Source organism: Bubalus bubalis, chromosome 8 (assembly GCF_019923935.1).
Source record: "Bubalus bubalis isolate 160015118507 breed Murrah chromosome 8, NDDB_SH_1, whole genome shotgun sequence".
Classification (NCBI taxonomy): Eukaryota; Metazoa; Chordata; class Mammalia; order Artiodactyla; family Bovidae; genus Bubalus; species Bubalus bubalis.
This window is the reverse complement of record NC_059164.1, coordinates 55080509-55199217: the sequence shown is the minus strand read 5'-3', so window position 1 is coordinate 55199217 and position 118709 is coordinate 55080509. Positions and strand designations below refer to the sequence as shown.

Below are 118709 nucleotides of genomic sequence, written 5' to 3'. Positions count from 1 at the left end.
CTGGGGCAGGACCGGCAGACTGGCTACCCAAGGACAGTAACTACTATAGGAGGCGTTGCTGCTCTTTAGTATATATCGCATAATATATGGCTTTGTGTCCACTGACCAGCTGAAAGCCCAGGCTCCTTAGTCTCGCCTTCAAAGCCCTTGTGGCTTCATTTTCTAATTAAAGCCTCCCTTTAGTCCACCGCCTAGGTCTTTATTCCGCCAGCAACGCTGAGCTCCCCAGTCCTGGCCTGCTCCATTCCCTTTCTCCCCCAGTCTCTTACACGTTCACCCGCCTCACAGCCAGAGGGTCCTTCTGAGGGCACGGCTGATTCTCTTTTGTATCTGAACTCGCTGAATAAACGTAAGGGGATAGTACTCAGAGGGAGCGTTTCACAACAGTTGTGGAGCTGATGATTTGCACTCTGGTTTCTCCTATTCGTATGTGCGACCTCGGTTTCTCCATCTAAAAAATATTGTGAATATTCAGGGAAACTTTTTTTTCCCCTGGAATCATAAGGTACTCAAAAAGTATGAATTCCCGCCTCCCTCTCCAAGAAGTACTCCCTGTTTGCCAGTCTTCTGTCCCTACCATTATTTTCTACTGTTTTGTAGCTCTTGGTGGTGGCGGTTTAGTCGCTAAATTCGTGTCCAACTCTTGCGACACCACGGACTGTAGCTTGCCAGGCTCCTCTGTTCAAGGGCTTCTCCAGGGAGTGGGTAGCTATTTAACTTTAATCAGCACGCTCCAGGGTGGGTAATTAGCATTTGAAAGATTAATCAGAACTTCAAAGTTGGATGCACAGTGCCTACAATGCTGCTGCTGCTGCTAAGTCTCCTCAGTCGTGTCTGACTCTGTGCGACCCCCTGGCAGCCCACCAGGCTCCGCAGTCCCTGGGATTCTCCAGGAAAGAACTCTGGAGTGGGTTGCCATTTCCTTCTCCAATGCATGCAAGTGAAAAGTGAAAGTGAAGTAGCTCAGTCGTGTCTGACTCTTATGGACCCCATGGACTGCAGCCTACCAGGCTAGTCCGTCCATGGGATTTTCCAGGCGAGAGTACTGGAGTGGGTTGCCATTGCCTTCCCCGAGTGCCTACACTATCAGTAAGTAGATCTTCACTCAGATCAGATCAGTCACTTTGTCGTGTCCGACTCTTTGCGACCCCATGAATCGCAGCACACCAGGCCTCCCTGTCCACCACCAACTCCTGGAGTTCACTCAGACTCACATCCATCGAGTCAGTGATGCCATCCAGCCATCTCATCCTCTGTCGTCCCCTTCTCCTCTTGCCCCCAATCCTCCCACCATCAGAGTCTTTTCCAATGAGTCAACTCTTCGCCTAAGGTGGCCAAAGTACTGGAGTTTCAGCTTTAGCATCATTCCTTCCAAAGAAATCCCAGGGCTGATCTCCTTCAGAATGGACTGGTTGGATCTCCTTGCAGTCCAAGGGACTCTCAAGAGTCTTCTCCAACACCACAGTTCAAAAGCATCAATTCTTCGGACCTCAGCCTTCTTCACAGTCCAACTCTCACATCCATACATGACCACTGGAAAAACCATAGCCTTGACTAGACGGACCTTTGTTGGCAAAGTAATGTCTCTGCTTTTGAATAGGCTATCTAGGTTGGTCATAACTTTCCTTCCAAGGAGTAAGCATCTTTTAATTTCATGGCTGCAGTCACCATCTGTAGTGATTTTGGAGCCCAGAAAAATAAAGTCTGACACTGTTTCCACTGTTTCCCCATCTATTTCCCATGAAGTGATGGGACCGGATGCCATGATCTTCATTTTCTGAATGTTGAGCTTTAAGCCAACTTTTTCACTCTCCACTTTCACTTTCATCAAGAGGCTTTTGAGTTCCTCTTCACTTTCTGCCATAAGGGTGGTGTCATCTGCATATCTAAGGTTATTGATATTTCTCCCGGCAATCTTGATTCCAGCTTGTGTCCAGTCCAGCGTTTCTCATGATGTACTCAGCATATAAGTTAAATAAACAGGGTGACAATATACAGCCTTGACAAACTCCTTTTCCTATTTGGAACCAGAGATCTTCACTAGAGGTATGTTAATTAGAATAAAAGATTAGAATTTTTCATTGTGGAAATAACTGGTGGTCAGGATATGTGGCTGGCTAGACTATTGTACAGGCACTTCTGTCTTTGCATAAATGTGGTACATCTGTTGAGTCTAGCAGAGGGACATCCATCAGAGTGGCTCCTTTGGAGTCTAGACTTCTGTTTTGTACTTTGTCACAAAATATTGTCTGTGTGCTGTTATTTTGTGTGGCTGCTTGTTGCTAAATATTTGTGTAGTACTATTCTGTCTGAGCAGAGAAGGCAATGGCACACCACTCCAGAACTCTTACCTGGAAAATCCCATGGACGGAGGAGCCTGGTAGGCTGCAGTCCATGGGGTCGCTAAGAGTCAGACACAACTGAGCGACTTCACTTTCACTTTTCACTTGCATGCATTGGAGAAGGAAATGACAACCCACTCCAGTGTTCTTGCCTGGAGAATCCCAGGGACGGGGGAGCCTGGCCGGCTGCTGTCTATGGGGTCTTACAGAGTCAGACGCAACTGAAGCGACTTAGCAGCAGTAGCAGCAGCAGCATTCTGTCTGAGACTTGCTTTCATTGTAGGACACTATCTAGGGCCAAGGGAGGAGATGAGTACGTCTCACTTATCTTCAGTTTTTGAAATCTGCCAGCATTTACTAAAAGGACCTGATGATTGTGAAGGCCAAGTGCCGCTTATATTCATTCACCATATTTCTTGCATTTATCATTTCCTATCCCACGTTGAAGGTCAGGAAGGGCGGTGGTGAGGAGATACCCCTCATCCAAGGTAAGGAGCAATGGCTGCGCTTTGCTGGAGCAGCAGTGAAGAGATACCCCACGTCCAAGGTAAGAGAAACCAAAGTAAGACGGTAGGTGTTGCAAGAGGGCATCAGAGGGCAAACACACTGAAACCATACTCACAGAAAACTAGTCAATCTAATCACACTAGGACCACAGCCTTGTCTAACTCAATGAAACTAAGCCATGCCCGTGGGGCAACCCAAGATGGGCGGGTCATGGTGGAGAGATCTGACAGATTGTGGTCCACTGGAGAAGGGAATGGCAAACCACTTCAGTATTCTTGCCTTGAGAACCCCATGAACAGTATGAACAGGCAAAATGATAGGATACTGAAAGAGAAACTCCCCAGGTCAATAGGTGCCCAATATGCTACTGCAGATCAGTGGAGAAATAACTCCAGAAAGAATGAAGGGATGGAGCCAAAGCAAAAAGAATACCCAGCTGTGGATGTGACTGGTGATAGAAGCAAGGTCCGATGCCGTAAAGAGCAATATTGCATAGGAACCTGGAATGTCAGGTCCATGAATCAAGGCAAATTGGAAGTGGTCAAACAAGAGATGGCAAGAGTGAATGTTGACATTCTAGGAATCAGCAAACTGAAATGGACTGGAATGGGTGAATTTAACTCAGATGACCATTATATCTACTACTTCGGGCAGGAATCCCTCAGAAGAAATGGAGTGGCCATCATGGTCAACAAAAGAGTCCGAAATGCAGTACTTGGATGCAGTCTCAAAAACAACAGAATGATCTCTGTTGGTTTCCAAGGCAAACCATTCAATATCACAGTAATCCAAGTCTATGCCCCAACCAGTAACGCTGAAGAAGCTGAAGTTGAACGGTTCTATGAAGACCTACAAGACCTTTTAGAACTAACACCCAAAAAAGATGTCCTTTTCATTATAGGGGACTGGAATGCAAAAGTAGGAAGTCAAGAAATACCTGGGGTAACAGGCAAATTTGGCCTTGGAATACAGAATGAAGCAGGGCAAAGACTGATAGAGTTTTGCCAAGAAAATGCACTGGTCATAACAAACACCCTCTTCCAACAACACAAGAGAAGACTCTATACATGGACATCACCAGATGGTCAACACCGAAATCAGAGTGATTATATTCTTTGCAGCCAAAGATGGAGAAGCTCTATACAGTCAGCAAAAACAAGACCGGGAGCTGACTGTGGCTCAGACCATGAACTCCTTATTGCCAAATTCAGACTTAAATTGAAGAAAGTAGGGAAAACCACTAGACTATTCAGGTATGATCTAAATCAAATCCCTTATGATTATACAGTGGAAGTGAGAAATAGATTTAAGGGCCTAGATCTGATAGATAGAGTGCCTGATGAACTATGGAATGAGGTACAGGAGACAGGGATCAAGACCATCCCCATATAAAAGAAATGCAAAAAAGCAAAATGGCTGTCTGGGGAGGCCTTACAAATAGCTATGAAAAGAAGAGAAGTGAAAAGCAAAGGAGAAAAGGAAAGACATAAGCATCTGAATGCAGAGTTCCAAAGAATAGCAAGAAGAGATAAGAAAGCCTTCCTCAGCGATCAGTGCAAAGAAATAGAGGAAAACAACAGAATGGGAAAGACTAGGGATCTCTTCAAAAAAATTAGAGATACCAAAGGAACATTTCATGCAAAGATGGGCTCAATAAAGGACAGAAATGGTATGAACCTAACAGAAGCAGAAGATATTAAGAAGAGATGGCAAGAATACACAGAAGAACTGTACAAAAAAGATCTTCATGACCCAGATAATCACTATGGTGTGATCACTGACCTAGAGCCAGATATCCTGGAATGTGAAGTCAAGTGGGCCTTTGAAAGCATCACTATGAACAAAGCTAGTGGAGGTGATGGAATTCCAGTTGAGCTCTTTCAAATTCTGAAAGATGATGCTGTGAAAGTGCTGCACTCAATATGCCAGCACATTTGGAAAACTCAGCAGTGGCCACAGGCCTGGAAAGGTCAGTTTTCATTCCAATCCCAAAGAAAGGCAATGCCAAAGAATGCTCAAACTACCGCACAATTGCACTCATCTCACAGGCTAGTAAAGTAATGCTCAAAATTCTCCAAGCCAGGCTTCAGCAATATGTGAACCATGAACTTCCTGATGTTCAAGCTGGTTTTAGAAAAGGCAGAGGAACCAGAGATCAAGTTGCCAACATCCGCTGGATCAAGGAAAAAGCAAGAGAGTTCCAGCAAAGCATCTATTTCTGCTTTATTGACTATGCCAAAGCCTTTGACTGTGTGGATCACAAGAAACTGTGGAAAATTCTGAAAGAGATGGGAATACCAGATCACCTGACCTGCCTCTTGAGAAATCTGTATGCAGGTCAGGAAGCAACAGTTAGAACTGACATGGAACAACAGACTGGTTCCAAATAGGAAAAGGAGTTTGTCAAGGCTGTATATTGTCACCCTGTTTATTTAACTTATATGTTGAGTACATCATGAGAAACGCTGGACTGGACACAAGCTGGAATCAAGATTGCCGGGAGAAATATCAATAACCTCAGATATGCAGATGACACCACCCTTATGGCAGAAAGTGAAGAGGAACTCAAAAGCCTCTTGATGAAAGTGAAAGTGGAGAGTGAAAAAGTTGGCTTAAAGCTCAACATTCAGAAAACGAAGATCATGGCATCCGGTCCCACCACTTCATGGGAAATAGATGGGGAAACAGTGGAAACAGTGTCAGACTTTATTTTTCTGGGCTCCAAAATCACTACAGATGGTGACTGCAGCCATGAAATTAAAAGATGCTTACTCCTTGGAAGGAAAGTTATGACCAACCTAGATAGCCTATTCAAAAGCAGAGACATTACTTTGCCAACAAAGGTCCATCTAGTCAAGGCTATGGTTTTTCCAGTGGTCATGTATGGATGTGAGAGTTGGACTGTGAAGAAGGCTGAGGTCCGAAGAATTGATGCTTTTGAACTGTGGTGTTGGAGAAGACTCTTGAGAGTCCCTTGGACTGCAAGGAGATCCAACCAGTCCATTCTGAAGGAGATCAGCCCTGGGATTTCTTTGGAAGGAATGATGCTAAAGCTGAAACTCCAGTACTTTGGCCACCTTAGGCGAAGAGTTGACTCATTGGAAAAGACTCTGATGGTGGGAGGATTGGGGGCAAGAGGAGAAGGGGACGACAGAGGATGAGATGGCTGGATGGCATCACTGACTCGATGGATGTGAGTCTGAGTGAACTCCAGGAGTTGGTGGTGGACAGGGAGGCCTGGTGTGCTGCGATTCATGGGGTCGCAAAGAGTCGGACACGACAAAGTGACTGATCTGATGATCTGATCAACTTGCACTGCCACTATCTGAGGTGAGGTATTGACCCTGAATTACTTTAGTAACTTCTATGCTGGTCACCTCCTTGTCAGCCTCACCACAGCATAACCCACCACATAAGGCCCCTGACAGATATACTCTGCAGACACTCTCTGTCACTTCTTGTATTAAAATCAATGAGTTATACAAACTAGAAAAATTAAGTCCAAACTTCCTAATCTGGCACTGGAGGCCCTGAGGGGTATGTTCTAAGCCCCAACCCCTTGCCTGGTTCCTTTTATCTGAAAACTACAAGTATTAGGGTCAGTTCTTGGACATCAGCCACATGGATAGCCAAACACCTGGATATGAAACAGCCACCTGGAAACTATTTCAGTGACAGAATTCAAGCTGCAGTTGCTGATGACAGTGTAATGATCCTAACTGGGACATCCATTCTTCCAACACTTGCTTCTCTGCAAGTGTTGGAAGAATGTAGGCAAGATCTGTGTGCTCCACGCCAGGAATTTCACCAGAGGAGTTACTTCAGATTAAGAACACCTGTTGAAAATAGAAGCATAATTTAAAAAAAAAAAAAGAGGAGGGGGCAGCACCCATGGCAGGGGGAATGGATGATCTTACCATTTCAGTTCTGTGTAGAAAGGGAGTCACAGATGGCTCCTATTATTTAGGATCATAATAGGATAATAATTATCCTATTATTTCTAAGTTTTCTCTCATTTTTCTCCTACTTCTTTCAATTCTTCAATCCTGTTCTAGGGCTAAATCAACTTAGGTTCTCCATAAGCAATCTTCTTGCCCTGATTCCTTTTTATTTCTATGTAATACTTTGAGATTACAGTTATTTCACCTCAAACGTATAATCAAATCTTTACAAAAACACAATGATGTAAAGATTTTCATCACCATTTTATAGATAAAGTATCCAAGGTCCAGAGAAACTACACTGTCCCAGGGCAGGGACTTAAACCTCAGTCTTTGGGCTTGAAGTCCTAGGCCATCAATTACAACTTTTTACCATTCTTCTCTACAGGAAACACAGTCTCATTGTTGCTGTTCAGAGTAAGCAGGGAAAGGATTACAGTGTTTAGTCCTGGTTCACTTACTATAATCATCCGGAGGATCTTTAGCCTACATACCCATACAGTCCAGATCAATTAGAGTCTCCTCTGCACTGATTCCCAGGTAGATTGTGTGCGTTTTAAAAAACCCTCCCTTTCACCTCCCCAGTGATTCTAACATGAAGCAAGGGTTGAGAACCACTGAGTTATTAGTTCCTTTAGTGTAGTGATTCTCCAAGTGTTAGAAATGCAGATTATCAGGACCTACCCCCCCAGGTCAACTGAATCAGAAACCCAAAGCATAGACCCCAGATTTTCAGATTATGTTCAGATGTATGTATCAGAAAGCTCATAACTGACTTCATGGAAGTTTATTTCTAGAAGTAGGTGTTCCAGAGCAGATGTGGTGCTCCTCAGTGTTAAAGTTCCTGATTCCTTCCCCCTTGTTGCCCTTCTATTCAGGGCAGATGGCTGCTTAATTTCCATCTGTCACTTCTGAATTCTCATCAACAGGAAGAAGGAAGTACAAGAGGCAAGAGAATTCCCCCTCACCCCTACTTTAATGACACTTCTTAGAAGCTGTATAAGACACTTCAGCTTATGTCACACTGACCAGTATTTAGCATTTATAGAGTCTGGGAAATGTGCCATGTTTTTGAGTGGCCACAACCCCATCCAAAAACCAGAGTTGTCTTTCTGAGAAATAAGGGAGAAAAAATAATAGATGACAAGAAGCAGTCTTTTCCAGAGCTTAGCTAACTTAACTAACTTTGCATCTCCTGCCTCTCCTGCATTGCAGGCAAATTTTTTTTTACCACTGAGCCACCAGGGAAGCCCTCTCTACTGTATCAATGATGATAGATTTTTGATCATATGCTGAACCATGATTTAGTGAAAATTTTCCTTAATTTAAAAGTTGAGGATGCATTTGCTTTTTACTATTGAAAATACTATAATGGTGAGCACTTAAGCTTATTGCATTTGTTAATATTATTACATTTCTGATTATTATTTTGATAGATTCCTAGATGGGTTAAAGAATATGAATGTTTTTAGGACTCTTTACTAATACTGCTGATTTTCTTGCCAGAAAAGAATCATTCTGTGCTACCGCTGCCAATGAACTACATTTTCAGCTGCAGAATGTATTGTCTTTGAAAAAAAAATTTTTTTTTTTTTTTTGCCAATTTTCCTTTGACATTTAAGAAAAGTTATTTTATTTTTGGCTGTGCTGTGTCGTCATTGCTGCATGGGCTTTCTCTCTAGTTTCGACAAGCGGGGGCTACTCTCTAGTTCTGGCGCGTGAGCTTCTCCTGCGGTGGCTTCTCGTTGCAGAGCACAGGCTGTAGGGATTGCGGGCTTCATTAGTTGTGGCGCACAGTCTTAGTTGCTCTGGGACATGTGGGATCTTCCCGGATCGGGGATCAAAACTTTGTCTCTTGCATTGGCAGATAATTTCTTTACCATTGAGCCACAAAGGAAGCCACTTCTTTGACATTTTGGAAATAATGCAGGGACAGGCATCACTTACATTTGGTACTTCCATGATGAGAGATGCCCATATTTAGATAAATTGCATCTAAACTGGTTACGAACAGTGTGCCACAATTTCATGAACAGATTTCATTGCTATGTACCACTAGATGCAACAGGGCCAGGATATGCTATTCTTCAATTGTAAAATTTTTCTTTCAAGTTTTTCTTGCTTTATATTAGTGCTAATGAATTTCTTTTCTTCAGTTACATTTTCAGTCCTAAAGAGCACAAATATTTATTCCTTACAGTACCTAGTCTAGTGTAATAGTGTAGTAATGAAGCTTCAATTGATGAATCAAGCAAGGCTAAGGAGATGGTTTGACAGTCTAGCTCCTATTCTGTAGCTCATTCCAGTTGGCATCATTCTCCAGGTCACTGGGGTCCCTCCTACCTTGATAATATTTCTGCTTACACAAGCTCCTAATCTTTTGCTCTCTATCAAGGTATTATCTTCTTAACTTTCAAATTCCTGACTTTCTACTTTCCAAGTAACCTGCACTCTGGTACTTTGATCTATACTCGTATTTCAGTGAAACTAAAAAAACATGTAAGTTCCTTTTTACAGTCAAGCCATTAGACCCTCTGGCTCAAGTCTGTTTCCTAAGCATCTTTCTACTTATAGGCAGGCTCCAGGGATTTAGCCTGCTTACTTCTCTTCTTTCCAGCAATCATGAATCTTTACTTCTAGGCCTGCTTTCGGAAACATGTTATCTCCTAGATTCCTAGTGAAAAGGCCTGGGGTGATTTAAAAACTATAATTGTTTCTGAATTACTTCATCTTTCCTACATGTTTTAGCATGTCTGGGCAAACTCACATCCAAACAGGGGACAGGAGTTTGAGGGAGAACTAAATTAATAATGGCCATGGCCATGTTTGTATTCTTTTTCCTTGGAAGAAGAGAATGGGATTAGCTAAAGTGGCATTAGTTAACTGTAAGAAAGATTTGTAGGTCTAGGGTATAAATGTAAATAACTTATGGAGATCTATAATAGCCTCAAGTGGAATATATCTCTGTGACAAGTCATTCTCCTCAATATCTGATTCTCCCCACACCAGCTCAAAGGTATATGGAAAAAATGTCATAAGTAGACTATACTGATTTACTTGGTTGTGACTGCCCCTTCAACAGGTTAGATATACATGCAATTCAAAGATGTATGTGTATTATCCTGGCTCTTTGTGAAGAGTTGTAAATAGGCCCAGAACCAAGAAACACATTCAGGCATTGTTTTGTCTTTTGAGTAATGTTTCCTACTACTATTATGGTTTACATGGGAATTCGAATCCAACAATAAAAACAAATTTATGTTTTATAGTCTTCTAATTATTAACGACAAATTCAAGAGATGGTTCTGCAAGTCACCTGTTATTGTTCAGTGGCTCAGTCGTGTCTGACTCTTTGTGATCCCATGGACTGTAGCACACCAGGCTTCCCTGTCCTTCGCCATCTCCCAGCGTTTGCTCAAACTTAAGTCCCTTGAGTCAGTGATGCTATCCAACCATCTCATCCTTTATCTCCTTCTCTTCCTGCCTTCAATCTTCCCCAGCATCAGGGTCTTTCCAATAAGTTGGCTCTTTGCATCAGGTGGCCAAAGTACTGGAGCATCAGTCTTTCCAATGAATATTCAGGGTAGATTTCCTTTAGGATTGACTGGTTTGTTCTCCATGCAGTCCAAGGGAATTTTAAGAGTCTTCTCCAGCACCGCAGTTTGACGGCATCAATTCTTCGGTTCTGAGCCTTTTTTATTGTCCATCTGTCACATTCGTACATAACTACTGGAAAAACCATACCTTTGACTATGGACCTTTGTAGGCAGAGTAACATCTCTGCTTTTTAATATGCTGTCTAGGTTTGTCATTGCTTTTCTTCCAAGGAGCAAGCATCTTTTAATTTCATGGCTTCAGTCACAATCTGCAGTGATTTTGGAGCCCAAGAAAGTAAAGTATCACTGTTTCCATTATTTATCCATCTATTTGCCATGATCTTAAGTTTTTTTGAATGTAGGGTTTTAAGCCAGCTTTTTCACTCTTCTCTTTCACCTTTATCCAGAGGCTCTTAAGTTCCACTTCACTTTCTGCTATAAGGGTGGTGTCATCTGCATATCTGAGGTAATTGATATTTCCCCATGTAATCCTGATTCTAGCTTGTGCTTCATCCAGCCCGGCTCGCATGATGTACTCTGCATATAAGCTTATAGCCTAATTCTTCATATTTTCTTTTAATATCAAAAACAGGTTTCATTTTTGGTATTGCTGATAGGCTCAATCTTAGAAATTGTTAAAATATAATGCTTCCCTGGTAGTTCAGATAGTAAAGAGTCTGCCTGCAATGCAGGAGACCCAGGTTCAGTCCCTGGGTTGGGAAAATCTCCTGGAGAAGGGAATGGCAACCCATTTCAGTATTCTTGTCTGGAAAATTCCATGGACAGAGGAGCCTGGTGGGCTACAGACCCTAGGGTTACATATAGTCAGACACTGCTGAGTGACTCTCTCTCTCTCTCTCTCTCTCACACACACACACACACTATGGAAAACAGTTACCAATATATTCAATTATTAAAGACAATAAGTGACATTAATAATAAATGTTTTATATTATTGCAAAAAGTGGAATAGCTTTCTATTAATTGACCAAAGGTGTTATGTTTAAAAATAAAATTCACAGTTGAACACTGCTTATATAGACTCAAAATTACTACTCAGTTGTGCCACCTGTAACAAAATTCTTATTGGAAAAATACATACTAAACTACCAAGCTCATTCTGAAACAAATCTGGGATGAAACACACATTTAAATATGACTTTAAAATAAACTGAATCCAAGTGTTATGGTTTGAATTTCTCTAAGACAAAATAATTCAAGGAATTAGATCTGGTAGACAGAGTGCCTGAAGAACTATGGACAGAGGTTTGTGACATTGTACAGAAGGCAGGGATCAAGACCATCCCCAAGAAAAAGAAATGCAAAAAGGCAAAATGGTTGTCTGAGGAGGCCTTACAAATAGCTGTGAAAACAAGAGGAGTGAAAGGCAAAGGAGAAAAGGAAAGATATACTCATTTGAATGCAGAGTTCCAAAGAATAGCAAGGAGAGATAAGAAAGCCTTCCTCCATGATCAATGCAAAGAAATAGAGGAAAACAATAGAATGGGAAAGACTAGAGATCTCTTCAAGAAAATTAGAGATACAAAGGGAACACTTCATGAAAAGATGGGCACAATAAAGGACAGAAATGGTATGGACCTAACAGAAGCAGAAGATATTAAGAACAGATGGCAAGAATACACAGAACTATGCAAAAAAGATCTTCATGACCCAGATAATCAGAATGTTGTGATCCCTCATCTAGAGCCAGACATTCTAGAATGCGAAGTCAAGTGGGCCTTAGGAAACATCACTACGAACAAAGCTAGTGGAAGTGATGGAATTCCAGTTGAGCTATTGTAAATCCTAAAAGATTATGCTGTGAAAGTGCTGCACTCAATATGCCAGCAAATTTGGAAAACTCAGCAGTGGCCACAGGACTGGAAAAGGTCAGTTTTCATCCCAATCCCAAAGAAAGGCAATGCCAAAGAATGCTCAAACTACTGCACAATTGCACTCATCTCACACACTAGTAATGCTCAAAATTGTCTAAGCCAGGCTTCAACAGTACGTGAATTGTGAACTTGAACAAGGCATTCAAATTGGATTTAGAAAAGGCAGAGGAACCAGAGATCAGATTGCCAATATCCATTGGATCATCGAAAAAGCAAGAGAGTTCCAGAAAAACATCTGCTTTATTGACTGTGTCAAAGCCTTTTACTGTGTAGATCACAACAAACTGGAAAGTCCTTTAAGAGATGGGAATACCAGACCACCTGACCTGCCTCTTGAGAAATCTATATGCAGGTCAGGAAGCAACAGTTAGAACTGGACATGGAACAACAGACTGGTTCCCAATTGGGAAAGGAGTACGTCAAGGCTGTATATTGTCACCCTGCTTATTTAACTTAGATGCAGAGTACATCATGAGAAACGCTGGGCTGGATGAAGCACAAGCTGGAATCAAGATTGCTGGGAGAAATATCAGTAACCTCAGATACGTAGATGACACCACCCTTATGGCAGAAAGTGAAGAACTAAAGAGCCTCTTGATGAAAGAGGCGAGTGAAAAAAGTTGGCTTAAAACTCAACATTCAGAAAACTAAGATCATGGCATCTGGTCCTATCATCTCATGGCATATAGATGGGGAAACAGTCCATACTAAAGGAAATGAGTCCTGAATATTCATTGGAAGGATTGATGCTGAAGCTGAAACTCCAATACTGTGGCCACCTGATGCAAATAACTGACTCATTTGAAAAGACCCTGATAAGATTGAAGGTGGGAGGAGAAGGGGACAACAGAGGATGAGATTGCTCACTGGCATCACCGACTCAATGGACATGAGTTTGAGTAAACTCCAGGAGTTGGTGATAGACAGGGAGACCTGGCGTGCTGGAGTCCATAGGGCTGCGAAGAGTCGGACATGACTCAAGTGACTGAACTGAAGACAAAATAGGGTTTAGAAAACCTAATTACTTTTCTCCTTTGGTAACATCTAGAGGTCCTTAACTAAAATTTTAACTATTGTAGCATGGTAGTTTGTTGGGTATTATGTAATTTGTGTTATGTGTGTGAGTGCTCAGTCTCATCTGACTCTTTGCAACCACATGGGCCACCACTAATAATCTTGGGGAGCTTTGTGTTTAGTGGATCATGGATTTGAATTTTTATTGTAAACTGTTAAGGACGTTCTGGTTTTAGGGAAGAATAAAATTATCATGATACCAACATTCTTTGTAATAAATGTTTGTATTATGCTTTTTTGGACTAGTAATTTAGAGGAATGTTTTTCACCTTTAAGTAAGTTATTTGCTCAGTCGTGTCCAACTCTTTGCGACCCTTGGACTGTAGCCGCCAGGCTCCTTTGTCCATAGAATTCTCCAGGCAAGAATACTAGAATGTGTTGCCATTTCCCTCTCCAGGGGGTCTTCCCAACCCAGGGATCAAACCAGATCTGCTGCACTGCAGGCAGAGTCTTTACCATCTGAGTCATTTGCTAATAATTTCCAACACCAAGAAGGACCCAAATCTTGTCTACATTTCTCTTACCTAGTATGTAAACTCTTGAAGAGGAATACCATTGTAGCCCTGTGCTCAGAAAAGTGTGGGAAAATGGAGCAAAAGCTCAGTTCTATTTTTTTCTTGCCTTTTACAATCAGAATTTTAGTTTGCACTCTTCTAGAGGGATGAACAATATATCCCTTTTATCTACAATATGTTTGTGATTTGCTAAACAGTTTTTGTCTTGTCTTACAACTTTTTTTTAACCTTTTCAATTTTTATGAAACAAATTAATGGAGTTAAGCAGGGGCAAAGGTATAGGAGCAGTAGGCAATCATTCCTAGATACTGGTATTAACTCCATGTAGAATGCTTGTCATCTTCATTAGATCACGTTCCATGAAAGCAGGGGGCTGTGAACATACCACACCCTGCTATTTCCCCAGCATATTGTACATGGTAGAATTCAAATGTTTCTTCCAAGAATAAAGAATTCCTTCACATCGTGAGAAACCCATCTGCTGCCCTAAAATAACTCATACTTAGGTAATTTATCTTGGATGTAATTTTCAAGGAAAGTAGGATATGATATAGTTGACAAATAATGAACAAGAATTTATGTTGGTGGTTGTCCTCGCTCGTTGGTAAATAGTATGACAATAGGGAGGTCACTTGAGCTCTCTGAATCTCAGTGAATGAATTTATGAAATTATGGGACTGGACTAGATGAAACCAGCTAGAAAATTCTAAGTCATTTAAGTTTCAAATTGCTCCCTAATTCTAAAATCACTTAGTGAGATTAGGTCAAGACCACAAAACTTTCAATTTGTAAATAATAGACAATGAATATTAGAAAATTTAAAATTTTTAATAAATGTGCTTTGTTCACAAAATGTGAAAAAATACAACAAACACAAACATACATTTTCAGGTAAGCCACCTCCCACCACTTGGCAACTACCATATAAACCACTTGATCTAGTCATAATCCTGAAGAAACCAAGCAAATGATCATTTGTTTTTAAAACATCAAATTTTTTTGGAGAATACTGTTGTGAATGTGACAGGAGGCCCCTTAACTTTATATCCAAATGAAATCATTTTCAAGAGTACCCATACGGTATTAGAAGGCTCTATGGACTTCTCTTGTCATTATGTAGAGAATCTGGCTCCAAGCCACAGAAATGCTTACATTTTAACATTTATATATTAAATTGGCTTTGGTGGATATTAATACATATTAGTTTAAATCCTGCGCCAACCTAATTTTGAAGATGAATTTACAGTAACAAATGAGATTTATATATCCAAACAAACTTATACTAAATCAGAGTATAGGTTTTTATAAAGAGATATTTCTTTAAAGTACTATTTAAAATACACCATGCACACTTTGGAGCATAAGCAGAATCAACATCTGTAAACAATCAGAAGATTTTATAGCACCAACATTTTAGCTGTAACACAAAGGCTAAATCCAAGGTCAAATACTTTTACCAGCCTCTCAAAAGTATGGTTTTCATTTACTTTCAAAGGACTTTTGTTTCGTATGTTGTTTTCTTTGCCCTTAGGATGGCATTTAGCCCAATCACAGAAAATGACTGTATGCTAAAGGGGGTACTACCAACACACATTTCTATGTTACCCTGAACACAGTACTTTTTTTTTTTTCCCCTCCTTCTTTTGGGTGAGCTACAAGATTTGACCTGTAGTGCTTAACTGGAAAGAAAGTCTTAATTTTTCTTTATAATTAAGTAATCTTAGTTATTGAAAGTAAATGCAAAACTTCAAGTTACTTCTGGCACATTTGAGCAACCAATATTTATTGCATTTACTCAACTGACTTTTAGGTTAATTACAATCTTGTTACTTTCATTAATTTAGAATTTGAAATTTAATTTGTAATATTGGGTACACACACTCAGCCATTTATATCTTACAGGGTAAATTTTGTATTTCTAAATAAAGTTTGACATTCAAAGTTAACTACAGCAATTCACAATAAGCACAAAAACACTTTTACCAGAGTAAAGAAGTGCAGTTTATGAATTTAGGATCAACTATTGAAAATGCAAGTTTCCTTTAAAAACACACACACACAACATTAACCATGAAATCTGAAACTGTGATATTTCAGTGCAAAAACCTCAGTATGAGGTAATTTTAATGTAATAACCACTTGAAAAAAAAATCCACACAGTGGCACTCTTAAAAATGATAGTTTACATGACAATTGCTGGCTGACAAGACAATGTGGACTAAATGTTCTTAGCCATTTAAACATTTAAACTGATCTTGTCTTGTTGGACATATATTTCTCCTTAATCATTTGCTTCTGATTCAGAAACACAGAAAGGCATTTATCAATGTGGAAAGGGAAAATTCCCACAGCCAACTAATGTTTATATATTCAAAGACAAATTTCTGCTAGGGCTTTAGATAGAAACTAGAATACTGAAAGGTCAAAACCATTTTATGAGATTACCAGCAGAGGGTTAATTTAAAAATTTTCTATATAGTTTCCAGACTTGTAGTGCAGCACCTCCTTAATGGAAAGGTGAAGACCCTATTAAGGTTGGTCTAGGTAGAACATAAGCTCTCTTACAAGTGCAAACCCTTTCACAAAGGTGTGTTAGGTCAGTATCGAGTATTATCTTGTTCCTTGCTTAAATAGAAAATTTTGTAATGAAACCTAAATTTAAAAAAGTAAAAGTGAATTCTCACAGTTAAATATACTCACCACCAATGCCCAAATCAACAAGAAGGATATGGAAACTCTATTTTGGCAATGGTGTTTACTGTACTGTGCTAATCAAATTAGAATACGTACGTTGGGGGAAATAGATCCCCAATGTCTGATGTTGCCAAATGAGCAAGAAAGGAAAAGAATCATCATCAATTCCAAAAGGTCTAGGGAATGTTGAATCATCAGACAAAGCCAAAATGGCTTTCTATAACAGGTAACAATTTAGTTAGAAAAAAAGAATAAGATAAGTGCATCACAAAACTACTAAACCAATCTATCTCTGTCACATTTAACTTGTGAGTCATCAAAGTGCAATCTACAGCTTTCTACATACATATTTTAGTTTCTCATTGCAATGGTTTAAGTCAACACTGAGAAGATGAAAATAAAAACATAGCAAATTATGCTTCATTTTTCACAATAGCACTAAAGAGAAAAAGGTACCTTTCTATAATATCTTAGTGCTAAATGCTAAGTAACAGTGGTTTCTGCTAGGACAGGAGTCACTCTGCATGAAACATTAAGCTTTCTTTATAAGAATAAATTTTAAAATCCAGAAGTAGAAAAAAATAGCAAACTCTGTAAACCTTTGCATTTCTTCTATGCAAACCAGGTTTTAAGTACTGAGTTCATGTTAGTATTTCTGATTAGTGTAAGCAATTAAGTTTAGGAATCTGGATTGAAAGGGTCTTTTGCTTTTATATTAACTTAAAAGTAATATGGGGTCTTCTAGCTCATAGAAAGGAATAGAGCTGGCTTGACTTTCTCCAGAATCTGAGTCATATGGAGCATCGGGGAGCTCTGTGAAACCATATGCTAGTTGTTCATCTTCTATATCTGATCGAACGTAGCAGGAAGGATTAGAATATTCCTCATCTTCTATACTGTTGAAATCTTGAGGAATATATAACATCCCTGGGTAGTTCCTACTAACCAAGTCACTTGTGGTTTTTAGGGAGGTTTTTCTAAATGCCATCAGATGCATATGTGAAAATTTTGAATACTTGAAACGTTTAAAGCCCAGGGACTCTATAGCAATCTTCCAGCTTTTCATCATCATAGCATGACGGTTCTGATGGGAGGAATCAGGTGTGATGATAAGCAATAAACCATTTAACACTAACAGTTCATGGGCTTTCTTGCAGCAAATCCATCGCTGGTAAGGTGATGGAAAATAAGAAAGAAGAAGAGAGAAAACAACCACGTGGAAAAGTTCTCCAGGAAGAGAATCAATAGGGTTTTTCAGCTGCTTCAAAAAGGCATCTATAGCATCTTGTGCAAGCTGGAGTGGTTGCTGAAGCTGCAAGTTCAAGAAGTCACATTTATACACACTCTGCAAAAGGAAAAACAAGGCAGACTGAGAATTTTAAGATTATTTGTATCGAACTACACAAATTTTAAACCAAACTATTTCACAGCATTTCTATGTAATTCAAGCTTTAAGTATGTACCTTTCACTTCTAAATTATTCCACTTACACAGAGTTATTCAACCAAAACTTTTACTCAGAAAAATCTCAGAGTAATACAGCCTAGAGAATTTCTAGTCATCATTTAAAAAAATGTATTTCTGAGAAACAATTAAAAATACTTTTTAAATACATATTTTTTAAAATATTAAGGCTTTGTTTGAAATTTAACTTGGGTAAGAACTTACAGGGCCGATTTATTTCTACACTTAGTCATACTTATATTTATAGTTATATTTATAGTTACCTACTTATACATACATACTATACATACTTATACATACCTACTTATACATACTTATATTTATAGTTACCTAAAACAGGCTAGTATAAAAATAACTTTAAACAAGAAATACTATGAAATGAAGATGAACCAAAGAAGTCAGAGGACAATGAAAGTGGATTTATAAATTTGTAAAAAAGCAAAATACCAAATCTTTTTAAAGTCATGTAAAGCATCTTTTCAATCCTTAACTTTAACCATCTCAAAAGTAGTTTTAATAATATATCTATTGAAATAAACTACAAATTAAATTTAATTAACTGAGTCAAGTGACTGTGAAGTACACTACAAGAAACAGCACTGCATCATTTGCTGAATATTAAAATTGTATGAAAATAATCAAGAATAAGAATTCAGTTTTAAAATTAGATAAAAGTAGCTATCCTTATATAAAACAATAGTTAGTTAATTATCAAATACATGAACTAATACCTTAGTCCCTCCTTAGTGTATAGACAAGCTGGTCACATTAGCATCTGGACTATGTATCAAGAAAAGCAATACATAAAGTTCTATTATATGGAAAACTATTGTTTTTCTTCTTTTGTTCCTTTGGAGAGGAGACAGGGATAGCTTTATTGAAGTATAATTGACGTACAACCTAAAGTAATATCCAACACATTTAAAGTGTACGTTTTTAATAAGTTTTAATGTTTATACACTTACGAAACCACTACTGTAATCAAATTAAGAACAGATCCAACACTCCCTAAAGTTTTCTTGTGCCCCTTACATAGCCCTTCCTTTTATCCTCCCTGTTCTTTCCCATCGCTAGGCAATCACCGATGTGATTTCTATCACTATAGATCAAGTGTGTATTTTCTAGAATTTAACATAAGTGGAATAGTATAGAATAATGTACTCTTATTTTGCCTGGATTCCTTCATACAGCACAATTATTTTGAGATTCATTCTTTTTTTTTTTTTTTTTGCATGTATTGATAGTTTATTCCTTTTAAATAGCTGAGGTATGATGCTATATAAAAGATATACCACGGTTTGTTTTTCAATATACCTTTCATAGATAACTTGGTTGTTCTAATTTTTGGAAGTAACAAATAGAGCTGCTATGAGCATTCCTGTCTTTGAACAGACATGTTTTGTCTTTGAATGGACATGTTTCAATTGTCCTGGCAAATATCGAGGAAAGTAGTGGCTGGATTATATAGCATGTGCATGTTTAACTTTTAAAGAAACTCCAGAACTATTTTCAAAAGTGCTTACACTGAATTTTACATTTCTACCAGGAGTTTATGGGAGTTCAGGTTTCTCCACCTCCTCCTCAACACTTGGAATGGCCAGCCTTTTAAATTTTATCATAGTCATAGGTGTGTGGTAGTATACTGAGGTTTGAATTTGGCTCTTCCCAATAAGTAGTGAAGAGCTGACTGTGGCTCAGATCATGAACTCCTTATTACCAAATTCAGACTTAATTGAAGAAAGTAGGGAAAACCACTAGACCATTCAGGTATGACCTAAATCAAATCCCTTATGATTATACAGTGGAAGTGAGAAATAGATTTAAGGGCCTAGATCTGATAGATAGAGTGCCTGATGAACTATGGAATGAGGTACAGGAGACAGGGATCAAGACCATCCCCATATAAAAGAAATGCAAAAAAGCAAAATGGCTGTCTGGGGAGGCCTTACAAATAGCTGTGAAAAGAAGAGAAGCGAAAAGCAAAGGAGAAAAGGAAAGACATAGGCATCTGAATGCAGAGTTCCAAAGAATAGCAAGAAGAGATAAGAAAGCCTTCTTCAGCGATCAGTGCAAAGAAATAGAGGAAAACAACAGAATGGGAAAGACTAGGGATCTCTTCAAAAAAATTAGAGATACCAAAGGAATATTTCATGCAAAGATGGGCTCAATAAAGGACAGAAATGGTATGAACCTAACAGAAGCAGAAGATATTAAGAAGAGATGACAAGAATACACAGAAGAACTGTACAAAAAAGATCTTCACGACCCAGATAATCACGATGGTCAGTGATCCAGCCAGATATCCTGGAATGTGAAGTCAAGTGGGCCTTAGAAAGCATCACTACGACCAAAGCTAGTAGAGGTGATGGAATTCCAGTTGAGCTCTTTCAAATCCTGAAAGATGATGCTGTGAAAGTGCTGCACTCAATATGCCAGCACATTTGGAAAACTCAGCAGTGGCCACAGGCCTGGAAAGGTCAGTTTTCATTCCAATCCCAAAGAAAGGCAATGCCAAAGAATGCTCAAATTACCACACAATTGCACTCATCTCACAGGCTAGTAAAGTAATGCTCAAAATTCTCCAAGCCAGGCTTCAGCAATATGTGAACCGTGAACTTCCTGATGTTCAAGCTGGTTTTAGAAAAGGCAGAGGAACCAGAGATCAAATTGCCAACATTCGCTGGATCATGGAAAAAGCAAGAGAGTTCCAGAAAAACATCTATTTCTGCTTTATTGACTATGCCAAAGCCTTTGACTATGTGGATCACAAGAAACTGTGGAAAATTCTGAAAGAGATGGGAATACCAGACCACCTGATCTGCCTCTTGAGAAATCTGTATGCAGGTCAGGAAGCAACAGTTAGAACTGGACATGGAACATCAGACTGGTTCCAAATAGGAAAAGGAGTTCGTCAAGGCTGTATATTGTCACCCTGCTTATTTAACTTATATGCAGAGTACATCATGAGAAACGCTGGACTGGAAGAAGCACAAGCTGGAATCAAGATTGCTGGGAGAAATATCAATAACCTCAGATATGCAGATGACACCACCCTTATGGCAGAAAGTGAAGAGGAACTCAAAAGCCTCTTGATGAAAGTGAAAGTGGAGAGTGAAAAAGTTGGCTTAAAGCTCAACATTCAGAAAACGAAGATCATGGCATCTGGTCCCATCACTTCATGGGAAATAGATGGGGAAACAGTGGAAACAGTGTCAGACTTTATTTTTTTGGGCTCCAAAACCACTGCAGATGGTGACTGCAGCCATGAAATTAAAAGACGCTTACTCCTTGGAAGGAAAGTTATGACCAACCTAGATAGCATATTGAAAAGCAGAGACATTACTTTGCCAACAAAGGTCCATCTAGTCAAGGCTATGGTTTTTCCAGTGGTCATGTATGGATGTGAGAGTTGGACTGTGAAGAAGGCTGAGGTCCGAAGAATTGATGCTTTTGAACTGTGGTGTTGGAGAAGACTCTTGAGAGTCCCTTGGACTGCAAGGAGATCCAACCAGTCCATTCTGAAGGAGATCAGCCCTGGGATTTCTTTGGAAGGAATGATGCTAAAGCTGAAACTCCAGTACTTTGGCCACCTTAGGTGAAGAGTTGACTCATTGGAAAAGACTCTGATGCTGGGAGGGATTGGGGGCAGAAGGAGAAAGGGACGACAGAGGATGAGATGGCTGGATGGCATCACTGACTCGATGGACGTGAGTCTGAGTGAACTCCAGGAGTTGGTGATGGACAGGGAGGCCTGGCGTGCTGCGATTCACGGGGTCGCAGAGAGTCGGACACGACTGAGCGACTGAACTGAACTGAACTGAATAAGTAGTGATGTTTACCAGGGTATCTTCTTTTGGTGAAGTATCTGTTCAACTTTTTGTATGCTGAAAAATAACTGGGTTGTTAAAAATGTATTTTCTTATTGAAATTTGAGAGTTCTTTATTATAGATCCAAGGTCTTAATCAGATATATTGCTTGAAAATATTTCTCTCAGGTTATGTCTTTTCATTCTCTTAACGATGTCTTTTTTTTTTTTATTGTAGTAATGTTGATTTACAATATTTTATTATTAATAGTTTCAGGTGTTTAGCATAGTGATTCAGTATTTTTATAGATTATATCCCATTAAAAGTTATTACAAAATAATAGTTATATTCCAGAGTGTTGTACAATATAGTCTTGTTGCTTATCAATTTTATATATCAATTTTATATATAGTAGTTTATATTTCTTCATCATATACTCCTATCTTGCCCTTGTTCCCTTCCCTCTTCCCCACTGGTAACCACAAGTTTGTTTTCTGTATCTGTGAGTTTGTCTGTGTTTTACTATATACATTCATTTATCTTTTAGATTCTATATAGAAGTGATAACATATAATATTTGTCTTTCTCTGTCTCACTGCTTCACTTAATCTGATATCTCTAGGTCCATCCATGTTGCTACAAATGGCATTATTTCATTCTTTGTTATGGCTAAGAAATACTCCCATTGTGCATATATATCACATCTTCTTTATGCATTCATCTTGTTGATGGACACTTACGTTGCTTCCATATCTTTGCAATTGTAAATAATATTGTTATGAACATTGGGGTGCATGTATGTTTTCTAATTGGAGTTTTTTCCAAATACATGCCCATGAGCGGGACTGCAGGATCATATAGTAACTCTAGTCTTAGTTTCCTAAGGTGGGTTCCCTTTTTTTCACACCCTCTCCAGCATTTATTTCTTTTAGACTTTTTAATAATGGCCATTCTGACTGGTGGGAGGTGATACCTCATTGTAGTTTTGATTTGCATTTCTCTAATAATTAGTGATACTGAGCATCTTCTCATGTGCTTGTTGGCCATCAGTATGTCTTCTTTGGAACAATGTCTATTTAGGTCTTCTGCTCATTTTCTGATTGGGTTTTTAAAAATATATATAAAGTTGCATGAATTATTTGTGTATTTTGGAAATTAATCCCTTATCAGTAGAATTGTTTCTAAACATTTTCTCCCAGTCAGTAGGTTCTCTTTTGTTTCACTTATGGTTTTCTTTGCTGTGCAGAAGCTTTTAAGCTTAATTAGCTCCCTTTTGTTTACTTTTGTTTCTATTTCCATTATTCTAGGAGATGGATTAAAAAATATTGTTGTGATATATGTCACAACAAGGGGACGACAGAGGATGAGATGGCTGGATGGCATCACCGACTCGATGGATGTAAGTTTGAGTCAACTCCAGGAGTTGGTGATGGACAGGGATGCCTGGTGTGCTGCGATTCATGGGGCAAAGAGTCGGACACGACTGAGCGACTAAACTGAACTGAACTGAATCCATTTTGAGTAGATTTTGTATAGATGTTAGAGATTGAGCATTTTTTTGAACATTAAACCAATCTTACACTCCTGGAATATGTCAAACTTTGCCATAATGTATTATCTTTTTTGAAATATTGTTGGCTTCAATATGCTAACATTTTGTGGAGAACTTTTGTGTTTATGTTCATGATGGATATGAACTATAGGTTTTTGTTGTTCTGTAATGTCTCTGGTTTTGGTATTGGGGTAATGGCCTTATAGAATACGTTGAGAAGTGAAGTCATTTGAGCCTGGAATCTTCTTTATGCGGAAGTTTTTAACTGCCAATTAAAATTTATTTAATGCATTATGAGCTATTAAGGTTATCTATTTCTTTATGAGTGAGCTCTGGTAGTATGTGTCTTCCAATGAATTTGTCCATTTAATTTGTGGAATTTATTGGCATAAATGTTTTTGCAATATTTATTATCCTTTCTTTTAATACTAGTAAAATATGTAAGATGTCACGTTTCTCTTTATTTCCTAATTGGTATCCTTAGTGATTTAATCAGTTTTATTGTTCTTCTTAAGTAGCATTTGCTTTCAATTTTTTCCCTACTATATTTCTGAAAGTTTTTTTATTTCATTGATATCTGGTATAATCTTATTATTTTCTTTCTTGTATTTTGGATTTAGTATGGACTTTTTTGGTTTTTGCTAGTTGAAAATTGATGTCATTGTTTTGAGACCTTTCTTATTTTATACTAAAGGTGTTTAGTATTGTATAATTTCCTTTAAGTACAGTATTACTTTATTTTTAAATTTATTTTTTGGCTGCGCCACATGGCATGTGGGGTCAGTTCTCTGACCAGGGATTGAACCCATGCTCCCTGGATTGGAATCATGGAGTCTTAACTGCTGGACTGCCAGGGGAGTCTAAGTACACTTTAGTGATTTTAGAGGCATCCTATACATACCTATGTTTTTGATAGCTTATGTTTTTATTTATCTTCATTCCAAAATATCTAATTTTCTTGGTGAGTTCTTCTTTCACTGATGTTCTAATTATTCCATCAGTTATTGAGAGAAAGTTGATTAAATCTTCAACTATAATTTTATAAATGTCTGTAATTTCTACTTTATCAGCTTTTGGCTTATGTATTTTGAAGCTTTTATTAGATGCATAAATGTTGAAGACTGTTTTGTACTCTTGATGAACTGATCTTTTTATGATGATGAAATAAGCATCTGTATTACTAGTAATATATTTTACTCTAACATCTACTTTGTCTGATTTTAATAGTGCCATTCTAAGTCTTTTGACCATCCTACTTGTGTGTAATTGAAGTGCATTTCCTATAGGCAACATGTATTTGAGTCCTGTTTTTTTTTATCTAGTCTGACAATTTCTACCTTGTAATTAGGTATTTAAGCCATGTCTATTTAATGTGATTATTGGGAAACTTAAGTTTAAAGGTATAGTCTTGCTATTTATTTTCTATGTTTCCCATCTGTTCATTGTTTCCTTTCTTCTCTATATGCCATCTTTTGGATTAAAGAAATTTCTTTATGATCCTATTTTATCTCCTTTGCTAATTTATTAGCTGTAACTATTTTACTAGTTGCTTTAGAATTTATAGTCTACATCTTTTACCTATCATAATACCTTACATCTTTTACCTTCACATAATATCTTACCACTTAATATGTAGAAGAAAAACCTATTACTATACATATAGTATATTTCCCTTTTTCCCCTCTTGTGCTATTGTTATCATACATTTTTATATAGATTATATAAACTCATACAGTTGACTCTTGAACACACACCATGAGTTTTCACTGCACAGGTCCAATTAGACATGGGTTTATTTTTAAGAAATATACAGTCAGTTATCTGTATCTGTGGACATAGAACCCAGGGAAGACCTGAGTCTAAGGGCTTGAGCACCCAGATTTTGACATCTGTGGTGGTGGTGGGGTGTCCCAGAACTATTCCCCTGGGATGCGCAAGGCCAGCTCTACTATTAGCTTTTATCAAATTTGGAAGAATTCTGACCATTATTTTATTTCTTTTATTCTCTTCTCCCCCTTTTTGAGGGAACTCCAATTGTGCTTATATTTGGCCACTTGAAACTGACTCACTGTTTGCTGATGCCCTTCCATTAAAAAAAAAAGTCTGTTTAATTTTGGGTAGTTTCAATTGTTATGTCCTCAGTTTAACTTCTGTAATATCTAATGTACTATTAATCCCATTTAGTACACGTTTCATATCATACACCATAGTATCCATCTTTGGAAGTTATATTTGGCTATTTTTAATTATTTCTCATGGCTCTACTTTTTATACATATAGAATATAGTTATAACATTCCCATCTTAATGTCCTTGTTTCCTAATTTTAACATCTGTGGCAGTTCATAGTTGCTTTCTGTTGGAAGACTGATCTCATTGTGGGTCCTATTTTCTTGCTTCTTTACTTGGCTGATTACTTTTTTATTGGATGTCAGGTATGGTGAATTTTACTTTGCTGTGTACTGGATTACTCTGTACTGCTATAAATATTCTAACTTTGTTCTGGGATGTATTAATAGTTAAATTATCTGCAAACAGTTTGATTTTTTTGGCTCTTGTTTCCAGATTTGTTTCATGGGACTAGAGCAGCCTTCAGTCGAAGGTTAATTATTCTTCACTACTGAGGCAATTATTAATTATTTTCCACTACTGAGCTTCCCTTGTAGCTCAGTTGGTAAAGAATCTGCCTGCAATGCAAGAGACCTGGGTTCGACTCCTGGGTCAGGAAGACCCCCTGGAGGAGGAAATGGCAACCCACTCCAGTATTCTTGCCTGGAGAATCCAATGGACAGGCTACAGTCCATGGGGTCGCAAGAGTCGGACACAACTTAACGACTAAACCACCACCACCACTGAGGTAAGGCAGTTTTGTGTACTCTACCCAAGGCACTCTGATTCTTGAGGTTTTCAGTGTGGCTAGGGGGAACAGGTACTACTTTCCAGCCTGTGTGAGTGCACCAAATGATATAACCCTTAGACCTTTGAAGTGGTACTCCCACCAGGTTCATATAGTTTTCTCACAGAAATGTACTGGTAAGTACTCAGTTGAGTACACAAGAAGAAATCTTTGCAGACCTCTGGAATTTTCTCTTTGTGCAGCTCTCACATCTTTGGTACTTTGTCCATGAACCCTAGTTGTCTTGCTATCCCAGGCCTTTCACCTCTGCCTCCATAATTCAGGGTTATCAGCTGTGCTCTGCTTGGGATCCCATTTGTGCCACATACTGGAAACTCTCTGAAGGCTACATGCTGGTAAAACTGTATGCCTCATTTGTTTTTCCATCTCTTGGGGATCACTGTCCTTCATTACCTGATGTATGTCTCTTGTATATTATTCTGAATATTTTGTCAACATTTTAGTTGCTGCAGGCAGGAGGAAAGAGGATCAGACTGGTCCCTGTCACTGCATCTTGCTTGGAAGTGTAAGTCTCTTCCTTTTGTTTTAAAATTAGTTATAGGGTTCTGGGAACTATAAAAGTCTGATTCTACTACTAAACTTATGTTCTTCTGCCTTCCTTAATGGCTTTACAGTTGAAAATTTATAGCCCTATCTATAAACAATTTAATATTTTAAGAATAATATTTAAGCTTGAGGTTTAGATTAAATGGTCATCATGTCTTAGCAGTCACTGACGGATATCTCTAATGTGTATCTTAAGGAAGGAAGGGGAGAGAATCCATGTGCAAATCCACCTGCACTTTAAACTATAGCTCTGGGACTTCCTCTGTGGTCCAGTGGCCAAGATTCTGTGCTCCCAATACAGGGGGCCCAGGGAACTAGATCCTGTGTGCCACAACTAAGACCTGGCATAGCCAAATATATAAGTAAATATTTAAAAGAAAATAAAATAAGACTATAGTTTCTGATGGCGCAGGAATTCTCTGCAAAGTATTTGTCTACCTTTATAAAGCAGAGATAATAGTAAAGGTTTTTAGCATTTTCTTGTCAGTGTTAAGTCATAAAGATTGTCAAGCTCATTAAAATTAAAGAATAAATTTATTTAAAAGTTGACACTTCAGGCAGGAATTTTTCAATTATAACAGCAAACGTTTCTTTAGCACTTACTATATAACAGGCCCTTTGCTAGGTGCTTTAAGTACTTTTTCTCAAGTAAACATGACAATCTTATAGGTATGGTCCATTACAAACCTCACTGAACAGATAAGAAAACTGAGGCTCAGACAATCAAAGTGAGGTTGAAAGTAAGATTTCTTTCTCTTATTAAAGTACTTATTGAGTACTTAATAAGCCAGGCACTCTTCTAGATCCTGGGAGCATAACAGTGGGGATAAAAAAAATCTCTGACCCTAAGAGTTTATACTGTTAACACATAATCTCTTCATAGCAATAAAAATTAGTAAATTTTTTGTGCCTGGTGCCATATCAAAAGTTAAAACTGCAAAAGTGATGAATTTATGTCACTGAGGGAAATAAATATAATTTTAAAAGCAGAGGAAACATTCTTTGTAAAGTAGTTTTATCTACTAAGTACAAATTTGGCAGTCTCCAAGACCCTGCTCTTTACTACTCCATATTAGCTCTACATCACAGTACATTTCAGAAAGAGATGCATTAAAAAAATCAAAATAAATAAAAAGCTGAAATATTAAAACTATCTGGGAACTTTGCAACCTACTACAATTTCTTGACTCCAATGACAGATGATAAACAAGAAACAAAATGACAAATATGGTATTGGTCAAATTAATATTAAAGAAATGCTCAAATTTTCATAGACTATACATTTATTTTTGACTAGAAAGAGCCTCTTATCAACTTGTACACAGGAAATATATTTGCTATTTCAGGAATGTAAAGATGGTGCTTCCTTTGTATATATACATGTAAAATGTTCAAGTCTCAGAACAAAACAAACAGAACTATGCATACCTCTACAGCAGGTACAATGTCTATGCCAACAGTTAGAAATTCTTCAAACTTCAGAAATGGGTTAAAGCAGCTGCCAACGTCAAGTAATCTGATCTTTCCTGAGGTTTGTAGCAACCTAAAAATAGATTATTTTCAGTATGCTTTTTATAATATGAAATAAAATATAAGAAAAATTCAAACATTTGAGAATAAAAAAATATATAGACTATTGGCTTTTTGGTCTCAGGATCCCTTTACATGTTTAAAAATTACTGAGGGCCTTGAAGAACTCTTTTGTTTATGCAAGTTATATCTACCAATAATACCATGTTTGAAACTAAAACTCAGTGGTTTAAAAACATTAATTCATAATGAAAATCTAAATTAGAAAGGTAGTAAAAGTGAGTTATTGTTTTACATTTTTTCAAGCCTCTTTAATGTCTGGCTTAATAGAAGACGAACAGATTCTCTTTATCTGCTTTTCATTCAAGCTGTTGTAATATCACATGCCATGAAATTTCTAGAAAACTCAACACTAGATTCAAGAGAGACTGAAAGTAGAAAAGGCAAATGACATTTTAGTATTATTATGAAAATAATTTCCTCCCCAAAGAGACCCTGGAAGGCTCTCAGATTCCTAGATCGCATTTTGAAAACTATAGATGAAAGAATCCATTCACGAATTAATTCTCAGTTGCCAATATAGTGATGTCAATGACTTGAGGACCAAAGAGAAAAGCTGTTATAGAATAGTATTTTTTAAGTAATGAAAAAATTTTATTTTGTGCAGGAGCATGTCTTATTTACAAAAGTAGTAGGAAAAAAGAAGGTAACCAAACTATACATGATCATTAAAGTTAGTAAAATGCAGCTAATATGGATCTGAAGAAGTGAAGTGAAGTTAAAGTCTCTTAGTCGTGTCCAACTCTTTGTGAACCCATGGGCAGTCCATGGAATTCTCTAGGCCAGAATACTGGAGTGGATAGCGTTTCCCTTCTCCAGGGAATCTTCCCAACCCAGGGATCAAACCCAGGTCTCCCACTTGCAGGCGCTTCTTTACCAGCTGAGCCACAAGGGAAGCCCAATATGGATCTCAGTTCAGTTCAGTCGCTCAGTCGTGTCTGACTCTTTGCGACCCCTTAAGTTGCAGCATGCCAGGCCTCCCTGTCCATCACCAACTTCTGGAGTTCACTCAAACTCACGTCCATCGAGTCAGTGATGCCATCCAGCCATCTCATCCTCTATTGTTCCCTTCTCCTCCTGCCCCCAATCCCTCCCAGCATCAGAGTCTTTTCCAATGAGTCAACTCTTCGCATGAGGTGGCCAAAGTACTGGAGTTTCAGCTTTAGCATCATTCTTTCCAAAGAACACCCAGGGCTGATATCCTTTAGGATGGACTGGTTGGATCTCCTTGCAGTCCAAGGGACTCTTAAAGAGTCTTCTCCAACACCACAGTTCAAAAGCATCAATTCTTCGGCGCTCAGCCTTCTTCACAGTCCAACTCTCACATCCATACATGACCACAGGAAAAACCATAGCCTTGACTAGACAGACCTTTGTTGGCAAAGGTAATGTCTCTGCTTTTGAATATGCTATCTAGGTTGGTCATAATTCTCCTTCCAAGGAGTAAACGTCTTTTAATTTCATGGCTGCAGTCACCATCTGCAGTGATTTTAGAGCCCCCAAAAATAAAGTCTGACACTGTTTCCCCATCTATTTGCCATGAAGTGATGGGACTAGATTCCATGATCTTCGTTTTCTGAATGTTGAGCTTTAAGCCAACTTTTTCACTCTCCTCTTCACTTTCATCAAGAGGCTTTTTAGTTCCTCTTCACTTTGTGCCATAACGGTGGTGTCATCTGCATATCTCAGGTTATTGATATTTCTCTCGGCAATATTGATTCCAGCTTGTGCTTCTTCCTGCTCAGCGTTTCTCATGATGTACTCTGCATGTAAGTTAAACAAGCAAGGTGACAGTATACAGCCTTCTACAAGCAGCAAATAAGGATGAAGGAAAACAGTGGAATTTTGTTGGTCTAGTTTTCAGATGGTAAAGCAATAAAAATCAACTTCAGACATGCATTTTCACTGATATTTAGAAATTTTTTCTGAATAAATTATGAGTAGATACTGGAAACATAAAGGAAAGAAATATAGTGAAATAACTGAGTAAATAAATGGAATCCTGGGTTCTTTAAAGTCTATAGGGCACAAAAAAATCTGCCCAGCTTCTGTTCCTTATACCTTGGCTGGTATTCTGCCATAGGATCCGTTAGAGAGGTCTTAAACTATACTAAGTTAAGCTCCTAGAAAAGGCACTGTAAGTCAAAATAATATACTGATTTTTTTTCATAAAGGAATGCAATAAATAGGGGTATGTTTTTAACCAATAGCCTGATGCCCTAACATTTTATAGAAATGACCAGAATCACCATCTGATCATAAATGAACTATACACAGAATCAGTCCTGTACAGGACATGGCAGGTTATAGTACTGTAAAAACAATATGAACAAATTAAAATATTTTTGTCAATAAAATTTTATTTAAAAATTCATCTAAAGAGGGGGTTATGAGGGTATAAAGAAATAAAAGAATTAGCACTCTCAGCAAAAAGAGTTGCTCCTTGGGCTCAAGAGGTAATTTTCTGTACTGCAGCAAAATCAAGAAGTCGATTATTGTGTAGTTCAAGTGACATGTATACCAATCATCTGTAAAGCTGAATTAAATTTAGTGATACTTTAAATATCACAATACCCTAGCTCCAAGGAAGAAGGCGACAAGCAAACTTCTGTGGTATAGGTTGCAAGCTGTCAAATGGAGCAAAAGACTGAGTAGATAGAAACCATGGAAATGCTTTGCATATAGTTGACATTTACTGAATTAACAAATATGAATACTCAAATCATAACCAGTTATACTAAATGAGAACCTGTAACAATCTGTAATGTTAAATACATCACTAGATTGCCATTCTAATCCTTACATGGGGCTATGGTTAAGAACAGGAGTTCTGGAATCAGAGAGACTTAAAACGTGATTCATGTCTCCATATCACACAGTCCTTTACCTGTGTGATATGGAGACAACAATGATAGCCACACTTAAGAGTTGTTTCCAGGATTAAATGAGATAATGCATTTATGTTTGACCTAGTATGTGGTACTTGGTAAATGCTCAAAAAAGTGGTAGATATTGTTAGCTATTAATATCCTGTTATATTATAAAATCCTATGTGGTTTGTCCACTAATGACCTTCCTAAACATAGTAAAAGCAGAATTTGCCTCACACTATTCTGATAGATCTAGTAAACTGGGTAGAACAAAATTTGTAATAGTCTTTTAAAAGGTGCTTCTTATAAACTTTCTACCTGAATAGAGTATTCTGAATCATTTAAGTTGATTCAACATTAAATATGAAAGTGGAAGTCACTCAGTTGTATCCTACTCTTTGCAACCCCATGGACTATAGTCCATGGAATTCTCCAGGCCAGAATACTGGAGTGGGTAGACTTTCCCTTCTCCAGGGGATCTTCCCAACCAGGGATTGAATCCAGGTCTCATGCATTGCAGGCGGTTTCTTTACCAGCTGAGCCACAAGAGGGGTTTCCCTGGTGGCTCCCAGTTGTGGTCAGTGCCCCTGATACTGCAATAGGCCATGGTCAACCCACGTCTCTGCCAGAGACTCCTGGACACGCACAGGCAAGTCTGGATCAGTCTCTTGTGGGGTCACTGCTCCTTTCTCCTGGGTCCTGGTGCACACAAGGTTTTGTTTGTGCCCTCCAAGAGTCTCTGTTTCCTCAGTCCTGTGGAAGTTCTGTAATCAAATCCCACTGGCCTTCAAAGTCAAATTCCTTGGGGATTCTCAGTCTTTTTTGCCAAATCCCTAAGTTGGGAAGTCTGCTGTGGAGCCTAGAACTTTTGAAGCAATGTGAGAACTTCTTTGGTATAATTGTTCTCCAGTTTGTCTCTTGCCCACCCAGCGGCTCTTCCCAGATAGTGGATGGTGCTAGTGGTAAAGGACCTGCCTGCCGACACAGGAGATGTGGGTTCAATCCCTAGATCCCCAGGAGAAGGAAATGGCAATCCAATCCAGAATTCTTGTTTGAAAAATTCCATGGACAGAGTAGCCTGGTGGGCTACAGTTCATGGAGCTGCAAAGAGACACTTTTTAATATAATTTAATATAATGGAATCGGAGAAGGCAATGGCACCCCACTCCAGTACTCTTGCCTGGAAAATCCCATGGCCGGAGGAGCCTGGTGGGCTACAGCCCATGGGGTCGCTAGGAATCGGACACAACTGAGCGACTTCACTTTCACTTTTTACTTTCATGCACTGGAGAAGGAAATGGCAACCCACTCCAGTGTTCTTGCCTGGAGAATCCCAGGGACAGGAGAGCCTGGTGGGCTACCATCTCTGGGGTCGCACAGAGTTGGACACAACTGAAGTGACTTAGCAGCAGCAATATAATGGAATAACTTAATAACATTGTTGTTCAGTCGTTAAGTCATGTCTGACTCTTTGCAACCCCATGGACTGCAGCATGCCAGGCTTCCCTGTCCTTCACTATCTCCTAGAGTTTGCTCAAATTCATGTCCATTGAGTTGGTGATGCTATATAACCATCTCATCCTTTGCTGCCCTTTTCTCCTTTCACTTTCAATCTTTCCCAGCATCAGGGTCTTTTCCAATGAGTTGTCCTTTCGCATTAGGTGGCCCAAGTATTGGAGCTTCAGCTTCAGCATCAGTCCTTCCAATGAATATTCAGGGATGATTTCCTTTAGCACTGACTAGTTTGATCTCCTTGCTGTCCAAGGGACTCTCAAGAGTTCTCCACCACCACAATTTGAAAGCATCAATTCTTCAGTGCTCAGCCTTCTTTATGGTCCAACTCTCAAATCTGTACCTGACTACTGGAAAAACCATAGCTTTGACTGTACAGATCTTTGTTGGCAAAGTGATGTCTTTGCTTTTTAATATGCTGTCTAGGTTTGTCAAAGTTTTCCTTCCATACAGCAAGCATCTTTTAATTTCATGGCTACAGTTATCTTTGGCAGTGATTTTGGAGGCCAAGGGAAAAAAAAAACCATCACTGCTTCTATTTTTTCCCCTTCTATTTGCCATGAAGTGATGGGAGCAGATGTCATGTTCTTAAGTTTTTTGAATGTTGAGTTTTAAGCCAGCTTTTTCACTCTCCTCTTTCACCATCATCTAGAGGCTCTTTAGTTGCTCTTCACTTCCTGCCATTAGCATGGTATCAACTGCATATCTAAGGTTGTTGCTCTCAGTAATACACTTAATCCATTTCAAATTTCTTTGGTTTAGCTCTGCAATTTTTTTTTTGTTGTTGTTATATCAAACATATATTTACAGTTTAAACACTAATCACACAGTGAACAGAACATCCAAATAAATACTACCCAGGTCAAGAAATAACACTCTGCATCCTAGAAACACAATCCTCCCTGACAACATCCCCTACCCATTCTGTAAAGGCAGCCACTGTCCTGATTTTAGTGATAAACATTCCCTTGGTTTCCTTTTATAGTCTTCCCACCATGAATGTTTTCTGAGTAATACAGTTTCACACTACACATTTGCTTTTGTGACTTTCTTCTTTCACTTAATATAAATTTGTGAAGGTCATCTGTGTTTCTATAATTTAATTCAGATTCATTGCTGTGTGTAGTACCTTTTACACAACACATCCCATTGTGATTTTGATGAGAATGGCACTGAGTCTAAAGATCATTTGGGAAGAATTAACATCTTTACAATATCAAGTCTTCTAATGTATGGACATACTATTATTCTCCATCTACTTAGGTTTCTTTCATTGTCTCCAAATAGCTTTAACAATTTCTCTTAAAGGTCCCATGTATATTTTATTGGATTTATATTTCTTGTTAGCTCAAGAAATTTCTTGTTAGCATCATTTTTCCCCCCTATGGATAAACCCTCTTTTTTAAAAAAAAAATTTAGTTTTTCATTGTTGGTTACAGAAATGCAACTCATTTTGTATAATGATTTGTATCCAGCAGCTTGACTAAGTTTCCGTTATTTCAATTGCTAATCTGTATATTATTTTGAGTATTCTAGTCTAGGTACATAGTTACATGAAATCTGTGAAAAACAATATTTCTTATTTCTTTTCTTGTCTATCCATCCACCCACCCACCCATCCGTCTATTTTTTGCCTCACTGCTTTTCCCAGGACTTCTGCTGTTCAGCTGCTAAGTCGTGTCTGACTCTTTGTCACCCCATGGACTAGAGCACACCAGGCTTTCCTGTCCTTCACTATCTCCCAGTGTTTGCTCAAACTTCAGGCTTCTAATACAGTACTGAACAGGACTAATACAAGCAGTTACTATTTTGTTTTCAGTCTCAGGAGAGACATTAAGTATAAGTTTACAATTAATATATGATTCACTATTAAACACAATGACTGCGGCAGGTTTTATATAGAAACCTTGATAAAGCTGAAGAAGCTCTTCTTATACTTTGCTAGTTCCTTTTGTAAAAAAAAATTTCACAGAAATCGATGTTGGATTTTATGAAATGCACTCTACTCAGCTACTGAGATATGACTTTAATTTGTTTACGTGATACAGTACACTCAATTCTGTGGTGTTAAATCAAGCCTGCATTATTGGGAATAATCTGATTTGGTTTTGATAAATTATTCTTTTTATACATTATTTGTTTTATATATGTATATATAACTGGTTCTATCTGTGGTGGTTCTGGTCTATAAAGTCATCACAATCACTGAACCATGCTACTAAGGGAAACAGAAAATTATGCCTCTGATTACAATACTTTAATTATCAGATCAACATATAACTTGGATTTATGTGTATTTCTGTTTAAAAGTAACTTATTTAATATATATTACAACGCATCAACACTGAACTCACAACCAACACCATTATAACTCATGCCTAAGGGAGGCATGGAGAAGGCAATGGCACCCCACTCCAGTACTCTTGCCTGGAAAATCCCATGGATGGAGGACCCTGGTAGGCTGCAGTCCATGGGGTCACTAACAGTCGGACACGACTTAGCGATTTCACTTTAACTTTTCACTTTCATGCATTGGAGAAGGAAATGGCAACCCACTCCAGTGTTCTTGCCTGGAGAATGCCAGGGACGGGGGAGCCTGGTGGGCTGCCATCTATGGGGTCGCAGAGTCAGACACGACTGAAGCGACTTAGCAGCAGTAGCAGCAAGGGAGGCATATCTAATATAGTACATTCTCTGTAAGGCGTAATACAGCCTTCTTGTTTTTAGATACACTTTGTTTATGTTTAGGGGTCACTTAAAAAGTAAAATCAATAAAAAGTGCAAAAAATGTACTCTAAATAGACTGAAATGGGACATTTTTATACTTGAGAATTGAACAATAAGGAAGAGCTTGCCTTGCTCAACTTCAGCTAGGAAGGTGTATGTCAGATGACTTAAATTTTTCGCCACACTGAGCATGTCCACAAATGAGACTGAAAATACCAAGGGTACTGATTTTGGAATTAAATTTTATTGATTAGGTGAATTTGAAGATATGGAATTTTTGAATAATGAAGATAAACAGAGTGTACACCCACCCACACACACATATATATTTGCAGCTATGTTCACTCATTATGCCAGCAAATTTGGAAAACTCAGCAGTGGCCACAGGACTGGAAAAGGTCAGTTTTCATTCCAATTGCTAAGAAAGGCAATGCCAAAGAATGCTAAAACTATCGCACATTGCACTTCTCTCACAGGCTAGTAAAGTAATGCTCAAAATTCTCCAAGCCAGGCTTCAGCAATATGTGAACCGTGAACTTCCTGATGTTCAAGCTGGTTTTAGAAAAGGCAGAGGAACCAGAGATCAAGTTTCCTGGATCAAGGAAAAAGCAAGAGATTTCCAGAAAAGCATCTATTTCTGCTTTATGGACTATGCCAAAGCCTTTGACTGTGTGGATCACAATCAACTGTGGAAAATTCTGAAAGAGATGGGAATACCAGACCACCTGATCTGCCTCTTGAGAAATCTGTATGCAGGTCAGGAAGCAACAGTTAGAACTGGACATGGAATGACAGATTGGTTCCAAATAGGAAAAGGAGTACGTCAAGGCTGTATTTGTCACCCTGCTTATTTAACTTATATGCAGAGTACATCATGAGAAACGCTGATCAGTCACTCAGTCATGTCCAACTCTTTGCGACCCCATGAATTGCAGCACACCAGGCCTCCCTGCCCATCACCAACTCCCAGAGTTCACTCAGACTCACATTCATCGAGTCAGTGATGCCATCCAGCCATCTCATCCTCTGTCGTCCCCTCCTCCTCCTGCCCCAATCCCCCCCAGCATCAGAGTTTTTTCCAATGAGTCAACTCTTCGCATGAGGTGGCCAAAGTCCTGGAGTTTCAGCTTTAGTATCATTCCTTCCAAAGAAATCCCAGGGCTGATCTCCTTCAGAATGGACTGGTTGGATCTCCTTGCAGTCCAAGGGACTTTCAAGAGTCTTCTCCAACACCACAGTTCAAAAGCATCAATTCTTTGGACCTCAGCCTTCTTCACAGTCCAATCATACATGACCACAGGAAAAACCATAGCCTTGACTAGACGAACCTTTGTTGGCAAAGTAATGTCTCTGCTTTTGAATATGCTATCTAGGTTGGTCATAACTTTCCTTCCAAGGAGTAAGCGTCTTTTAATTTCATGGCTGCAGTCACCATCTGTAGTGATTTTGGAGCCCAGAAAAATAAAGTCTGACACTGTTTCCCCATCTATTTCCCATGAACTGGTGGGACCGGATGCCATGATCTTCGTTTTCTGAATGTTGAGCTTTAAGCCAACTTTTTCACTCTCCACTTTCACTTTCATCAAGAGGCTTTTGAGTTCCTCTTCACTTTCTGCCATAAGGGTGGTGTCATCTGCATATCTGAGGTTATTGCTATTTCTCCCGGCAATCTTGATTCCAGCTTGTGCTTCATCCAGCCCAGCGTTTCTCATGATGTACTCTGCATATAAGTTAAATAAGCAGGGTGACAATATACAGCCTTGACGAACTCCTTTTCCTATTTGGAACCAGTCTGTTGTTCCATATCAGTTCTAACTGTTGCTTCCTGACCTGCATACAGATTTCTCAAGAGGCAGATCAGGTGGTCTGGTATTCCCATCTCTTTCAGAATTTTCCACAGTTGATTGTGATCCACACAGTCAAAGGCTTTGGCATAGTCCATAAAGCAGAAATAGATGCTTTTCTGGAACTCTCTTGCTTTTTCCATGATCTGGCGGATGTTGGCAATTTGATCTCTGGTTCCTCTGCCTTTTCTAAAACCAGCTTGAACATCAGGAAGTTCACGGTTCACATATTGCTGAAGCCTGGCTTGGAGAATTTTGAGCATTACTTTACTAGCCTGTGAGATGAGTGCAATTGTGCATTAGTTTAAGCATTCTTTGGCATTGCCTTTCTTTGGGACTGGAATGAAAACTGGAATGAAATACAGTTCTGTGTATTCTTGCCATCTCTTCTTAATATCTTCTGCTTCTGTTAGGTTCATACCATTTCTGTCCTTTATCGAGACCATCTTTACATGAAATGTTCCTTTGGTATCTCTGATTTTCTTGAAGAGATCTCTAGTCTTTCCCATTCTGTTGTTTTCCTCTATTTCTTTGCATTGATCACTGAAGAAGGCTTTCTTATCTCTTCTTGCTATTCTTTGGAACTCTGCATTCAGATGCTTATGTCTTTCCTTTTCTCCTTTGCTTTTCGCTTCTCTTCTTTTCACAGCTATTTGTAAGGCCTCCCCAGACAGCCATTTTGCTTTTTTGCATTTCTTTTCTATGGGAATGGTCTTGATCCCTGTCTCCTGTACAATGTCACGAACCTCATTCCATAGTTCATCAGGCACTCTATCTATCAGATCTAGGCCCTTAAATCTATTTCTCACTTCCACTGTATAATCATAAGGGATTTGATTTAGGTCATACCTGAATGGTCTAGTGGTTTTCCCTACTTTCTTCAATTTAAGTCTGAATTTGGCAATAAGGAGTTCATGGTCTGAGCCACAGTCAGCTCCCGGTCTTGTTTTTGCTGACTGTATAGAGCTTCTCCATCTTTGGCTGCAAAGAATATAATCAATCTGATTTCGGTGTTGACCATCTGGTGATGTCCATGTGTAGAGTCTTCTCTTGTGTTGTTGGAAGAGGGTGTTTGTTATGACCAGTGCATTTTCTTGGCAAAACTCTATCAGTCTTTGCCCTGCTTCATTCCGTATTCCAAGGCCAAATTTGCCCGTTACTCCAGGTGTTTCTTGACTTCCTACTTTTGCATTCCAGTCCCCTATAATGAAAAGGACATCTTTTTTGGGTGTTAGTTCTAAAAGGTCTTGTAGGTCTTCATAGAACCGTTCAACTTCAGCTTCTTCAGCGTTACTGGTTGGGGCACAGACTTGGATTACTGTGATATTGAATGGTTTGCCTTGGAAACCAAGAGATCATTCTGTTGTTTTTGAGATTGCATCCAAGTACTGCATTTCGGACTCTTTTGTTGACCATGATGGCCACTCCATTTCTTCTGAGGGATTCCTGCCCGCAGTAGTAGATATAATGGTCATCTGAGTTAAATTCACCCATTCCAGTCCATTTGAGTTCGCTGATTCCTAGAATGTCAACATTCACTCTTGCCATCTCTTGTTTGACCACTTCCGATTTGCCTTGATTCATGGACCTGACATTCCAGGTTCCTATGCAATATTGCTCTTTACGGCATCGGACCTTGCTTCTATCACCAGTCACATCCACAGCTGGGTATTCTTTTTGCTTTGCCTCCATCCCTTCATTCTTTCTGGAGTTATTTCTCCACTGATCTCCAGTAGCATATTGGGCACCTACTGACCTGGGGAATTTCTCTTTCAGTATCCTATCATTCTGCCTGTTCATACTGTTCGTGGGGTTCTCAAGCCAACCTAGATAGCATATTCAAAAGCAGAGACATTATTTTGCCAACAAAGGTCTGTCTAGTCAAGGCTATGGTTTTTCCTGTGGTCATGTATGGATGTGAGAGTTGAACTGTGAAGAAGGCTGAGCGCCGAAGAATTGATGCTTTTGAACTGTGGTGCTGGAGAAGACTCTTGAGAGTCCCTTGGACTGCAAGGAGATCCAACCAGTCCATTCAGAAGGAGATCTGCCCTGGGATTTCTTTGGAAGGAATGATGCTAAAGCTCAAACTCCAGTCCTTTGGCCACCTCATGCGAAGAGTTGACTCATTGGAAAAGACTCTGATGCTGGGAGGGATTGGAGGCAGGAGGAAAAAGGGACGACAGAGGATGAGATGGTTGGATGGCATCACTGACTCGATAGATGTGAGTCTGAGTGAATTCTGGGAGCTTGTGATGGACAGGGAGGCCTGGCGTGCTCCGATTCATGGGGTCGCAAAGAATCGGACACGACTGAGGGACTGAACTTAACTAAACTGATGTTCATGAATGAGACCAGGCTATAATTTTCCACTCTTGTACTGTCCACAGAGAGTTTTCATGTCAAGGTTATGCTAGATTCTTAAGGTGAGTACAGGAAAATTCTTTTCATTCTATTTTTAAGAGTATGTGTAAGAATAGACTTCATTTTCCCTTTAATGCTTATTAGAACTTGCTGTTAAAGCCATTTAGGCCTAGAGTCTTATTTATGAAAAGATTTTTAACCACTAATTTAATTTCTTTATTATTAACATCCACAGAGTTATTCAGTATCCTTCTACTATCTTTTAAATGTCTTCAGTAGGTATTGCTATATTCACCCTTTTTAATATTGTAATTGGTTTTTGTGACTTTTGTTTTTTGGGATGTACCTCACCCAGAGATTTCCAATTTTAATGGTCATTATAAAATTCCAGTGTTTATATTTGTTGACTTTTTCTACCTTCCTGCTGTTTATTTTTTTCACTTTTTTGGTGGGGAAGGAGCTTATTTGCTGAGTTATCTTTGACTTTTTCTTTTAACTCTTTAAAAACAATTTTATTTATTTATTCACTTTTGGCTGTGCTGGGTCTTCACTGCTTTGCAGGTTTTTCTCTAGTTGCAGCGAGCAAGGGCTCCTCTCTAGTTGTAGTGTGCAGGATTCTCACTGTGGTGGCTTCTCTTGCTGCAGAGCATGGACTCTAGGTTGTGTTGCAGCTCTTAGGGTATAGAGCACAGGCTCAATAGTTGTGGCTCATGAGCTTAGTTACTCTGTGGCATGTGGGATCTTCCCAGACCAGGGATTGGACCCATGTCTCCTGCACTGGCAGGAAGATTCTTAACCACTGAGCCATCAGGGAAGCAGATCTTTAACTTCTTGAGATAGACTCTTAATTCATTAGTTTTCAGTTTTTCTTTATACTATATGCATTTAAGCTATAAATTTTCCTTTAAGTGATGCTATAGCTATACCCGAAAGTTTCAATAAAAAGCATTTTTGTGACATTTTTTGACAAAAAATTCTTCACAAAATATTATTTAGTTGAAAATATTTTCTAATTTTTATTATAATTTTTCAGCTTATGGGTTTTTTGGGGGAGGTTATTTACTAATTTCTAAACCTTTGGGTACTTTCTAACTCCCATTTGATACTAATTTCTTGCTTAATAGCATTGTCTGTAAATTCAACCCTTTGAGTCTTACTGACATTTGCCTTATAAATTTTTATAAATTAATAACATTTTAAATATCTACTATAATTTTTAAATAACATTTGTGGTAAATGTTACCTGTACAGTATAGTTGAAATGAATTATTTTGTAGTTTTGGGGTACACTATTCTACATGTTGGAGAAGGCAATGGCACCCCACTCCAGTACTCTTGCCTGGAAAATCCCATGGACTGGGGAGCCTGGTGGGCTGCTGTCTATGGGGTCGCACAGAGTCGGACAGGACTGCGCGACTTCACTTTCACTTTTCACTTTCATGCACTGGAGAAGGAAATGGCAACCCACTCCAGTGTTCTTGCCTGGAGAATCCCAGGGATGGGGGAGCCTGGTGGGCTGCCGTCTATGGGGTCGCACAGAGTCAGATATGACTGAAGCGATTTAGCAGCAGCATTCTACATATGAGCCACCCTGGTGGCCTCAGGGGTTAAAGCATCTGCCTGCAATGCAGGAGACCTGGGTTTGATCCCTGGGTCAGGAAGATCCCCTGGAGAAGGAAATGGCAACTCACTCCGGTATTCTTGCCTGGAGAATCCCATGGACGGAGGAGCCTGGTAGGCTACAGTGCATGGGGTCGCAAAGAGTCAGACATGACTGAGCGACTTCACTTACTTATTCTACATATGGCTGTTAGGTTGTTAACTAAGTTGTTCAAATATTCTACTGTGAATGCCTGCTCTCTGTTATTGAGAATGTGTGTTAAAAATCTTAGATTTTTTTAAAGAAGCAGAAAAATATCTCTATAAATTGATAAAATAGCACCACCTTCATAATGTTGTATAAAGATTAAATGAGTTAACTACACACTATACACGAGGACAAAGAGTAAAGAAGGAATAATTACCAAAAGTTTAGTACAGTTAAAAAAAAAAGGCTCTGGAGACAGATAATCAATAGAACTCTATTTTTACTGGTGCTTTACTACCAAGTGACCTTAGAAATTTTACTTACCCGTTTTGTGTCTGTTTCCTCATATGTAAAATGAAAGGCCATTCTAATTCTAAAATTCTAGATCAGTTCTTGATAGAATAAAATATTACCCTCTTACTTATTTGAAATCTGTCTATATCAATATCCTGCTGAAAATAATCAAATAAGCAAAAACTAAGACTTAAAAAAATTACTATCTAGTGAATTCTCCTGAGGTCTAAATTTCATGAAAATCTATTCTGTCAGATTGTTCATGGACATCTAACAGCAGCAAAGCTCTAAGGGGCACTTTTTTTTGATGTGTCATATATAGGATAAAAACTGGCATAATTATGGCACTGTGTCAGATACAATTCTAATGAACCAAAGTCTTTCCCTGGATGTAGAATGGAAAGGGACTCTTATCACTTAGGATACCTCTGCTTGAGACTCTCTACCAGTAGTTCTTAATTTTTTGGGTAATATACTTCTTTGAGTATCTGATGAAATTTACGGCCATTTCCCCCTAGAAAACAATACATATATGATACACAAGTCACACTTTGCTATTATTCAGGGTGGTTCATAGACTTTGCTTGGATTATCTTGAGTTTCCATGTATAGGCAGTGATGATGAAGACAAGGTTTTATAGAATCACTGTCTTGGTCTGGTACAGTTTAGTGGCAAGGAACAGAAAACCACTTAAACTAGCTTAAGTAAAAGGCAAATTTATCTTAAATATGAAAAGATACCTCACGGAATTCAACTTTAAGAAGTACAGTTGGGACAGAGGAGCCAAGATGGCGGAGGAGTAGGACGGAGAGAACACTTTCTCCCCCACAAATTCATCAAAAAAGCATTTAAACGTCGAGTAAATTCCACAAAACAACTTCTGAATGCCGGCAGAGGACATCAGGCACCCAGAAAAGCAACCCAAGTCTTCAAAAGGAGGTAGGAAAAAATATAAAAGACAAAAAAAGAGACAAAAGAGGGAGGGACGGAGTTGCATCCCGGGAAGGGAATCTTAAAAAGAGAGAAGTTTCCAAACACCAGGAAACCTTCTCACTGCCAAATCTGTGCCAAGCTTTGGAAGCACAGAGGGCAACATAACAGGGAGAAAAAATAAATAAACAATTAAAACTCACAGATTGCGAGCCCTACGGTAACTCCCCCAGCGGAGAAGCAGCGCAGACGCCTGCACACGCCTGCACACGCCATTAGCAAGCGGGGGCTGGGCAGGGAGGCGCGGCGCGGGCTGCATCACTTAGAGTAAGAACCTGGCCTAAATACCCTGAGCGCTATCTAAGCGAAATAATTTGGGCTAGCAAACCAGACTGTGGGATATCTACCACGTGAAAAGCCAGCCCTAACCTAAGACACCGCCAGGCCCGCGCACGGAACAAAGGACTGAACAGAGATAGCTGGCTGCAGACCTTCCCCCTCCGGTGACAGGCAGCCAGAGCCAGAAGGGGGCAATCGCAGCCCCAGAGAGACATTATCTATAAAACTGTAAGCAGCCTTCTTTGCTAACTAAAACTTCATGGGGGTCTGGACGGTCAACATCTGCCTGAGAAGGTGCGCCAGTTGTACACCCAGATAACCGAGTGGCGGGGAGGCGATAAGTCACAGCAATGGCGCTCGCCACACACCTCATCACCTGAGCTGCTCGGACCTGGGAAGAGCACAAAACGCAGGCCCAACCGAGTCTGCGCCTCTGAGGACTATCCGAGTGCCTGAACCTGAGCAGCTTGGACCTGGGAGGTGCATGCGGCCCAGGGCTGCCCTCGGATGGTTCCCGGTAGAACAACCTAGAGCCCGAGCAGTGTGGGCAGGGAGGCTACACGCGCCATGAGCAGGGGCAGACCCAATGTGGCTGACGCACTGCGAGCTCACACCAGTGTTATCTGTTTGCAGCATTCCTTCCGCCCTCCCCACAGTGAGACTGAACAAGTGAGCCTAAAAAAAAAAAAAAAAAAAGTGTCTTCCACCGTCCCCTTTGTGTCAGGGCGGAAACCAGACACTGAAGAGACCAGCAAACAGAAGAAGCTATAACAGACGGAACCGCCTTGGAAGCTACAGGCAATAGATTAAAACCCTGTGGTTATTACGGACTACATAGGAAGGGGCCTATAGATCTTGAGAAATATAAGTCCGACCAAGGAACTAGCCAAAAATGAACTGAACCCACAATACTCACAACAAAACCAGAGAAAGTCCTAGATATATTTTTACTATTTTTACGATCATTCTTTCTTTCTTTCTTTTTAATTAAAAAAAAATTTTTTTTAAGTCCTCTATTGTTCCTCTAATTTTCACTTTTATAACCTATTATTTTGCAAAAAAAAAAGACCCTATTTTTTTCTTCTTCAGCAAACTTCATAAATATATTTTATAATTTTTTGACCTTTTTTTTTTTTTTCTTATTTTCTTTAGCATTGTATTTTTGAAATTCCACTCTACTCTAGATTTTTAATTTTAGCTTTTTGGTATATGTTATCAATTTTGTACCTATAGTTTTTTTTTTATAATTTCTGTGACTTTTTTTTTTCCCTCTGTTTCTTTCTCATCTTCTTTTATATAACATTGTATATCTGAAATTCCAAACTCTACTCTAGATTTTTAATTTATGCTTTTTGGTATTTGATATCAATTTTGTACCTGTATTTTCTTTATATTTTTTACGACGTGTGTTTTTGTTTGTTTGTTTGTTTTCTCTCTTTATTTTTCTTCTTCTTTTTTTTAACATTGTATTTTTGAAATTCCAAACTCTACTCTAGATTTTTAACTTTTGCTTTTTGGTATTAGTTATCAATTTTGTACCTATATTTTCTTTATAATTTTCGCGACCTTGTTTGTTTTTGTTCGTTTTTTCTCTCTTTCTTTTCCTTCTTCTTTTCTTTAACATCATATTTTTGAAATTCCAAACCCTACTCTAGATTTTTAATTTTTGCTTTTATGTATTTGTTACCAATTTTGTACCTTTAATAACCCAATCTTCAGGACCCATTTTTCACTAGGGAGCGAGATTACTGGCTTGACTGCTCTCTCTCCCTTTGGACTCTCCTTTTTCTCCACCAGGTCGCCTGTGTCTCCTCCCTAACCCCTCTCTACTCTACCCAACTCTGTGAAATTCTGTGTGTTCCAGACGGTGGAGAACACTTAGGGAACTGATTACTGGCTGGATCTGTCTCCCTCCTTTTCATTCCCCCCTTCTATCCTTCTGGCCACCTCAGTCTCCTGCCTCCTTCTTCTCTTCTCTGTATAACTCCGTGAACATCTCTGAGTGGTCCAGTTGTGGAATGCACATAAGGAAGTGACTACTGGCTAGCCCACTCTCTCCACTATTGATTCCACTTCATCTCATTTGGGTCACCTCTAACTCCCTCCTCCCTCTTCTCTTCTCCATGTAATGCTGTGAACCTCTCTGAGTGACCCTCATGCTAGAGAAACTTTTCATCTTTAACGTAGATGTTTTATCAGTGGTGCAGTATAGAAGGAGAAGGTTTGAAACTACTGTAAAAATAAGATCAATAACGAAGCAGGAGGCTTAAGTCCAAACCCTGACTCCAGGGAACTCCTGACTCCAAGGAACAATAACTGACAGGAGCTCATCAAACGCCTCCATACTGACACTGAAACCAAGCACCACACAAGGGCCAACAAGTTCCAGAGCAAGACATACCAAGCAAATTCTCCAGCAACACAGGAACACAGCCCTGAGCTCCAAGATACAGGCTGCCCAAAGTCACCCCAAAACCACAGACATCTCATAACTCATTACTGGACATTTCATTGCACTCCAGAGAGAAGAAATACAGCTTCATCCACCAGAACATCGACACAAGCTTCCCTAACCAGGAAACCTTGACAAGCCACCTGTACAAACCCACACACACCGAGGAAACACCACAATAAAGAGAACTCCACAAACTGCCAGAATACAGAAAGGACACCCCAAACTCAGCAATTTAAACAAGATGAAGAGACAGAGGAATACCCAGCAGATAAAGGAACAGGATAAATGCCCACCAAACCAAACCAAAGAGCAAGAGATAGGGAATCTACCTGATAAAGAATTCCGAATAATGATAGTGAAATTGATCCAAAATCTTGAAATTAAAATGGAATCACAGATAAATAGCCTGGAGACAAGGATTGAGAAGATGCAAGAAAGGTTTAACAAGGACCTAGAAGAAATAAAAGAGAGTCAATATATAATGAATAATGCAATAAGTGAAATTTAAAACACTCTGGAGGCAACAAATAGTAGAATAACAGAGGCAGAAGATAGGATTAGTGAATTAGAAGATAGAATGGTAGAAATAAATGAATCAGAAAGGATAAAAGAAAAACGAATTAAAAGAAATGAGGACAATCTCAGAGATCTCCAGGACAATATTAAACGCTACAACATTCGAATCATAGGGGTCCCAGAAGAAGAAAACAAAAAGAAAGACCATGAGAAAATACTTGAGGAGATAATAGTTGAAAACTTCCCTAAAATGGGGAAGGAAATAATCACCCAAGTCCAAGAAACCCAGAGAGTCCCAAACAGGATAAACCCAAGGCAAAACACCCCAAGACACATATTAATCAAATTAACAAAGATCAAACACAAAGAATATTAAAAGCAGCAAGGGAAAAACAACAAACAACACACAAGGGAATTCCCATAAGGATAACAGCTGATCTTTCAATAGAAACTCTTCAAGCCAGGAGGGAATGGCAAGACATACTTAAAATGATGAAAGAAAATAACCTACAGCCCAGATTATTGTACCCAGCAAGGATCTCATTCAAGTATGAAGGAGAAATCAAAAGCTTTTCAGACAAGCAAAAGCTGAGAGAATTCAGCACCACCAAACCAGCTCTCCAACAAATACTAAAGGATTTTCTCTAGACAGGAAACACAAAAACGGTGTATAAATTCGAACCCAAAACAATAAAGTAAATGGCAAGAGGATCATACTTATCAATAATTACCTTATACGTAAATGGGTTGAATGCCCCAACCAAAAGACAAAGACTGGCAGAATGGATACAAAAACAAGACCCCTACATATGTTGTCTACAAGAGACCCACCTCAAAACAGGGGACACATACAGACTGAAAGTGAAGGGTTGGAAAAAGATTTTCCATGCAAATAGGGACCAAAAGAAAGCAGGAGTAGCAATACTCATATCAGATAAAATAGACTTTAAAACAAAGGCTGTGAAAAGAGACAAAGATGGTCACTACATAATTATAAATATATATGCACCCAACACGGGAGCACCGCAGTATGTAAGACAGATGCTAACAAGTATGAAAGGAGAAATTAACAATAACACAATAATAGTGGGAGACTTTAATACTCCACTCACACCTATGGATAGATCAACTAAATGGAAAATTAACAAGGAAACACAAACTTTAAACGATACAATAGACCAGTTAGACCTAATTGATATCTATAGGACATTTCATCCCAAAACAATGAATTTCACCTTTTTCTCAAGCGCACATGGAACCTTCTCCAGGATAGATCACATCCTGGGCCATAAAGCTAGCCTTGGTAAATTCAAAAAAATAGAAATCATTCCAAGCATCTTTTCTGACCACAATGCAGTAAGATTAGATCTCAATTACAGGAAAAAAACTATTAAAAATTCCAACATATGGAGGCTGAACAACACGCTGCTGAATAACCAACAAATCACAGAAGAAATCAAAAAAGAAATCAAAATTTGCATAGAAACGAATGAAAATGAAACCACAACAACCCAAAACCTGTGGGACACGGTAAAAGCAGTCCTCAGGGGAAAGCTCACAGCAATACAGGCACACCTCAAGAAACAAGAAAAAAGTCAAATAAATAACCTAACTCTACACCTAAAGCAACTAGAAAAGGAAGAAATGAAGAACCCCAGGGTTAGTAGAAGGAAAGAAATCTTAAAAATTAGAGCAGAAATAAATGCAAAAGAAACAAAAGAGACCATAGCAAAAATCAACAAAGCCAAAAGCTGGTTCTTTGAAAGGATAAATAAAATTGACAAACCATCAGCCAGACTCATCAAGAAACAAAGGGAGAAAAATCAAATCAATAAAATTAGAAATGAAAATGGAGAGATCACAACAGACAACACAGAAATACAAAGGATCATAAGAGACCACTATCAGCAATTATATGCCAATAAAATGGACAATGTGGAAGAAATGGAAAAATTCTTAGAAAAGTACAACTTTCCAAAACTCGACCAGGAAGAAATAGAAAATCTTAACAGACCCATCACAAGCACGGAAATTGAAACTATAATCAAAAATCTTCCAGCAAACAAAAGCCCAGGTCCAGAAGGCTTCACAGCTGAATTCTACCAAAAATTTAGAGAAGAGCTAACACCTATCCTGCTCAAACTCTTCCAGAAAATTGCAGAGGATGGTAAACTTCCAAACTCATTCTATGAGGCCACCATCACCCTAATACCAAAACCTGACAAAGATCCCACAAAAAAAGAAAACTACAGGCCAATATCACTGATGAACATAGATGCAAAAATCCTTACCAAATTCTAGCAATCAGAATCCAACAACACATTAAAAAGATCATACACCATGACCAAGTGGGCTTTATCCCAGGGATGCAAGGATTCTTCAATATCCGCAAATCAATCAATGTAATACACCACATTAACAAGTTGAAAAATCAAAACCATATGATTATCTCAATAGATGCAGAGAAAGCCTTTGACAAAGTTCAACATCCATTTATGATCAAAACTCTCCAGAAAGCAGGAATAGAAGGAACATACCTCAACATAATAAAAGCTATATATGACAAACCCACAGCAAACATTATCCTCAATGGTGAAAAATTGAAAGCATTTCCTCTAAAGTCAGGAACAAGACAAGGGTGCCCACTTTCACCATTACTATTCAACATAGTTTTGGAAGTTTTGGCCACAGCAATCAGAGCAGAAAAAGAAATAAAAGGAATCCAAATTGGAAAAGAAGAAGTAAAACTCTCACTGTTTGCAGATGACATGATCCTCTACATAGAAAACCCTAAAGACTCCACCAGAAAATTACTAGAACTAATCAATGACTATAGTAAAGTTGCAGGATATAAAATCAACACACAGAAATCCCTTGCATTCCTATACACTAATAATGAGAAAATAGAAAGAGAAATTAAGGAAACAATTCCATTCACCATTGCAACAGAAAGAATAAAATACTTAGGAATATATCTACCTAAAGAAACTAAAGACCTATATATAGAAAACTATAAAACACTGGTGAAAGAAATCAAAGAGGACACTAACAGATGGAAAAATATACCATGTTCATGGATTGGAAGAATCAATATAGTGAAAATGAGTATACTACCCAAAGCAATTTATAGATTCAATGCAATCCCTATCAAGCTACCAACAGCATTCTTCACAGAGCTAGAACAAATAATTTCACAATTTGTATGGAAATACAAAAAACCTCGAATAGCCAAAGCGATCTTGAGAAAGAAGAATGGAACTGGAGGAATCAACCTACCTGACTTCAGGCTCTACTACAAAGCCACAGTTATCAAGACAGTATGGTACTGGCACAAAGACAGAAATATAGATCAATGGAACAAAATAGAAAGCCCTGAGATAAATCCACGCACATATGGACACCTTATCTTTGACAAAGGAGGCAAGAATATACAATGGATTAAAGACAATCTCTTTAACAAGTGGTGCTGGGAAATCTGGTCAACCACTTGTAAAAGAATGAAACTAGAACACTTTCTAACACCATACACAAAAATAAACTCAAAATGGATTAAAGATCTAAACGTAAGACCAGAAACTATAAAACTCCTAGAGGAGAACATAGGCAAAACACTCTCCGACATACATCACAGCAGGATCCTCTATGACCCACCTCCCAGAATACTGGAAATAAAAGCAAAAATAAACAAATGGGACCTAATTAACCTTAAAAGCCTCTGTACATCAAAGGAAACTATTAGTAAGGTGAAAAGACAGCCTTCAGAATGGGAGAAAATAATAGCAAATGAAGCAACTGACAAACAACTAATCTCGAGAATATACAAGCAACTCCTACAGCTCAACTCCAGAAAAATAAATGACCCAATCAAAAAATGGGCCAAAGAACTAAATAGACATTTCACCAAAGAAGACATACAGATGGCTAACAAACACATGAAAAGATGCTCAACATCACTCATTATCAGAGAAATGCAAATCAAAACCACTATGAGGTACCATTTCACACCAGTCAGAATGGCTGCGATCCAAAAGTCTACAAGCAATAAATGCTGGAGAGAGTGTGGAGAAAAGGGAACCCTCTTACACTGTTGGTGGGAATGCAAACTAGGACAGCCACTATGGAGAACAGTGTGGAGATTCCTTAAAAAACTGGAAATAGAACTGCCTTATGATCCAGCAATCTCACTGCTGGGCATACACACTGAGGAAACCAGAACCGAAAGAGACACGTGTACCCCAATGTTCATCGCAGCACTGTTTATAATAGCCAGGACATGGAAGCAACCTAGATGTCCATCAGCAGATGAATGGCTAAGAAAGCTGTGGTACATATACACAATGGAGTATTACTCAGCCATTAAAAAGAATACATTTGAATCCGTTCTAATGAGGTGGATGAAACTGGAGCCTATTATACAGAGTGAAGTAAGCCAGAAAGAAAAACACCAATACAGTATACTAACGCATATATATGGAATTTAGAAAGATGGTAACGATAACCCTGTGTACGAGACAGCAAAAGAGACACTGATGTATAGAACAGTCTTATGGACTCTGTGGGAGAGGGAGAGGGTGGGAAGATTTGGGAGAATGGCATTGAAACATGTAAAATATCATGTATGAAACGCGTTGCCAGTCCAGGTTCAATGCATGATACTGGATGCTTGGGGCTAGCGCACTGGGACGACCCAGAGGGATGGTATGGGGAGGGAGGAGGGAGGAGGGTTCAGGATGGGGAACACACGTATACCTGTGGCGGATTCATTTAGATATTTGGCAAAATTAATACAATTTTGTAAAGTTTAGAAATAAAATAAAATTAAAAAAAAAAAAAAAAACCTCAAAAAAAAAAAAAAAAAAAAAGAAGTACAGTTGGTCTTCATGGGAACAGAAAAGGTATCAAGGAGATACTTTTCTGTCTCCTCTTTCCAGAAAACTGCCTCAGTTGCCTACAGAAAATTTCTGGACATTGATGATTAAAAGAGACATGGTTCTGTTAGGTAATTAGAAAAGGAAACAGGAGTCCAGAATGGTGGTGGCTAAAAGACAATGAAGGTAAAAGCCTGCGAAAATGGAACAAAGGAAGGTCCGAGGACTGGAGTGAGGATTTCAGGTAGAACAAATGGCACTCCTGCCTAGCCCAATTTACATAGGGCAGCCCAGGGGGAGGACAAAACATATAAAAAGGGGAGCCAAAGGGCCAAGGCTCCCTCCTTTCTTCATGTCTTTGGGTTGGCATGCCCTCACGCCTCCAGGATGTATTTTCCTGCTATTTTCTAAATAAAATTGAGCTGTAACACTGATCTGTCTAAGAGCTATAATACAGTCTGTTCGAGGCCTGAGAGCTATAACACAGTCTGTCTGAGAGCTATGACATGCCGAGGGCTCTAACGTCCCTCGCTTCAAATTTTTGTTGAGACAAGACAGAACTGAGGAGAATATACTCGCCTGACAGTTCTATACCCCTGAAATATACTAGATCTGCCTCTTGAGAAGTCTGTATGCAGGTCAGAAATCAACAGTTAGAAATGGACATGGAACAACAGACTGGTTCCAAATAGGAAAAGGAGTTCGTCAAGGCTGTATATTGTCACCCTGCTTATTTAACTTATATGCAGAGTACATCATGAGAAACGCTGGACTGGAAGAAACACAAGGCGGAATCAAGATTGCTGGGAGAAATATCAATAACCTCAGATATGCAGATGACACCACCCTTATGGCAGAAAGTGAAGAGGAACTCAAAAGCCTCTTGATGAAAGTGAAAGTGGAGAGTGAAAAAGTTGGCTTAAAGCTCAACATTCGGAAAACGAAGATTATGGCATCCGGTCCCACCACTTCATGGGAAATAGATGGGGAAACAGTGGAAACAGTGTCAGACTTTATTTTTCGGGCTCCAAAATCACTACAGATGGTGATTGCAGCCATGAAATTAAAAGACGCTTACTCCTTGGAAGGAAAGTTATGACCAACCTAGATAGCATATTCAAAAGCAGAGACATTACTTTGCCAACAAAGGTTCGTCTAGTCAAGGCTATGGTTTTTCCTGTGGTCATGTATGGTTGGACTGTGAAGAAGGCTGAGCACCGAAGAATTGATGCTTTTGAACTGTGGTGTTGGAGAAGACTCTTGAGAGTCCCTTGGACTGCAAGGAGATCCAACCAGTCCATTCTGAAGGAGATCAGCCCTGGGATTTCTTTGGAAGGAATGATGCTAAAGCTGAAACTCCAGTACTTTGGCCACCTCATGGGAAGAGTTGACTCATTGGAAAAGACCCCAATGCTGGGAGGGACTGGGGGCAGGAGGAGAAGGGGATGACAGAGGATGAGATGGCTGATGGCATCACTGACTCGATGGACTTGAGTCTGAGTGAACTCCGGGAGTTGGTGATGGACAGGGAGGCCTGGCGTGCTGCAATTCATGGGGTCTCAAAGAGTCGGACACGACTGAGCGACTGATCTGATCTGATCTCATCTGATTTTTAATTTCAGTTTAGAGTACTCAGCATTTATATACACAGTCAGGATATGGGTTAGATTAATAAATAGCATCTGTGAACGCCTCTCTGAGTTTAGCATTCTTTTTTAGGATGTGCTCTTTAAATTCCCTTCCAAGACACCTATGACTTTCAGATAGCCTTTCTCAGATTATACTTTTCATGCTTTCTCTCTTTCCATTGAAACCTAGGATTTATTACAGCTATATCACTTTCTACTGAAACATCTCTCTGAAAATAAACATCAAATTCAACCACAATATACAATTTGCCACCATTAAGAATGTTGAAAAGAAATGTGATATAGGCTCTGTAACTTCATTAAACAGTTGTAATCAATTTTGTGGTCTACGGCAGTACTGCTGGAACGTGTTAGTGTTCTCTGGAGACTACTCTGAGGCATTTGAACACATTTTTCTAAATGTGCACTAGGCTGTAAGAAAGCAAGCCTTTTTTAGACACGCCAAATGTGATTCCAAAGAGACTGAGGAAAAACAAAGTCATTATGCCTTATGAGAAACAAAACAGAAAGAAATGGCTGAATTTACTAATGTTGGTAAGGTAAATATTTAGAAGATATTAGATTTTCTGACCAGGAAAATCTATAGAACAGATCAACAGTCTGATCAGTCAGGAAACAACTGGTTTTCTACAGGACAGCTAATTGAAATACAGTTAGATTGGTTCCTAATTTAATATATAGGAACATTCTACATTTACATTTTGTAAAGTGATAAAACATACTGATTAAAAGACAAAGTTTGGTTAGAAAGCTTGTTATGGTTTCTCTACATTTTTATCGCCTCTTTCAAATGTTCATTTACATTCCTCAGTAAATTTTCACTTTGCTTTAGATAGATTTATGCAGAGAACCTTAAAACTGTATTATTTGGAAACATTTTAAAATTTAAGAATTCAGTCTTCAACTTCACTTACAGTTTCTCAAAAGTGTTAGGTAAAAATCTTGCATGTAAAAATGTATAGGCTATTCATACAATAACTTTCTATTTAAATTTCTTTCCTATGTTGATTTTTACTCAATACTGCCTTTGTTCTCTTTTCTAAACCAGTTATAGTAAAAGACTGTATTTCTTTACTCCTGTCTGCCTAGGCTGTTCAAATGATAACTTTCTATTTAAATTTCCTATGTTGGGTTTTACTTAATATTGCCTTTGTTCTCTTTTTCAAAACAGTTATAGTAAAAGATCATATTTCTTTATTCCCTCCCCCTCAATTCCCATCTTGTTGGTTAAGGAGCTTAATAAGGAAAATACTGGATTTTATTTCCAACAAAATTTTCTGTCTGGCATGCTGCCAGTGTCAACAACAGAATCTTGAACACCTCAAGACATTTTAAGAGGGAGCTATAAACTCTAAGTAAAATGTTTTGCTTGTTACATAAGAAAACCTGGCAATATTTACCCAAGTATACAGTCTTAAGCAGGTTTTCAAAGTGCTGTCTTCAAAGCCATCAGTATTTTCCAGAGTCCATTCAAGGGCCAACAAAGGCAGACGTGGGAGATTTTGGGTGGTGACAACTTCTATACCTTTTGCCTGTACCACAAAATGTTTCCTCTGAAGAATGTTGGACTTCTATGGCTAAAATGTTGAAATCAATAGTCCAGGCCTTACTTATTACCCTACTGGTTTGATAGAGAGGAATGGGAAATTAGATTTCCATATAGTATCTTCTTCAGGAGAAAGAAAAGAAGAAAATGCACTATTGAGAGTTAGTATATAAAATACCACTGTCACTCTGAATTCATGACAGTCATATATATGAGAAATTTTTTTACAATCCAACTTTTAGGGGTGATAGAGAACAAATAAGTGGGTAAAATGTATTACTAGATACCCTGGATCACATTAAAAATCATTTAGTTCTACCCATCTTCCTGTCTTAATCATTTCTTCAAGGAAAAGCAGAAAAAATTGTTAAAACAGAAAACTTCTGATTCTGATTGATGGTGTGGTTTATTATCATTTATTAATATTTAGAGAATACCCAAAGCCAGGATTGAACATGGGTCTCCCACATTGCAGGCAGATTCTTCACAATCTAAGCTACCAGGGAAGTCCAGCATTTAGCAACTTGTTCTTAGCATTTCATATAGTCTGTTTCATTTCTATATGTATCATAAATCCTTGAAATGATTCTCAACCATTACTGATTTTGATGGCAATATGTAAAACCAGACAATAGCTTCTCCTTCACATTTAGGTAGTAACAAAAAAAAATATACTAGAAGGAGATTAAGTGTGTGAGTAAAGGTTGTTTATATGCTAAACAATCTGCACTATGTAGATGAAGTCAGGCTTTAATAAAGAAAAGTGTTAGCTCAGGGAGTTAATGATTTATATCTGAAGGGATAGTTTTTCCCAAAGTGCATTTCATAAAATAGTCTTAGAAGATGCTTCTTTGTCGATAGGGCAAATGAAAATATAGTCTCTTTTTTTTTGAAGAGCTACAGGCATGTAACCATATAATAGCTCTCTAATTAAAAAAATTCAACTTTAATGTCCAAATTTATTTTGTTGACAAACCCATTTTAAAATTATGTCTTACTCATTTTTGACTTCCCTAGTGGCTCAGATTGGTAAAGCGTCTGCCTACAATGCGGGAGACCCGGGTTCAATCCCTGGGTCGGGAAGATCTCCTGGAGAAGGAAATGGCAACCCACTCAAGTATTCTTGCCTGGAAAATCCCATGGATGGAAGAGCCTGGTAGGCTACAGTCCACGGGGTCACAAAGAGTCCAGACATGACTGAGCAACTTCACTTTCACTTGACTCATTTTACAGAATTTCTTGGGAAAAACAAAATTTTGAGACTGGAGATAAAGAATTCATGAGAAAGGCACGGATATCTAGTTTTTAAGCAAAACATATGAAAAAAACTGAAAGGATAACCCAGAAAATCCATATACAGATATCACAGCAGGCTTATGAAGAAGTAAGTGAAAAGATCTCAGCCATGGCTTCACATGAATGTCCAGATTGCTGCCCCAACATTTTTTGTGTTACCATCATGGTGATCACTGTCATCATATAACAATGGCCACTATATCAGCAACGTAAAATTCTTATGAGTAGGTACTATTACTCTCATTTTACAGATGAGGGGAATGAGGCTTAGAGAAGTTAAATACATATGGAAGGTCATTTGCTAGTTAAGTGATTTCAGATGGAATTAAAATCTGACTCGTAGTCTGAGCTTTTAACAATTATGCTATGTCTCCCACAGAAGGAAGTACCAGTGTGGATACAACTTAATAGTTGTCCATGCATAAAATAAGCATGCTATGGAATATTTACTATAAATGTAGGTCCACATTCTAAAAACAAGCTAATCATATGTATTCATTTTCTATTATTATGTAATAAACTACCACAAAGTTAATTTAAAAATACAACCTAATTTTGTAGAAGTTCAGGCATGCTTGGCTGGTACTCTGCTCTGGGTGTGATAAAGCTGAAATCAAGGTTTCAGCAGAACTAGGCTCTTATTTAAGAGTTTTGTGAGGGGAGAATCCACTTCTAGGCTTATTCAGGTTGTTGGCAGAAACCAGTTCCATGTGGATGCAGGACTGTTTTTTTGCTGACTGCTCAGCTTCTAGAGGCTACCTGTACACCATGGCTCATGGCCAACCCCATTTTCAATGCCAACAGTAGCACGTTTATTCTTCTTATACTTCAAATCCTCCTGAGACCCTCTGTCCCCCTTATCTTCTGTTGCATTTGGAAAAAGTTATTTGTTTTTAAGGGCTCATGTAATTAGATTAAACCCACCCAGATAATCCTCCTGTCTTGGTCAATTGATCAGTAACATTACCAGAAAAAGACTGAGATCGCTAGAGGGAGAGGGATTTTTGCCTCCTTCAGACTACTTTTAGACTCAAGGTGCAACATCTTGCAGATTTTAGACCTGCCAACCCCTACAATCATGTGAGCCAATTCCTTAAATACATCTGTCTGTCTCTCTATATACACTCCCACACACTATATTAGTTCTATTCCTCTGGAGAACACTAATACACACTTCCCAACAGAATCCCATGCATCTGGTGGTCAAGATTCCTATTTTCATGTAGGGCTACCCGAGAGATGAGAAGGAGTTTCAAAACACAGAGAAATACCAGTGGCATATCCCTACTAACTGTTCCCTAGCAGCATACCACAACATACTGAGTTTCCTTGCTCCCACATAAGTCAATAGATAGACTGAATTATTGGTCTTAATCAAACTAAACCTCATGAAAGAGAAGCCTATCAAGATTCCTGGCAAAGAAACTTAAAGGTTTAAGATACTCTAAAAATACGAATACAAGGGAGTTAGAAACAACACAACACAATAGATCTGACAATTCTATTTCTAGTAAAAACATTTTCTGCTAGATTGAAGCAAAAAAAAACTACTAAATCAGATTGGGCAAGATTAGAAAAATTCAAAATTATAAATAAAGTTAATTAAAATGCAGATTTATATTCACTCATGACCTTGTCCTAAGTGATTAACCTACATTTCAGCATTTTTTAACAACTCAAAATTTTATGACAGGGCATGATTCTTTAAAGGCAAGGGTCTAGTGCTTGAGTGAGAATACATTTTATATGTAATGGGAATTTTTTAAGAGTTACTATACTCTTACCTGTTTTCTTAAAAATAACTTAATACCTTTTCTTGACATGAGAGATATTCATCATGACTGTTCATCATTTTTATAGATATATAGGACTCTATTCCTACAAAAACAATTGCCTGTTTCTAGAAGTATTTGTTTTCCTCTAAGATAGTTGTCTTTTCTCTGTGTCACATTTTGTTATTATGTAACAGACTCTTCTGTTTTCTTAAGGTTTCTAATCTACTATGCTTTGAAAAATTCTCCCCTTTATTTCCTCTTTTTCATTTTTGTGTATGAAGGCCTCCTTCCATGGCAATTACTTGAACTGATCTCATCTTTGTTCAGAGTGGTTAAACTCAAGTGGGTTAAAACTAGATACATTGTCTTTTATTAACCAGGGTAAGAAGCCAAAGAGTAGATAGAGATATCAGATTCTCACAGTTTTTCTCAAGATAAAAGTATCACACATAACCCCTCCACCACCTGAGCCCCCCTTTTTAAAGCCTTTTCTTAGTCTGCTTCTATCATTTTAATCCTTTTTCTCATTGGGATCACCCATAATGCTGTATTTATCCTACTCTAGATACTGTGGGCCAACATCAAAGTACTCAATAGTACACAGAACTGAAAAGATATTGTAGGGATAAAAAGAAAATAAAGGAAACAAAGTACTACTAATTTCCCATTTCTAACCTCAATTAAGTTTTCTTTGTTCTAAAGTCACAGTTAACTTAATCATGAGATTGGCATTATCTGGGGTTTTGGTTAAAATTCATTTTATAGTCTCTTTTAAGAGAATTCATTCATTCATTGATTTACTGTGTTCGCAACTCATTCCAGTACTCTTGCCTGGAAAATCCCATGGACAGAGGAGCCTGGTAGGCTGTAGCCCATGGGGTTGCAAAGAGTCGGACACGACTGAGCGACTTCTATTTTCACTTTCACTTTATGTGAGTTGGGAAGATGCCCTGGAAAAAGAAATGGCAACTCACTCCAGTATTTTTGCCTGGGAAATCCTGTGGACAAAGCAGCCTGGCAGATGACAGTCCCTGGGATTGCAAATAGTCGGATATGACTGAGCGACTAGCACTTTCTTTTCAATTTATGTGCAAGGTTACTGTGTTAAGCCCCCGAGTTAAAGCAGAGAATAACAGAATTTGAACATCTGTCCTCCTGAAGTACTCACTAGTACATGGTTTGGAAAATTATAATGGTTAGGAAGATTATTATAATGACCCTCGGGCAAGTTACTAAAGTGATTAACTTAATTCTTTTGCAATTCTCTAATCCTTTCTTAAAGTTCTCAACTATTATTAAAGCCTAAGGAAAACCTGGTTTTTAGACACAGGCACAAGTTCTCTTCTGATTTTATGATAGAGTAGATTAATTTACTGTGAATTCTGTAAAATATACAGACTTTCTTGGGTTTTCAAAACTATTTCTACCTTTGGGAATATGTATTCAATCTAGAGCTAATGCATAAAAGTACCCAGATTCTGGGAAGAACAGGTTTCCCCTCTTAGCAGTCCTTAACGCAAATAAACATTGCCTAAAGGCTTAGAGATTGTGTGAGGTAGGCAATGTCATTCTGAAATACCTTACTACTCTACATTTATGGTTTAAAAAGCTCTATGCTATGACCTCTACTGCTACTGGTTTAGATTAAAGTTAACATAGGTAACAATGTTTCTTTGAAGGCTAAAAACCACTGCATTGGCAAACTGAGGTAGAAAAGAATCCAGCTGGCTAAGGTTCTTCAACAACTTATATATTTCAAAGAAGGCTTCCATCGGAGGTTCATATTACATCTATGGTCATGTTAAGACCACATTCTTAATTTTAAAATATTTTCCAGAAGTAAAGCAATTACTCTCATACTTTCTATATCATATTACTCAATTGTTTCCATATTTTTCTTTCACTTATTCAAATATATACTAATTACTGTATGCCAGGTATTTCAAAATTCTCCAAGCCAGGCTTTAGCAATACGTGAACTGTGAACTTCCAGATGTTCAAGCTGGTTTTAGAAAAGGCAGAGGAACTAGAGATCAAATTGCCAACATCTGCTGGATCATCGAAAAAGCAAGAGAGTTCCAGAAAAACATCTACTTCTGCTTTATTGACTATGCCAAAGCCTTTGACTGTGTGGATCACAAGAAACTGTGGAAAATTCTGAAAGAGATGGGAATACCAGACCACCTGACTTGCCTCTTGAGAAATCTGTATGCAGGTCAGGAAGCAACAGTTAGAACTGGACATGGAACAACAGACTGGTTCCAAACAGGAAAAGAAGTACGTCAAGGCTGTATATTGTCACCCTGCTTATTTAACTTATATGCAGAGTACATCATGAGAAACACTGGGCTGGAAGAAGCACAAGCTGGAATCAAGATTGCCGGGAGAAATAGCAATAACCTCAGATATGCAGATGACACCACCCTTATGGCAGAAAGTGAAGAGGAACTCAAAAGCCTCTTGATGAAAGTGAAAGTGGAGAGTGAAAAAGTTGGCTTAAAGCTCAACATTCAGAAAACGAAGATCATGGCATCCGGTCCCATCATTTCATGGCAAATAGATGGGGAAAGAGTGGAAACAGTGTCAGACTTTATTGTTTTGGGCTCCAAAACCACTGCAGATGGTGACTGCAGCCATGAAATTAAAAGACGCTTACTCCTTGGAAGGAAAGTTATGACCAACCTAGGTAGCATATTGAAAAGCAGAGACATTACTTTGCCAACAAAGGTCCGTCTAGTCAAGGCTATGGTTTTTCCTGTGGTCATGTACGGATGTGAGAGTTGGACTGTGAAGAAAGCTGAGCGCTGAAGAATTGATGCTTTTGAACTGTGGTGTTGGAGAAGACTCTTGAGAGTCCCTTGGACTGCAAGGAGATCCAACCAGTCCATTCTGAAGGAGATCAGCCCTGGGATTTCTTTGGAAGGAATGATGTTAAAGCTGAAACTCCAGTACTTTGGCCACCTCATGTGAAGAGTTGACTCACTGGAAAAGACTCTGATGCTGGGAGGGATTGGGGGCAGGAGGAGAAGGGGACGACAGAGGATGAGATGGCTGGATGGCATCACTGACTCAATGGATGTGAGTCTGAGTGAACTCCGGGAGTTGGTGATGGACAGGGAGGCCTGGTGTGCTGCGATTCATGGGGTCTCAAAGAGTCAGACATGACTGAGGGACTGAACTGAACTGAACTGAGGTATTTCATAGGTACTGATGATATAGTTATAAGGCAAAGTTACTAACCTTAAATTTACACAGCAGGAATATAATTTAGGTAACTGCTCTATTAATAAAATATCATTAATTATTTTCACATGCCTTTCTATAAGTAAAGCTGAACTGAGAATGGGAAATACACACAATATAATAAATATATAGTACTACATGAGAACTCAGTTCAGTTCAGTTGCTCAGTCATGTCCAACTCTTGACTACCACTTCAAAAAACATCATAAATAATACATGATTTGGGAACTGAGGTTATCTGTTCACTCCTCCATATACTGTTCTCAATATGACTAATTTGGCTATTATCATTATAGTAAGAATAAGCATAGTAACAATGTGTTATTAAATTTGGTGCAAGGAAATATTCAGAACTCTGTGTAACACTGGGACTAATCTAAAGATTCCAGCTCTGTCATGGCAGATCCATGGGTAGGCAGTTTCCATAGGCCAAGTGAAGCAAGGAAATGGGTGAGAATCAGGGAAAAGCCATGCCCTCCAGTGACCAGCAGCCTGTGGCTACAATAGCTATTGCCTGGTGAAACAGAAGTGGTCAGGCAGGAATGGGCTGAAACTCAAGAAGGCAGTTGTTTATTGATTACAGGGTTTCAGCTATTTTATCTCTTTTAAACAGCAGCTTCCCCATAAGCTTCATGGTAGAAGGTTTAGAAAGTCAAAGACACTAACCCTCTTCTTCACCGTAAATCCTATCTAGGCCTAAGTACTAGATCTCAGAAGAATTTTATATTTCCTTTGTTTCACTTAATTAACAGCAGTCTTCCAATTTACCCATACTTTTGTTTCCCCCTCTTAAATATGCTTTCAAACAATATTACAGCTATACTTTCTCAAAAGAATGAGAGTATAAACAAAGTAGGGAAACTGTTAAATAACACATATGAAGGTATTTAAAAACTGGGATTCATGTTTTCCCCTGCATATGCCATTATCAGTTATACCACTTATTGCACTATTGTCTTCATGAAAATAACTGAAAAATTAAAATAATACTGTGATAAGGAGCTTAGTTATCCGTCTTAGTACAGTGGGGACAAAGATAAAATTCATTAAACCTGCTTAAAGCCGTGAATTTTCAACCTCCCAGTTTCATACTTACTGGGCATGCAAAAAACAGAAAAGCTAAAATTAAACTGTGTACTCAATTTTATAATTATTAAAGAACATGTAAAACATACTAGAAATATATTATCACCAATGCTGATTAAAACATGAGGTATAATAATCTTATTTTTTAAGGGAATGGGAATGAAAGATCTCTTACAACTTTCCAACTTTCTCATATGAATTCACTTGACTCTTTTGAAAAGGAATTACCTGCCCTCAAAGAGTTTATAAGTGTCTACAGGTCCAATGCCATTGAGCATACTGACAGTCTAAGTGAAATTAAATCTGTCCCACCTCTTTTCTCTTGCTCCTGTGTATTATTTTGATGTACCAAAACTTTGGGGAAAAAAAATTAACACTCCTCCTTGAATAAATCATAAAACAGGGTATACTGATTCTGAAAAGCACAGTATCTGTTTTTCTTATACTCAGCAAAAAAGAACTGAATTTAAATTAAAATGCAAATAAGCCAACTACTTTGGTGACTTAATACTGTTAATATTTAAAAATAAGACATGAAAAACAATGGCTTTGCTCTGGGAACACCCTATACTTTTTAACTACCAAGTAAACAACCAAGAGTAATAAATACAGAAATATGAAGCTGAAGAAGTAAACTAAGCCACCTACTACTTTTACATACATTTACCTCCCTTGGTATTATGCTATGTTTTTTAAAACCTTACTTTTCCATGTATCTAGCATAGAGTTAGAAATACAGTAGCATTTAGTAAATATTACTTTTTTGAATGACTGAAAATACACCTGCTTAAATGTTCTGGTTGCTGGGGCTACTTTATACTTCACCCTAGTGGTCACTAGTTTTGCCTTTCAAATACAGACTTTTGGACTGTGTGTAACAAAATAAAAATTACAGTGCAAATTGAAGGTTAAACATTCCACCAGTTAAAATTTGTCTCAACCGACTTTCCCTCTTGATAACTGGCTATGATGCTTCTAAATAAGACAATGAAGAATCCAACTATGTGCAATATACCTTATCATGAAATGTACTTTACTTTATCTGAAATCTCTGAAAATCACTATTATATGTTTAACAGTTAAAATCTGCAGAGTACTATCCTTAACCATGACTTACCACAGCAATATTTTGACACTTTCATATCAAAATGCTATGACAAAGAATGAGTTACACTTATCAAAATGCAAGTGATTTAAAAATGTCAAAGAAAACGTAAGTACCATCACCCTCCAACACTCCATATAAAATTATTAAATGAAAAAAAAGTTGGTAAATGTTTTCTAAGATTCAATACCAAAAGAGCAAGTTATTCTAGTTAACTAGAAAAAATGGCATTAACTAACGAAAAACCCATTCTCTGAGTGTAATGAGTGATTTTTAAAATTTTGGACCAGAAAGACTTATCTACAAAAGGAAGAGGGATAAGAACAAAGCTTTCAAGTAAAGCATGTCTTCTGGAGAAGTACTATAGAGGGGATTTTTATTAAGAAAGTGATTTTCCTGGAGATAAGAAGGGGGTGATGATTTAAAACTGCAGCAAAAACAACACAATTTACTCTTCAACCCACTCAATTCTATATATATACATATGCCTTCTGTTCCTTAACTTTAGCCAATTGCCAGCATCTCTCCATTCTCTAATTTAGTTAATGCTGTTGTATTAGCATTAAAAATAAATTCAGTTAAATTCTACTTAGGTGATTCAAGATAATAAAAAAAATTATAGACTTAACAAATACAAAATAATAGATGTGTTGTAGTCATTTGGGGAAACTCCTGAATTTCCCAAAAGACATTATCCTAGCTTAACCTTTTCACTTGCTACCATGGTTCTCTTAAGGACATCTTCTCAATCTGTGTCCAATTAATGATTATCTTTAATTGGATAATCCATACTGAACCATTATGTTCATTATAGTTTCCTTTTCATTCCTATTATACATAAGCACTACCTGAAGTTCCATAACTGAGGTTTCTCTCTTTCTTTCTCTCCTTCTACTATACAGTTTTTCTCCAGACTGATTCAGGTGATATTCTGTATATCCAGATGCTATCACATACTTCCAACAATCAAAATAATCCCAGATGCAGATTATATTTCTATATATATTTTCTGATTTTTAAAATTTTTTCTTAGCCTGAGACTCACATTTTCAATAATATGCAAGATAATAACAAATATATCCTGTTGAACTCATTTATTTAACTTAACAAGTATCTATTGAGAACCTTGTATGTGTTGGCACTATGCTAGGAGCTGACGTGCAAGGCAGATGTGGACCTTACCTTCACAGGGTTTACAAAGTGGTCTAAGAGGAAAGATAAACCATAAACAGAATAAGAAAAATACAATGCGTTGGAGCAGGGGTTTTCAAACATTTTGGTCTCAGAATCCCTTTCCACTCTTAAAAAAAAGATCTCAAAAAACTTTTGTTCATACAGGTTATATAAATTGATATGTACTGTATAAAACAAGCTGAGAAAAAAAAATTTTTATTTAAAAAACAGCAAAAATAAAAATCATCATAGGTTAACATACGTAGTATTTTTGAAAAAAAATTCTACTTTCCAAAATAAAAATGTTAATGAGAAAAGTGACATTGTTTAACATTTTTTGTTGTTGTTGTTGCAAATCTGGCTAAATAGATAATAGCTAATCATGCCATGATGTTTTAGTTTGCCTTTTGTGTACTTCCCATTTCATCATGACATAATAGATAATTACTCAAGAGTTACGTTGAATACGATTTATAATTTTTATTGTCTCATCACCAACAATTTTAAATTGAAACTGGCCTTTTTTTAAAAAAAATTGTGGGTTCATGATGAAGAATACAATGACTATTAATATAACTTGGTTTCACTGCCTTGATCGTGCTTAGATACCAGTAATTTTATCTACCACTTCTTCTGAACTATCAGTACAAACAGCAACATAGTAAAAAAAGGCAAATACTATTTTAATATTAACATGAAATACTTTGAACTCACAGACCTCCCCAAAAGGGCTTCAGAGACTCCTAGAGATCCATGGATCATACTTTGAGATCTGCTGTTAGTTAGAGAAGTATGTAGCTTTGTTGATGATACCGAACCTAGGAGTAAAGGAAGTTCTTCCTCAGAGTGTTGAATGTTTAAGACTATATAAGGATTAAAAGGAAATTATGCAGGTTGAAGGGGTTAAATGCTGGCTTGTGAGAGGGATATTCTAGGCAGAAGAAAAAACACCAGGCAGAAGCTAGAATTTTACATGAATAAAAGGAAGTTCAGTATTATTGAGTCATATAGTTAAAAGGTATAGAAAAGGTACCAAGGAAATGAGGGATGCAAAGGTCAATAATGAAGGATTTTTTATGTTATGCCAAGGAACCTGCATTCTATCTCAGAGCAAAAGAAAATCCCTGAATGGTTAGGAGAGTTTGCCAAGTGAGCATCAGGTTTATGTTTCAGATAAAATTCTCAGGTTGAACTGTGGATAATGAATTGCAGTAAAACTGGAAATAGGAGTCTACTGTAATTGCCCTGGTGGGAGAAGAGGACACAGAGGGGTAGACAGACTGAAATGATATTGATAACTTGGAAACAGTAATAGGACTTGGTGATAAACTAGATGTGCGAAGTGAGATAGGGAAGGAGTCAAGAATAAATCTTTAAGTTTCGAGCTTTGGCATACAGATGCATTTAATGAAAAAGGCAACACTGGATGAGGAACAAATTTGGGTGATTCAGTAGTAAAGGGGAAAATATTAGCTTGCTTATGATACAAAGGTATCTCACAGGCTTTGTCAACAATAGGTAAATAACTCCATTGAAGTAACTCATTGATACAGAGAACTGTTAAACTTGCACTGTGCTATGCTTAGTCACTCAGTCAGGTACAACTCTTTGTGACCCCATGGACTGCAGCCCACCAGGCTCCTCTGTCCATGCAGATTCTCCAGGCAAGAATGCCAGAATGGTTTGCCTTGCCCTCCTCCAGGGGATTTTCCCCACCCAGGAATCGAACCAGGGTCTTTTTCATTGCAGGCAGAATCTTTACCAGCTGAGCTATGAGGGAAGCCTTGAGATAGGGAAGGAGTCAAGTAAAAAATCTTTAAGTTTCTAGCTTAGGCATACAAACACATTTAATGAACAAGGGAATACTGGAAGAGGAACAAATTTGGGTGATTCAGTAGAAAAGGGGAGAATATTAGCTTGCTCACAATATAAAGGTATCTCACAGGCAAAAATACAACCAGAGAAGTTTAGCAGGCACCTAGATATGTGAAGATCAGATCAGAGCTCTGAACTGGAAATACAGATTTGGTATCATCAGCATATACATGGTAACCAAAATCATGGAAGTAAATTAAGCTGCCAGGGGATGATATGAAAATGAAGAGTAGAGAACACAGGAACCACATTTAAAAGGGAAAAAAGGGGATGCGCTGCTATTAGGTTGGTGAAGAAGTAATTGTGCTTTTGGATGAAAAAGTAAGTGTGCTTTTGAACTGTGAATTTTAGATCATTATAACTAGACTCAAACACATCTTTACTAATCAAAATAGGAACAATTACAGTCAACTAATTTTTGCCAATGAGAAATAAGTTTATTCCTACAACATAAAAATCTGTACTCTGGGATTCAGTGAACTCTTGGAAAGCATTCTGCTGGTTCTGGAAGCATGTTCCCTGTAAAAAGTTGTTGAGATGGTTGAAGAAGTGGTAGTCAGCTGACGAGAAGTCAGGTGAATATGGAGGATGAGGCAAAACTTCATAGCCTGATTTGTTCAACTTTTGAAGCACTGGTTGTTGTCAGGTGGTTGGGCATGGTCATGGAGAAGAACGAGGCCCTTTTTGTTGACCAAAGTTGGCTGCAAGCTTTGCAGTTTTTGGCGCATCTCATTCATTTGCTGAACACACTTCTCAGATGTAATTGCTTCACTGGGATTCAGAAAGCTGTAGTGAGTCACATGGGCAGGAGACCACTACACAGTAACCCTGATTTTTTTTTGGGTGCAAGTTTAGCTTTGGGAAGGGATTTGGAGCTTCTTCTTGGTCTGACGACTGAGCTGGTTGTTGCCGGGTTGTTGTATAAAATCCACTTTTCATTGCATGTCACAATCCAATCATTGTTGCTACACAAAATAAGAGAAGATGACACTTCGAAATGACAACTTTTTTGGCTTGCAGTCACTTATCAAGCTTTTTCACATTTCCAGTTTGCTTCAAATGAGCAATGACTGTAGAAAGGTTGATGCTGAGTTCTTTGGCAACTTCTCATGTAGTTGTAAGATCAGCTTCGATGATCCTCTCAATTGGTTGTTGTCAATTTCCAGTAGATGACCACTTCGCGTCTCATCTTCAAGGCTGTCATCTCCTTTGCAAAACTTGAACCACCACTGCACTGTACGTTTGTTCGTTAGCAGTTCCTGGGCCAAATGTGCTGCTGATGTTGTGAGTTGTCTCCACTGCTTTACAACCCATTTTGAACTCTAATAAGAAAATCACTGGAATTTGCTTTTTGTCTAACATCATTTCCCTAGTCTAAAATAAATATAAAATAAACAGCAAGTAATAAATCATTAGCAAAAAAATATAAAGTGAGAAATGTGAATTAAAATGTCATATAACATAACCACATTTATTTAAGAATGTATTCCAACATCACACAGCAAAGTTCAACAATGCAAAACCACAATTACTTTTACACCAATCTAATATTAAGAATGGACAAGAAATGGACTGATACAAGGACATGTCCTTATATAGTAGATGTATTAAGATGAAGACTTTTTTTTAAAAGATGAAAAGGAGAAATGGAAGAGGTTGTTAATAACCACTAAATTATCATTAAGAACCATAAAACAGGTAATAGGACATGCCTCTGTCACCCCCATAAAGTGAATAACATTCACTGATATTTTAGGATGAGTTTTACTAGGCTTTAGGTAACTCATTCGGAGAAGGCAATGGCACCCCACTCCAGTGGAAAATCCCATGGATGGAGGAGCCTGGAAGGCTGCAGTACATGGGATCGCTGAGGGTCGGACACGACTGAGCAACTTCCCTTTCACTTTTCACTTTCATGCACTGGAGAAGGATATGGCAATCCACTCCGGTGTTCTTGCCTGGAGAATTCCAGGAACCGGGGAGCCTGGCCGGCTGCTGTCTATAGGGTCGCACAGAGTCGGACAGGACTGAAGTGACTTAGCAGCAGCTGCAGCAATAACTCATTAGAGAATGGTAAATTGTTAGTTAAAACACCAAAGACCCTATTTTCTAAATTACTTTTCTGTAATTCTACATAAGTCTAACTAGCTTTATATTTTTATTAGATCAAATTTGATTCAATTCTAATTACTAAGATAATAAACTGTTTTAGATAGTAAATCTTTAATTTACTTTCTATTGAGGGCATAATATACAAACTATAATAAAAATCTTATAAACTGAGTTTAACAGAATCTGGGGGGAATGCTTTATATCTTACCAAGGAAGCACGTTTAGTTTAAGAAGCCCTCCAAAAAGAATTTTGGTCATCATTTTTATATACACAGTCATATCCATTTCATCTAAGTTATCAAATTTGTGGGCATAGTTATTTGTAATATTCCTATATTATCCTTTTACTGTCCATGGTATCAGTAGAGATCGCTTTCTTTCATTTTTAAATATTAGTAATTTGTCTTTTTTTTTCTTGGTAGTTTGACCAGAGGTTTATCAGTTTTACTGCCCTTCAAAGAACCAGCTTTTGGTTCCACTGATTTTCTCTGTGGTTTCCCTGTTTTCAGATTTCATTAATTTCTGTTCTAATTTTCATTATTACTTTTCCTTTTACTTTAGATCTAATTTGGTTTTGTTTTCCTAGTTTCCTATGGTAGAAGCTTATATTACTGATTTTACATCTTTCTTCTTTTCTCATATATGCATTCAATGTTAAAAATTTCCCTCTAAGCCTGCTTTCACTGTAGCTCTTCAATTGTGATAAGATGCATTTTCATTTAGTCCAAAGTATTAATATTTAAAAATTTCTACTGTGACTTTTTATTTGACACATATGCTAATTAGAGAGTCTACAAACATTTTGGGCCCTTCTAGCTCTCATTGTCTGGAATACCAGACCACCTGATCTGCCTCTTAAGAAATTTGTATGCAGGTCAGGAAGCAACAGTTAGAACTGGACATGGAACAACAGACTGGTTCCAAATAAGAAAAGGAGTACGTCAAGGCTGTATATTGTCACCCTGCTTATTTAACTTATATGCAGAGTACATCATGAGGAATGCTGGGCTGGAAGAAGCACAAGCTGGAATCAAGATTGCCGGGAGAAATATCAATAACTTCAGGTATGCAGATGACACCACCCTTATGGCAGAAAGTGAAGAGGAACTCAAAAGCCTCTTGATGAAGGTGAAAGAGGAGAGTGAAAAAGTTGGCTTAAAACTCGACATTCAGAAAACGAAGATCATAGCATCTGGTCCCATCACTTTATGGCAAATAGATGGGGAAACAGTGGAAACAGTGTCAGACTTTATTTTTTTGGGCTCCAAAATCACTGCAGATGGTGATTGCAGCCATGAAATTAAAAGACGCTTACTCCTTGGAAGGAAAGTTATGACCAATCTAGATAGCATATTCAAAAGCAGAGACATTACTTTGCCAACAAAGGTCCGTCTAGTCAAGGCTATGATTTTTCCTGTGGTCATGTATGGATGTGAGAGTTGGACTGGGAAGAAAGCTGAGCACCAAAGAATTGATGCTTTTGAACTGTGGTGTTGGAGAAGACTCTTGAGAGTCCCTTGGACTGCAAGGAGATCCAACCAGTCCATTCTGAAGGAGATCAGCCCTGGGATTTCTTTGGAAGGAATGATGCTAAAGCTGAAACTCCAGTACTTTGGCCACCTCATGAGAAGAGTTGACTCATTGGAAAAGACTCTGATGCTGGGAGGGATTGGGGGCAGGAGGAGAAGGGGACGACAGAGGATGAGATGGCTGGATGGCATCACTGACTCGATGGACTTGAGTCTGAGTGAACTCCGGAAGTTGGTGATGGACAGGGAGGCCTGGAGTGCTGCGATTCATGGGGTCGCAAAGAGTCGGACACAACTGAGTGACTGAACTGAACTGAACTCAACTGAGCTCTCATTGTTATTGATTTATAGTTTAATTCTATTGTGGTTTGAGAGAATATCTTTTACTCAAATCTTTCTAAATTTGTTAAGGTGTGTTTTACAGCCCAGAATATGGTTTATTTGGTAAATGTTTTGGAAAAAAAAAAAAATCAAACTTTTTAAAAGGCATCAAAGTACTTATTTCATATCATTTACAAGTATATATGTACAAGATGAAGGAGGGTTGGGACACAGCTATCTTACTATTAGAAAGAATGGCAGTAATTGGGGCTTGGGATAAAACTCAAAAAGTAACATCTCAATTCTGAGCTATAGATGCTATTTTAAAAGTGACTCCTCATTTTCACTTTTCACTTTCATGCATTGGAGAAGGAAATGGCAACCCACTCCAGTATTCTTGCCTGGAGAATCCCAGGGACAGAGGAACCTGTTGGGCTGCCATCTATGGGGTGGCACAGAGTAGGACACGACTGGTGCAACTTAGCAGCAGCAGCAATAAAAAAATTTTGGTCTTCATAAAATGTAAGCGAAAAAAGACCAAAGGTATTTTTGCTATGTGAGAACTTACCTGAACCCAGAAATCAAAATGACTTTATTTTGGGATAAGACCAGGAAAGATAATCTTTGCTATCTACATTTGCAAGTAGCACAGTGATAAAGAATCCACCTACTAATGCAGGAGACTCAAGGGATTTGGGTTCAATCCCTGGGTGGGGAAAATTCCTTGGAGGAGGAAATCCCAACCCATTCCAGAATTCTTGCCTGGAAAATTCCATGGACAGAGGAGCCTGGCTATAATCCATGGGGTCACAAAGAATCAGACACGACTGAGCACATCTAGCTTGCTATGCAAAATCGCAAGTCAAACAGATTCAGATAACAATAAACACATATCACCTATAATAATATCTATAAATAGAGTAAACATCTGACCTTTGACTATTTCATCTACCTCTCTGCAAGTGCTATGTACAAGAGAGCAGAGATTCTCTTTGGGAAAACTGAGTATTATTTTGTACTGAGGATCACTTTATATTTAGATGCATACAGTGGTAGATTATTTATGATAAAATATAATGCAGAATGATTGTTTCAATAGCATAGCAAGAGCAGTTTACATAAAAATTTTTATACTATATGGTCTCTATTGTGTAAGAAATGAGGCCTATTAAAAGGACTGGAAAGAAATATACCTAAATGTAACCAGAATTAAGTAATAATTTTTCCACATTTTCATACTGTTATCTTATTTAATTTGTAGTCAGAAAAATATACAATAATTACTTTAATACAACTTGAGAAGTACTGTAATAGAGCTATAAAAAGGTTTGCTATTGGTACCAGAGTATCAATTCTTTTGAGATGTTCAAGTTAAATTCTGAAAGGGAAGATATTTCAAATATATCCTAATGTAATATAGCAATAGTTGATCAGATAAAGGATATACTGCACTTGCAACTGCCAGTGAGACCAAGCATATACCACTAGGGAAATTTAAATAGTTCCATAATACTAGAATACAGGCTGCAGTAAGAGGAAGAGGAATAGGAAGAATAAGTATACTTGAACATACTGGGGCCAGATGCTGTATGAAATAGTTTCTAGAATGAAGAAAATCTAAACCTAGCCATCTTAGGCTAAGATGTTTCAATGCTTAACTTCAATATTTAAACCATTGATAGTTAAACAATGACATTAATAGTTAAACAATAACATATAAACAATCATATTTCTTTTAAGTACTTAAAACTACTCTTTTTCCTTTAAAATTAAACCAGAAACTGAAATGTGACTATAGCAAGGGAGAGGCTGGCAAATACACTCTTCAAGAAACAACTATAACAAAGAACACAATCATGAAAAACAACTATTTGAGGGCTCAAACATACACAAGCATGTTGCTAAGTGTTAATTCATGAAAACTAGCTGAATCTTGGTTAACAACAGTGGGGATTTGTGGTGCCTTTGCCTGAAGCCACTCTCATTACCTTCACCCTTTGCTCAGTTGGTATGGAAATTCTTTGAGGATAGGGCTGGCTGTGAAAAAAAGCAACTTCACTTCTGGAAAGGGTTAAAGAGATTTTGAGTAAAGAGTGAAAAACACACACAGAATTAAGTAGCAAACTTGGTAAGGAACAAACAGGGAATGTAAGCAGCTATGCTAGCTTCAGGTTGCAGTTTTGGTTGGCCTGAACTGTAGACTGGAAGGCTGGTCAGAAATTTAGAAATTCCACAAAGATTCCGGAAATGAGAGAGACACAGAAGGGCTACAGAAACTCTTCACATAGCCTTGGCTGGTTGGGAGGCTAAATGAACATGTACGGGAGACCCATGAGGGCCTGATGGAAAGCAGAAGGTGAGGCAGACTTGAACACTGCCTTAATTTTAAATGTACTCCCAAATCAACACACATCCACTGGCAAAGGCTGGAGGCCTCACAGGTTTAGAGAGGTATTTGAGCACAACTTCTGACTTATCATCGACCCGTAATCTGTCTAGACACAGTTGCAACCCTAGCAAACCAGCCTAAAAAATTAAAAATAATAATGTACAAACTACCAGGGAAACAGATCCCACAAACTAAGTACAGGCAGACTACTAAAAAAACCATCCCTACCCATCTTCCTTGAGGGAAAAATCCAAACAAGAGTTCCTATAACAAATGATCAAAAATACATTGGACAGTTTTCAACAAAAAGTGATGAGACATGCAGGAAAAACAGCAAAGTGTAATTCAAATTCTAGAATAACAGCAGTAAATAGAAAGATTCTGAGTGAGCCCAAATGTTGTATTTAGCCAAGACCTCAAATCAGCTATTATAGAAATGCTCAAAAAAATTCAAAGAAACCATGATTAAAGAATTAAAGGAAAATATGACAATGATGTAACAAACAGGGTTATCTCAACAATGAAACAGAGCCTGTAATAAAGAACCATATAAAAATGCTAAGATTCATATTTCCCATATGTACCTGGTTTTTTGGTAGTTGTGTAACTATATCATTTCTCTCTTTTTTTTTTTTTGCCACATCATGTGGAATGTGGGATCTTAGTTCCCCAACCAGGGATTGAACCCATGTCCCTTGTGTTGGAAGCACAAAGACTTAACCACTGGACCATGAATGAAGTCCCTATAATTTCTTACACTGGTCAATATTTTTAAAATACTTAAGAATGAATACTTGAAGTATAAGCTGTTTAGCAACTCATTATGCTTTATAAGCTTTGTAGTAACCTTTGAATAAAGGTAAAGATCTTTTCCTACAGAATTAATCAAACGTATGTTAATTTTTTAGTGAAATTGTTTATACCTAACTGGGCTTTCCTGGTGGCTCAGATAGTAAAGAATCCACCTGCAGTGTGGGAGACCTGGGTCCAATCCCGGAGTTGAGAAGATCCCCTGGAGGAGGGCATGGCAACCCACTCCAGTATTCTTGTCTGGAGAATCCCCATGGACAGAGGAGCCTGGTGGGCTACAATACATGGGATCACAAAGAATCAGACAAGACAGAGTGACTAAGAAAAAAAAAAAAAAAAAAAAAAAAAACCCAACTAGATATTTCAACATGGTACAAAATCAAAATAACCAAAGGAAATGTTAAGTTGATAATCACAGGTGTGTAACTGTTTTAAGAGTTTAGTTTAATTTCCATGGTTAGCCTTCACTGTCTGTCAGGAATGTTTCTAGAATTATTTTAAGGGAGTAATAAAATATTACTTGATTCCACAAACTTATTCTGATACTACAATTTATAAATAATTTTAATACTATTAGTAATTAATTGCACTGAACACACAGTGAAATACTATTTAGTCATAAGAAAGGGGGAGATCTTGCCATTTTTGAGAATACAGATGGACCTTGGTCATTACACTAACTGAAGTCAGACATGAAAAGACAAATACTATATGATCTTCTATGTAGAATCAAAGAAAATCAAACTGATAGGAACAGAAATCGGATTTGTGATTGTCAGAGATAAGGATTTGAAGATAGGAGATTGGGTGAAAGGTATTTTCAATTAAGTTCTGGAGATATAATATCCAGTGTGGTGACTATTGTTAACAATACTATATTGAATAAAGTTCTCATAAGGAAAAAAGGGTAATTAGGTGAGGTATGGTTAACTAAACTCACTGTGGTAATCTTTTTACATTATATACATATTAAGTCATTTTGTTGTATGTCTTAAACAATGTTATATGTCGACTGGTGGTGGTGGTTTAGTCGCTAAGTCATGTCTGACTCCTGCGACATCATGGACTATAGCCTGCCAGGCTCCTCTGTCCGTGAGATTTCCCAGGCAAAAATACTGGAGTTGGTTGCTTTTTCCTTTTCCAGGGGATCTCCCAGACTCAGGGGTTGAACTCACATTTCTCCTGCGTTGCAGGTGGATTCTTTACCACTGAGGTACCACGGAAGCCCCTATATGTCGATTATATCTCAATAAAACTGGGAAAATACTCATGTATTTATTAAATAAAATTTGTGCCTATATGCATATGTATTACCAGCAGGCAGGTTTTTATATTGACAATAAAATAATGGCAATTAATTCTATTAGTAATCTATGTGTTAGTCACTCAATCATGTCCAACTCTTTGTAACTCCACGGACTGCCAAGCTCTTCTGTCCATGGACTTCTCCAGGCAAGAATACTGGAGTGGGTAGACATTCCCTTCTCTAGGGCATCTTCCCAACCCAGGAATCGAACCTGGGTCTCCTGCATCGCAGGCAGATTCTTTATCAGCTTAACCACCACAGAAGCCTGATCATCATCATCATCATCATCATCATCATCATCATCTTCTATCAATTCTTTATTTGTGCTTTCTTTGTTAGTGGACAGCCACTTTAAATTTAATTTAATTGGATTTTGCTGTTTTCATATTTTGTATTACCATAAATATAATTATTATAACATTTAATGAATGATTCTTTCTCATTTTTAGTAAGACCAATCTATGCTATGGCACTATTAGTTTCCCATATGTCCCTTAAAAGTTTATGCTACTTTCCTATGTAATAGTATTACAAATTTACATTTCTCAAACTAACACTACCAGAGACGCAAACTGCCCACTACCTGGCGTAAACCATTATTTTACATTATTAACACAGATATACTTACTCAGTTATAAATTCAGGGTTTGTAAAGCTGAGGTTGGTTAAATGACCTTCAAGTTTAGAAGATTCATGCGTATTTAAGGCTGGAGTGGTCTTAGTGCCGAGTATAGCTCTTTTCTCATCTTTTTCAAGTGCTTTTCTCTTCCCACCATTTTGGAAATATTCTCTGCACACACTACAATGCAAAATAAAGTTATATTTTAAACAATAGTATGGATATAAAATAAAAATGGACAAATATTACCCTTTATTAATAAAAATGGGAAATTTTCAAATTATAGTTTCATATTTTTAAAATGTCACATACAGGTTAAGTTTGAGTACCTGTAGCACTTTCAAATTTTTTACCATACAACAAAGCAAGATCATAGATTATGTTTAATAAATTAGAAGTGTTTTTTTCAGAAGCACAATACCTGTATGTTTTGCTGAACTTTATTCTTAGCTAAAACATAAGTTCCTCCAGAAAAGCTTAGATATTCAGTGACACATTCAAGAAGAACAGTAGTCACTATTAATTCTGAGCCAGCTCTGCTGGTAGCACAGCTGTTTTTCAGATCCCTCCTAGTTTATAAAAACAAAGGCACAAAATCAGGTTGCCAACATAGAAAGAAGAGCATAAAAATCTAGTTCAGGTAAAAATAGTATCATATTATAAAGGTATACATTCAGAAAGAACAAAGGTTTGAATATAATAGTGATTTTTATAATACCTGGAAATTATTCCTACCCATCAAGAGACCATTACTGTTTGTCCTAATTTTATAATATAAATGAATATTAAAATGCAGATTTTTAAAGATATATTGGAAAATATAAGCCCATATCAGGTTGTTATCTAGAATCAGACACTAATGACTGGTATTAACATTAAATATTAAACGATTTTCTTCATACCTAATACAATTTTGGAGAAGGAAATGGCAACCCACTCCAGTATTCTTGCTTGGAGAATCCCATGGACAGAGGAGCATGGCGGGCTACTATCCAAGGGGTTGTAAAGAGTTGGACACAACTGAGTGACTAATACACAATACAATTTTAGGATGAATATAGTAGGGTACCATGCCTGGGTAAGTAACAGGGCAATAAATATGAACCACAGAATCAACTCAAGATATTCACTAGCTATTAAAGACAAGAAACTTATAGGAAAAAAGACTGCTGTGATCTACCTCTGGCCCTTGAGCTTATGATATGACAGGAGACACACAATTAAACAATTAACTGATATACTTATCAAAGTTTAAAGTGAATGTGAATGGAAGCTAAACAAATCTTTCTTTACAGAGTCTTAAAGGTGGCTCAGACGGTAAAGCGTCTGCCTACAATGCCGGAGACCCAGGATCAATCCCTGGGTTGGGAAGATTTCCTGGAGAAGGAAATGGCAAGCCACTCCAGTATTCTTGCCTGGAAAATCCCATGGACGGAGAAGCCTGGTAGGCTACAGTCCATGGGGTTGCAAAGAGTTGGACATGACTGAGAGACTTCATTTCACTTTACTTCAAATCATTATTATTCCATATAGCTCATTCTGTGAACAAAGATGGACTATTTTTCTCCACAGACACTGACTGATACAGTTCCATAAACACATGGCTAGAGAAGAACTGAAAAAGTACTTTAAAACTAATTTTTGCAAGTACAACTATGGTGTGTAAGGAAACAATGCCCATTTCTCCTCACACTTAAAAAATACTATTAGCTCAATTTCAGTTTGCCTAAATATCTATTAAAGATGTCTTTAACTGATCCTATGGAGATTTAATTTTAACTCAAATTATATACAAGAGTTGAAACTCATTTATCATTAATCAAACATTTATTAATTACCTATCATGTGCCAGGTACACAGGTGATGGGAAAGCAAATTGAAGAAGACACTGCTGCTTTCAAGGAGCTCAAACTAGTGGAGGAGACATTTATATAATAAAGAAAATACAATTTATAAATATCATCCAGTCTAAAATCAATAGTATAAAATCTGATTTTAGAAAGATGAGTAGGAATAAATCAGGCTAGGGAGAACATTAGTTAAGGAGGAAAGTCCTTTCCTGGTAGAGAACAGCATGAGCAAAGTCAAGGAAAAGAAAAGCATCATGGATCCTGCAGAGACAGACATCACTTCAACGCATGTGAAATTTAAAGTGCCAGGCAGAAAACACATTGATGGACTCATAAATGAAAAGGCCCTGAGGCCAAAGAGAGGAATGATAGCCAGGTGACACTTGGAGAGATAAGCAAACCTGAGATCATGAAAGACTGACAGGCCAATGTAGGAATGTGGCCTTTAGAAATCTAACCTAATGACAGAGTGGTTTACTGGTTTCTTGGAGTGGGGGGGTAAGGCTGACTACAACGGTATACATTAGAGCTTTTTAGAGTGATGGAAAAGTTTTATGTCTTGACATGGTGGTGGTACATAAGTGTAAACAACTATCAGTACTCACTGAACTGTACACTAAAATGGGTGTATTTTATTGTATGTTAATTAAACCTCTGTAGGGTTAATTAAATACAGCCTTAAAACCTTGGAATTAATACTAAAAATAATACCTTTATCATATACACAAGGGTAAAAAGATTGCTTACCTTTCTATTAGGTGGAACCATACAGAATTGCTGATATTCAATTGTTCTTGATCCACAAACAGTGCAAAACTGAACCAAATTTATATGGCTCAATCTCATAATTACCTAGAAGCTGGACTGCAAAATACTTAAAGGGCTAGGATTCCAGATACTCACAGAAATCCTATGTGAGTACACATCTCCATACACAAGTTCCAAAAAACATACAAATCATTAGGATAAGAGCACACACAGCTCATACCTATGGCATAACTAGGAAACAGGAATAGTACCTAATTATACATGTAATTTGGAGACAAAAATCTGAGGCCAACTGAGTTGGCTTTGAAATTATCCAAGTACAGAGTCAGATGAGGACTATGTAAAAGAGGAAGGTATGGTGGGGTCTCTAAGGTGGCAAAAAAAAAAAAAAAAAAACAGATAAAACCGGCTAAGGTTTACTACCAAGACAGTCCAACTCTGAGTGGAGAAACCTTAAGAATGCAGAATGCAGTGAAATAAAGCATTAGCCACAGGAAGGCCAAAAAGAAAAAGTTTGAAAGGTATATGAGAAGGGCTGTCACCAAAGGTGAAAGCCTTGAGAAGGTATTATTTCTGAGGGAGAAAGGAAGCACCATGAAAAAAGGGGGTATCTCTGGAGGTGTGCTGATAAAGGGAAGGAATGAAGCAATGAAGAATAAAGAGCATACTGAAATAAGTTATACCCATTAAAAAATTCATGTATCAGCCAAAAGAGGACTGTATTTATTAAAGGAACTCCACTTATATATTTGTAGCAATCAAACAAGGTTCTATGGAATTAAGAAACCAAGTAAGTCACCCAAACCCCTACCTATATGTCTAGAGACACTCCAACATAATAGTCAAAACACATTAAAAAAGTCCAATAAACCCAGCAACCATACAAGTTTCTATTAGAAGGAAAGACAAATCGAAACTTTTCAGTAGATGAAAATTCTTAAAAACATAAAAAATAAAAACAGCTATAAAAGAGAAGAAAATTGTAACAATACTTCAATATTAATTATATATAATCAAACAATTGCAGATATGAAAAACATTTCAAATCGGAGATTAACTAAAAAGCTGAGGATAAAGAAGAACTAAATAAATAGCCAGATATTCCATGAATATGAATAGGAAGACTCAATACTGTCACTATGTTAGTTCTTCTCAAATTTATACATTCAACACAATCCCAATCAGAAGCAGAGCAAAATACCGTATTGACAAAAGAAATGGTTTCTAGAGTTTACACAGATGGGCAGAAGATCCAGGACAGCCAACACGGTGATGAGGGAGAGTAAAGCTGGAGGACTGACACATTCTGATTTCAAGACATAATATAAAGCTGTTACCATACTATTAGTAGTGATCAGGGACAGTATACTGTTGGTAAAACAATAGACAATAGATCAATGTGGACAGAATAGAGAGCCCAGATATAGGTACATGTAAATGCATTTAACTGATCTCTGACAGAGGAGCAAAGGCAATACAGTGAAGTAAAGATAGTCTTTTAAACAAATAATGCTGAAACTGGATCAGTTCAGTTCAGTCGCTCAGTCATGTCCAACTCTTTGAGACCCCATGAATTGCAGCACGCCAGGCCTCCCTGTCCCTCACCAACTCCCGGAGTTCACTCAGACTCACGTCCATCGAGTCAGTGATGCCATCCAGCCATCTCATCCTCTGTCGTCCCCTTCTCCTCCTGCCCCCAATCCCTCCCAGCATCAGAGTCTTTTCCAATGAGTCAACTCTTCGCATGAGGTGGCCAAAGTACTGAAGTTTCAGCTTTAGCAGTATTCCTTCTAAAGAAATCCCAGGGCTGATCTCCTTCAGAATGGACTGGTTGGATCTCCTTGCACTCCAAGGGTTCAAAAGCATCAATTCTTTGGCACTCAGCTTTCTTCACAGTCCAACTCTCACATTCATACGTGACCACTGGAAAAACCATAGCCTTGACTAGACGGACCTTTGTTGGCAAAGTAATGTCTCTGCTTTTGAATATGCTATCTAGGTTGGTCATAACTTTTCTTCCAAGGAGTAAGCGTCTTTTAATTTCATGGCTGCAGTCACCATCTGGAGTGATTTTGGAGCCCAAAAAAATAAAGTCTGACACTATTTCCACTGTTTCCCCATCTATTTCCCATGAAGTGATGGGACCAGATGCCATGATCTTCGTTTTCTGAATGTTGAGTTTTAAGCCAACTTTTTCACTCTCCTCTTTCACCTTCATCGAGAGGCTTTAACTGGATACTAAATACTAAAAATGAACCTAGACACAGACAATACAACCTTCACAAAATTAACTCCAAATGGATTACATACTTAAATGTAAAACACAAAACCATAAAACTCTTCAGAGTTTTAAAAGTTTCCAGAAGAAAATCTAGATGACTTTGGGTGTTGTATCTAAAAAGTCAAATGTGAGTCACAATCTGTAAAAGAAAAAACTGAGAAGCTAGACTTAACTAAAATAAAAAAAAACTTCTGCTCTGCAGAAGACAATGTCAAGAGAATGAGAAGACAAGTCATAGACTAGAAGAAAATATCTGCAAAAGATATATCTAATAAAGGACTATTATCCAAAATATATAAAGAATTCTTGAAACTCAACATTAAGAATATGAACAACCTGATTAAAAAATGGGCAAAACACCTAAATGGACACCACAGTAAAGAAGGTATATAAATTTCAAATAAGCTTAAGATGCTCCATGTCATATATCATTGGAGAAATAAATGCAAATTAAAATAGCAATGAGATATTACAATACATTATTATAATGACCAAAATCCAGAACACTAACAACACTGAACACTGTTGAAGATGTGGAACAAAACTCTCATTCACTGCTAGTGGGAATGCAAAATGGTACAGTCACTTTGGAAGATAGTTGGTAGCTTCTTACAAAACTAAATATATTCTTCCCATATAATCCAGCAATCAAGTTTTGTGGTCTTTACCAAAAAAGGAACAGTTATTTCCACACATCACCCTGCACATGGGTGTTTACAGCATTTATTCATAACTGCCAACATAGGCAAGCAAACAAGATACCCTTCAGTTGTTGAGGTTCAGTTCCTAAGTCATGTATGACTGCAACCCCATGGACTATGGCATGCCAGGCTCCTCTGTCCTTCACTATCTCGCAGAGTTTGTTCAAATTCACGTCCATTAAGTCAGTGATGCTATCTAACCATCTCATCTTCTATCAGCCCCTTCTCCCTTTGCCTTCAATCTTTCCCAGTATCAGGGTCTTTTCCAATGAGTTGGCTCCTTGCATCAGGTGGTCAAAGTATTGGAGCTTTGGCAACAGTCCTTCCAATGAATATTAAGGATTGATTTTCTTTAGGATTCCCTGGTTTGATTGCCCTGAAATACAAGGGATTCAAGAATCTTCTCCAACACCACAATTTGAAAGCAACATTTCTTTAGTGCTCAACCCAAAACCCTAGAGTATTTTTCCTAGATTAAAGAAGACCACATGGGTAACAATTAAGTGCAATAATATACACTGAAGTATTCAGGAACAAAAGTATTGTGATTTCTGCAACTGACTTGCAAATGGTTCAATATAGTGAAGGGGAAAGGAGAGGAAATAGTGGAGGTGGGGAGAAAAAGAGAAAAAAGATTACAAAATGAGACTAAAATAGCCCAACATTTTGTTCAAAACAGAAGGAAACAAAGTGAGTCAAAGGTAGGGTTTTGGGTTGTTCGGGATTTTTTTGTTTTTTTGGTGTTTTATGACATGGACATCTTGTAAAGTCAAATTATAGACTGTCCCTCAGTTTGGATTTGTATGGTTGTTTCTTTGTAATTAGGTTCAAATTAAGCTTATTATTAGTAAGAATATCACATAGGTGACATTGTATCCTTCTCAGGGTACTAACAGGCAAATGATATCTATTCTGTGTTCATTTTTTTTTCCCTTTCAAATAGTCTTTGCATCTTGTAACAAAACTACAAAAAAAAAAAAAAAAAAGCTTTTGGAATGTAATAATTCATATAATATCATAATTATAAGATATTTTGAAAGCATGAGCTTCATCTATGACTTCCGAGATGTTGGTGAAAAGGCTGGAGGCAAATAAAAAGCATTAAATGAATTTTAAAAGATAGTTTATAATGCTGAAGGCCACAATTCCCAATGAAGCAATGTGCTATGTATCATAGCAGCCATCTTTAGAAAGCAGAAACTCCATGAAATGCATGGAGAAACAGACACAACTAAAACAGGGAACTTTAAAAACATCACTGAGGTATTCTCATTTTTGCTGGTGGAATTAAATGATATAACTTCTATGGAGGGTGATGTGGCAATATCCAAAAAAATCACATATGTATTTACTCTTTTACTCTGCAATTCCACATCTACAAAGATACAATGTCAAAAATGCAAAATCAATATACACAAGGTTATTCATTATAGCTGTTACTATTTGTAACAGAAAAAGCTTGTAAGTAACATAAGATGAGTAAGATATCTATATACTGGTGATAGTCAATTTATGTGTCAACTTGACTGGACTATGAGGGGCCTAAATATCTATCAAACATTCTGGGTGTTTCTGCAAGGATGTTTCTAGAAAAGACTAACATTAAATGGGTAGACTGAGTAAAGCAGATTTGTTCTTCTTAATGAGGTTAGCTGTATCCAATCACTAAAAGGTCTGTATAAAGAAAAAACATTGACCCTCCCCAGAGTATGAGATTCTTCTTGCCAAACTGCCTTTGGGCTGAAACACTGAATTTTTCTTGCCTTCAGACTCAAACTGAAACAGCAGCTCTTCCTGGATCTCGAGCCTGGTGGCCTTAGAATTGGAATTATATCATTGGTTTGGTTCTCCTAGGTCTGGCATGTCAACTCATCCTGGAGATCTTGGGACTTGTCAGCCTTCACAAACATGAGCCGATTCTCTGGAGAATCCTGAATACAATATCAAATAGAGTGATCTCCATGGCATGCTATTAAGTAAAAATGAAAGGTACAAAAGACAGTGCATGACATGTACCATTTGCAGAAATAAGACAGGGTGGATCCATGTATACACATTGTATGAATTTGCTAATTTCTGCAAAAAGGAGAAAAAAGAAACAAAGAAAATGGAAGGGAGCCTCTTCTGAGTATTCCTTTTTTTGTAAAGTTTTGACTTTTGGACCATGTACATGCTTTATATTTCCCCAAGTTAAAAGAAAATAAGAAAAAACCCCATAAAACAAAGCGAAACTAACTGCATAGTAAATTGGTAACATAACCATAAACAAAAGAACTGTTTAAAGTAACTTTCAAACACAGTATTCTTTTAGTGAGCTATGTTCTTAAGACAAAAGAACTAACTGCAAAGAAATCTTAAACTTCACTCAGCTTATTGTTAGAAGTAAAATTGGTACTGTAATTTTGATACCATTTTATGTGAACTATAGAACAAAGCAAACACATTAATGTTATTCAGAACTAAGTCCTTCAGTGTAACAGAAGAGATAAGATAAAACATAAAACAAAGAAGTTAGGCAAAAAACCTATAATGTTACATTTGAATAGAAAATATCAGTTATGAATTTAAGACTATATATATATTTTAACTATGTTCACTGGAAAATTCTAGAAGAAAGGACATCCCAGTAGTACATCTCGTGCCCAGATCTTAATTTCTAATTACTATTTTCCACTACAAGAAATTAAGGCTCCTTGATTCTAGGTCTTGACTGGGAAAGTAAAGATTTACCTTGTCATAGCTACCAAGATACTGCTCAAAGGTAATGTCAATACACAGAAGCCAGCTTTGAAGAGGCTCCCACTGGCTAAATATGGAATAATTTAAACATACACATTCACAGACAAATCAAAGACTGATGGAAAAAGCAAATAAATAACAATGAAGAGGCTACAATAATATTCCCAAAACAAACAAAATCCACCAAAAACCAAACCAAACAAAAAAAGTCACAAAAAACTCACTTGTTACAATTGCAATCAACTATTATTGAAAACTGGTAATTAAACAGAAAGAATTACAAGTATATGTTTATTTTTACCTAGGCTTTCTATAATCATTCCCTGTTCATAAAGGAAGGTTTTTTTATTTACAGAAGAATGACCGCTAATAAATGCAAGGAATGATATGATTAAAAAAAATCATTTTGCAACCCCAAATGGAGTAATTTATTTAATAAACAAAATAAATCTGTTACTTGAAAGACTGTTGAGAGACAGGATTGATCCACAGGCCAAAAATGCCAATCTACACATTACTTGCTAATTACAACAGGAAAACATAAGTTTACAATGGAAGGATCTAGTAGTTACCACCTTAACCAAATGGCAAAATTTAGCATCTCTAACTGTGGAATAACCTGAATAAGAACTTGCTATCATGATGCAATATGAAGTATGCAGTCCACCTAATAAATATTTTGGCAATAATCTGAGACCTGAATCAACATTTTAGACTCAACTTTCACTTTAAAAGAAATAAAGGAGACTGAGGAAATATTTTAATGGAACCATGAGAAAATAATCAAATAAATTCATAACAAAGACACAAAGCTAGTTTTGGATTAAGATACAGACAGTTGCAAGAGGCCCCTGGTTGTGCTATAACTAAGGGGAGGGGGGACCTATACAATCTAAAAAATAACTGAGATGCAAAGAGATCTAATGGAACTAAATGTCAAAAGGTGACAAGCCCTCCTAGGTGAACGGATCAGAGGCACTTACAGCATCTGCAGAAAGGGTGGGTGAGTGGTAAAGGATCAAGCCTTCCAAAGTAGAGGAATTTTGTTTGCTTAAAGGAAAAGCAGCCAAGCTTTCAATGGCAGCTTACAATGACGTGACAGACTGGAAACTTTAAGAAACTCAAATGCAGAGATTGTTCTCCCCATTCTGCTTTCCCCCTTAGGTCTTTTTGCAAGTAAGAAAAAGGTGGGGGATAGAGGGGACTCACTGGAGACTTGGAGTGGGACTAAAAAGGCAAAATTCTCTGCACTCTTCCATGGGCGTCTTCCCTGATAGCTCAGTTGGTAAAGAATCCATCTGCAATACAGGAGACCCTGGTTCGATTCCTGGGTCAGGAAGATCCCCTGGAGAAGAGATAGGCTATGCACTCCAGTATTCTTGGGCTTCCCTTGTGGCTCAGCTGGTAAAGAATAATATGAAACGAGTCGCCAGTCCAGGTTCGATGCACGATACTGGATGCTTGGGGCTGGTGCAATGGGATTACCCAGAGGGATGGTATGGGGAGGGAGGAGGGAGGAGGGTTCAGGATGGGGAACATGTGTATACCTGTGGCGGATTCAATATATGGCAAAACCAATACAATATTGTAAAGTTAAAAAAAAAAAAAAAAGAATCTGCCTTTAATGAGGGAGACCTGGGTTCAATCCCTGGGTTGGGAAGATCACCTGGAGAAGGCAAAGGCTACCCACTCCAGTATTCTGGCCTGGAGAATTCCATGGACTATATAGTCTATGGGGTTGCAAAGAGTCAGACATGACTGAGCAACTTTCACTTCGCTCCACTTCCATGGGTGTACGTCCCAGAGTCCTGCTAGACGATGGCACCTGGAATATACACATGACAGGACTCACTCTCATGGCATTTAAAGCCAGAAGTGAACTGAAACTATCTAATGAGGTAATCCAGTTTCAACCGAGCTTAACTCCTGATGAGTTCAAAGTGTTCAATCTCTCATCTCAGCTGCCTATCAGAAAAAAGCATGCCCTCTCTGGGTAAATAATATTTAAATATTTACCCTAGTCTCTTCTAAATACTAGGCTAGTGTATATATTTTTATAATTACCAGACATACAATGAAGCAGGAAAAAATGATTCCTGATCGAAAGAAAAAATGGCCAAAAGAAACAGACCCACAGATTAACTTTATGTTGGAATAAGCAGACAAGGACTTAAAATAACTATTATAAATTAAATTATATGGAGGAAAATATTAACTGATGAGATGAAAACATGGAGAACTTTAACAGAAAAATGAGATCTTTAAAGAATAGCCAAATTATTATAGAAGAATCAAAAGAAGTCTTGAAAACCTCTCTCTTGGTAATAATAAAATAGAATAAAAAGCCAAAAAGAAAAATTGGTAAGGATATGTAGAATATTTGAAAAATGCCAGTAATCACTTTGAACCAACAATAAAAAAATACAGAATGTGGTATATTTTACAAATCAACTGACATTTCTTTAAAAATTCAATGCTAGGGAAAACAAAAACAAGAACCTAAAAAAAAAAATCTAACCACCAATACATGAGCCTTGTTATAAAGAATGTTTTGGGGATAATACAAAAAATCTGTATTTATGAACTAGATATTTTAGGAAATTAGGAAATCACTGTCGATTGTCTTAATGTATTTACAGTATTATGGTTATGTAGAAAATGGAGATGAAATAGCATGTTATCTGCAATTTACTTTCAAATGGTTCAGGAAATGGTGTGTTTATAGTTTCCTCTATGTGGAGAGTTAGAAAAGGGAAATTCTTTTATTAAACATACAATTATAGCTTTATATCATACTTTGTTTCCAACTTAAATACTTCATATTACAAATAAAATTTTACTCATTTTTAGAAGGAAATCTTATGTATAAATTTCTTCAAGCTAAACAGTCAACAAAAATCTCAGCAGGGTAATGTCAGTAAGTCGTATTTCACATATCAAATTCCTCTTAAGTTTTAAGTATAAATACTGGAAGCAAACTTTTATCAAACCCCTCTTAAAGTTCATCTTAGCTTTCACACTGACACTCCCCTCTTAGAATCATCAGTAGGGAAAGGAAATACATATAACCCTAGTTAGAATTACAGATAACTCATTTCAAAATTCTATATTGTTTGAAGTCTTTTTTCACTCCCAAGTTTTAAGTCTAAGGTAAAGCCACTATAACCTCTCTTGTGTTTACTTCCCATAGTAAAATCTTTTCAGTATATTTTGCCACTGTTCTTTTTTGGCAGTTTGATCTAAATTCTTATTAATGTTTGTTTTTAGCAGTTTGACCTAAAAATGACCTCTTTCAGAACACATGGAGATACAGTAACTATTGATAAAAACACAAATCCGAGGAAAAAGAAGGAAGAGTGAAGTGTGAGGCAGATTCATTATTCAAGTGGACGGTACAAGTAAATGCTCCTGTGAGAATACCACATATCAAAGTGGTATTTGAAATAAAGTCTAAAAGCTTGCCTGAAGTACTGGAATACTAATTTAAAAACAGTGCTGCTAAGAGCAAAGAGTTGATGGTCTTCAGTAGCGATAGTACTGATTTCCTGATTGGATTACATTATTACTTTGTGTCACAAGGGAAATGACCTGTCTCAAATTGCGCTTCTTAGCTTGAAGGAGAAAATGTATAGTCCGTAGAACAGTCAGATTTATAACCAATTTCTGCTCTAGAAGAGGCAAAAAAAAACCAAAAAAAAACCCCCAAACATTCGAATTCCAAGCATCTCATTTCTTATGATTCTGGCTCCTTCCTTTAGTTCCCCAACTCCATAATTCTTTGGCTCCACAATCTATTGATAATACCAATCTTTTCACTGTTCCTCACCTACCTCATATTTCCAGCTCCTTTCTTACACATCATCATGATCACCACAATGTATACATCAGCATCGCCCCTGCTCCTCTCTGAAGTCATTACACTCGTGTGAACATTGATCCTACTACACCATCTGTCCTCACTCTCTCCCTCTCCAAGAAAACTGTTTCACTGTGACTCTGTGTCTTGATTATTGTAGTAGCTTCCTAACTGGTTTCCTTACCATCATCCTTGCCTTTTCTATAGTCTTTCTTAACACTACAATTAATTCTTAAAAAATTCTTGACACATTTCTAAATGTTAATAAGAGTCTGTTCAGTTCAGTTACTTCTTCTTAAAACATTTAATGACTTTTGATCTCATGCAGCATAAAGGTCACTGACTTTATAATGGTCCACAAGATCCTACAAAATCTAGCTATTTGTTATCTTATGTTCTACCACTCTCCCCTTTTCATTTTGCTGTAGCCACCCTGGTCTCCTTGCTATTTCTGAAACATGCCAGCGAGCTCCTGTCTCAAGGCCTCTGGACTTGTTCAGGCTTGCTCTCTCACTTCCTTCATGTCTTTTACACATCACTTCAGTGAGGCCTTCTTTTCTATTTACTTTATTTTACTTTTTTTTTTTTGCTTTACTTTTCTCATAGCACTTACCACTATCTGACCTGTATATATTTAGCGTATGAATTGTTTCTTGCTTCTAACTCCCACTAGCATTTAAGTTCCATGAGAGCAAGCATGTTATCTGTTTAGTTGATGTACTTACAGCGCCTCTGATGTGACTGATACACAGTGGACAAACATTTAAATTATTTATTAAATGAATAAATAAAAGAACTAAGTAAAATACATATTTTTATCTGGGCTATCTGTTGAATGGATGAAATAGGAATTATTATGTAATTTATAAATGATATTAAAACAAAAACTTTGAATAAAAAATAATTGGATTGAAATATAAACCTAAAGTTACCATAAACTTATTGTCCAAGCAGAAAGATAATGTTTTGCTTTTGAGAATTCATAATTCAGTCAACATACAAATCTTTTCTCATAATTTTACCCCTTGAGAGAAATGATCAGCAGTGTTCCATTTTCTGATGTTTAGAACATTAGAAGCTTTGCTATGAGAAAACAAACATTATCCAAAGTCAATATAAAAGTTGGAATACCCTGAATCACATATAAAAATTCAGAAACTGGAAACTTTTACAGATGTTTTCAGCTTTAAAGAATGGAAAATATTAATTTTTACTTGAATTCAAATATAATTATCTAAAGAAATCTCTATGCTATAACTTGTGAATGACCCAAGTGCTAATTAAATCTCATATTTTAAATGTATCAATGCTTAAATATATTAAATGTACTTAAAGGTATACTTCTAAAAAGTTGAAACAAAAAATTTTAAGTTTTATCAAAGAAAAACAATTTGATTAAAAAAGATGAATGAAATAAACTTAGATAAAGTAAGGCAAGGGGGAGAAACTATTTAAAAGACATCATCTGTTCTAAAAATTTCTATTTTGGTACAATGAATCATATACAGCATTACTTAGACTTAAGAATTTAAATAAGACATCAGAAACCAAAAATGTTAGTTCATAGAAACACTCACCTACAACACCATTCAATACGACCTTCGCCCTCACAAGTTTTTGCCCAATGATTATCTGCCAAATTTTTCATTGCAACAGCATATTCACAAAGAGTTTCCTCATCCTCACAATGTTCTCTCCAGATCTTATCAAAATCTCCCACTAAAAACAAGGAAAAAAAAAAGTTTACTTAAAATATGTCAAGCTCTTAAGTTTCAGCATAATCTAAAATTATTAAAGATGAGTGTAAACAAAGTTATGAAGCAAAATTTCATGAAGTTTAAACTTTATAAATTTTGAAGCTCTTTTATGCAAATAGATTCACCATTTTAACCATGATGGTTTGATAAGCAAATAAAATTTACCATTTTAAACAGATTTGTGACACTAGATCTCTACATATTTATCAGTGTCCTGTATTAAAAAAGGTTGATTGGTGAGATGACAACATATATTAGCATGCAAGTTAAATGTTTGCATTGATATACTTAGATTTGCTCTAGGAATACTACACTTTAAAAAATTATAATCCTAGGGCAAAATGTTGCTAGAGAAATTACCCTGGAAACCTCTCCAAAATTTTGAGTCTATATAAGATGAATAAAAATTGTAAGGTGACTACATTATCTGGCCACAGCATTACTTCCATCTACTACCTTTTTTCTTTTTAATTAAATTAGTGATCACATTTAACATGAAATTTGAAAAATCAATGTGAGTTCTAACAAAGGTATGAAAATGCCACAGCCAAATAAATAACATTAAAACAATTACAAAGGTAAAAAAGTAAACAAAAATTATCAATGTGGCTTCAATCAACGCTCTTAGACATAATTTAGGTTCTCTCGCCATGTGCTCAAGTCCAGGCAATTGTTTAGTGGCACAATAAACTTAGAAACATAAATATGACAACCAAATCTGGGGGGTGATAATTATATTACGTTCTTTCCCCAGGTGAGACAATCAGTTTCAGTAAGACTTGGGCTATTTTAAATAGAAAAGGAATTATAACAACTCAAATTTAACAGTACTTATCTATTAAAAATTTGCAAACCTTTATTGGTTACTTTAAGCACCCAGTTCAGCATGTACAGAGTTGAAAACCAAACTATTATCCTTCTAGTTTGACCAATACAAGAAAAAGCAATTAAGGGTACAAACATGCCCTCACACACACACTGCTCAGTTAAGATGAATGTTTATCAGTCTCAAACTTGGTCTGAATACTCCTTTTAAACCCACAAAGGATGAAAAGCTGTCTCTTTTTTGTGTATGATTATGCTCTTATATAGTAATATTTTCATTAATCACTAATACTTGTGTAGTAATAGGACTCTCATTTGTTATATAGCAAACTGGCAAAAACTGGCCATTAGAAACAAGCAGGCAAACAAATTTTTCTAAATTCTCCAAGAAAAACTCTCCAGTTTTAGTAACATCTTTCAGATGTACTTATTTATTAAGTCTCTAAGTAGGACTACAGGAAGTAAAGTCTTTGAAACAAATATACTGATTAATGATTCTTCAATATATCTATTATGTTCATAAAACTATTCCTGACTTTACTCATCAGATTTAATGCCAAATGGTTCATTAAGGTACAGAATCATTTTCAAGATGCTTTATCGTTACTTGAAATGGATATTGTCAATTCTTTTTCAATAATACAAGAGACGACTCTACATGCGGACATCACCAAATGGACAATACTGAAACCAGACTGATTACATTCTTTGCAGCAGAAGCTGGAGAAGCTCTGTATAGTCAGCAAAAAAAGACCTGGAGCTGACTGTGGCTCAGATAATTAGCTCCTTATAGCAGAATTCAGGCTTAAACTAAAGAAAGTGGGGAAAACCATTAGGCCATTCAGATATGGCCTAAATCAAATCCCTTATGATTATACAGTGGAGGTGACAAATAGATTCAAGGGACTAGATCTGATAGACAGAGTGCCTGAAGAACTATGGACAGAGGTTCATAACACTGTATAGGAGACAGTGACCAAAACCATACCAAAGGAAAAGAAATGCTAAAGGGCAAAGTGGTTGTCTGAGGCAGCCTTACAAATAGCTGAAGAGAAAGAAAAGCAAAAAGCAAGGGAAAGAGAAAGATATATCCAACTGAATGCAGAGTTCCACAGAACAGCAAGAAGAGATAATAAAGCCTTCTTCAATGAAAAATGCAAAGAAATAGAGGAAAACAACAGAATGGGAAAGACTAGAGATCTTTTCAAGAAAACTGGAGGTATCAAAGAACAGTTCATGCAAGGATGGGCACGATAAAGGACAGAAACAGTAAGGACTTAACAGATCCAGGAGAGATTAAGAAGAGGTGGCAAGAATACACAGAACTGTACAAAAAAGGTCTTAGTGACCTGAATAACCAAGATGGTGTGGTCAACTCACCTAGAGCCAGACATCCTGGAGTGTAGAGTCAAGTAGACCTTAGGAAACATTACTATGAACAAAGCTAGTGGAGGTGATGAAATTCCAGCTGAGCTATTTCAAATCCTAAAAGATGATGCTGTTAGAGTATTGCACTCAATGTCAGCAAATTCAGAAAACCCAGCAGTGGCCACAGGACTGGAAAAGGTCAGTTTTCACCCCAATCCCAAAGAAGGGTAGTGCTAAAGAATGTACAACCCACTGGACAATTGTGTTCACTTCCCATGCTAGTAAGGTTATGTTCAAAATCCTTCAAGTTAGGCTCTCACTGTACTTGAACTGAGAACTTTCAGATGTAAAAGCTGGATTTAGAAAAGGCAGAGGTACCAGAGGTCAAATTGCTAACATTCACTGGATCATAAAGCAAGGAAATTCCAGAAAAACATCTACTTTTGCTTCATTGACTGCATGAAAGCCTTTGATTGTGTGGATTACAACAAACTGTGGCAAATTCTTCAAGAGATGGGAATACTAGACCATTTTACCTGTCTCCTGAGAAATCTGTATGTGGATCAAGAAGCAACACTTAGAACTGGACAGGGAACAACTGACTGCTTCAAAACTGGGAAAGGAGTACAGCAAGGCTGTATATTCTCACCCTGTTTATTTAACTCACATGCAGAGTACATCATGCGAAATGCTGGGCTGGACAAGTTATAAGCTGGAATCAAGACTCCTGGGAGAAATGTCAACCACCTCAGATATGCAGATAAAACCACTCTAATGGCAGAAAATGAAGAGGAACTAAAGAGCCTCTTGATGAGGGTGAAAGAAGAGACTGAAAAAGCTGGCTTAAAACTCAACATTCAAAAAACTAAAATCATGGCATCTGGTCCCATCACTTCACAGCAAATAGAAGGGGAAAAAGTGGAAGCAGTGACAGATATTCTTTTCTTGGGCTCCAAAATCACTGCAGATAATGACTGTAGCCATGAAATTAGAAGATGCTTGCTTCTTGGAAGGAAAGCTATGACAACGCCAGATAGCATATTTAAAAGTAAAGACGTCACTTTGCCAACAAAGGTCCATATAGTCAAAGCTATGGTTTTTCCAGTAGTCATGTATGGATGTGAGAGCTGGACCATAAAGAAGGCTGAGCACTGAAGAATTGATGGTTTTGAACCCTGGTGCTGGAGAAGACTCTTGAGAGTTCCTTGGACAGCAAGGAGATCAAACCAGTCAGTCCTAAAGGAAATCAACCCTGAATACTCATTGAAAAGACTGATGCTGAAGCTGAAGCTCCAATACTTTGGCCACCTGATACGATGAGCCAATTCATTGGAAAAGCCTCTGATGCTGGGAAAGACTGAAGCAAAAGGAGAAGGGAGCAGCAGAGGATGAGATGGTTAGATAGCATCACTGACTCAATGGACATAAGTTTGAGCAAACTCGGGAGATGGTGAAGAATAGGGAAGCCTGGCATGCTGCCATGGGTTCCAAAGAGTCAGACGTGACTTATCAACTAAACAACAATTATCAATTCTAAAAGACCCTTTGTTTGAACTTGTAAGCTTCACTGTCCTATGTAATGTATATATTACAAGTAAATACATAAACTTACTATATTTTCTGGTAATAGAAGTCCATTCAAACAAAGGTTCTATGATCATATATGTTTGGGAAAACCTGTTTAACCTAGATAGCATATTTAAAAGCAGAGACATTACTTTGCCAACAAAGGTTCATCTAGTCAAGGCTATGGTTTTTCCTGTGGTCATGTATGGATGTGAGAGTTGGACTGTGAAGAAGGCTGAGTGCCAAAGAATTGATGCTTTTGCACTGTGGTGTTGGAGAAGACTCTTGAGAGTCCTTTGGACTGCAAGGAGATCCAACCAGTCCATCCTAAAGGAGATCAGTCCTGGGTGTTCTTTGGAATGATGCTAAAGCTGAAACTTCAGTACTTTGGCCACCTCATGCAAAGAGTTGACTCATTGGAAAAGACTCTGATGCTGGGAGGGATTGGGGACAGGAGAAGGGGACGACAGAAGTTGAGATGGCTGGATGGCATCACTGACTCGATGGACCTGAGTATGAGTGACTCCAGGAGTTGGTGATGGACAGGGAGGCCTGGCGTGCTGCGATTCATGAGGTTGCAAAGAGTCGGACACGACTGAGCGACTGAACTGAACTGATGTTTAACTTAAAAAGATTTCCTTTTTTCAAGACTTAGTTTAGATTCTACAAAAGGTACAACTAAGAGAGCCCTAGGAGACAGGAGTGAGGGAGTTGCGGAGAACAAGTTAAGAGAGGAGAAAATGCTAATACAAGGATGCACTGTTGAGGCTGCTGCTGTGGACAACACAGAAGCATAGAGTGTGCCTCAGGAATTGTGCACCCAAAGGATGGGAGGCTAGAGCATTTATTTTACAGTTACTATCCCCCGTTAATTAAAAGTTGCTAACAATCTGTACTTCTACTCTACACTAAGGCACTGAAAAAGGGCATGCCCTCAGTGGGCTCCAGCAGTTTTGGAAAAAGCCAAAAAGCAGAAAAGAAAGCAGCATTTAAATAGGGATTCTGTCACGGCTAGTCCCTCTGAGCTCACAGTATCTGACCATCACACTCGAGGACCAATGTTATGTTACATGCATGAGCCACCAAAGGCATCTACTATAAATTCTCTGAGTCCTTACTATGTCATTGTATACTGTGAAACTATATTCAAAATTCTCTTTAAATGCTGACAATTTTTTATGAAGTTTTAAGGCTTACAATTAATATTTGCTCTACTAAAATTTTGAGGAAGGATTCAAATTTGTCTGTAAGCCTATAAACTCAAACTGTTTGCAAACTTCAATTTAATGTTTTCACTAACATTTAAGAATCTCCAGATTCTCCAAGTATGCTGACACTGAGAATAACATGATTAATAGTTAGTACATTTAATATATAACCGAGACTAAATGCAATTATACATACTTTTCATTTTCTTTAACAGATTTGCTGAAAAAGTACTCTATGTTAAATACTACAGAGAATAATAAAGTTAATGAGCAAGCACTGGCATCAAACAAAAGGGAGAAGACATGTAATAAAATGTGGTATCTCTTCTCATAGAGATATAAACCTGACATATTCCCTACGGTTCACATAAGCCATTCCGGACCCAGTTTTAAATCATGTATTTATTCAAGTTACCAAACCCCAACTACCAGGTATAACACTATGTTGCATGTCTGGTGGTTACAAAGTTGAACAAAAAACATAGTTAGCCTTCAGTTACTAGAAAATTCCACTTTCCAGAATACCCATGAAAACTTATTTTTATTTATTTATTTATTATTATTATTTTACTTTACAATATTGTATTGGTTTTGCCATACATGAACATGCATCTGCCACGGGTGTACACGTGTTCCCCATCCTGAACCCCCTTCCCACCTCCCTCCCCATACCATCCCTCTGGGTCATCCCAGTGCACCAGCCCCAAGCTTCCTGTATCCTGCATCGAACCTGGACTGGCGATTCATTTCTTATATGATGTTGTACATGTTTTAATGCCATTCTCCCAAATCATCCCACCCCACCCCCAGAGTCCAAAAGGCTATTCTATACATCTGTGTCTCTTTTGCTGTCTTGCATACAGGGTTGTCGTTACCATCTTTCTAAATTCCATATATATGTGTTAGTATACTGTATTGGTGTTTTTCTTTCTGGCTTACTTCACTCTGTATAATAGGCTCCAATTTCATCCACCTCATTAGAACTGATTCAAATGTATTCTTTTTAATGGCTGAGTAATACTCCATTGTGTATATGTACCACACCTTTCTTATCCATTCATCTGCTGATGGACATCTAGGTTGCTTCCATGTCCTGGCTATTATAAACAGTGCTGCGATGAACACTGGGGTACACGTGTCTCTTTCAATTCTGGTTTCCTCAGTGTGTATGCCCAGCAGTGGGATTGCTGGGTCGTATGGCAGTTCTATTTCCAGTTTTTTAAGGAATCTCCACACTGTTCTCCATAGTGGCTGTCCTAGTTTGCATTCCCACCAACAGTGTAAGAGGGTTCCCTTTTCTCCACACCCTCTCCAGCATTTATTGCTTGTAGACTTTTAGATCGCAGCCATTCTGACTGACACGAAATGGTACCTCATTGTGATTTTGATTTGCATTTCTCTGATAATGAATGATGTTGAGCATCTTTTCATGTGTTTGTTAGCCATCTGTATGTCTTCTTTGGAGAAATGTCTATTTAGTTCTTTGGCCCATTTATTGATTGGGTCGTTTATTTATCTGGAATTGAGCTTCAGGAGTTGCTTGTATATTTTTGAGATTAGTTGTTTGAAACTTATTTTTAAAATAAATTAATTTATTAAAAACAGAATGGGACAATCCCATGTTTTTCACAACAGCCCATGGTTTGTTTTTACACCATTCAAAATGATGCTATTTACCTTTTAAGCAGTATATTTTCAAAATAATTTATGATTTGTGTTCTAAAAGTCAAAAAAAGTTAAGGTTGACCAGTGAGCTACATATGCAGAAAAGTATGCTGAAACTCAGTTCTGAGGATTTTTTGTTGTTATTGCTACCTTTTAGTTAATATGTCAACTGGACTTCAAAGATGATCTTATTTAAAATGATAATATTTCTTTATCAAAAGGTAAATCAAGAATGAAGAACTTCCTGAGGTCTGCATCAAAGATCTACTCAACAAGAAATGCTTAAGTATTTAAGTTCAATCAATCAGTGCTTTTGATTAATTAATAATTAGCCTAATAATGATTTTTATATACTGGCACTTGTGACAACTCAAAATCATTGTGATTAATAACCTATTTTCTTACTTATTTCTTATAGGCATCTATAAAAATCTTAGTTAAAAAGAGAGAGAGAGAGAAGGGGGGAGGGAAGGGAAGGGAAGAAAAGGGAAGAATTGCACAGAGAAATCTGGGCAATTCAAAAATTATATTTAGATGTTCTGCAGCCTAACCTGACATTAATTGTTAATAAACATTTTCTAGTCAGACTAAAATAATAAATGTAGAGAAGACATCAGTATTCATTTGTTCAAATACATCATTTTAAGATCAAGTTAAAGCTCTGCCAAATCTTTAAAGTCCCGTGATTGTCATAAAATTCTAAAATAAAGTTTGCATTAACAGGACTATTTATTATATTCTTTCTTTACATTTAGACTTTTAAAAACACTAGTTAAAAAACTAATAATTCAAAACACAAGTGATGCCAACTTAAAGTTGTGAAACCAAATTCAGCATGAAAATCAATGAATCAAATTATTCTGAAACTTGGTCCTACTCTCAGGATTAAACTGTAATTATTGACTAAACTCACCTTCATAAGCCTATGCCACAACTAAAGAATATTCAATATAAGTTACTTCCAATGAAAAGACAGTAACTAGGAAAAAATAGTACATTCATTAATGGATTAAAAGACAGAGTTCCATGGAATATAAGAAGGGAAAAAAAAAATCAAGCTCATAGATGCAGAGAACTGACTGGTAGTTCCCAAGGGCAGGGGGTTGGGGAGTAGGCAAAACAGGAGAAGGTCAAAAGGTGCAACCTTTCAGTTATTAAATATGTCATCAGTTCAGTTGCTCAGTTGTGTCCGACTCTTTGCAACCCCATGAATCGCAGCACGCCAGGCCTCCCTGTCTATCACCAACTCCCGGAGTTCACCCAAACTCATGTGCATCGAGTTGGTGATGCCATCCAGCCATATCCTCCTCTGTCATCCCTTTCTCCTCCTGCCCCCAATCCCTCCCAGCATCAGGGTCTTTTCCAATGAGTCAACTCTTCGCATGAGGTGGCCAAAGTATTGGAGTTTCAGTCTCAGCATCAGTCCTTCCAGTGAACACCCAGGACTGGTCTCCTTTAGGATGGACTGGTTGGATCGCCTTGCAGTCCAAGGGACTCTCAAGAGTCTTCTCCAACACCACAATTCAAAAACATCAATTCTTCAGCATTCAGCTTTCTTCACAGTTCAACTCTCACATCCATACATGACTACTGGGAAAACCATAGCCTTGACTAGACGGACCTTTGTTGGCAAAGTAATGTCTCTGCTTTTGAATATGCTGTCTAGGTTGCTCATAACTCTCCTTCCAAGGAGTAAGCATCTTTTAATTTCATGGCTGCAGTCACCATCTGGAGTGATTTTGGAGCCCAGAAAAATAAAGTCTGACACTGTTTCCCCTGCTTCCCCATCTATTTCCCATGAAGTGATGGGACAAGATGCCATGATCTTCGTTTTCTGAATGTTGAGCTTTAAGCCAACTTTTTCACTCTCCTCTTTCACTTTCATCAAGAGGCTTTTTAGTTTCTCTTCACTTTCTGCCATAAGGGTGGTGTCATCTGCATATCTGAGGTTATTGATATTTCTCCCAGCAATTTTGATTCCAGCTTGTTATTTTTGAAAAAAAGAATTCCATTTTTAGTAAAATTGAGATTAGTTTAAGATATTATTACTTTGATCGCAAAGATCTTTGTAAGAACCAAGTATAAGAAGCTAAGAAGTTATTTATTTTTGCTCTTACTCAATAACCTCAAGAACAGCTAGATTATAGGTCCAAACTTGAGTGAACCAATGGAATCTCTACACTGTCTCTTTAGAATGGATACTATTCCTTCTTTCTGAATTAACTTCTCTCATGCCATCAAGAATAGAAAATTTCTATCTTTCAAAACATAAAAGAATTCCCATACTCTTCAAGAGGGTTTACCTCCCTCCCATTGGATCTTCCCTGATGGCTCAGATAGTAAAGAATCTGCCCGCAATGCGGGAGACCTGGGTTCAATCCCCAGGTTGGGAAGATCCCCTGGAGAAGGGAATGGCTACCCACTCCAGTGTTCTTGCCTGGAGAATTCCATGGACAGAGGAGCCAGGCTACAGTTCATGGGGTCGCAAAGAGTAGGTCACGACTGACCATTAACAGAATAAATGAAGTAAGCCGAAAAACTCATGACCAGGTGGAAACAAGTTCAGCAGCCATTCCAAGACATTAAAACAAAGTGATCAGGAACAGATTATTTACAAACATAGTTAAACCACACACAGACCAGCTTTCTCAGTATTTTTGAGCATTTTACATAGTAGCAAACCTAAAGATGGCACAAAAACATCTAAGATGTTTGATGTTGACGTGTTCCTGAGAATCAAACAAAGGAACCACCTGAAAAACTTGCATATTACACCTAACGTGCTGCTACTAGTCATTTCTCTGATAAGGGAAAAAATCTAGTATTCTAATGTGCTAAAAAGGTTGGATCTTTCATATACAATGTTATTAACAGAAATACAGGAAGCAAAGGGGGCAAAAAAAAAAAAAAGATAAAGAACAAAAGCTTCAGCAATCCTATTACTGAAGAAGAAAGACACTATAGAACAGTCTAGATAGAAATTCCAGGAACCATTCAATCTTCAACACCCTTAAATGCATCCAGGTGGTAGTTACAATACACCTTTTATCTTTAAAAGTATGTATTTAACACAAATAATGCTTTCTATATGCCAGATACTGTTTAAGTACCTTACAAATATTAACTCATTTAATTCTAATACCAACCCATTTTGACTGATATTTTACTTTACAGACAAGGAAACTGAAGTACAGAAAGATTAAGTAACCCTCTCAAAGGTACACATCAAACCTGGCAGTCAAGTGCCAAAGTCCATGCTCCTCACCACTGTACCACCTTGCTTCTCATAATGAGTTTCTAATTTATGAACTTTCATGGATATGAACAAAGCTTTGCACTAAAGCAAAGTACACTGACTCTACTAGCCACAAACAAATGGTCTTTTGTCAGTCAAATGCAATTACTTAGTCTCTGGGTGGTAGTGATTTAGCCTCTGCAACTGCATTATTTGTTAGATTCCTGGCAGCGATTTCAACTCTGGCTGCACAATAGTTTCACCTAGACATTTCATTTAATTGGTCTGAAGTGGGAACTGGTCATTTATTTTACTGCTCCCCAGATGAATCCACTGTGCAGCCATGGCTTAAAAACAAGGGTTTATGGCAAGACTGTAAACTCAAAAGCCTGGTGAAATAATATATAGAGCAACTGAGGCTTGGGGCAAACTGAAGAGCCAAATTTAATTCAAAAACAAAACACTGTATGGATAAAAATTCACATTTATAAATATAATTTGACCCATGGTGCATTTTCTGTTTCTTATTACAAACATATTTATGATGAAAAGTTAATTCAAACTGTAAACACTGAATACACCCTATACAAGAGATGGAAAGAATTAAGAAAAGTTAGAATCAGTATCTGTTATTCCCCTGTGAAACAACTTTACCTAAATGCATATCACCACACAGATTCCATTTAGTGTAAACAAAGGACTTATGGAGAGTCTTCTGGGACTTAATTTTTATGTAACTGGGAATAGGAACTTCCATATATATAGAGGAATTTCTGTATAAATGAGAATAAGTAATACTCAGATGTCCCTGTAAAGGCATGGGGTTCTAAAATAACCTGTGCAATGAGCATCAGTGATTCTACATATAAAGCACAATAAATTAGTACAGTTTACATCAGTGGTTCTCAGATGTTTAGATTTTAAAACCAGCACAAACTTCACCTCAAAAATTTAGGAAATGAATATTGGGGTTGAAAAATTTTGTGTGTGAAGTTAGAGTATATAAATAAATACAAAGACATATACAAAATTATTATCATACACACACACAGAGACACTTACACCACACACAATGTCCTTATTAGTTCACATTTTTTAAGAAAAAATTTTTTTTACCTATACTCACTACTGACAATTTTAATTTAAAAAGTGGACTGATGTTAATAATGATAATATGGACCATTTCAAAAGGCTAAATTAATCTAATATATTCACTTAAGATATGACCATAAATTCATTACAAAGAATTTGTACTGAAAATTAAAATTTAAAAATTATGAATATAAAAAGATTAGATTCAAACCACATGGACGGACATATTCTATATCAGCTTCCTTCTTTTGTGTGTGTGCCTTAAATGTACAAGGCAAGGTGCTAGATACTAGGGACATAAAGATAAAAAGGCAGACTCCTACTCAAGGAACTAAATTTAGTGGGAAAGACAGATAACTGACCTGGTAAGTGATAACTATTGGCTTCCCAAGTGGTTCAGTGGTAAACAATCCACCTGCCAATGCAAGGAGATGCAGGAGACACGGGTTTGATCCCTGGGTCGGGAAGATTCCCCTGGAGGAGGAAATGGCAACCTGCTCCAGTATTCTTGCCCAGGAAATCCCATGGACAGAGGAGCCTGGTAGGCTACAGTCTATGGGGTCGCAAAAGAGTTGGACACAACTGAGCATGCACAGAAGTGATAACTACAATAAAGGAAAGGTTATGGTATCTTGGGAGCATAAAGGAGATACTTATGTAAAACCAGTAACATACTACTGGTATCTTCCAAGAGTCTATCCTCCGTTATATATTATCATCACTCCATTGGGCTGTTCATCTGCCCTCAAAACTTTAAAAGAGGGCTTCCAATCCTTTACTACCAAGAGATACATCTGAATTAAATCATTACCATTACCATATGACAAGCCAACGTGCCTAACTACTCTTTTCTCCATGCCCCCATCTCAACACACACATTTCTAAACTGGCTGGAAATGGCTATTTATATCTTTCCAGGCAAGAAATCTTGGCATCATCGACTCTTCCCTTTACTTTCACTAAAACTGTTCACTCTGACTTTCAAAAAGTATTTGACTTATCTTTCTCTATTCTCATGAACACTACTTTTACTTATACTATTATTAACCTTTAAAAAATAGATTGGTGTAAGTCTCCTAGCTGATTTACTTTCATCTAGATTCCTTCCTACTTCAATCTATTGTACTTTAGCTAGGTGTTCAACTCCTTTGCCCATTGTATAATCTACAGAGTTATAAAATAATACAGATGCCTGTGCTCCATAAAGTTCCACAGGCAATACTAACGTGGAATCAAGGTTGATACCCATATGCTTTTGAATATGCTATCTAGGTTGGTCATAACTTTCCTTCCAAGGAGTAAGCGTCTTTTAATTTCATGGCTGCAATCACCATCTGCAGTGATTTGTTGTTACATTTTTTCCCCCCAAAATCAAAGGATCTATACCAATACTGTTGATTTTTACATTTTAAAATGTAAAAATTTCCTAAAAAGATACCTTACTACAAGGTGACTAAAAATAACAAAATCAATAGTTACTATGTGTCCCTCACTGAGTTTATCTAAGTTCCCTTTATCTTCCAGTGTTCAGTTCAATTCAGTTCAGTCGCTCAGTTGTGTCCGACTCTTTGCAACCCCATGAAGCTCAGCACACCAGGCCTCACTGTCCATCACCACTCCCAGAGTTCACCCAGACTCACATCCATCGAGTCAGTGATGCCATCCAGCCATCTCATCCTCTGTTGTCCCCTTCTCCTCCTGCCCTCAATCCCTCCCAGCATCAGAGTCTTTTCCAATCAGTCAACTCTTCCCATGAGGTGGCCAAAGTACTGGAGTTTCAGCTTTAGCATCATTCCTTTCAAAGAAATCCCAGGGCTGATCTCTTTCAGAATGGACTGGTTGGATCTCCTTGCAGTCCAAGGGACTCTCAAGAGTCTTCTCCAACACCACAGTTCAAAAGCATCAATTCTTCGGTGCTCAGCCTTCTTCACAGTCCAACTCTCACATCCATACATGACCACAGGAAAAACCATAGCCTTGACTAGACAGACCTTTGTTGGCAAAGTAATGTCTCTGCTTTTGAATATGCTATCTAGGTTGGTCATAACTTTCCTTCCAAGGAGTAAGCGTCTTTTAATTTCATGGCTGCAATTACCATCTGCAGTGATTTTGGAGCCCAAAAAATAAAGTCTGACACTGTTTCTACTGTTTCCCCATCTATTTCCCATGAAGGGACTGATTATTATATTTTTTTCATTTTTCTTTCCCTGCTAGAAATGCAGTTCAAACTCTCCTAGTGCAACTAGGAGACTCTACTTTCTGTGGACAGTTTTCAACTTACTCATTTGGTGATTGAGCAAAGAGTCCATCAATAAAAAACAGTGCTTTCAGATTCTGTATCAGAATCAGAAAAGAACATGTAAAGAAAAAAAGAGTTAAACGTCACTTGATTAAAAAAAAAAATAGTAAAACAAAGGGAATCTGTTAAAGTGTCTTGGGGTCAGAGAGTTGGTCAGTAATTTAAAGCAGTATTGAAAGCCCCCAAAGGAGAAAATAATTAGGAAAGTGCAACTAAAAACACAGTTTGTTATTCTAATTTTAAAAGTAATTTCAAAACTTTGTTTCATGAAAAAATGCTAATAATACATTTATTCTTTCTCTTTTAGACCTTTTGATTTTAGTTTAAAATTATTTCTAAATCAAAGGTTTTTCCCTTCCCCCTGCAATTCTCTTGTTTTAGCTGTATGCTAAGAAAAAATCAATCACAAATGAGCAGCTTATCCTCAACTGCTGTTGCAGTACCCTTTGTCTTAAACAAGGAGAATAATTTGAATAATCAATAAGAATTGAACATCTATACTAGGCTATTTAGTAGCTGACTCTTAAAATGCTGCTCACAGCTGTTAACCTTTGTAACACATTTTCCTGACTTAGTCTACAAAATCAACCTATTCTGTGTTCTTCTTTTCTGTTTCAGTATCAGTAACCTATCCAATTTATTCTAACTACTTTTAAAATATTATCACTGCTACTAGTAACACTGATTTTTTTTAAATGTAGAAAAGTATAATAAAGATCACCCATTATCCTATGTCTTGAGAAGATCATTGTTAACAGGTTAACATGCATTTTAATTTTTTTCTGATTGATAACCTGCACGGATCTATGTGACAAACTGCTTTAACCCGCTTTGGCAGAAAAAGTAAATTCAGAGACAATTAAATTGATGAAAACTGCTAAAGACATTCACAAAATAGGTTAAAAAAAGAAAGGTTTCCATTTATATAAACTCAATCCTTTATCTATAAGTGACCGACACTAGAAACACTCCTTCTCATCTCCATTGCTAAACATTTCCTGACCATTTCCTTTTGGTAACTACTTCAGATATCAGCACTGCCTGCAACACTGACCTTTATCTCCAATTCTCACTTTACTCTTATACAAATAGGCAAAGGATCTCTAAGTGCTGACAGAGGACAGGCAGTAAAATGGAGTAGAGAGAGGAAAAGTGTTAAAAGAAAAGAGTGCATTAAACTTAACTGCTCACTCACAATCTTATCCAGGACCCCCGACCACAAGCCTGCTCATTGCCACAACAAGCATCAGTTTGCACAAATGCACTGGAAAAGGTGGAGAGAAACTTTTTTCTACCAACCTTATTTTCAGTATTATTCCTGCTTCATTTTCAATTCCACTATCAAAGATAAGGAAAGGGAAAACTGTATTATCCAACACTACACTCATTATCCAGGTCTCACTCCTATCTTTTACTATCTAGTGAATGTTTTGCCTCTTCCTTCATTCTACCCCAATTTATTTTCTTCTCTGATGTCGTCACTCCAGAAGAAACTCATGCTTCACATAGCTCTAACTCAGCAAATCATACTATTATTCCAGGGACTGCCCCATTCTCATCAATTTACATCCTTTTACCCAACACAAATTCTAGGGCTACTTCATGCTTCTCATTTTCCCTCCTACTTCAAGAACATTTGGAGACACCATTAGGCTTTGAACTGGGTGGGGGGGGGGGGGGACATTAATCTCATAAAATCTGTTAAAATCTCATAAAATATGTTTGGTGCTAATGATGAACTATCCAAATTTCAAGCAAGTTATTTTACTATTTTTTAGGACTCAGCTCACTCATGTGTAAAAACAAAGGAAGTCATTTAGATTACCACTTGAAAATCTGGCTGACAAATTTCCAAGCACCATTGACAGGGGTTCTGAAACTGTACATCTGAGGTGGAATGGAGTAATTTTCTAAAAGGCACCCATATGAGTTTACTGTTTATTCATGTTTGGGAATCACTAAAGTTCCTTCTAGTTTAACTTTCAAAGATTCTATGCTGGAATTTTCACTGTATTTTCTGATAGGAATATTGTTATAAAAGGAGTACAGTTTCCATAATTATTGGTATTACAGTACAGGCATGTTACTGATTAAATAGGCCTTTGTAACCTGACCCAGCACCATTTGTATTATTATTTTATAACCAGAGAAGACCTGCAAATGACACTATAATGACAGTAAGACCTCAAAGTAAAGCACTAAATTAATAAAGCACTACTTCTTTGGTATTATTATGTGAAAAATCAGACTTTTTCAGGTGGCATTTTCACAGATTTTTGTCAAATCACAAGTCTTGACCTACATGTCAGAAATAAAGATAGAAAGGGCATGCTTTTTAGGACCTTTTACTTTGCTAGTTCACTGATGGGGCTTTGTATATCATTAAAACCCAGAGAAGTCTAGATCATTGGTGGAATTCAGGGCATTAAAACACCTAAAGAACAGTCTCATTCATATGCTTACAGACTGCCAGAACTTTACCTGCCCTAAAGCAAACTGTATCATTCACTTATGAACTACATGTATCTATCCTAGCTCTGATAACTTCCAAATACTAATTCTCGTTATAAACAAGCGTTCCCTTGGTTAATATTCAGGCTTAAACACATGCTTCAACATGCGGGAACTAAGAGAGAACAAACAGCACTTGAAGACACGATGACACCTAATTTTTGAATGAATTAATAACAAATAATCAAATTATTATAAAAAGGTAAAAATAGAAATGGAATTATATGCTATCCATTTTTTTCTTTAAAAAGAGGTACTCGTTTAAGTTTGCACAAAATACACGATAAAGTGTGTCCATTTATTTCCTCATTTTTCCAAACAACACAAGAACCTATTGAATGCCATTATGTAAGTGCATTCTCTGAATATCAAGAATGATGCAATCGTTGCTATAGCAACTACTTATTATTGAATAAATTGTGGATTTGGGGTTAAAGCATTCTTTAAAAAAACAAATTTCAATGTCTCAATATGCCTGATAAGTCTCTATTGCTAACTATTAAACAATAACTATAGGCTAATTTTTAGGATTACTATTTAAGCAGCTATTAAAAAATCGAGCCTTGAGTTGTCAAGGTGAAAAAAACTTTAAAGTTTGAAAAATGAAACACATCACCTACATTCAAAAGAACAAAAGATACTTAGTTTTACTCTTCCAGAGTAATTGAAAAGTGTTTGTAACATTATCTTGGCTATCTGTTCCTTCCCACTGTCATAATTTTGCTTCTAATCCAAGCTTAACCAAGTATAAGACAACCACTAGAAGACTGCTGACTTCTCAATGTGCAATTAAGCTAAAGCCAGAAGAAACCAAGAAAATTATCCCTCGTTTTGATCTTTAGAAGAAATGTCTCCTGAGCACGTGAAAAAACTGGGAATTTTCACTGTCAGTTTCTTATAAAATAGTTCTGTAAAAAAGCTTGTATTTTAAAACACCAAATATAACTGTAGATCCCAACTATAAACACTTCTCAGGCCCAAGCAAAAGCTACTATGGCTTCTCCTTTGCTCAAGATCTTCCATAAGAGGGGTTCCCAGCGATGGCCTGTTTCGCGGGGTACCCTTTGGAGGCTTAGTCGTTACATACTATTCATATCTAAAGAATATTTTAAGAATCTGCCCCAGATCTCTTTCTCTCTCGCCTAAATAAACACTAAGATCCAGCATTTAAAGAACGGGATGGGGGGGCGGGGGGTGGCAAGGATGGAGCCCCTCCCCCTTAGGTGAAGTCCAGTCAGCTAAAAGGCCTGCTGACTTCGCAGCCCTGGAAGCCAATGCGAGGAAGCTCCGGCCCGGGCTAAACCCGCAGGAATGAGGTAGTAAGAAGGGGGTCAAACGCGGCAACAAATCAAACAGGCTGATCAAAGCGCAAGGTGGTCAACTCGCGCTTCTTCCAGTCCATCTTTCTCGAATGGATTTCTACCTGACTTCGTGTTTGAGCTTCTAGTCTCTCGTAACGATCGACCTCCGCCTCCTGTGTTGAGGGTCTGGGTGCTTGTGTGTGGTGACAACAATCTCAGCACCCAGGCTGGGGACAGGGAATGGGGGAGGTGGGGACTCGGCTCCTCCACAGGCCTGGAACTCTCCTGAAGGGCCCTCGAAGAAAAGGGGGCGGGAGGAGGGCTCCTGAAGCCGAACCGAGGACTCGACCGAGAAGGGGGCGTCCTGGCCTAAGAGAGCGGCCCTAGCACGGGCTGACGTGCAGCTCCTTCAGGTTGTAATGGTGGCCCCTTGGGGGAGGGGAGAGGTTGACAAGGGGCCGGGGGCGACGAGGCCTCCCCTTCCCCCCGCTCCGTTCGCTGTTTACCTTCCCGGTACTTCTTGCGGAGCCGCCGGTGGACGCTCTTTACCACCCCGGAGAGCTTCTCTTGCTCCAGCTTCCGCTCCTGCTCCCTAGGCGGCGGAGTGCTCGCGGGTCCGACCCCGTGCCCGCGAGCAGCGCTTCGGCCGCCGGGCCCCGGCTCCATATCGCTGCTGCCGCCGCCGCCGCCGCCCCTCGGGCCCCGCAGACACCCGCCTGACGGAGGAGGTGGGGAAGGAGGAGGCAGCAGCGGAGGCAGCAGCGGGAGGAGGCAGAGGAGTCAGAGCTGCTGCCTAGGAGGTGGCCACTTACTCAAACGCACAAGCTGATTGGTGGACTCTGGAGGGCTGGGCGGAAACGGAAAAGGCCAAAGACCAATAGACGGAGAGCGCTAGGCCACACCCGCTTGTTTGGGAAGGCGAGCAGCTGAAGGAGGCGGGGTTTGCAGGCTGAGGTTGCTGAGGCAGTGGGAGCTCTAGGCCCGACAGCTTCTCTCCCTTCCCCGCCGCTCCAGGGATCCTGTGCGCAGGCGCTGTGATGAGGCCACGGGAGACGCGCCGCAAGCCATGCGCTTGCGCGACTGAGTTTGCTTAGGTTGGGCATCTTTCTACTGCCCAGCTTTCTCATGTCTTCTAGCCATTTCCCCTCCTGAGAGTTACATTCTGGTGTGATGCAGTCAGGGTCCTCTATCTGAGCCTCAGCTTCACCTTGTCAGTTGTAGGTTCCCTTTAGCTGCGTGGCCCTGAGAAGCGCTTAGGAGATGACTTGGGAGCACGAGAATTTTACATTTTAAGGAACCCAGGCATGGATGCTTTGGTAGGCACAAAAAGAGGTCTGGCTACCAAGTGGGTGCGTCCTGAGTTGTGTCCCGCTCCTTGCAACCCTATGGACTGTAGCCCGTCAGGCTCCTCTGTCCATGGAATTTTCCAGGCAAGAATGCTGGAGTGGGTTGCATTTCCTACCTCAGAGGATCTTCCCGACCCAGGGATCGAACCTAAGTCTTTGGTATTGGCAGGAGTATTCTTTACCACTGTGCCACCTGGGAAGCCCAAGCACTGTTTAATTCAAGAGCCAACAGTGAATGATGCCTCTAGTGCTAGGGTTGGGCAGAAAAACATGGGAACTGGGTAAAGGAGAGGGGCAGTAAAAAGCAATGTAAGATGGAAGACGGGAAAGGAAAGCTAGAGAATCCATAACAGATGCCCTTGAGAACGTCTGTGGTGGCCTGGGTGTCAGAGAAAGCCTGCCTTGGTTTAATTTGCATCAGAATTCGCATCAGAACTCTGAGCACTTTTAATGTTGGCATGGGTAACTTGCTGCCTTTTAAATGGTTAGGTTAATCTAGGCAGAGTGCCAAAGTGGATTTGGCAACCTGTTCTACCTCCTTCCTCTTCTCTCTTCTCATGAGAAGCTTATGGGGAATACGGTTATTGAGTTCTGTCCCAGAAAGGGATTGAGAGAGAGAGAGCACATTAGCTTTCAAGTGGTACTGAGGCTGCTGGAGTTTCAGAGATTCAACCAGCTGAGGTCCCTTAATGAATTGTGTTAGGCTGTAGTGTTCCCACCCCACCCACCGCACTGCAGTTGGTTACATGATGTTTGGAAATTGTTGCAATAACAATCTGATCAGTAATTTTATAAATATAGATGAGGCCTGCATTGTGTAACCATTTTGTATGCCACCTTCTGAATAATGAGATCTTGAAAAAGGTAGCATTATACAGTCTCCAGAACATAGGAGGAGCAAGAGTGTGGAAGTGAAGGGAGAAGATTGGTGAAATATAAGATGAAAGGTATGTCCCTACCCTCTGTGAAGAAGCAGATCAAACACAGATAAACTTCATAAGAACTAATTGTAGTTATGAGGAGAAATTACACAGACATGGCTAATAAAATGAGAATGCATGTGTACTAAGTTGATTCAGTTGTGTCAGACTCTTTGATTTGAGAACCTGAGGACCATAGCCCACCAGGCTTCTCTGTCCATGGGATTCTCCAGGCAAGAATAGTGAAGTGGGTTGTCATGCCCTTCTCCAAATAAAATGAGAATATGGGATCTTATGGAGAAGGCAGTGGCAACCCATTCCAGTACTCTTGCCTGGAAAATCCCATGGACAGAGGAGCCTGGTAGGCTGCAGTCCATGGGGTCGCTAAGAGTCGGACACGACTGAAGCGACTTAGCAGCAGCAGCAGCATGGGATCTTATTTGGGGTGGGAGGAAATTTCATTTGGGAAAAAGAGGAACTTGAAAAGACAGCATCGTTTCGCTCTTTCCATATTTTAATATTTATTGAAGGCAGAAAGAGGTGCAAATATTTGAAAGTTATAGTCATAGTAAAGAGAGCATTAAATTTCATTTGTACTGAATTGGCTTCCCTGGTGGCTCAGACCACAAAGAATCTTCCTGCAATGCAGGAGACACAGGTTCAATCCCTGGGTTGGTTCAATCCCTTCTCCCCTGGAGAAGGGAATGGCAACCCACTCCAGTATTCTTGCCTGGAAAATTCCATGGACAGAGGAGCTTGGCAGGCTACAATTCATGGGGTTGTCAAGAGTCGGACATGAGTGAGTGACTAACACACATACAGTCATAAAGAGAGTATTAAATTTCATTTGTACTGAATTGTAGTTAAAAGAATTTTTCCCTCCATGCTACTACTAGTACATGAATTTTTGTGTGTGTATGTGCACTCAGTTGTGTCTGACTCTTTGCGACCTCATGGACTGTAGAGAGTCAGACACGACTGAGTGACTGAATTGAACTGAGTATAGGAAAATATCCTTGGCAAGAAAAATAACTTGTTTTCTTTGTTCAGTTCAGTTCAGTTGCTCAGTCATGTCGGACTCTTTGTGACCCCATGGACTGCAGCATGCCAGGCCTCCCTGTCCATCACCAACTCCTGGAGTTTACTCAAACTCATGTACATTGAGTTGGTGATGCCATTCAACCATCTCATCCTCTGTCATCCCCTTCTCCTCCTGCCTTCAATCTTTCCCATCATCAGGGTCTTTTCCAATGAGTCAGTTCTTCACATCAGGTGGCTAAAGTATTGGAGTTTCAGCTTAAACATCAGTCCTTCCAATGAACACCCAGGACTGATCTCCTTTAGGATGGACTGGTTGGATCTCCTTGCAGTCCAAGGGACTCTCAAGAGTCTTCTCCAACACCACAGTTCAAAAGCATGAATTCTTCAGCACTCAGCCTTCTTTACAATCCAACTGTCACATCCATACATGACTACTGGAAAAACCATAGCCTTGACTAGACGGACCTTTGTTGGCAAAGGAATGTCTCTACTTTTTAATATGCTGTCTAGGTTGGTCATAACTTTCTTTCCAAGGAATAAGCGTCTTTTAATTTCATGGCTGCAGTCACCATCTGCAGTGATTTTGGAGCCCCCCCAAATAAAGGGGGTTCTCTTGCCTTGAGAACCCCATGAACAGTATGTCTTCTTTGTAAGGAAACTAAATTCCCATAGACAATGAGAAGAGTCAACATGTAAAAATAAAGTGCATTCTGTTTTCAGAATGAATTCAAAACGTATTAATGATGATGAAAAGTAAACTTGTAAAATCCACATCAAAATCTGGGTGGTGGCACTAAGCTAGCAAATAGAAAGATTCTGAGCATACTTTGCAAAAGTGTTGTACTTTTCATTGCTACACTTATTGAGTTTTCCTGTAGGAGGGAGAAGGTTGCACAATGGAAATTAGGGTTCTTTATTGAAAGCATTAATCATTGGTATTTTTTATTCCTCTTTGACCCTCTTTATCATTAAAATCTTAAAAGCAATTAGGTTTTAATGTATAATAGAAGTATTAGTATTAAATTTATAGTTACAAAATACACAATGGTGTACAATAGTGCAAAAGACTTGTTATTATTGAAGAAAGAGGTATTCCAAGCTGGGCAAATATTCAGCTCATGGCTATTTAGAAATAGAATTTTTAGCAATTCAGTTAAAATAAAGACAAGAAAAATAAAAGGCTATATTATTAAAAATATTTATATATTATTTTTATAGCTTTTACCTATTAATATAAAAATATCCATGAAGTTTAAGTACTTTTCTTCTAGTAATTCAAGCTTTCAAAATGTAGATGTATCATTAATTTGGCACATTTAGAGAAACTGTTGAAAAGCTTTTGCTTTTCATATTTAATTTCAAATTATAGAAACTTTTTCTTGGAAAATGTATTTAATGTTTTTGATAGAAACAAACATAGCTGAGAACTGGCAAGAAAAAAAAAATTTCAGTGGTGTATTTCCCTTCAGCATGACAGATCATAACTTTAGATTTCTTTCTATTTATTGAAAATAAAATTATTTTCTTTAAATATTTGTTTATAGTTACTGGTACAATGTCTTCCCTATAATTAACATATCTGCCAACATAAAAATCTTTAAAATAACACAGATTAACTGTCTTTCCAGAGTTAGTATGTAGAATGTGTTGACTAGAATTAATTACAGCAAGTGCATGCATGCTAAGTCACTTCAGTCATGTCCAACTCTGTGCGACCCCATAGAGGGCAGCCCACCAGGCTCCCCTGTCCCTGGGATTCTCCAGGCAAGAACACTGGAGTGGGTTGCCATTTCCTTCTCCAATGCATGAAAGTGAAAAGTGAAAGTGAAGTCGCTCAGTCATGTCCGACTCTTAGCGACCCCATGGACTGCAGCCTACCAGGCTCCTCCATCCATGGGATTTTCCAGGCAAGAGTACTGGAGTGGGGTGCCATTGCCTTCTCCGAATTACAGCAAGTGGTAACCATTAACTATTGCCTCACAAATGCAACTATAAAGTTTACAATATTTTTGTGAGATACTAATTATAAAGTTCATTTAATTACCACAGCAAGGCCAATGTAGGAGGAGATTCACCTAGGAAATGGGAAGTATTCTTCCAGGTGATGGATGTTGTCCTTATAATAAGAGTAGGACTGAGAGATTTTCTGAATCTTGATTCCGTCTTTACGTTAACTACCAGAGCAAGGTGCTTGATTTTCTGAGCCTTATTTTTTCTCCTTTTAATGTAAATGAAGAGATTGGATTAGACTAGCGTTTTTCAAGTTTTTGTGTTCACCATGACTCATAGTAAAAAATGCATCTTACATTGGGGCTTGGGATATATGTATGTACATATATCCTACATATATATATACACACACACACACACACGCACACATCCCAAGTCCTGATGTAAAATGTGTGTATATAAATATACATTGTATATACAAATATAAATATATATTACACATATGTATATCTATATTGTACATATACATATATAGAGACACACATATATAATTAGGACAAATGTTTTATCACCAGACAATACTTACCTTCCCTAAGTGCAATCCATGGTGATATTTACAATTCTATTTTTTTTAAACTTTGGAGCACACTCCATTGATTTTTATGGTGTTTTAATGAGTCATGGCTTAAAATTTAGAAAACACTGGCAATTTAAAAGATCTCTTTCAACCCCAAACCACTGTAATTCTATGACTCACATTGATTTTAAGAATGCTTTGTGAGATGTACGTTGCCATGTTGAGGCCACTCAGTGCCTTTTAAACATCATTTTTATGTCTGGGGAATTTCCACTATTATGAATGCAGGCCTAAAGAAATGACTGGACTCTGCTAATCATATTCTCTGGAATGAGCTGTCTGTTCAGAAAAGAGCAGAACAATGAAGCAGAAGCTACAGGGAAACTTTTGATTTCTTGAGGGAGACTGTGCTCGTGTGGGTCTTTTAGGATAACAGCAATCGAAGTCCTATCTTCTACTGTCCAACATTTGCTTTTTAAGCCAAAAAACAGCGAGGTGAGAGCTAACACATTAGTAGCTGACAGTGAGATCTGACCTAGGACATTAGTTTCTGGGTCTGACTTAGGTGTAGATCCAGGCTGGGTTGTCTGTAAGTCTTCCTCACTGGTCCTGGAGATTGAGGGGACAACTGACATCCTTTAAGAAGTGCCTTGTCTATTTGAACAGCTGGAGTGAGCCCTGTTTTTTGTATAGAAATGTCTAGTGAATAAACATCTCAGAAGAGAATTAGTTGACCTGAAGGCAGTTTTCACTGGCCGTCACTGTGACTTTTGGTGATCTGTTCTCTATTGGGTTCCTCACCTTCCTCTACTGCCAATGATGGTGACTTGTTCTTACTTCACAGTTGTCTGAATAAAAGAAAATCATAAACTGAAAATGTTTTGAATGGTTAAAGAATTACAAAAGCAAATAAATGTGATAGGTATCATTTATTTTTAAGAGACTTGATAAAATTTTCCTGGATGCTGGAAGCTAGATTTAGACTTTCATTTATTGAATGTGCATCAGTCTCCCTCTAGATTTTAACAGCTTGTCACTGAATCATCTTTCATTTTTCTTTTCCTAAAGGAAAGGTCCTTAGAAAACACAGATCTCATCCATAGATCTCATACACAGATCTCATACTAGATTTGAAATTACAAGATGTTATATGTCAAAGAAGGAAGCAACCACAATACATTTCCCAAAGTCAACTGTATTTCCCCATAATTTTAAAAATACAATTAGAAATTTTTTTGGAAAGCCAAATCAAAAGTTCCAGCCATAAAATTTTAATAAAAATGATATTTCTAATTTACCTAGAGTTCTGAAAATTCTTTATTCTAAAACTGAACTTCAAAAATTCTTATTTTATTCAGTAAAGATGTATTCAGCCATAGGTCAAAAGTCTCAGTATTGTCTCAAGAGTCTTCTCCAACACCACAGTTCAAAAGCATCAATTCTTTGGTGCTCAGCTTTCTTTATAGTCCAACTCTCACATCTATACATGACCACTGGAAAAACCATAGCCTTGACTAGACGGACCTTTGTTGGCAAAGTAATATCTCTGCTTTTGAATATGCTATCTAGGTTGGTTATAATTTTCCTTCCAAAGAGTAAGTGTCTTTTAATTTCATGGCTGCAATCACCATCTGCAGTGATTATGCAGCCCCAAAAAATAAAGTCAGCCCCTGTTTCCACTATTTCCCCATCTATTTGCCATGAAGTGATGGGACCAGATGCCGTGATCTTAGTTTTCTGAATGTTGAGCTTTAAGCCAACTTTTTCACTCTCCTCTTTCACTTTCCTCAAGATGATGTTTAGTTCTTCTTCACTTTCTGCCATAAGGGTGGTGTCATCTGCATATCTGAGGTTATTGATATTTCTCCCAGCAATCTTGATTGGTCATCAGGGGAAAGCAAATTAGAATCACAGAGCTACCACTACACATCAATGCTAATGACTAAATTTTAAAAGTTTGCCCATGCCAAGTATTGGATTGAACATAGAGGAAGGAGAATTCTCACACAATGCAGGTGCAAATGTTAAATGATGTGATTACTTTTGGAAATGGTTTGACACTCTCTGTGGCTCAGACGGTAAAACGTCTGCCTACAGTATGGGAAACCCGGGTTCGATTCCTGGGTCGGGAGGATCCCCTGGAGAAGGAAATAGTAACCCTCTCCAGTACACTTGCTTGGAAAATCCTGTAGACAGAGGATCCTGGTAGGCTACAGTCCACGAGGTTGCAAAGAGTCAGGCACGACTGAGCGATATAACTTGGGACTTCCCTAGAAGCTCAGACGGTAAAGCTTCTGTCTGCAATTCAGGAGACCCGGGTTCGATCCCTGGGTTTGGAAGATCCCCTGGAGAAGGAAATGGCAGCCCACTCCAGAAAACTTGCCTGGAAAATCCCATGGACCGTGGAGCCTGGTAGGCTACCGTCCATGGGATCGCAAAGAGTCGGACACAACTGAGCGACTTCACTTTAAAAAACTATACATACACCTAACATATGATCCAGCCATACCACTCCTAAGTATTTACCCAAGAGAAATGAAAGCATATATCTTTATAAAGACATGCATGAATGTTCACAGAAGGTTTATGTGCAAGAGTCCCAAATGAAACAAATGTCTCTCAACAAATGAATGGATAAACAAGCTATGATTTAGCCATACAGTAGAATACTAGTCAGCAGTAACAAGAAATAACTATTGATTCACACAGCACAAATTAATCTCAAAATAATTAAGCTGAGTGAAAGAAGCTAGAGAGAAAACAAAACATACTTTATGGTTTCACTTACACAGGAATCTAGAAAATGCAAACTAATCCATAGTGACAGAAAGTGAATCAGTAGTCATGATAGGAGGGATTAAAAGGGAGCATAAAGAAACTTTTGAGGGCAATGGATATGTTTATTATCCTGATTTTGGTGATAGTTTTATGAGTCTATATAGATGTAAACATTTATCACACTATACACTTTAAATGCATGTTCTCTATTGTATATTGTGTTAAAAATAATACGAAAGTGAAAGTGAAGTCGCTCAGTCGTGTCTGACTCTTTGCGACCCCATGGACACCAGGCTCCTCCGTCCATGGGATTTTCTGGTCAAGAGCACTGGAGTGGGTTGCCATTTCCTTCTCCAGAGAATCTTCCCAACCCAGGGATCGAACCCAGGTCTCCCGCATTGTAGACAGACGCTTTACCGTCTGAGCCACCTATATGTGGCACCTATTATATGCCAGACATTCTGCTAGATATTGTGTCTTCAATTGCAAAAAAAGAGAGAGATTGTATTTTCATAAAGTTTGCAGTTACTAATTAGAGGATGCAAACCAGTGGAATTCTTATTTATGTGCTATTTATAAAATAAAGCAAGTGGAAATTCGATACAAGCTAGTTATTTATGTTGCTACCTAGATAAATTTAGTGTAAAAATAGAAAGGGCTTGGCATATCCATTAAATGAGAAGATATATAAAAGTGAAAGAGATATCAAATAATTCTTGAATATGTCTCTTAACAGTGCTCATGACTTTAAGATAGAAAATGACAGGCAGCGTTTTAAATTCATAATTTGGATTAATTCCTAGAAGTCAATAATGATAAAGACTGGATTTTTGTATTGAATTAAAATATGCGCTAGTTAATTTTAGGAGAATATGTTTTCCTAAATGGAAAAAGAAAATTCCCATTAAAGTATCAGTCTAGTTAAAGATAACTAGTGGCAGACTAGTTGAAGAGAAGTATGATGCATTTTTGTTTTACCCTTTCATTCACTTTACATGTTTTAGGAAAAGCATTGATGGGGTAAATCTTTTATTTGTTAATTATTTTAAAATATTTATCTAAGTTGATTTTAGCCTATAAAAATTGGCATTTGAGGTTTATAAAACAGTCATAGTTAGTAATTAACTTTGCTCAATTGAAAAAAAAACCTACAGTCAGTGACATAGCACTTTGAAGTAGAGAAATTAAGCAAACAAAAATTGTGACCTAGATAATCTAAAGCAATATAGTTTAAATTGGACGCTTGGGGCTTTTATATGGTGATTTTATACTTTTCCTTTTCTTTCTTTTTTATTACCTTTCCACTCTACATCCTTTCCAGCCTTTGCATCTTAAAGATATTCCTAATTCCTATCTTCCTTTTGCTGCGTCGCTTCAGTCGTGTCCAACTCTGTGCGACCCCATGGACTGCAGCCTACCAGGCTTCTCCATCCATGGGATTCTCCAGGCAAGAACACTGGAGTGGGGTGCCATTTCCTTTTCCAATGTATGAAAGTGGAAAGTGAAAGTGAAGTCGCTCAGTCGTGTCTGACTCTTAGCAACCCCATGGACTGCAGCCCACCAGGCTCCTCCATCCATGGGATTTTCTGGGCAACAGTACTGGAGTGGGGTGCCATTGCCTTCTCCCTATCTTCCTTTATTAAAAGATAAATACCATTAGATAGAAGGAACATTTTGACCTTTTTAAAAAATAAATTAACCAGTCATCATATAATATGGATTTTGAGGACAAAGACTAAATGCTATGTGATGGAGAAGACAAAGGTGGGAAAGTGAATAATAGTGAAGCCATTTTGCTTGTTACAATTTAAACCCATAACAAGAAAAGAGGTGGTGGTTCATTCCAAAATTTAATGATTTAAAATAGTATTAATAAATTTTTTGCTCAAAATTCCAAAATTTAGGCAGGGCTGAGGGATGGTATCAAGCAGATAGCTCAACTACTGGGAGAAAACCCACTTCTAAGATGACCTCACACATGTTCCTGGCAAATAGGTGCTGTTTCACCTGGGGCTTCTCACAGCATCATAGGTTCAGGGTGCAAATGTGTGTGCTAAGTCACTTCAGTCATGTTTGTGATCCTATGGACTATAGCTTGCCAGGCTTCTCTGTCTATGGGATTTTCCAGGCAAGAATACTGGAGTGGGTTGCCATTCCCTCCTCCAAGGGATCTTTCTAACTTAGGGATAGACCCGCATCTCTTATGTCTCCTGCATTGGCAGGCGGGTTCTTTACCACTAGCCCCACTGGGAAGCTCCAGGCTCAGGGTAGTTAGACTTATTTCTTGGTTGCTACTTCCTCTAGAGCATAAAAGACACTTCCAGGCCTTCTTCAGGGTTGATTTTTCTAATATAATCTTGAGTAGTTCTACATCTCCTCTGGATCATTGTTTAAGCTAACTTCTCTGCCTATAAGGACTTCCCCATGCCTTTTTGCTAACCTTTGTCTTATATTTCCTCCCATATCTTACACAAGAAGCACTCTCCTTTGTGAAACCTTTTCTAATTATTTCATATTAGTATGGTAAACCTTTCCTTTTGAAACCTGGTAGCTCTTATAATCTGTAATATTCATTTGTCATTGAAAATATACTGCCTTATATTATTATTTACTTTCCTATGGATAACATATTCTTTCTCCTCAACACACTGGATAGTTCTTGAAAACACAAACCAAGGTCCATATCTCTATATCATAGTGCCCACTATATGATATATACTAAATAATGATTTGATAGCAAGAGCAGCTGAATACTGGGGCATCTTAGTTCTTAGTTCTTTCTAGGAGATATTATACTGCTCAAAGGGATGTAGTCTTGAACTTACACAGATGCTGTGTAAAAAATTCTATTTGATGAGATGTTTACTTGTACTACTAAAGACTATTTTTAATTATTAGATATAATGAGCTTGGATCATTTATTTCATTACATTTTTTTTCAATCTTTCTTTTTTCATTTCATGTCTCTTGGTCTTTCTCACTGATCCAAAGAAGCAACGGTTATTAGGATGTTCAGCATCAGTGAGATAAGCCTAGAAAATGCAAATATAAAACTAGTTAGCCTGCAAATAATGAGGAGAAATGTTTATTAACCCAATTGTCTTCAACTGGACAGAGGAATTTTAATAGGATACCTTTTCTGAACCACAGGCAAAGGTACCATCAGGCAGAGCTGTACTGGTTTTGTCTTCTGGTAGGAGAAGGCAATGGCACCCCACTCCAGTACTCTTGCCTGGAAAATCCCATGGATGGAGGAGCCTGGTGGGCTGCAGTCCATGGGGTCGCTAGAGTCGGACATGACTGAGCGACTTCACTTTCACTTTTCACTTTCATGCACTGGAGAAGGAAATGGCAACCCACTCCAGTATTCTTGCTTGTAGAATCCCAGGAACAGAGGAGCCTGTTGGGCTGCCGTCTATGGAGTCGCACAGAGTCGGACACGACTGACTCGACTTAGCAGCAGCAGCAGCAGCAGCAGTAGTGAAGTCGCTCAGTCGTGTCCGACTCTGCGACCCCATGGACTGTAGCCTGTAGACTGTAATCAGGCTTCTCCATTGATGGGATTTTCCAGGCAAGAATACTGGAGTGGCAAAAATACTTACTTCTTCAGGAAATCTTCCAGACCCAGGGATCAAACCCCGGTCTCCCTCATTGTAGGCGGACACTTTACCGTTTGTCCTCTACTGCTCCATATGTTTGTAACTGTTATGACTTGGAGAGTAAAAAATGCACCGTTACAATGAGGAAGGAAAACCAGTGAATATAAGAACTTGACAAAGAATAAGTTGGATCTGTAAAACAATGAATTCAATCCAAAAAATGTCTTGGCTTATAGATGTGTCAGCATCTTCAAAAGGAGTTTCTTTACAGGACACTGCAGTGACTTCAGTTTGAAGAAGTTTCTGAACCTTTAACTCAAAGTAATGAGCCAGTTAATAGGAGACTGGGTTTTGTGTAGGAAGCAATTACCCCGATTGATAGGAAACTTGAGAAAATGAGCACAAGCTTTAATGAGATCGACAAAAAGGTCATGTGTCTGAGAGCTGAGATGGAGTAAAAAAGAATGATGATGGGAGAAATCATTAAAGAGGATGGCATGAAAACCAGTAAAAATAAAGATGAGATATAATATCATTGGATCTACCTCTCTAAAAGGCCACAGAATTAATTTATTTAAAGATAAAGTGATCTCTAGAAATTTGGGAGAAAGGAGTTCATGGTTCAATTGTACCTTTGTCAATTATTTAGTTTTCATTCAACCCAGTATAGTGATAAAAT

General features: G+C 37.9%; 1 protein-coding gene across 1 annotated transcript; it reads right to left on the bottom strand.

The window, feature by feature from the left end:
- Positions 1 to 14677: 14677 nt before the first annotated feature.
- Positions 14678 to 106640, bottom strand: BMT2 (base methyltransferase of 25S rRNA 2 homolog). Its single transcript, XM_006073266.4, has 5 exons — positions 106326 to 106640; positions 88570 to 88711; positions 74807 to 74977; positions 28278 to 28392; positions 14678 to 17909 (listed from the first exon to the last, which is right to left on the bottom strand). The coding sequence occupies exons 1-5, from the start codon at positions 106483 to 106485 to the stop codon at positions 17280 to 17282; spliced, it is 1218 nt and encodes a 405-aa protein (XP_006073328.1). The 5' UTR covers positions 106486 to 106640; the 3' UTR covers positions 14678 to 17279.
- Positions 106641 to 118709: the final 12069 nt, after the last annotated feature.

What these genes read in the sequence shown, in the direction of transcription:
- BMT2 (XM_006073266.4), bottom strand. Translation starts at nt 106,485, where the DNA reads ATGGAGCCGGGGCCCGGCGGCCGAAGCGCTGCTCGCGGGCACGGGGTC. An exon ending in CGTATTGAATGGTGTTGTAG is followed by an intron (nt 74,978 to 88,569) that starts GTGAGTGTTTCT and finishes TTTGCATTGTAG; the next exon opens with TGTGTGCAGAGAATATTTCC. An exon ending in ACATTGTACCTGCTGTAGAG is followed by an intron (nt 17,910 to 28,277) that starts GTATGCATAGTT and finishes TTCCTTTTGCAG; the next exon opens with AGTGTGTATAAATGTGACTT.